Source organism: Dendrobates tinctorius, unplaced genomic scaffold (genome assembly GCF_039654945.1).
Source record: "Dendrobates tinctorius isolate UK_male_01 unplaced genomic scaffold, ASM3965494v1 ptg000250l, whole genome shotgun sequence".
In the NCBI taxonomy this organism is placed as follows: Eukaryota; Metazoa; Chordata; class Amphibia; order Anura; family Dendrobatidae; genus Dendrobates; species Dendrobates tinctorius.
This window is the reverse complement of record NW_027361917.1, coordinates 20668898-20808972: the sequence shown is the minus strand read 5'-3', so window position 1 is coordinate 20808972 and position 140075 is coordinate 20668898. Positions and strand designations below refer to the sequence as shown.

The following is a 140075-nucleotide window of genomic DNA, read 5'->3' as shown; positions in this document are numbered from 1 at the left end:
TATTGTCACATGGTGCATAGTAACCCTGTCCTACACCTGCGAAAACAAACTGGGAACTGTAGATATTATTGGCAGCAGTTCATTTCAGAGTTTCCTAATTCCTATGCTATGATAAATGACTCTTCTATCAGAATTACACAGGCTTTTTACATTGATACATTAGTTTTGCTAACTATAATGAATGTGCTGAAAAATAAGGTAAAAAACAAATGCATCATTATCAAGCATGTTATCAATTTCACTTCCAACAGTCCTTTTTGTCTATGATCAAATGTAATTTCTGTTTGACTTATTGTCTAGGATATGGGCTATTGTTAATATGCAGGTGTACTAAAGTAGACCAGCATGGGAATAGGTTAGAGTTAGGATATGCCATCAGTTAATGATCCACTTATCCTGGAATTTTCATTGCAATTTTCCCTGTTAACTCAAATGGAATCGTGTTGCAGCTTTTGAAAGAGTACACTCACATCCAGAGGAAGAACTGGGAATAGAAAAAACTACTGTGGCTCCTTTAGTCATAATATTGGTGGAGGTCCCACAGGTCACAACCTCCGACTGTCATATCCTTGGCTCTGACTTTTATGGAGTCACCAAGTTCTTGAGCCATAATGGGATTCTTACATAGAAGTCATGCTGAGTTCAGGATACAGAATGCTTTTTTCGGGTTTAGAAATGGCATGAAATACTGTTCCTCTTCCCTTGCAGGAAGGTCCCAAAACCTAAAGTAGGGTCTGAATTGCTGAGCATTCAGTAGTTATTTTAACAGCACAATCAATCTATAAAATATTTGCTTTTGTACCCCAGCCATAGCCATCATGCAAAATGACAAGTTAATGCTTGCATTTGTGTGAAAAATATACTGTATATTGCAAAATGTTGACTATTTTTTAAGTCCAGAAGGTCTCAACAATGGTACACTTGCAATCAAAATAATTCAGCCCCCATTTCAAATGAAGTTTATTAGGAAAATTTACAAACTTTCTGCTGAACCAAGGAAACAAGAACAACATAAGTAGCTCAGTGCAACTAACATAAAAAGTGGTTTCTCTAAAATAAGTACAAATGCCACAAATGTCTTTAGGACTTAGTAGAGCACCTTTGGCTGTTATGACCTGCTGCACACGTGATGCGTAGCTAGACACCAACTTCTGGCAGCATTCCTGAGGAATTTTAGTTCCTTTTTCATGGGCAATAGACTCCAGTTCACTAATATTCTTCAGTTTGTATGTTATACCCACCTTCTTCAAATTCCATGAAATGTTTTCTACGGAGTTAAGTCAGGCGACTGTGATGGCCTCTCCAGAATCTTTCAGGACTTCTGAAACCAAGATTTGGTGCACTTTAAGGTATTGTTGAAATCAACAACTTTTGCAAAGATGTCTACTCTCATGCACCGCTCTCCACAATATTGCCAGATCATTAAAAATCAAAGAAGGATCCAAGGCACCAGACGTTCTCCTCCAAGGAATCTTTTTATTGGTTATCGCAGGGTTCCCCAACTCCAACAAAGTGGCCAAAACATCACTTGTAATTTTACCATTTGTATGCGATAACCCAGGGTTCCCCAACTCCAGTCCTCAAGGCCCACCAACAGGTCATGTTTTCAGGATTTCCCTTGTATTATACAGGTGATGCAATTATCACCTGGGTAATACTAAGGAAATCCTAAAAACATGACCTGTTGGTGGGCCTTGAGGACTGGAGTTGGGGAACCCTGGGTTATCGCATACAAATGGTAAAATTACAAGTGATGTTTTGGCCACTTTGTGCCTTATTGAAGCCAAATATAGTAAGAGGTGTACATCTATTAATGTATTTGGCTTCAAAAAGAACCCAAGTGGCCGAAATGTATCTTGTAATATTACCTTTTGATCAACTACATGTTAAATTGTTTTGAGCTATTTAAAATTTTCTTTTTTCATTAGTTTATTTCAAGCAGTAAAACATTTCCATATATTGCTAATGAACCTTCTTTGCAATGAGTTGTTGAGTAATTTTGATCACAACTATGTACAGTGGGTACAGAAAGTATTCAGACCCCTTTATATTTTTCTTTCTTTGTTTCATTGCAGCCTTTTTGGTAAATTCAAAAAAGTTCATTTTTTTCTCCTTAATGTACACTCTGCACCCCATCTTGACTGGAAAAAAAAACCCAGAAATGTAGAAATTTTTGCTAATTTATTAAAAAGAAAACTGACATCACATGGTCATAAGTATTCAGACCCTTTGCTCAGTATTGAGTAGAAGCACACTTTTGAGCTAGTACAGCCATGAGTCTTCTTGGGAATGATGCAACAAGTTTTTCACACCTGGATTTGGGTATCCTCTGCCATTCTTCCTTGCAGATCCTCTCCAATTCCATCAGGTTGGATGGTGAACGTTGGGTGCTCAATTGGGTTTAGGTCAGTGCTCTGGCTGGGCCAGTCAAGAATGGTTACAGAGTTGTTCTGATGCCACTCCTTAGTTATTTTAGCTGTGTGCTTAGGGTCATTGTTGTTAGGCCTTGCGGAACGCACCTAATAATATAAAGTAGAGGCTAGGTGCGTTCACTGCCCGGGGTCCACCGTGCAGAGATGGTAAACTGCTGCTTAGTAATGGCGGAATACAAAACGCACACCGGCAGGTTAACCACTGACCCGGTGTGCTCAGGAGCGAACTCTGTTACCACACAGAGCCGCTAAAACAAACGGAGCCTGTTGAACTCACAGAGCTCGCCTGGGTGAGCGCTAATTAAAGGTCACAGAACTCTGTCCCAGAGGCACAGGGCTAGAGTTCCTCTAGACCATCAGCGATCGGCACTGTGGCTGAGGTGCCAGCAAAAGGAAGGGAATATATAATCATGCCAAGTGCGCACTGTACCGCTTTGGCAGACGCCACTAACCACCCAGAGTGTGGAGGAAAGCGCTAGAGTTGCACACGGCCCCGCACTGGCGGCTACTGCTATCTGGTGCGGTACGACAGTGCTCTGAGCAGAGAGGCACAATCGGACGCTATCAAGTTCAGAGGACTGGGATGCACTGTGGCATATAGCCTAGCCACTGACAGGCGCTGACTCTAACCACAAGACCCTAACAACAGACACAACCAAGGGTAGGGGTTTTATAATGAGTCAGTCACCAGATACATGCATCCATCATCATACATACCATAAGCATTTGAGTCTATACTAGTGCATGGCCGAGTGGCCATGTGACTCTTTTATAGCAGCATCCTTCCGGGACCTTTCCAGTTGACCAATCCGAGCAGGAACAGGACCTGCGCATGTGACCTCCTATCTCCAATGAGAGGTCGTCCCACGGGCATGCTCAGTAAGCAAAGGACAGGACTTAGTCCTAGGAACTTAATATGAGTGACTGAGCAAAGGGTCTGAATACTTATGAGCATGTAGTATTTCAGTTTTTCTTTTTTAATAAATTTGCAAAAATTTCTACATTTTCTGGGTTTTTTTCTGTCAAGATGGGGTGCAGAGTGTACATTAATGAGAAAAAAATGAACTTTTTTGAATTTACCAAATGGCTGCGTTGAACAGAGTGAAAAATTTAAAGGGGTCTGAATACTTTCCGTACCCACTGTATATGCTCATACAAACTATATCATGTCTGAAGGTATTAATGTGATCCCACCTAATTTCCTCACGGCACAGACATATCTGGCAGTCTCAACATGAAATGTATTGTATTTCTTACTTTGAAAAGTTATTAGAAAAAAAATAATTCAATTAATATCTTAAACTACAGCGATCTCACATATGACATCATTCCTTTGTCGGCTTTAAAAATGGGGATGTAGTTATATGACTATTAAGATTACAGTAATTTTACAAGAAAAGTATATGTTATGTACTTGCTAGGTAGGGATAGGTAATCAGGCAATCTACAGCACCAGTCCCGCCACAACCTGACAGTATTTGGCAGCCAATTTTACTATTACTGGTTGGAACTTGCAGATGGCTTCAATCCTCAGATCATCTATGGTAACCTTAGACCACTAGGTACCTTGATAGAAAGCAGGCAATTGTAATCCCATGTACTGCACAACATCATCATACAACACAATATGTATGTAGGTTTCTTTATCCTTTTGAAGTTTTACAATGAACTTAGTATGAACATTTTAGAAATGGACCAAGGTAAATGTTAAAGTTGTTTTTCCATTTGTTCATAGGATACCCCTAGGAGTATTCCTAAACTGGAGAACAATATCTGGGGTTGGTCCGGTGACTCATTTGCTGATTGATTTTTAGCCACAGCATTCTGTACACATTTTAAGAAGTCGCACAGCAACTCAAAATTAGAGAATATGTCTCATTGGATATCCTTTTTATTGATTGATGAGGGTCCAGCTCACTACCACCAGAACTATGTCAACCCACTGACTTAGGCTGGTTTCACACTAGTGTTCGGCAGAGCTGCGTGGTTCCTCCAGTAAACCCCGCCCACTGCCGCACCTCTTCCTTCAGCTCCGCCTACATCGGCATGCGTCCTGTGTAGCCTAGCTTAAACATTGGGTACGCAGGCCATGCGAATGTATGCAGATGCCTGGGCATGCGTTGTTTTGACACTGCGCCGACCAAAATGCAACATGTTGCATTCGGCGCAGCATCAAAATGACGCATGCGCAGGCATCCACATGCATTCGTATGGCCTGCATACCCAATGTTAAAGATAGGGTATGCAGGACGCATGCCGACATAGGTGGAGCTGAAGGAAGAGCCGCGGCAGTGGGCGGAGCTTAACAAAGAAACCACTCAGCCCTCCGCAGCTCTGCCTAACGCTAGTGTGAAACTAGCCTTAGTGTCACATGGACCCATCCTGTGTGACGCGACCCGCAGGCCGGTAACTGTAAACAACAAGACGCGGCACGTGATACAGTCCTGTGTGACACGGCCCGCAGGGTGGTAACTAAAACAACAAGACAAGGGGAAGGGAAAACAGTTACAACGGTGGGCCCTGCGATAGAGAAAGGGGACGTGGAGACCTCCTGCACTCCCCTGAGTCAGTGTCCCTAACGCGCCTAACGTTCCCTATGCCGGTTCCGCACCGGGTGCCGCTCAGGATACCTGTCATCCTAGCACACCCTACACCTATCCCTTGCTAGGGAGCTGGGTGTCGCAGGCACTGGCCCCATCGCTGTACTAATACACACGAAGGAAAATCACAAACAGGGAAACACCACTTAGCTTTACTCTGTTGCACTTGCTCCTGGCAACAGAGTCCACCACCAGAATGCAGCTCTCCTCCTGAAACGCTGCCACCAAGCTCTGTCAGAGCTACAAGGAAATCCCCTATGACTCCTTCCACACCAGGGCTAAGACAGTGCTGCAAGGAACGTTCTCCAGCTCCTTCCTCCACCAAGGATGGTTGAAATGAATACTATCACCAACGCTGATTGCAACACCTGTGACTCTTTTATAGCAGAGCCAGCAATCACACCTGCATTATAAACATGTGCACTAAACTAAAGAAACAGCGTGCAATAATCCAAATGGCAAAACCACACTTAAGCACAGCTTAAGGAAAATAAAAAAGGTTACCTGTGCTTTTATCTGTCCTGATCCCGCATGGATCATGACTAGTGTTGAGTGATACCGTTCGATACCCAAAAATATCGTATCGGATGGTATCGCCCGATACGAAAAAAATATCGGGTATCGCCGATTCCGATACCGGAAGTCCAATTCAAGTCAATGGGACTTCCGGTATCGGAATTAAAAAAAGGCCTTTATTTCCTTGTTGGCTAATTCTACATAATTGAAAACAAATAAGAATCATGTAGAATGTATTGTGGGAGGTGGAGGAGACATTAAAAGCATAGTGGTTTATTCAAATCATATGGCATAGCATTAATTCCAATTTTTTTTTTCAAGACGTTCGGAGTTAAAAAGATATTGACTATGTTAACTTTTTTATATTTAGTCAGATATGTATGTTTCGCAACTTCCATGCTCTTCACCTTCTTTTGTACTTCTCCCACACTTTCTCCTTCATGATCCGCAGCAGTAGCATTTTTTTCATCAACTTTTTCTTCACCTTATTCATCTTCTTCTTCTTCACCTTCTTCCCATTAATTTTTTTTTTCCATTCTTCATATTCTTCTTATTCAGCTATTATTAATTTTCATATGCTATTTCTTCATCTTCTTCCTATTCTTCTTTTTCTTCATTTTCTTATGGTGACATGCATTCCTGTAGTACTTATCTATAAAAGTTATAAGATTACACCTTACGTTCTGCCTGTCACAAAAGATTTACAACAGGATTTGTCCGCGTTCAGTTTGGCCTGCAGCAGCAGGCATTTTCCAGGGGCACCACGAGGAGGAACGGACTCACCCCCATTTACTGCTTAGTCTTCTTCTGCTTATAATTTTGATTTCTTCTATGCTGATTTTTTGTCTTATGCTTAATGTTCTTCTGCTTTCTGTTCTTCTGCTTTTGCTTCTTCTGCTTCTTGTTCTTCTGTCTTTTGTTCTGTATCTTGGTGGTTGTCTTCATGTTCTTTGTCCTCTTGGTCTTATTATTTAGGGTCATATTTCTGGTCTTCTTTGGTGTGGTCTTCAGGGTCGTCATCATCAGGGTCATCATCATGGAGATCAATAAGCATTACCAAAGACAATTTCAAAAAGCTTGATCTTGGCAATGTAGCAGAAGGTACAAGAAGGCTGAGAAACTGGCGAGAACCAGCAGACAGTGCTGGCACCCGGATGGGTAGCAGAAGGAACAAGAGCCAATGGCACTACCGAGGACCAACTGACGGTGCTGGACAACGGTTACTAGGCAGGAGGTACCTGTGCTAAAAAGCACTACCAAGGACCAGCTGACGGTGCTGGACCTCGGATACCGAGATGGAGGCACCTAGGCCAAAGGCTGTGGCGAGAACCAGCAGACAGTGCTGGCACCCGGATGGGTAGCAGAAGGAACAAGAGCCAATGGCACTACCGAGGACCAACTGACGGTGCTGGACCACGGTTACTAAGCAGAAGGTACCTGTGCTAGAAAGCACTACCAAGGACCAGCTGACGGTGCTGGACCTCGGATACCGAGATGGAGGCACCTAGGCCAAAGGCTCTGGCGAGAACCAGCAGACAGTGCTGGAACCCGGGTGGGTAGCAGAAGGTACCCATTCAAAGCAAAGTAGCCAGGCCGCAAGCCGGCCGCAGTTACCGAAACCCACAGTCCTACAGGGGGTCCATGTCCCATTGGCACAACGGATCCAGCCTTCAATGCCAGTTCACGCAGCCCACATAGGAGTCACCTAAACTGCAGGCACCGTAGAGTCGGCTAACCCGGCCGCAAGACGACAGGACAACGGATTGGTGGCATAGTGACCTTGACACTACCCGGAAACAGCAGGCGTGCTGGAACCAGGCTGGGCAACAGGGAGTCCCCGTGCCAAAGACACTGCCGAGAACCAGCTGACGGTGCTGGAACCCAGGTGGGTAGCAAAAGCTACAAGAGCCAATGGCACTACCGAGGAACAGCTGACGGTTCTGGACCACGGTTACTAGGCAGGAGGTACCTGTGCTAGAAAGCACTACCAAGGACCAGCTGACGGTGCTGGACCTCGGATACCGAGATGGAGGCACCTAGGCCAAAGGCTCTGGCGAGAACCAGCAGACAGTGCTGGAACCCGGGTGGGTAGCAGAAGGTACCCATTCAAAGCAAAGTAGCCAGGCCGCAAGCCGGCCGCAGTTACCGAAACCCACAGTCCTACAGGGGGTCCATGTCCCATTGGCACTACGGATCCAGCCTTCAGTGCCAGTTCCCACAGCCCACATAGGAGTCACCTAAACTGCAGGCACCGTAGAGTCGGCTAACCCGGCCGCAAGACGACAGGACAACGGATTGGTGACATAGTGACCTTGACACTACCCGGAAACAGCAGGCGTGCTGGAACCAGGCTGGGCAACAGGGAGTCCCCGTGCCAAAGACACTGCCGAGCACCAACTGGCGTTGTTGGAGCCCAGGGACAATCATGGTGTAGGCCGAGGCCTACTTGGTGGTAGTTTTAGATTGTTTGTAGGCTACAACAGACTGTCAACGTGCTCCAATTAGGCATCTGTCTCCACTCTGTTTCCAGGATTTCACGTGACTACCAACACCGCCAGTTTATGCGTACAGCAGCCGTCTGCCCAATCCACACGTGTTGCTGTGTTACTGGGATTCTGTAATGTCAGCAGATCCCCTGATGTGTGTCTGCCACTGTCTCCTGCTCTGTCCACATTCCCACCGCTTGCAGTGGGAAGGTGGACAGCGCAGGAGACAGTGGCGGACACATCTTGGGGGATCTGCTGACGTTACAGAACCCCAGTAACACAGGAACACGTGTGGAATGCGTGGACGGCAACTGTGAGCAGGAACTGGCGGTGTTGGAGGTCAGGGGAAATACTAGAGACAGAGTGGAGACAGAGGCCAAATCAGAGAATGTTTAAATCTGAAGTAGTTACAATTTGGAGGCAGCAGCAGTTTTCCCTCCACACAGCAGGGGATCAGCTGACGTTACTGAACCCCACTTTCACATGAACGAGTGTGTTTTTCTGTGTGGACAGCACTTCCGAGCACCAACTGGTGGTGTTGGAGCCCAGGGACAATCATGGTGCAGGCCGAGGCCTACTAGGAGCCAGGTGTAAAGCTGAGGTATTTTGACTTTGGATGGAGCAGGACACTTTGCCCTCCACACAGCAGGGGATCAGCTGACGTTACTGACCCCCACTTTCACATGAACGAGTGTGTTTTTCTGTGTGGACAGCACTTCTGAGCACCAACTAGCGTTGTTGGAGCACAGGGAGAACCAGGGTGCAGGCCGAGGCCTACTTGGTGGCAGTTTTACATTGTTTGTAGGCTACAACAGACTGTCAACGTGCTCCAATTAGGCATCTGTCTCCACTCTGTTTCCAGGATTTCACGTGACTACCAACTCCGCCAGTTTATGCGTACAGTAGCCGTCTGCCCAATCCACACGTGTTCCAGTGTTACTGGTGTTCTGTAATGTCAGCAGATTCCCTGATGTTTGTCTGCCAATGTCTCCTGCTCTGTCCACATTCCCACCACTTGCAGTGGGAAGGTGGACAGCGCAGGAGACAGTGGCGGACACACATTGGGGGATCTGCTGACGTAACAGAACCCCACTTTCACATGAACGAGTGTGTTTTTCTGTGTGGACAGCACTTCCGAGCACCAACTGGCGTTGTCGGAGCCCAGGGAAAATGAGGTAGTAGGCCGAGGCCTACTTGGAGCCAGGTGTAAATCTGAGGTTGTTTGACTGTGGAGGGAGCAGGACACTTTGCCATACACACAGCAGGGGATCAGCTGACGTTACCGAACCCCACTTACACATGAGCGAGTGTTTTGTCTGTGCGGACAGCACTTCCGAGCACCAACTGGCGTTGTCGGAACCCAGGAAAAGTGAGGTAGTAGGCCGAGGCCTACTTGGAGCCAGGTGTAAATCTGAGGTTGTTTGACTGTGGAGGGAGCAGGACACTTTGCCATACACACAGCAGGGGATCAGCTGACGTTACCGAACCCCACTTACACATGAGCGAGTGTTTTGTCTGTGTGGACAGCACTTCTGAGCACCAACTGGCGGTGTCGGAGCCCAGGGAAAATCAGGTAGTAGGCCGAGGCCTACTTGGTGGCAGTTTGCGATTGTTTCTAGACTACTACTAACTGTCAACGTACTCCAATTAGGCCTCTGTCTTCACTCTGTTTCGAGTATTTCCTCTGGCTTCCAACCACGCCAGTTGCTGCTCTGAAATGCCGTCTGCACAACCCACACTTGTTCCTGTGTTACTGGGGTTCTGTAACAGCAGCTTCTCCCTAGAGGTGAGTCAGGCAATGTCTCCTGCTCTGTCCACATTTCCACTACAAGTAGTGGGAATGTAGACAAAGCAGGAGACATTGCCATGCTCAACTCTGGAGATGAGCAGATGTTACAGGACCCAGGTACCACAGGAACAAGTGTGGATTGTGCAGACGGCACTTGAGAGCAGAAACAGGCGGTGTTGTAGGCCGGAGGAAATACTCAAAACAGAGTGGAGACAGAGGGCAAATCAGAGAACATATTAAATCAGAGGTAGTCAGAAGTTGTAGGCAGCAGGAGAGTTTGCCGTACACACAGCAAGGGATCAGCTGACGTTACCGAACCCCACTTACACATGAGCGAGTGTTTTGTCTGTGCGGACAGCACTTCTGAGCAACAACGGGCGTTGCTGTAGCCCAGGAAATAAAGTTCAGGTCATAGAAACATGAACACAACAGGAGACCTGGATCCTGTTGCCAGCCATTTATTTATTCTGTAAGAGGACTGGCAAATTCAGGTGAGATCCAGGCCTTGTTCATTTTCACAAAAGTAAGCCGGTCAACATTATCGGCGGATAGTCGCGTGCGACGGTCTGTTACCACACCACCTGCAGCACTAAAGACACGTTCCGATAATACACTGGCAGCAGGGCAAGCCAGCACCTCCAATGCATACTGGCTAAGCTCTGGCCATGTATCCAGCTTAGAGACCCAATACTTGAACGGGGAAGAGCCGTCTGGGAGAACACTAACAGGGCACAACAAGTAGTCTGTCACCATCTGACGGAAACGTTGCCTCCTGCTGACTCGAGCCGTCTGTGATGGTGTAGCTGTTTGTGGTGGTCCCACAAAACTTCCACATTTGGGCCATACTGGCCTTGCCTTGTCCTGCGGCACTGCCTCTGCTACCTCTTTGTGCAGAGCTTCCTCCACTGCCTCTACCCACATGGCTGGTTTGAAAAGCACTACCAGCAACACTTGTGGGGGGAATGGAGAACATGATGGCCTGCACAAGTGTTTCTTGGTACTCCCGCATTTTTCGCTCCCGGTTCAACTGTGGTATGAGGCTTTGTAAGTTGTCCCGGTAGCGAGGATCTAGGAGGGTGTACACCCAATAATCAGCCGTGTGGAGAATGTTGGCGATGCGGCGGTCATTTAACAAGCACTGCAGCATGAAATCAACCATGTTCTGCAGACTGCCAACTGGACCGGAAACGCTGTCCCCAGCTTGAGGCAGCATCTCAGCCTGCTCAGCATCACCCCACCCTCGCTGTACACACTGACTACTAGAGCCTTGTGTACCTCCCTCCTCTGGAGAGATGTGTTCCTCCTCCTCCATTGACTCCTCGTCATCCTCCTCACTAAGTGTCCCCTGCCTGGGCCTTTGTGTGGATGCACGTTGCGCAGACTTGCCAGAAGCAGATGGCATTTCTGACTGCTCATCCTCGACCTCTTCAAAAACCTCCTCACTTAGTGCTTGTAAGGTTTTTTGAAGCAGACAGATGATGGGGACAGTCATGCTGATTAGTGCATCATCTGCACTGGCCATCCGCGTGGAGTCATCGAAGGCACGCAAAACTTGGCAGATGTCCCTCATAGTGGCCCACTCAGTGGTGGTGAAGTGTGTCCGGCGCACAGTGCGACTTGTTTGCGCCTGATGCAGCTGGTACTCCATTACTGCTGCCTGCTGCTCACACAACCGCTCCAACATATGTAACGTTGAATTCCACCTGGTGGGGAGGTCACATATGATGCGATGTTCTGGCAGGCGGAATCGGCGTTGCAGAGATGCAATGCGCGATCTTGCCATGCTGGAACGCCGCAAGTGAGCACACTCTAGGCGAACCTTGTGCAGCAGTGCATCAAGATCCGGATAGTCCCTCATAGAGCTCTGCACGACCAAATTGAGCACGTGTGCCAGACATGGTATGTGAGTGAGGTTGCCTAGGCCCAGAGCTGCCACTAGATTTCGGCCATTGTCACTCACTACCAAACCTGGCTGGAGATTCGCTGGCACAAACCACACATCGCTCTCCTGCTTGATGGCATTCCAGAGCTCCTGTGCTGTGTGGCTCCGATTCCCCAAAGAAATTAATTTAAGGACGGCCTGTTGACGTTTGGCCACACCTGTGCTCATATCTGGCCTAACAGGCTCACGCAGTGCTGATTCCGAGGAACTAGAGTAGGAGGAGGACTCAATATGTACAGACTGCATTCCTGCAATCCTTGGAGTTGGCAGAATATGTACAGAGCCACTCTCCAGATCTGTACCTGGCTCCACAACATTGACCCAATGGGCAGTGAGGGAAAGGTATCGTCCCTGTCCATGGCTACTGGTCCACGCATCGGTGGTCAGGTGGACCTTGCTACTGACGGCATTTAGTAGCGCATTTTTAATTTTTCCCTCCACATGCTTTTGCAGGGCAGGGACAGCTTGCCTGCTGAAATAAAAGCGGCTGGGCACATTGTATTGTGGAACTGCCAATGACATAAAGTTACGGAATGTGTCAGTCTCCACCAGCCTGAATGACAGCATCTCAAGGGCCAGTAGTTTGGCAATGCCGGCATTCAGAGCCAGTGCTCGGGGATGGTTTGCCGAGTATGGCCGCTTTTTCTCCCATGCCTGTGCTACCGATTGCTGGTGAGTGGCCTGGGAGGGTGCTGATGACTGCGAACGTGGTTCAGTGGGTGGAATTTCACTGGGTCTCTGGACAACAGTGGCAGTGGTTCTTCCATGGCGTTCCAGTGAGGAAGCCGAACCAGCTGTGTGTGAGCTGGAGGAAGAGGCCCCAACACGAGCTGAAGAGGTGGTAGGTGCTGCTGAAGGTTGGCCTACATCTTCAGTGTGTCTGTGTAACTCCACCTCGTGCTTGGTACGCACATGTTTCCACATATTTGTGGTATTGAGGTTGGTCACATTTTTGCCTCGTTTCACTTTCTGATGACACAGCTTGCATTTGACAAAGCAAATGTCATCTGCAACTGTGTCAAAAAAAGACCACGCACTGCAAGTCCTGGGAGCGCCCGTTTTGTGTTTTGGAAGAGGATTGCTCCTCACGGGTGCCAAAGTGGAGGCTACAGGCAACCAAGTCTGCCCCCGCCCTCTCCCTCCTCTTTTGGCCGTTCGGGGAATCTCTTCCTCAGAGCTGCTCCCACCACCTTCCTGTGGCTGACGCCATGATGGGTCAAGGACCTCATCATCTCCACTCCCCTCTTCAAGCACCGGCTGGTCCTGGGTTGTCTCGCCAGCACCGTACGCACCAGAAATTGGCAACTGAGTCTCATCATCATCTGATGCATACTGAGGTGTGCTGACCATAGGCACTGGCCCACCTGCCTCTTCAGATTCAGAGGGACAAAGCAGTTGCGCATCACTGCATACTCCCTCTTCTTCACGCTCTAGAATGCTGCTTGGCTGGCCACCTCTTTCCAAGCCAACAGATTCTGAGAACAGAAGTAAAGATTGAGATGGCTCCTGTCCAGGGCTCTCAGACTGCCTGGGCAATTTGGCAGGTGGTGAAGAGACAGATGGTTGCTCTTCAGTGCTCTGGCCTTGGGAGGATGCGGAAGTCATTGAAGTGGATGCGTTAGCTGCCATCCATCCGACAACGGCTTCAATTTGTTCGTCACGCAGCAGTGGGGTACGGCGAGGTCCTACAAAGCTGCGCATGAAGGACTGTTGCCTGGTAAAAGTGGGGGATGCCGGGTCACTGGTGGCCGCAGCAGATACCGAATCCCCACGTCCTCTCCCTGCTGAATCCCCCCGTCCTCTCCCTGCTGAAACTCCACGGCCACGACCACGTGCCTTACTCCCTGCCTTCTTCATCTTGGTAGACTGATAAAGATAGGCAGAAAAGTAAAAAAGGGGTGGCTTAGTGTTCTTATTCCTGAACACCTGCTAACCAGTATAAGAAACACTAATTTGGCTAAGAGTGTGTGTACTACACTTTAATATGATCTAATGTGGCCTAGACAACTGTAAAGTGGAGTGTTTGGTGAACTTTATTTCCTTTTTTTTTTAGGTTGGGGGGAAAGGAAAGGATGTGACCAAAGTTTGAAAGCTATAGTATCACAAACTTTTTGGAGCGATTACAATGCAGGAAGCTAACCTACAATGCAATTGATGAGGCTCCAAAAAATAGGGTGATACTAGCCTGGCTGGCCCTGAAGGGCACAAGCCAGCAAAAAGGCTCCTCGATCTAATCCTATATAGTGTTTGCAACCAACCAATGACAATGGATGCGGTTGGAAGCACACTAATATAGGAGCAAAAATCTGGCTAAATTTGCTGCAAAAAAAGGACTATGTATGAGGCAGTGACGCACGCTGAGCGGACTACAGCTAGCGGTGGCTGTAGAACACACTGCAACGTGAGCTGCACTCACACACAGAGAGACCTATCAGACAGCCAAAAACAGTGCAGAGAAATGGGCTATAGCACTGAAAGGCTGCTGAAAGGCTCCGCTGTCCACTCCTTTAGTGTTTGCAACCAACGTATATGGATACGTATGGAAGCACAATATACAGGAGAAAAAAAAAGCAGCAATAAAAGAAAAATGTGTATGAGCCAGAGACACACGCTGGCCGGCCTACAAGCAGACGTGCCTGCAGGACACACTACACAGCGTGGGTCTGCACTCACACAGCCCTTGCAGACAGCTGTGAAAACAGCGCTGCTAGGGAAAAGCAAGCTACAGTGGTGGTTTATGTAGCCTGGGTTAAGCACTATATGTTTTGTGGAATCGCTATTTCTAACTGTCCCTCACAGTCTTCAACAGCAGCCTGTCCCTAACTGAATTCACAGCAGAGTGACCAGAAATGGCGGCTGCAGCGCTTTTTATAGTGCATCATGACATCATTTCAGCAGCCAATCACAGCCATGCCAGTAGTTAACATGCCTACATGCCTAACAGGATATGCCCACACTTCTGAGGATCCCCATTGGCTGAATCAAATCGAGCGGGCTCCTAGCATTATGGGAACTTCCGATTCCGGTATTCGATATGAAAAAAGTATCGGAACTAAGTATCGGAATTCCGATACAGCTAATATCGGCCGATACCTGCGGTATCGGAATGCTCAACACTAATCATGACACTTAGTGTCTCGTTCTCCAATACCCTGTAGATTGTAAGCCCATGAGGGCAGTGTCCTCTGCCCATCTGTACCATTTTGTCCCAGTTTGGTTACTATAATATGTATATATTATATTAGCTAATAGAGTAGCTGAAAGGGCAAATGTCTGTGTACTTACTCTTTAGCAAATAAGTGCTACTTCAAAAGGTGAAGATACGTCAGAGAGGTGACATTTAGGTCTCTATTTTAAATAACCCCACATGGCAATGGAAATGCTATAATTCCAAGCCATATAAGTAATAATCTGATATCAAGATCATTGAAATAAACATTTGTGATCGAGGGACATTTTCACTTTTTTTTTTCAAGGGCAAGGATTTTCGGCCCCAGGAAAACACAGAAATGTACTATTAACTCAAATTTTGGCTATAGCATACTTGTGTTTGTTGCATACAGAATGGTGTAAGTATGCTTGGAAATATGGTGGTCATATTATTATACTTATACAATGAGTTGTCTGTGGAAAAATATCACTTAAATAATAATGTCTTTACCCTATCTTCCTGTGCATACAGTTAAGGGCATGTCACACTAAGAGATATCGCTAGCAATATCGCTATAACTAGTGACGTTACAGCGATATTGCTAGCGATATCGCTATGTCTGATACTTGCCTACGACCGGCTCCCCCGCTGGTTATCGCTGATCGTGCGAGAACGTCCAGGACTGTTTCTCGTCGTCTGCTTCCTGCGGCGCTTCCTGCTGTGACGACGAGCGACGCGTGGAGCCGGGCGGGAGGACGCAGGATCGCCTGGTGTGACAGATAAGTAGCGACCCCCGTCCCCAGCGATGTCACTGGTGAGATCTGCCTGTGTGGCAGCTCACTAGCGACCACTTAGCAATGTACCAGCAATCCTGACCGCATCATATCGCTGGTCGGGATCGCTGGTACATTGCTAAGTGTGACAGTACCCTTAGCCATCCTCCTCTCTCCTGACTAAGGGGGAGAGACCTTTTTATCATTTCATCAAGAGAAACTCAAGGTCAGATCCAGGAGAGACAACATGAATTGTTGATCTGTCTAATTTCGGAAAATAATTTCTCCCTGCTCTAATTTGTAAAAGCCTTCTTTATCCCTTTTCGTTTTATTCTGTTTTTACTTGTATGTATGTCTTTTTGTTATTTCATGTTTTTGTTGCTTTTTTAAGCACTATGTAATTTTTCATATATTATACTCTAAACGTACCCACAACCTTGAAGAGGGAAAGTGTAGCCTTGTTGTGTTACCTTGTGTATGCCAGAGTGCAAGAATTGTGTCTCTCAGAATTTTTTTTTAAGGACTTTCCATGGGAAAAACTGTGATTTTTATTTTCTTCACTAATTTTTTATTTATTTTTCCAAAACCCTTTTTCTACTTTCTTAAGCTTGTTTATGTTGGACTTTTCTACATAAATGAATTATATCTGTCATGATGCATATAGGGCCGGACTGAGACCAAAAAGCAGCCATGGCACAAAAAAAATTCACCAGCCCACATACAATGAATGTCCTCACCCAAATCGTAGAACACTGGCAGGTTTTGCCAACTTTTGCTTTAGCTCACACACACACACGTATCACACAGCTCACACAAGTAGCTCACACACACAGCTCACATGTATCACACACACAGCTCACACGTATCACACACATACAGCTCACGTATCACACACATACAGCTCACACGTATCACACACACACAGCTCACACGTACTACACACACACACAGCTCACACGTACCACACACACACAGCTCACACGTATCACTCACACGTACAGCTCACATGTAACACACACAGCTCACACGTATCACTCACACACAGCTCACACGTATCACACGTACAGCTCACATGTAACACACACAGCTCACACATATCACACACACAGCTCACACATATCACACACACAGCTCACACGTTTCACGCACGCTGTATCACAGCTCACACACACAAGTAGCTCACACAGCTCATGCTCACACACACGTATCACACAGCTCACACACACACAAGTAACTCACACACACGTATCACACAGCTCACACACACAGTTCACGCTCACACACACATCTCACACGTATCACACAGCTAACACACAGCATATACAGGGCCGGACTGAGACCAAAAAGCAGCCCTGGCACAAAAAAAATTCACCACATACAATGAATGTCCTCACCCAAATCGTAGAACACTGGCAGGTTTTGCCAACTTTTGCTTTAGCTCACACACACACAGCTCACATGTATCACACACACACAGCTCACACGTATCACACACACAGCCCACGCGTATCACACACACACAGCTCACACGTACCACACACACACACACAGCTCAAACGTATCACACACACACAGCTCACACGTATCACACACGTACAGCTCACATGTATCACACACACACCGCTCACACATATCACACACACACCTCACACGTATCACACACACACCTCACACGTATCACACACACACAGCTCACACGTATCACGCACTCTGCATCACAGCTCACAGACACAAGTAGCTCACACAGCTCACGCTCACACACACGTATCACACAGCTTACACACACACAAGTAACTCACACACACGTATCACACAGCTCACACACAGTTCACACTCACACACAGCTGACACGTATCACACATACATGTATCACACAGCTAACACACAGCTCACGATCACACACACAGCTCACACGTATCACACAACTCACACAGCTCATGCGCACACACAGCTCACACTCACACACAGCTCACATACACACAGCTCACAAACGCATGTATCACATCTCACACACACACAAGTAGCTCACACTCACTAGTAGCTCACACACGTAGCTCACACAGCTCACACGTATCACACAGTGCACACACATGCATGTATCACACACACAAGTAGCTCACACAGCGCACCCTCACACACGCATGCATCACACAGCTCACACACAGCTCACGCTCACACACGCATGTATCACACAGCTCACACACAAGTAGCTCACGCTCACACAGCTCACACGTGTCACACACGTATCACACACACATGTATCACACAGCTCACACACACAAGTAGCTCACACACACACATGTATCACACAGCTCACACTCACACGCATGTATCACACAGCTCACACACAAGTAGCTCACACACAGCTCACGCACACACGCATGTATCACACACAGCTCACACACAAGTAGCACACACACATATTACACAGCTCACACACACATGTATCACACAGCTCAAACACACAAGTAGCTCACACACAGCTCACGCACACACACATTTATCACACAGCTCACACACACAAGTAGCTCACACACACGTATTACACAGCTCACACACACACAAGTAGCTCACACTCACACACGTATATCACACATACACGTATATCAAACAGACACGTATCGCACACGTATCAAACATACACGTATCACACACGTAGCTCACACACACGTATCACACAGCTCACATACACAGCTCACACACATATGTATCACACAGCTCTCACACACAAGTAGCTCACACATGCATGTATCACACATGCAAGTATCACACAGCTCACACACACAGCTCATGCTCACATGTATCACACAGATCACACACGTATCACACATACACACAACCTCACACACACATACACACAGCCACACATAGCCTCACACAGCCACACACACATACACAGCCACACACATACACACAGCCACACACATACACATAGCCTCACACATCCTCACACACAGCTACACACACATACACAGCCACACACATACACAGCCACACACATACACACAGCCACACACATACACACAGCCACACACAGACACAGCCACACATCCTCACACACACAGCCACACACACACAGCCACACACACACAGCCACATACACACACAGCCACACATACACAGCCACACACATACACACAGCCATACACATACACACACAGCCTCACACATACACACACAGCCTCACACATACACACACAGCCACACACATACACACACAGCCACACACATACACACACAGCCACACACATACATACACACAGCCAGACACATAGACACAGCCTCACACATACACACACGCACAGCCACACACAGCCTCACACATATACACAGCCTCACACATACACACAGGCTCACACACATACACACAGCCTCACACACATACACACAGCCTCACACACATACACACAGCCTCACACACACACACAGCCTCACACACATACACACAGCCTCACACATACACACACACACACACACAGCCTCACACATACACACAGCCACACACATACACACAGCCTCACACACATACACACAGCCTCACACACACACACACGCACAGCCTCACACATACGCACAGCCACACACACACGCACAGCCACACACACACGCACAGCCTCACACATACGCACAGCCACACACATACACACAGCCACACACACACGCACAGCCTCACACATACACACAGCCTCACACATACACATGCACAGCCTTTCACATACATACAGCTCACACATACACACAGCCACACACATACAGTCACACAGCCACACACGTACATACTGCTCACACACACTGTCCTCTGTGGTGCAGGGGAGGCTGGTGTCCATGTGCAGCTCTTCAGCTTCTCCTGCTCACAGAAGCTCTGTCCCTGCACATCCCCCGGTGTCTTCTCTCTACGTCTCCTCTCTACCGGGATACTAGCAGATGAGAGCAGGAGAAGCTGTCACCAGGAGCTTATCTCTCCTTGGGAGCAGCCACCTATGCTGACCTGACCTTATATTGACGTTTCATCTTGATTGCTGCGCTGGCTCTCTCCCTCAGAGCCAGCTGCACAGGAGGACAAGAGCCCCAGAGCTGTCATGTTAGCGACGCCCCTGGAGGAGAGCAGAGAGGCGTCCTGTGCGCGTCCAAGCGGCCCTTTCAAATTTCTGACTAGGCTCTGCGTGCACGCACTCTCCTGCTTGCCCGCACTGATGAGGGCCGCGGCCGCACTCACACACTGAGGCGGCCCTTATCAGTGCGTACACCAACAGGAGCGCGAGTGCACGCTGAGCCTAGTCAGAATTTTTAAAGGGCCAGCGGCCCATTTTGTAGTTCAGAGTCGCCGGCCCACCGGGAATCTGCCCGGTTCGCCAGATTATCAATCCGGGCCTGTGCATATACATAATTAACTGAATTCAGAGTGTAAAGCATTATCAGGTATTAGTGACCAAATGTTTAATTAGTAACCATGGAACAGTCATTCAGACTGGAGGTTTCTAACTCCTTTATAGAGTATAAAGAATCCAGTAAGACAAATGAATATACAGGAAAGCATCACTCAAAAGGTAAAAATGGCTTCAAATGGACAAATAGTAAAAGTGACGTATGTTGAAGGTAAGATGTTACTATTCATGACAGGTGTGACGTAGGAAACACTGAATTATAGTTTGATTTTTTTTTTCTTAGTTTAGTCACTTTTTAAACAGAACCTGTCAACATGTTTTTTACAAATAGAAGTAGTGGTATTTCTTTGTAGGTGCTTGTCACTAATATAAATTATACATTCTTTGTGGAGGTCCAATGCATCAGTCATGTGAAAATGCAATTCGGCTGCTGACAGAGGGCCTTTAGGCTGGGGCTACACGGTACTTTTGGGCACAGCACGGGTCTAAGTTTATGTGCCACTGCTATATGACAGCGTAATGTAGGTGCATAAGGCTGCTGCATTGCATCCTTTAGGGTATTGTGACTGGAACAACCAAGTTGGAAAAATCAGACTGGGTCCAACTTTTTGCAACGGTACTCTAGGGATCATATTGCAACCTCACTCACTTGCATTACACTGAAATGCAGCAGCCATCTTTGGCCTTGCAACCTTTCTGGTGGCCAAATGGTATCTTGTAGCTCGAGCTTTAGGCTGTGTGCCCATGTAGCACTTTTTAAGCGTTTCCATGGCATTTTTAAACACGCGATTCTGCCGCGGAAACGCTTAAAAAAAGCATTCCATTCAATCATAATTGAAAACGCACATGATGTGCCAATGGTGCGTTTTTTACCGCTGCGGAATCGCTTAATGGTAAAAAACGCAGCATGTGCATTAGTTTTGCGGAATCACCAGCGATTCCGTATACCATCAATTGTATGGGCAAAAACACTTAGGAAAACGCATGCTAAAACACTTGACAAATGCTTAAAAAAGCGCGTCAGAAACCGCATGCATTTTCCCGGGAGCAGGGTGTGCGATTCTGCTTCAGAGTCGCTACATGGGCACATAGCCTTACAGTTACAAATCTCAAGCTTGCAACTACTCTACTCAGGTCCCTATGACAACTCCTCCTTTTATGTCTCTTGTTCCATTCTTATTAGAAGAATATTGCACAAACCCAAATCATCCTCTACCAAATCCCAACTGGCTTGTATAATGTCAGATGCGTTTTGTATTTGATCGGGATGATGATTTTGTTGCCCTATAGACAAAAACAGAGCTGTTGCAGGCTCCAGGTCTATAACGTTAATCACCGGAAATGAGTGAAATGTTTAAGAAGTGATTTTAATGACCGTAGTAGACAAGGTAATTGGTAGTCATGACATTTTATTCCATGTTCTCTAAAGTCGGCCATATGCATGTGACAGCTGTGGGGTGAGTAATAATGCAGCTGACATCTTCTGACTCCCTATATAGTAAATGTTTAGATTAGTTAAATACAATGTGGAGAAAATAAGCCACCAACATACCACTTTGAAATTGCTCCTCTCGTATTGGTTATCTCGAAATCCAAGTTGACCAATTTGTCTTTCTTTCCCTTTGGAAGATGCCGCCATTAGGGCCAAACATAGTTAATTGGCAGATCCCACCAATGCCATGGCCATGTCTTGTTTGGGTAAATCCAGGATACATGTATTCATGACCCTGAAGTGAAATCCTTCTTCAACAACAAGGAGTAATTGTTCATCTCAAAACATTTATACAACCTCTGAGAATTCATGAACATGATGGTTAGTAAGGAATAATGGTATTACGAGGCTTAGTTTCCCAGTGAATGAAGGTAACATTGACACATTTAACCATGAACATTAAAATGTCAAAAGTGTGTGCAGAAATCTAAGCAGGGATTAAAGAAAAGGTCACAGAAAGCCTCCAAGGAAAGTTTAATTACAGTAGTGAAGCAGCTAATTGTCATATTTGCCAATCAGATATAGAGCACATTGTATTGTGATTCGAGGCACAAAGAGATCTGAATGCTCATGGTTTGGGTGTGTCATATCAAATTATCTAAGGGAATGTAATTCTCCAAAGGTCAGAACGGATACTACATCAATGTATTAAAGCCTGGAAGAGAAAATATACTGATTGTGATAACACTGCATGTTAAAAGTACAGACATTTATATGAGAATGGTCTTGGCAGAAGAGCCTTCCTCCAAATATTTCATAAGATTTCATACAGCTCTTCATTTGAGTGTTTGGTCCAGATGAAAATAAAAGCACCTATACTCACCTACCGTGCCGGCGCCGATCCAGTGGTGTTGGCACTCACATTCCGAGGGCTCACGTGAGGTTGTACACACAATCAGCACTGGTGATACTGTCCCTGCCTTCAGACATATAAGTTATTAAGGTGAACCTGTCACCTGTTTTGGCCACTATAAGATGCGGCCACTGCCTTTCAGGGCTTATCTACAGCATTCTATAATGCTGTAGATAAGACCCTTATCCATCCTGAAATATAAGAAAAATAAGTTTTACTATACTCACTCAGGTGGCAGTCCGGTCCGATGGGTGTCGCAGGACCGGGGCCTGTGCCTCCCATCTTCTTGCGATGCTGCCCTCCTGCTTCTTCATCACTCCCCAACATCACGCTCCTGCACAGGCGTACTTATCTGCCCTTTTGAGGGCAGAGCAAAGTACTGCAGTGTGCAGGCACCGGGAAAGGTCAGAGAGGCCCAGCATCAGGGCAGATAAGTACGCCTGCGCAGGAGCGCGATGCCGGGGAGCGATGAAGAAGCAGGAGGGCAGCATCGCAAGAAGATGGGAGGCGCTGGACCTGGTCAAGCAACACCCATCAGGCCACCCTGACCCCACAGGTGAGTATAATAAAATTTATTTTTCTTCACTTGCAGGTCGGATCGGGGGCTTATCTACAGCATTATAGAATGCTGTAGATAAGCCCTGAAAGGCAGTGGCCGCATCTTATAGCTGCCAAAACAGGTGACAGGTTCCCTTTAACAGGAAGTGAGCGGCTGGATTGCTACATGGGCCCATACATCTGACACACATGCAGATCTAAATTTTGCACTGTGGCCTATCAGACACTAGTTATATGACTGGTGCTGTACTCAATCATTCAGACATTTTTATTAAAAATAATACCAGAAACTTCTTTACACTGAAGAAAAATATCTATCTGCTCTTATCAGGCATAGGTTCAATATCTTGTGTAAGAAATGACAGTCCAGGTAAGTCTCCTTCCCACGTAGTGACTAGGAACTATGGGCACCTACCTCATCCCTCAAACTAGGGGGCACCCTAGCCTATCCTGTTGAAAAAAAAAAAAAAGAAAAATTGTAATATTCTCAGCTTCTGGCGTCTCACACAGCGTCCTCAGGCCTCAACAATGCTCCCGGCAAGTCCTTTTCCCGGCGATGCCTTGCGACAATGACCTTTGATGACGTAGCGGTCACCGCTACATCATCAAAGGTCATTGTCGCAAGGCATCACCGTGAACAGAACTTGCCAGGAGCATCGCTGAGGCCCGGGGACACTGCGTGGGACGCCGGAATGTGAGAATATCACGATTTTTTATTTTTTTTAGTATTTTTAACATTATACCTTTTTACTACTGATGCTGCATAAGCAGCCTCAATAGTAAAAAGTTGGTCACACTTGTCAAACACTATGTTTGACAAGTGTGACCAACCTGTCAATCAGTTTTCCGAGCGATGCTACAGATCGCTTGGAAAACGCTAGTATTCTGCAAGCTGATTACGCTTGCAAAACGCTAGTTTTTCGCAGGAATTACGCATGCGGATTTCTCGCGTATTTCCCACAGCAGTTGCGGAATTGCCACCAAAATTTCCGCGGGAATTCCAGACGTGTGCACATAGCCTACAGGAGCCCTCAACTAAGCAGATTAAAGGGCCTTTCACACATAGCGAGATCGCTAGCAGTATCGCTAAAGCGTCACCGATTTTATGACGCAAGCGATATCGCTAGCGATCTCGCTTTGTGTGACACGGACCTGCGACCGGCCCACCCGCTGGATATCGCTGATTGTGCTCGAATGGCCTAGGCCATTTTCTGATTGTTGGCGTTCCACTGGCCTGCGCGCATCGCTGTGTTCAGCGCCGACGAGCGACGTAGGCGAAGGCAGGCGAAAGTCGTCATCATCGCTGCGGTGTGACAGGTAACAGCAACCGCCGACAGATCGCTGTATCGCTGCTGCATCGCTGTTTGGCAGCTCACTAGCGGCCATTTAGCGATGCACCAGCGATCCTAACCAGGTCGTATTGTTGTCGGGATCGCTGGTGCATCGCTAGATGTAACGGGACCTTAACCCCTGCACTGCTATCAGAAACTTGCAAAGTTTAATATGAAGGTGAAGTGCTTCTTATCAGTGCTGTTTTGGTAAACTTGAGACAAACAAGCCATTGTTCCATGAATTTTCTTATTTATGATTTCCAAGTATAGCACTCAGTAATCTCGGATAAAACATGATATTTTTTATAACATATAGCAAAAATAATTGAAGATAACTAAAAGGTATCCACTAGTATTATGCCATTCACAACCTGCCACCCAGTAATCCTCAAGATCAGCATGCAGTGAAAAAAGATATTACTAAACAATATACAATGTTTCCATGAAATCACGCTGAAACATGTTATAACTAGCAATTCAGTAAATCCAGCTTTATAATGTAGGGAATTTCCACTGAAGAATAATAATGAATGTTTGTGAAATAACATCCATTCCATACTGTAATACTGCACTTGGAATTATTGAATAGAGTTAAAAACAACTGAGCACTCAAGTCCTGCAGTCTGGGAGCCGCTCATACAAAGCAGCTTCCTACTTTGTCTCAAAGAGAGAGTTATTTACTAGGAGAAAAACCCTATGATGTCCATATTTTTTATGTCATGTTTTATGTGTGGGTTTTTCTTGTAAATAGAAATGCCCACATATTACATAGCAGCCAATCTGAGGAGGCAGAGATGTATATGGTGGGAGGGACCAGCAGTCTAAACCAATGAAGAGACTGGAGGTGTGTCTTAGACTATAATATTTTTCCAGTAGGCACTGTAGCTAAACTGTAGTCACAGATCACTGCTCTTCCTGAATGCAGATGAGCTAAAATGTAGTCAAGTAGCAATCACTGAGTAAAATTAATAGCTGAGATACCTCATTCGTAGGTACTGACTCATTATATTTACTCTCACAGCTTGATAAACGTTTTAAATAAATGGATTATTACTGTTATGTCTCCAATCCAAACAGTTCTGACCACATCCTGCAAAATATCTGTGTATATGACCCAATATAATTTCAGTTAATTTCTTTCTGTACAACTAATACATTTTTACTGATAAGTATTGGAAATAATGGCTTTTCAATGTAGGTGTCACAGGCAGGTCACGTTCTCCTTTGAGATCTGGGATTAGAAGATCACTATGTATTATGAATTGCAGATCTTCCATTTAGCTGGTGTGTTTGTGTTTTATATTAAATTAACTTGTTTCATTTGGTACTGAAGAGGTTAACTACCCTTTGAATACTGGTTAGAAACTTGCAGCTCCATCTCATAGCTGTTCCTGACCTGGTCATTTTCTCTCCCTATAAAATCTGGTCAGACCTTCTCTCGTTTGCCAGTGAAAGCTTTGCTTCCTAGCTTATTGGAGACTCTACGCTGAATTAGAGATCGTTGTTGCTACCGGAGATTGTTGCATGCTGTTTTCGAGTGTATGCTTTCCTCACTGTCCTATTCCCATTTGGTGCATTCCTATCCTTCCCTATATAGCCTTCTACCTTTGGTGACTGTTTGTATGTTTGTTGCTTTCTGTTCCGTGTCTTTCTTACATGTTGATACACTAGCATTTCTGTTCCAGGTCTGCTGGGGGAGGGGACAGCTTAGAGAATAACAGGAGAAACAGTAAGGCTGGTGGCCCAAACCTCCTCACCTTTAGAGGGACCTTTGGAAGCAGAGATAGTTAGGGCCCCAGTCCTAGGGACGGTTCAGGGCCCCTTTTCCTAATCAAGAACAGTCACAGTGTGACAGTAGGAGATTCCAGTGCATGTAATAAATAAATCAGGTCCATGAGTACTCTTATTTTGTAGGAATGATTGCATGTAAACCAAACAATGGGCTTTTTGAGTATAGATTATTAGTCGTATGAACAGTGTCCCAATATGATAATAAAATAAGCAAAGCACCAATAAATGATTCATAGAGATGAAAATAACAAATTATATTTTACTTGCTTTAAAACAGTTACAAGAATTTATCAAATATTTCATAGAATCAATACCTTATTGCTTTAATGACCATATACAGTCTCTATTGTCTATAGTTTACAGAATATAATCCTTATGACATAATTTTTCACAATATCATGGGTCAATACTGAAACCCATGATCACAAAAAAGTCAGCATTAATTTGTAAATCCAGACATCTTTATACAGTGGGAACAATGGAAATGATGGGTTAATGTTTTGCTTGTTACTTTATCAAGCTTTTTGCCTATTACTTATTGCTTGATAAAGCAAGAAGCGAAACGCATGTTGGAGCGCTGCCACCAACCTAAACGTTGTGTGACTATGTGCTTATATTGTTTAATCTGCCATATTGTCTTTTATTTTATATTTAGATATGTAATTATGTAGCTATACTTGTTCATATAATTGTTATTTATCAGTATGCACTCTGTGATTTTGTAAATATTTTATTGGCTTTTCACTTTGGTTATTTACTTATTTATTTCCATGAATGCACTTCTATTTTCTTGTTCATCATTATGTGATACATTTCCTTGAATATTCATATTGTTTAATGATTTTTACAAACTTCTACTAACATATGTATTTTAATTTCAGAAAGATGTTGAAAAGTAAAAGCCAGAGATGTAATGTGTAAGCCTAACCTAACCGTAAAAAGCTGTGCACCTACGATGTCAAACACCTTCACTTTGATTTGCTGTCTGGGGTGAAAACATTCACACTAGAATTAGATCAGAAAGTAAAGTAAAATGCCACGTCAGTTTACTTTTACTAATCCATTTGAAAAGACAGTCTAAGTGACAAATCCATTATAGTAGGAGATTTCTACATTAACAATAAACATACAGTTCAAACTATAATCTAACCGGTTCGAATAGTTGACAGGAAGGTTTGTGCTTTACTAGCACAAAAAATATATATAAAATATAAAAAGGTTTATATGTCATACAAATATATGATCTAATGTAGATCTAAATATAAATACATAAGATTCACAGATGTATGCTAAGTTCACAAAGGGCAAGCTGATGAAGACATTGGGTAGCATTGAGGCATAATTGATTTCATGTACATCAAAGTCTATACAAAGACATAGGTCTACAAATAAGTGGATTCAAAAAATCAATAGGATTATATAATCTGGAAATATCACATAACACATCTAAAATGTCAATGTTTCTTCAACACAATAGCCAAGAATCTTGTTTTTAATGTTTGCATTTCAGAACTTGTGAAAACATAATGTAGCTGAAAAATTGAAAAATGGTCAAACAAGTCAGCAAAAGATTATTATTGGTTTAAAGTATGTTTATAAAGGGATAGTTTGCAAATACAAATATTACCATAATGGAGCCTTTGGTTTGTATTGTTCCCATTATGCAATATCTTCCAATGAATATTTTACAAATTCCCTTCTTTCTCTGGACCTTTCCTCTCTGGCCTTCTCTGTTATTCAACACATAAGAAGCTATGGCTATCAAAGAGTACCTGAAGTTTAATTACTGGGGGTAAGAACTCAGCCAGGCATGTTTGACTCTGAAACTCTGCAGCGTTTCATTGAAAAGCATACTTAGGCAGAGAAATATCCATCCAGGGCAGCAGGTGGGGAAAAGATGCCCTGGACTGACCATGCGGCTCAATCCCCAGCAGCTTTTAAAGTATGTTTTTCTCTGAAAGACCACAGCACTTAAATATACCTGGCTGAGATCATACAGTCAGTGCCTGATACATGCTGCTCACAGAGTGGGCAGCATGTATCAGCTGTCAGGTTCACTTTAACCATGCTCGATATTGACTGTGGTCTGGGTTCTGGGAATGCCCTCTAAAGGCTTATCATGTAATGATGATGTCTGTAAAGCACTGTGGAAATTAAGAGAGTAAAATAAATAAAGTCACATATGCACTCACTTCTGCTCATCTCCAGCATTGGTGCATGCTCAGCGCAGTATAAAGACCCATAGACTTGCTATTGAGCCTGTAGACAGTTACAGTGCTGTGCAAATTAATTGGGACAAAGCATTTATTTAAGTAAAATCGTAAGTTGGTTACTAGTCAGTGATTCAAACCAGTTTTAACTGCTTTGAACAGGTGTGAGTGCCTGTTCAAAGCAGTTAAAACTGGTTTGATTCACTGACTGGTAACCAACTTATGATTTTACTTAAATAAATGCTTTGTCCCAATTAATTTGCACAGCACTGTAGATTCATTTACTCCTGCGGGAGTCTGAGTGAGGCTATTTGCAAAATTAAGCACTTGTGAGCAGTTTTTGGGCTATTGAGGGTCAGAGAATAGCATAAAAAATAAAAAAATATTAGAAATGAGTGGATTACTTCACACAACCAGGGTCAATGGTCCAGATCAGTGTTCTCTATCTGTGGACAGGAGGTGAATAAATTCCAATATCCTGCAGGAAGTGGTGTAACTTGAAGCTCATGGGCCACAATGCAATGTCTCCAACAGGGCCCCCAACTATTGCAGGTCTTTAATAGTAATAGTCTTTTCATATGGATCAAGGTTGACCTTTAGAACTCCCCTAGACTCCAGGGTTAGGGTGTGATTGTAACCCCTGCACCTATTATAGTTGCACCACTGTCTCCAAGATCCTCTGCTCGGCTTATGATTTGTGGGGCTGGCTAGATGTCACCTTGTCATTGTACTGGGATCCCGAATACTCGGGATATTTATACAGTTCCTGTCCATGGCAGGAAATCACCAACTTGCACCCTGGATCGGAGTTGCATAAAGCAATCATCCCTAAAAATGATAGGTACCCTTTAAGCCATGCTCTCCCTTACTACTAAATCAAAGGTCAAAATAGCCATACCTTTATTTAAAAGGTGTATGTACTTTTGAAAAACCTTTTATTGCTCAAATGCATTAAAGAAAGGAATCCTCTTTGAAGATAGTCTTGGTTAGAAATCCCTTTTATGTATACAGTTCCTATGAAGATATATGTGATCTAACTACAAACTATAAACTCTGAGTAGTCCAATCCATTAGTCATGTGTTTCACTACTCTCTCTCTCTCTCTTCTTGCTTGCTACTTATCGAGGCTGTCTGATCAAATGATATTGATGACCTATATCCATTGGACATCCAGCACCTCTGCTGATCAGCTGTTATTTGTTTTGGCTACTGCAGAACAGGTCTTAAGAATCTATTAGGATCTGATTAGATCCAAGTGTTTACACACAGTGTCTGCTGGAGCAAATAACAGCTGAATAGCGATGAGCGAACGTGGTTGGATAAGGTGTTATCTGAACTTGCTCGAGTGCTAACAGAGTATCTTCAGCATGCTCGATGTTGTGAATTCTCTCTCTGGCTTCCCTCTGGTGATTACTGAAGGTAGTGGAGCTGATCAGATTGACAGAGGGGTTGCGAGTCCTCTTTCTGGGCTCCCTCTGGTGGTTACTGGAGGTAGTGGAGCTGATCTGATTGACAGAGGCTTGCCACCTGATAATGAGGACGACGATTGGAGATCTGGGGTTTCAGATTGGGATTTATGACAACCGACTCCCTCTATCCCTGCTGGTGATTTTCTTCCTGTGCCTTCTGAGGTCTGATGTCTCCTGCTCTGTCCCTGCTTGTTCAGCTAAGTGGTTCATTTGCTAGTCTGTTTGCATTTGATCTGGTTTTGTCTATCTCTGCTTTGTGCGGGTCAGCCAGCTCCGGCTGGGGCTGTGCTGAATCATCGCCCATATGTTACTGCTTGTGCAAGTTTGTTTTGTCCCCTGTTATATTGGTCTCTTTTTGCTTTGCTTTCAGGATATACCAGAGTACTGATATAGTGGGGAGCGAAGTCATGCGACTTCAGTGTTTTTGTGCATCAGACGTGTTGGACTTTTGCAGGGTTTTTTGCGTGATTGCAGGCAGTGTCTTTCCTTTCCTGTCCTGTCTAGTCAGTGTGGGCCCCATTGTTTGCTCAGTCTATTTTTCTTCATGCGTTTGTGTTTTCATCTTGTCTCACCGACAATATATGTTTGGGGGCTATCTATTCCTTTGGGGTCTTCTCTGGGGCAGTTTAGAGTTCCCCTTTCTTGCTTTAGGCTTAGTTAGCTCTCCAGCTGTGCCGAGGCGTCTAGGATCATCGTAGGTACGCTCCACGGCTACTGCTAGTTGTGTGGACAGGATCAGGGGTCTGCAATCCACTTAGTTACCAACCTCTCTGGTTTTCTGTGGCTTAGCCTGGGCCTGTTATCCTCCTCGGTGACCCATTCATAACAGCTTGAATACTATGTTCGAGTCCCCGCGGCTGCATGTTTCGTGGCTGTTCAGCAGTAGCAGCACATGCAGGGATTGTTTACCAAACAGACAATCCCTGCTTGTGTTGAAGCTGTCGAACAGTCGCAAGACATGCAGCCGCGAGGACTCATAGTATTCGAACATGCTGAAGATACTCTGTTAGCACATAAGCGTGCTCGGGTAACACCAAATCAGAGCATACTCGCTCATCACTACAGCAGAACAGTTGGAAATATTTAATCAAGACTTTCAGTGCTGTTTATTTTTTTTTTTTTAGGTGCAGTGCAGCAACAGCAAGAAAAATATACTCACCCCCCTCATTTGCTTTATCTTCATCCAAAGCAAAATACATATTACTTTGGTGAAATTACCTTAAATATACAATGAAATATGTCATTCTTTATAGAAAACAAAATTGATTTAGTAAGTGAACATTATTAGAATTCTTAATAAGTAGGATACAATTGGTTCTGTATAGGTAAATCAGGTGAATGTAATGGATCTCACAGGGTAAAGGTAGACCAAGTGGCACTGACATGGCAGCACATAGCCAATGCAGTTTATACCGTAAATTAATTAAGTGGGCACTACACAGCAGGATCAGTGTTACCCATCATCTATATCATTCCCATGGCAGCTGCCATACATTTTTCAATTAATATCCAGGCAAGTATGGAAAACTAGTCTTTACAACTGATACTGGAGGCATAAGATTCTCAGCACAGAGCTATAGACCACATTCTTCGTCATAAAATAAAAGGGGAAGCAGATGCGAATCTGTTGGGTTGTAGAGAACACCAATTCTACAATAAATTGCTACCCGGAAGCTCCATTTGATTTTCTTTGGCACATGGTTGTGACAAATAATGCATATTATTTCATCACGGATGCAGAGTTTGGTAACGGGTGTCGACCAGTTCAAATATTCACCTCTTGTTGGATTACACATTTTTTAGCACCTCTAAAAATTAAGACAGAAATGCAGTGCGAAAGCCCCCAAGAGAACTGCTGTACAACCTATAATTCTAGGATCTACAACCAATAGACCATTGTGTTCATTATTAAATATTGTTTCACTGATTGATTTAGACAACATTATCATATTAGTTGCAATTGATTTTTGCCTATAAATACAACAATCTTTTAACTCATTATCACTAGATCACATTGGCTCTAAATATTTGCGTGAAGCAGAGGTAAAGGCCAAGCCTCTAGGCCATGTTCCCACAGCCTGTACAAATTGCATTTGTTAGGCTAGTTTCACATTAGCGTTTTCGGGTGCAGCGCTGTGCTGCATATTTGTGCGCTGGGTGCAACGCCAGCAAAATCATACCAGCGCACGGTCAGCGTACTCAACGCTAAATGTACGGTGCGCTGATCGCATGCAGCGTCATGGGATCCTAGGAGTAGCTGACCGGAGGGGGGCGCAGCCGGGGGCGGAGCTAAGCGGCGGCCCTGCGCTGCGCCCAAGAACGCTAGTGTGAAATTAGCCTTACCCAAGTAAAACCCGGATCGAAAATACATTAAAAAAAAGGGAAAAGGCAACAAAAATGTAATAAACTGAGCATATTGCTATTGTGTATTTTGTTGTGGAGACCTGCGGAAAAACACAGCATTTCCACAGATGGTAGCATGGCCTTAGATAACTGAACAACATGAAATAAAAGTAACCATTGAACATCTATGGTGTTATCTTAAATATTTCAAAATAAATGTTCTGCATAGTTTTATATGTCTACCATTATAGTTGAAGCAGGTAAATTTGCACCATGTTGTTCCCCGTAATAAAAGGTCCAGTGTCTGAAGCATTTTATTCTTCTCTCTGTATATTTTGAACTGTATTATTCAGTAGGTCCATATTACTATCTCGAAGGCTCATACTGATGTTAAAAGGTTTTGGTTTGAGACTTAGTCCATAGTCAAATTGCAGGTTCAGAATTTCTCCTGGATTGGCAGTGAATGTACACTGATGAGCCAAAATGGAAGCGAAGAGGAACAGCTGTAACTTTGATAGTTCTTCTCCTATACATCTTCTCTTACCTACTGAGAAGATCATCACATTGCTTACCATGTCTTTATTGAGAAATCCTGTGTCATCCAGGAATCTTGATGGGTCAAATTCTTCTGGGTTTGACCACTTCGATGAATCATGATTGACTGACCACTGATTGACAAATACCACAGTGTTTTGGGGAATGTTGTATCCCATGAGGTTTGTGTCCCTTGTGGTTGCATGAGGAATGGTGACGGGAACAAAGCTACTAAAGCGCATTAATTCATAAAGAAATGCCATGATGTATGGCAAACTGGACTGATCATCCACACAGGGCAAGCGATCTCTTCCTATGACCTTATCCACTTCATTCTGCATCTTCTTCTGTATTTCTGGGTATCTGTATAGGGGAATATAAATAGAGTTTTCAAATAGAATTTAACATAAAGTTAATATATCACTTACCTACATAAAGATATATTTATCTATAATGGACTTTACATGGACTGCATGGTACAGGAGAGTTGAATATAATGAAAAATCTCATTAACTATGTTTTGTAAATAGCAAGAACTAGATGTGTAATAAAAAAAACTTTTTATGTTGTGGTTTTACTTTTCCATCAGACTGCAAGTCATTCTCATCCTGAGTTACAGTATGAGGTATAAATTATTATCTGGCCACAAACATTTGATCCTTCTTTCCCTGACATCTGCCATCAGGGGATGATCAGAAGACTACGATCCTGGTAAATTGGTTAATTTTTATCTAATGTATATGCTAGCTACAAAATGTGCTTTACCAGCTGTAGTCAATGTCTGTACAAAGCATTCTGGAAAGTATAGTCTTTACAATAGACACTGTGTATATAGAAATGTGATAAAAGGAAAATTGTAAAAATTACTCCTGAGTGTGACAATACCCTACATGTAAATGGGAAATACTTTTCAGGCACAGTGCAAAGCTCAGAAGGGAAGGAGCGCTATATTATGGTGCAGCTTTTACTGTTATGGTTTGCAGGTGCCATAACGCACTGGGAGAGCCCCTGAGGTGCCAGAACAGCAGAACTAATCATAAGTGACACCATTTTGCAAACGACACCTCTTGATGAATTAATCTATGGTTGCAGTGATCATATTGACACCATGAGTGTCTCACAGAATTTTACAACATTGGGCAGCAAATAAAAAATAATTACATTTTTACAGCAAAAATGTTGTTTTAGCCCCAGATTTTACTTTTTCACAAGGAGAAATGGGTAAAAATGGCACCAAAATGTGTCCCACAATTTCTGCTGAATGTAGAAATGCCCCATATGTGGCTGTACAGTACTGATTAGCCATACAGCGAGAATCGGGAGTGACAGAGCGCTATTTGCCTCCTAAAGCCCAGATTTTCCTACAATAGTGCGTGGACTCCACATACAGAGCCCTTAAATGCTAGAAGAGCAGAAGTCCCCCTCATGTGACCCCATTTTGGAAATTATACCACTTTGGGAATTTATCTACAGGTGTAACAACGATTTTTTCTCCATGGGTGTTTTCCAGAAACAAGAAGCAGTGGATGTTACTGAGTAAATTACAAACTGCCATTGTAGTGCGCAGTAAGTTGTAGTGACCAGTACATTGCTGTGACCAATACATTATGCCCAGCTCATGCTTCTGGAGACACGCACCTGTAAATTAGGCAGGCTCTCATCACTACAGAAATACCAAACGTGGACGCTAAATGTGGTTTAGGCACACTGGGGCTCAGAAGGGAGGGGGACATTTGGATTTGGGAGGACAGAGTCCACTGGAATTCTTTGGGATACGAGGAGACATAGCACTTTTCCAGAGAATTTGTACTACCAGTAATGTGGAAAGCCCCTATATTTCCTTTGACAGATGACGGACCTGAGTGTGGACTTGATATTTTTGAAGATCTGAGTTGAAGCTTTTATTAGGAACATTTTACATAACACTTGCTTTGAGGTTTCCATCTAAATTTCCAAGTGATGTGATTCAGATGAAACCTCCAAGGGATCCATTTACTATAATGAAGCAGCAGAGTTACTCCTCTGGGCTCCATCTTGCTTCTGTTCAGCTGTTTCCTTATTTTCAGAAGTACACAAAACTGTGGCAGATCGCGCTTTTATGCAATCTTAAAATTGATGGACACTGCCCGAATACAGGTCAGATGGCGCCCACAGTGCCTTCTTCTGCCTCATTATAGGGAATCTTCCGCTGGGGGTCCATCTGAATCACGTATAGAGATTTACATGGAAATCCCAGTGAAAGCTCTCAGCGCAGAATAAATGTGAGCCAAGTCTTACCGTGATCTTGGGGAGGCAGAATGAAAAAAATCAACAGCATTTGAAGAAATGATTTTATTTATTTTTTACCCTGCTCATCGTGCAGTATAAGTGATTAGACATCTTTATTTTTCGGGTCGGTGCGATTATAGCGATACCAGATTTATATCAGGTTTTTATGTTTGGCTGCTGTCACACACTAAAAAGCGCTTTTTTTTTGCAAAAACTAATCTTTGCAGAGCAATATTTTGAGAGCTATAGCTTTTCCATATTTCTGACGACAAAGTCATGTTGATGGCTTGTTTTTTACGGGAAGAGTTGACGTTTCTATCGGTACCATTTTTGGTCATATAACTTTTTTTATCGCTTTCTATTCCAATTTTTGTGAGGTATAATGAACAAAAACCAGTAATTCAGGTTTTTTTTTTATACCATTCCGCGTGTAGTAAAATTGATAAGGTAGCTTTATTCTTCGGGTCAGTACGATTACAGTGACCCCTTGTTTATATTTTTTTTATGTTTTGGCGCTTTTACACAGTAAAAACGATTTTATAGAAAAAAAAAATATTATTTTTGCATTGCTTCATTTTGAGGCTGTGTGCACACGCTGCGGATTCTGCTGCGGAATTGATGAAAACCGCAGGTCAAAAGACCTGCGGTTTATCTGCATTTTTTCTGCGGTTTGACAACTGTAATGGAACAGGTGCCAAACCACAGCGGAATCCGCACAAAGAATTGACATGCTGCGGTTTTGAAACCGCAGCAAATCCTCGCGGAAAAATCCGCAGTGTCTGCACTGCGGTTTTCATTTTACATAGGTTATAATGGTACTGTACACCGCAGCAAAAACTGTTGCGGATCTGCAGGACCAAAACTGCTGCGGATCCGCAGCAGAATCCGCAGCGTGTGCACACATCCTTACAACTATAACTTTTTTTTATTCCACTGATGGAACTATACAGCAGATTGGTTTGTTGCAGGACAAGATGACATTTTCAAGAATACCATTTTTATTTACACTTGTCTTTTTGATCGCGATTTATTCCACTTTTTGTTCAGCGATATGATGACGCATCATTTTTTTCACTTTTCTTAATTTTTTTTTTTTTTACAAAGTTCACTGAGGGACTTAACTAGTAGGAAAATTTTATGGGGCAGGTTATCCTGGATGCAGGGATACCAAACGTGTACTTTTTTTGTTTGTTTTTTTTACATAAAAATAGAAATTTATCAATACAGTATGTTTTTTTTACATTTTATGATTTTTAAAAAAATATATTACAATTTTGTTTATAATTTTTTTTTACTTTGTCCTACTATGGGACTTTCACTTTCAGCAGCCTGATCATTGTTATAATCCATTGCGATGCTTCACTGACACAAGCCCCTTAGACCATGATCTGGCCATGGTCTGAGGAGCTTGTTGTAGTCTTGTGACCCAGATGTCTACATGATGACATCGAGTCACCATGTCAACAATTAGACCTCTGCGATGATGTCACGGGGGTGCTGATCGGAGTGCATAGACTAGCGATCGCAGTATTTTAGGGGGTTAAAGTTCCAGGAACGGTGCGGGCACCATCCTGCACTGAGTGATGGGTGTCAGCTGTCAGAATCAGCTGACACCCAGCGGCAAACACGCATGGCTCCTGTGCGCACAAAATCGCCTGGATGTACCAGACAACCATGACGTACTGAGTACGTTAAGGTCATGAAGGGGTCGATTAAAAACGATCTGAATTTAACACAGTGTTAAAGTGATTGGCCGCTACTGTTTTTTTATTGATGGCCTAGCTTCAGAATAAGTCATTAATATCTAATCGGTGGGATTGCAACATCTGGCATCCTTACTGATCAGCTGCTACTGGCAGGGGCCAGAAGTTCTCTAATGCTGCTGGAACACAGCAGCGCTGTGATTTCCGCCACCAGCAACATCTGATCTTCAATAGTGCCGGATATCACCTCCTCACCGATCAGACCGATCCACACTAATCAGGCACTGAAGATCTATTTTGAGGATAGGTTATGAATAAACAAGTAGTGGCCAACCTCTTTAATAAATCTGCCCCTATGTATTTACAGGCTTCTCTTAATGAACAGATTATGCAGGATACGTCTGAATCTCTATATTCTGTGCAATTTGTAAGTAATACATTTTTCATGTAGCTGCCAATTATGACCAGTAGTAGAGAGTAGATGTGTTGTACCCTGCTGCTGCCACTAGTCCACTTATAGAGCTGTGCTGTGCAGCTCCACAATTCAGCACCCCTGACCACCACTGGCACAAAGACAGCAGTGGAACCTCATTGATTAATATTGTCTGTCTGGGTTCTTTTATGTGCTTGTTTTTAACCAAGGACAAAACACATGATACCTTGCGAAGGTGGGCTGAACTCAGATGTCCATGTGCCAGTGCATACAGTGCCTTGCGAAAGTATTTAGCCCACTGGAACTTTTCAACCTTTTCCCACATATCATGCTTCAAACATAAAGATACCAAATGCAAATTTTTGGTGAAGAATCAACAACAAGTGGAACACAAATGTGAAGTTGAATGAAATTTATTGGTTATTTTAAATTTTTGTGGGGAGTCAAAAACTGAAAAGTGGGGCATGCAATATTATTCGGCCCCTTTACTTTCAGTGCACAAAACTCACTCCAGAAGTTCATTGTGGATCTCTGAATGATCCAAGGTTGTCCTAAATGACTAATGACGATAAATATAATCCACCTGTGTGTAATCAAGTCTCCGTATAAATGCACCTGCTCTGTGATAGTCTCAGTGATCTGTTTGAAGCACAAAGAGCATCATGAAGACCAAGGAACACAACAGGCAGGGCCGTGATACTGTTGTGGAGAAGTTTAAAGCCGGATTTGGATACAAAATTATTTCCAAAACTTTAAACATGCCAAGGAGCACTGTGCAAGCGATCATATTGAAATGGAAGGAGTATCATACTACTGCAAATCTACCAAGACCCAGCCGTCCCTCTAAACTTTCATCTCAAACAAGGAGAAGACTGATCAGAGATGCAGCCAAGAGGCCCATGATCACTCTGGATGAACTGTAGAGATCTACAGCTGAGGTGGGACAGTCTGTCCATAGGACAACATTCAGTCATACACTGCACAAATCTGGCCTTTATGGAAGTGTGGCAAGAAGAAAGCCATTTCTCAAAGATATCCATAAAAAGTGTCGTTTAAAGTTTGCAACAAGCCACCTTGGGAGACACCAAACATGTGGAAGAATGTGCTTTGGTCAGATGAAACCAAAATTGAACTTTTTGGCAACAATGCCAAATGATATATTTGGCGTAAAGGCAACACAGCTTATCACCCTGAACACACCATCCCCACTGTCAAACATGGTGGTGCCAGCATCATGGTTTAGGTCTGCTTTTCTTCAGCAGGGACAGGGAAGATGGTTAAAATTGATGGGAAGATGGATGGAGCCAAATACAGGACCATTCTTGAAGAAAACCTGTTGGAGTCTGCAAAAGACCTGAGACTGGGACAGAGATTTGCCTTCCAACAAGACAATGATCTCAAACATAAAGCAAAATCTACAATGGAATGGTTCACAAATAAATGTATCCATGTGTTAGAATGGCCAAGTCAAAGTCCAGACCTGAATCCAATCAAGAATCTGTGGAAAGAGCTGAAAACTGCTGTTCACAAACAATCTCCATCAAACCTCACTGAGCTCGAGCTGTTTGCCAAGGAAGAATGGGCAAGAATTTCAGTCTCTCGATGTACAAAACTGATAGAGACATACCCCAAGCGACTTGCAGCTGTAATCGCAGCAAAAGGTGGTGCAACAAAGTATTAAGTTAAAGGGGCCGAATAATATTGCACGCCCTATTTTTCAGTTTTTGAATTTCAACAAAAATTTAAAATAACCAATAAATTTTGTTCAACTTTACAATTCTGTCCCACTTGTTGTTGATTCTTCACCAAAAATTTACATTTGGTATCTTTATGTTTGAAGCATGATATGTGGGGAAAGGGTTGAAAAGTTCCAGGGGGACGAATGTTTTCGCAAGGCACTGTATATCCACCCTTCTAGGGTATATGTCAGGGTTTATTCACCTTTTACAAAATTTAATTTGTGAATAATGAAACTGGACCAAAGCTGATTTCAGACGTCTGTGAAATACAGTCTTAGTTCAGACAGAGATGTCCTGATAGACCTTGAGTCTCCTGACCTAAAGTCAAGCCTCATATGTGCCTATGATGCTGTTGAGCTTCAGTCAGGGAATCTGTAGCTGTTTGGACATCATGATCCCTATTTGGACCCTGCTTCACAGATTTTTAATTTCGACTTTATTCAACTTTTAATATTGATGTGTAAAATTGTGCTGAAAAGGTAGATATGCCCTTTATTTAGATGACATATAATATTTATTAGTACAGATATTTACCGTAGTTATATTTACTACCCTTTTTTGACTGAATGCAATGTAAAGTTGGGTTCAAATTAAAAACAGGTACTTCGCATCCGCAAATTGCAGAAATGACACATTCACATAGTGGAAAAACTGTCATAACTGATCAGCATAGTGTGTGCTGTGATTTTTTTTTATTGGTCCATGGCCGTAGAATACCTAGGTGGTGCTTCAGAGCTCTACAGCTATTTAGTGGTGATATATCAAGGTTCAATACTTTTATTACACAGGTCAACGAAAAAAAAATTTTTTTCTGGTGTCCAAAATATTTTAATGAATTTGGGGTATTTTTGGGGTGCTGATTCTGAATATGTCATCAGTTTTGCCAGATTGGCTCAAGTTTTTGAGATTTTTGGTATCTTATTTATAGCACTTGTTGGTAAATGCGACGCATCATCTCATTAATTTCTTTGGATTAGTACTTGAACTGAGCAGTTCTCAATATAGTTTTGTGTTAATTAGTGTTCTAAAAGTTTGTTCATAGCTTGATTTTTGCACTAACTTTATGTTGTTGTCTGTTTTCCAGTGAAAAGCATGAACTCATCATGAAGAAGTTGTCTTAACGATCCAGACTCATTCTGTTACATTTGTGGTGAATATACACTGCCAAAACATAGAAGAAACATAACACACTTCGTAAAAAAAGTGTATTTTGCCTATTTTGGGGTTATGCTTGGGGACCAAGACAAGTTTTGGGCACCACACATAGTGTGCAAAGCATGTATCGAATTATTACGAAAATGGAGCAAAGGACAAAGAAAAAGCTTCAAATTTGGTGTTCCAATGGTGTGGAGAGAGCCAAAAAATCATCATGATGACTGTTATTTCTGTGCAGTGCAAGTGCAAGGATTCAATAAGCATAAGAAACGAAAATGGGAGTAACATGGAATCTGCAAGAAGGCCTGTCCCTCATTGTGAAGATGTGCCTGTACCTGTGTTTACCATAAATAACAGTCATCATGATGATTTTTTGGCTCTCTCCACACCATTGGAACACCAAATTTGAAGCTTTTTCTTTGTCCTTTGCTCCATTTTCGTAATAATTCGATACATGCTTTGCACACTATGTGTGGTGCCCAAAACTTGTCTTGGTCCCCAAGCATAACCCCAAAATAGGCAAAATACACTTTTTTTACGAAGTCTGTTATGTTTCTTCTATGTTTTGGCAGTGTGTATTCACCACAAATGTAACAGAATGAGTCTGGATCGTTAAGACAACTTCTTCTTGATGAGTTCATGCTTTTCACTGGAAAACAGACAACAACATAAAGTTAGTGCAAAAATCAAGCTATGAACAAACTTTTAGAACACTAATTAACACAAAACTATATTGAGAACTGCTCAGTTCAAGTACTAATCCAAAGAAATTAATGAGATGATGCGTCGCATTTACCAACAAGTGCTATAAATAAGATACCAAAAATCTCAAAAACTTGAGCCAATCTGGCAAAACTGATGACATATTCAGAATCAGCACCCCAAAAATACCCTAAATTCGATGAAATATCTTTGGCACCAAAAATGCTGTTGACCAGTGTTATAGATCCCTAAATAAGTCTTCATTGGAAAATGCTAATTTACATTTTCTTATAATTTCTGATGTTGTTTATATGCCTGTTGTCTTTTGAACTTGTAACATGAAACACAATCATCCTTACGCTGTATCATATAACGTGCAATTATCATGGGAAAAGGTGTCTGTGTAGTTTATCTGTTTCACACGGTGTGTGGCTGAATTTCTTTGAACAGAAAGCTACAACTAAAGACTTGCTGAGGCAGACCAGAAGTAATACAGCCTCTGGCAGTAAAAAGGTCACTTCCACTCTAAAGTCAACATAAAGTTGAGTACTACATGTGCTTGTGTCAAAACATGCTTCCCGAAAGGGCATGGTAGGTCCACCCAATCTCGTAACAAGCCATCCCAGTGCTGACAGAAAACAGCTATGGTCTCCATAAGAAGTACTCCTGACAAAAAATCTTATCTCCTGAACCCTTCTTATGTACAGCACCATGGAATCAATGGCGCTATATAAATAAATAATAATAATATGTTTGTAATGTAGTATAGACAGTTGTTTTAAAATACAAAGTGCCAGCTTCCCGGTTTCCAGTGCCTCTCCGGTCCTATTCTTAATCGCAAGATTTCAGCTCCAAATCTTGAGACACAATGTTATTTTGGCTAAAAATCTTAGATTTCACTAAACTATTCATATATTCACATTTCATTTGTAGATTGGGTTCGCCTCTGTACTACACAAACAATCACACTCCTGTACCCCCCAAATTCATGCATGAGAAGTGAAATACTGCCAGACATCTCTGATGGCAGCTTATCTTTTAAAAGAACAAAGTATTGGGCGTTAAAATTAAACCTTCATGATATTATAGACATAGAACACCAGTGCCAACAAAATCATGTGGTTTAGCTTGGATATCCATGGGGACCTTTATCTGTGTCTTGTTCAAAGGAACTTTATGTGGTGTAAAAATGTACCATTTTGAGCGAGCTCAAAGTAGCATAACAAAGTTTGTAAGGTACATGTTTTGCCCCCACCACTCCCAATGTCTCTCCTCAAGCAGTGATGTCCAAAGGCCTGTCATGTGTACATGTTGGGGAATTTTTGGCCTCTTTGTGACATGACATCCCTGCTGCAATGCAAACTGATAATTTTTTATTGGAATACCCATTTGTCACCTTAAGTGAGTAAAGAAAAACTCACTTCCTTTACTAGAAAGCTGCTCAGATTACTCCAACACCTCCCCCAGCAACATTGCATGAAGAACTGAGATAGAATGCAGAACTTGTAATGAGCTGACAAAAGCTCCTGTACTGACACATATGTCTTGAGGAATGCAACATAGTTTTAGTCATAATGGAATCTCACGTTTCCTGTCACTGTCAACCTGTCATGTGAGCTGCGTGTAGGAACCTTAGAAGAAAACCACAGTCCGAAAGGAAACCATGTGCTCATAACAAAGCTTCTTCACTATTAGGATTGCTCATGTGCTCCTAGAAACGTGGGCTACAGGCAATTGGTCATATCCATGGATGGGTGTATCAGGATATAAAGAAAAAGTCTCTCCACTAGCTCCAAAATCTCCTTCCACAGAAAAAAGTGGGAAAAAAATAATATATATTGTACATAGTGAGAGATAGTTCCAGGACAAGTGGTCGGGAATTGTTATATGTTCTAAAGATTCCTCTATTCTCTTAGGATCCAGGAAATATATATATATATATATATACACTCACTGGCCACTTTATTAGGTACACCTGTCCAACTGTGTGTTAAGACTTAATTTCTAATCAGCCAATCACATGGCGGCAACTCAGTGCATTTAGGCATGTAGACATGGTCAAGACAATCTCCTGCAGTTCAAACCGAGCATCAGTATGGGGAAGAAAGGTGATTTGAGTGCCTTTGAACGTGGCATGATTGTTGGTGCCAGAAGGGCTGGTCTGAGAATTTCAGAAACTGCTGATCTACTGGGATTTTCACGCACAACCATCTCTAGGGTTTACAGAGAATGGTCCGAAAAAGAAAAAAAATCCAGTGAGCGGCAGTTCTGTGGCCGGAAATGCCATGTTGATGCCAGAGGTCAGAGGAGAATGGGCAGACTGGTTCGAGCTGATAGAAAGGCAACAGTGACTCAAATTGCCACCCGTTACAACCAAGGTAGGCAGAAGAGCATCTCTGAATGCACAGTGCGTCGAACTTTGAGGCAGATGGGCTACAGCAGCAGAAGACCAGACTGGGTACCACTCCTCTCAGCTAAGAACAGGAAACTGAGGCTACAATTTGCACAAGCTCATCGAAATTGGACAGTAGAAGATTGGAAAAACGTTGCCTGGTCTGATGAGTCTCGATTTCTGCTGCGACATTCGGATGGTAGGGTCAGAATTTGGCGTAAACAACATGAAAGCATGGATCCATCCTGCCTTGTATCAACGGTTCAGGCTGGTGGTGGTGGTGTCATGGTGTGGGGAATTTTTTCTGGGCACTCTTTGGGCCCCTTGGTACCAATTGAGCATCGTTGCAACGCCACAGCCTACCTGAGTATTGTTGCTGACCATGTCCATCCCTTTATGACCACAATGTACCCAACATCTGATGGCTACTTTCAGCAGGATAATGCGCCATGTCATAAAGCTCGAATCATCTCAGATTGGTTTCTTGAACATGACAATGAGTTTACTGTACTCAAATGGCCTCCTCAGTCACCAGATCTCAATCCAATAGAGCATCTTTGGGATGTGGTGGAACGGGAGATTCGCATCAGGGATGTGCAGCCGACAAATCTGCGCCAACTGTGTGATGCCATCATGTCAATATGGTCCAAAATCTCTGAGGAATGCTTCCAGCACCTTGTTGAATCTCTGCCACGAAGAATTGAGGCAGTTCTGAAGGCAAAAGGGGGTCCAACCCCTTACTAGCATGGTGTACCTAATAAAGTGGCCAGTGAGTGTATATATATATATGATCCAGGAAAAGCTAGGTGAGGAATCCAGGAAAGCTGATTTTCCTAACAAAGTGTAGTTTGTGAAGGGCTTTGGTAGTTTCTGTTTTCAGGCCTGGATTTTTATGGAATTGTTGACTTGGTTTGGCAGATGATCAGTCAGTCCAGGTTTTGGAGTGATTCATTACTTGATTTGGAGAGGCATGAAGTCTCCAAATAGTGCTATTGGTGTGAGATAGCAAATAACCTTTTGATTCTTTCTTAGGTGGGTTGTAGTAGACCTCCTGTATAGTCAGCGATATTTAACTTAGGGTATTGAAAATTGTAGACGTTACTAATTAAATAGTTAACATGACGTTGAGTGACGATGAAGAATAATGGCCACAGCAGCCTTTATTAATTACAATATAAATATAACGAAAACTTAAATCACCCTTTCAGAAGAGATACTGAATGGCCAACCAAAAAAACACTGGGCAGTACAAACTAAAAAAACTACCCAGTTTTACGGCTCCAACGTGGGGTTGACAAACTGTCATAGTACTCTCCACGTAATCTTTTCTCTATTCTCTGGAAACTCTTCCAGCTGGAACTAACCACATTGATTAAGGGTCACCATCCCTCTGATGTGCCCAAAGCCCAATTAACCAAAGCCATCCCTGACCTCCTCACCTCCAGCTGCCACGACAAGACATAGCAAAAAAGAACCCCACACCACTGGATTTTGGTCAAGGATACCACCAAAATTAAGGGCGCTTGGGAGGGACGTTTACTGGTCCTGAATCCTGGAAGAAGCAGTTGGTCCGGGGTCCTCCTCTTCTTTATAAAGGTACCCTACACTATTCCTCCCCTATAACTTTCACCCAATGAAACCTAATGCCCTTTATTTGACCTGTCCTTTGATTCAAGACCCCATTTTCCCTCTTTTCAAGCCTACATACAAGAACTTCTATTAACCCTTTCCCTACCACTAATTTCAAACTCCTTCCAAGTTTGGGATTCCACTAGCTGCACCCATTCCAGCCCTATCTAATGTCTAGTTAGTGCTCCGCCAAGCGGGGGTTCATTTCTGTTTTGTGCCTGCATGTAAAAGCTTTACGTTTGTTTTGTACACAGACAATAAAGTACAGAAGTCCTGTTTGTACCAAACTTCTTTGTCACTGCCTCTGACTGCATTGACCCCTTTTTTCATACCACTACCTAGTAGATACAAGCTATTAGTTTGACGGCAATAATATAACTCCTTAAGAATTCACAAATGAGAGTTGTCAGAAGCATTCTTGCACTTAGAGTTCTCAAATATCCATTGTATTCCATTTTGGAACCAGCATCGTTCAAGGTCAAACATGAGAAAAATCATATTCGGATTATTATTTTGTAATCTGAAACAGACCTATGTAAAATAAGATGTAGCTTGGGATTATAATTGAAACAGACAGTGGTATCAACAGAAGATTGTAAATTATTATGTAGGGGGAATAAATTATTACAGATGGCACCCAGGACCATACCATGTCATGTCACCACTGGGTATCAGCCAAGGAATGATGCTTTATCACAACAGTTTGAGGTGACATGAGGACTATAGATATTCATCAGATGGGTTGAGTCAGCAGGTTTTACTAGGATTTGTTCTTTCTCTTTAGATAATAACTTTGTAGCTTGATGGTCCCAAACCTGTCATCAAGATATCCTAATAATGTATGAACATTGTATATACTGTATGTTTTATCCAGTGCTATCTCAGCTATTCTCACATAATGTCTGCAGGTATTTGCTGTGTCCATATTATAGACTTTTCCAGCCGTTACAGACTGATTATGATTTATTTCATTTTATTGGAGGATACTGAGCTTTTAATTGGCAAAAAGGTGATGGTTTACTTTACTAATTTCTTCCCAGGGTTAAAACATTATGAGTGTGCCCAGTCTGCGGTGAACTTTTTATCCTCGGATACAGATTCTGGCGCCATTCCCAGACTTTGGTGTTACTTAACATTAAACCACTGAAAGAACGAGTACAATTCAGCATGCTACAAGTCTCTAACCGACAGAATTTTTAACTGACCTGTTCTTGATAAAGGGGTATTCCATCTAATAATGTAAGATATCACTCAGGTATATGATAACAATACTGTAGAAAAGTATGGTTTGGGAGTCTGAATTCCCTGCTGCTCATGGAGTGTCTCATTGATGGGACCCTTGGAGATCAGCTGTGTCTTGTGGAGATCTTGGCAGTGCCATCACATGGGGAATTAAGCACGACATGTGGCTTATGCATGGATATGCCAAGCCATCCAGAGCTAGAGACACTCATTGTAGCCTCTTTTATCGCTTACTTAATGTATAAATGAGTGCCCTGAATCTGAACTCGCCTATTAACTCAAAATTACCCAATATGTAGAGTATTCCAAATAGTTGTATAGGCTAGGCAAACCTTTTAATTTTTACACTTTAACTGGAAAAATAAAGCTAGCATATGATTTTTATTGATGACTCTTGAATTCATACATAAGGTTAGTTAATCATTTTTTAATGCACAACACTGCACGAAAACAGTTTGCAATGAAATACTAAAATAAGTAAACTATGCAGAAGTTGAACTGACGGCATTTCTGTAACATTTGATACCAGTGCATATTTTACTCTGCTATTTTCCTTCTACTTAAAGCACCACTCCAGCTGGGTTTGTTTCTTATTGCAGTGCTGAAGTGGTGCTACTAATCTACGGTCCCTGACCCTAGTCTCATACTTACGCGCTGCCTGTTCCATTTTCCAGCAGTATGTGTTACGGTTCTAAGTAGGAACCGGAGAGTGGACCCTCTGGGTCGTGGCTCCAGAGCCCCCGAGGGCGAGCGACCCAGGTGATGACCACCCCCTATACAGGGAGTGTTAGGGGCAGGCCCAAGGGGGGTGAGACCACGACAGCCGGAACCAAAGGGACGACCCAGGGAGTGTACAGAGGGAAAGGCCAAAGGACACTGACTAGAGTAGACCCGGAGAAGGAGGGAACAGAACGTAGGGAACCAGGACCGATCAGGATGGAGCCAGAGCAGGAACGCTGGAAGAAAGAAGGAAGAAAGGTTAGGGGGAACTGACCTAGGGGTAAGGACGGAACCCTAGCTAAGGAACCGCCGATGACAGCAGCAGAGAAGGACCAGGCGAGGTACAGGCACGGAGGCAGCAGAGGGAACTGTGCGGGGGTCCAGTCGGGGCTATGGAGCGGAGAGCAGAGCGCAGACCAGAGAGAGGGGGGACCTGAGAGTCGGAGCGACGCTGCGCAGGAACGCTAAGCGCCACAGAGGAAGACAAACAGGCGTCTTACCATTCAAGACGCCAGACAGAAATACCCGGTGGGCGCCGCCATGTTGGGGGCGGAGCCACCGGGTCACGTGCTCCCAGGATGCCCCGCGGTGAGAAACGAGCGAGTGCGCATGTGCGTGCCTCTGACGCGCCGTGACCCTGCAAAGCCAGACAGGGCACGGCGCGAGGATGAAGGAGGGACGCACCGGGAGGAGGGGGACCCCAGGTGAGCATCGGGGCGCGTAATAGTATGTAACCTGCTGGATCACTCAAGTATTTGCTGAGCAGCTGGAGGTCACTTTTCAGTGTAAGTCTATGAGAGCCTTGTTCTGGTTCTCATTGACTTACATTGAGCGCTTGTGACTGTTAATTCTCACTTACAATCAGTCAGACGTTGTGGTCACAAGATGGCACTGCGGGACCAGAGCGGCACAAATAAAAGGTCAAGACGGCTATGGATAAGTATAATACACCCCGAGTGGTGTTTTAAAGTAAACCTGTCTGCTTTGAAATGTTATGCAATATATGGACAGCATGTTATACAGCCGTAGAAGCTGAATGGCTTGATTTGTTCTGTATGTTTGAGTATAACTTGTATCTGAAAAATAAAATCTCTGCTCATTCTTATCAGTCAACGCAGTCCTAATCAGCATTCGATGCCATTTCTGTACACACACTTATAAAGAGAAGCCTGTCAATCACTAGCAAGATCCACCCACTGGACTGCTGAGCCCAGAAAGAGGAGGGATTTCAGTGACCAAAATATGCAAGTTATTTATTTTGCGGATGGAAATAAACTATCTGGCACATACCACCTAGTAGAAAAAGTTACCCTAGTAGTCAGTATCTGTCCCTTTGCCAAGCCTTGCAAAATGACCAAAGATAACACCAAGCCAGAAACTCAGGCACAGACTATTTCTTTGTGTTTTCCCCTCATGAATGGATTGTAAAAAATGTGTAAAGCGCATTACGGTCTTATCCAAGTAGAGAGGATAAAAATATAAGAGTGATGAGCCCACCAAAAGGGGTTGTGTGTGACACAACCGCTATTATGGCATAACTGACAGCTGCTATAATTTCCACAGAAGATCAAATCGTAATATACAGCCAGGAATTGTGGATTCTAGATGCGCTGCTGATTCCAAAATCCAAAGACAAGGTGATTAATTGAAAAGTGGTCTATTGTCAACGCGTTTCAAAGTCCATAACGACGCCTTCCTCAGGACAACTACATGTTTCATCAGCAGGAACCATACTCTTTAATGTATGAAGTCTTAAAGCATGGGAAAAAAGCCTGCAAATTAGCTCTCTTGTGGTAGTACAGAGGAGAGGTAGCTCTCTGATAAAATACAAGTTACACTGAATCAGCTCCCACTTCTTCTCATCTGTTCATATACTGCCCACAGATTGCATTGAATTTTCAATCTGTAAGGCGTTCTTTAATAACTTTAAGTTTTCATTATCCATTTTTAAAGAATTTATCAATTTAATAGTAAAATTTTAGATCATTAGTGTATATGCCTGTATCTGTGTGCACAGTGTCTGACTCTACACAGCATACATGTCTTCACAAAACTTTCTTTTATATGGAAAAACTCATAAATTTGTTTATACAGTAAAATGAAGTGCTAACATCGCTTCTAAGCTTTACTCGTTCGCATGTGGGATCGTTCGGGCAATTATTGGCTCATATAGATGGCCACTATCTGTGTATTATTGGCTGTAAGTATTATCCGACCATATCTTACTATGAGTTGTGAAGTGTGTAGGACACCATATTCCTGCTATACAAGCTACCTTTGTTAATGCAATTTGTTGGAAGTAGAAGAGATACAACAGTGGAATGGATGACTGAATAGTGGAAGAACAGCACATCTAGCATCCACAGTCCGGATTATGTAGTCAGGTTGTTAGTACAGTATGTCCAATATCCCTGGTTCATAGCAGAAAATGTGGAACCTTCTGCCCTCTTCACTACCACATGATTAACACCAATGACTTCCGCATGTTGATGATGAAAGCTAGGCAAAACATGAAACAATAAATTAAGAGTAATCTTAGTCATATCTATCGGATTTTTCATTCAGGGTTAATTTCATTACCAGGGTCATTTATCATAGTAATAGGAAACCAATGCAATTATTGGTTGAATCGTTGAGTTTGTTTTTCAGATGATTTACAGTCATTTTTCTAAATTAGGGATTTGACAATTAAACTTTCTGGCAGGATTCCCATATCTGTCCTGAATGCCATCTTCTGCTCCTCAACAAAAAATAAAGACTACTTACCCTAATGATCCATTTTCGTGCACTACAGGCAACTTGCTGTCTTCCATGCAGGCTCGGACTGGCCCACAGGGTAACGGGGGAATCCCCCGGTGTGCCCCTGTACAGGTCTGGGCCCCCAACCCCACTGTATGGGCAGTACTTGACATAATTCACTTGATTTTCTTCGTACAGAAAACAGCAGCATCTCATCATTCATTAACCAAACTACCCAGTTTATTATTATATAGAGATATAGGTAAATTTGTGAACGATGGTAGTGTAATATTTGTATGCAGGTGAAAAGTGGGGTCCTTCAAAGTCAATGTTACTGGCGGGCCGTTGGCGCCCCAGTCCGACACTGCTTCCATGTAAGGGTGGTAGTATGTATTAATAATACATGACAGTAGCCATTCTGTTCTATGCTGTTTGAGACTATGGGGCCGCTTCATCAAAGCTTTTACATAAGAAAACTCATGTAATAGTTCAGTAAAGTCACAAATGTTTTGCGCAATGAGGAGTTGTGCAAAATTTTGTGACTAGGCATTTTTTTCATCAATTTTGACTCCGCTCTAACAAAATGGGTAGAGCCGGGATTGGCTATGGCCATGCCTGCGTGTCAAATTCGTAAAATATGCAGGTGTTTTGTAAGCCATAAATGCTACTTCAGTCCTTTAATTCATTAAATGGGTTGTCCGGCCTTAGGGTACAAGTCTGGAGTCACTTCATTTTCATTTGTGATTCGGATCAAAACAGAACCATGTTTTTGTGAGTTTTTTGCGAGCACGCCGTCATTTTTCCTTCATTAATTTTCTAGCTGAGGTGGAGCAATGGCACTTGTGACAGACACAGTTACCATGCCAGAAAGTTTAATTGTTATAGCCCTAATTTACCAAATGGCTATAAAGCAACTGAATAATAATAAAATAAAAAACTCAGCTATTCAACAAATAATTACTTATTTTGATAAATGACCCTTGGAATTAATTAGGTAAAAAATGCAATACATTAACTTCACACTAGACCTCAAGCAGCTTGGATTGTCTGTCTATCCACTCTTCCTCAAGACTCTGTGACCTTTATTATTATTATTATTATTTATTTATATAGCACCATTAATTCCATGGTGCTTTATATGAGAAGGGGTTCCAAGGTCTAGTGTTGATTTGGGGACCCATGTCATCTGCTGGTGTAGGTCCACTGTGTTTTATCAAGACCAAAGTCAGTGCAGCCATCTACCAGGAAATTTTAGAGCACTTCATGCTTCCCTCTGCCCAACAAGATTATTAGAGATGGATATTTCATTCTCCAGCAGGACTTGGCACCTGTCCACACTGCCAAAAGTACCAATACCTGGTTTAGAAACAACAGTATCTCTGTGCTTGATTGGCCAGCAAACTCGTCTGACCTTATCCCCATAGAGAATCGATGGAGTATTGTCAAGAGGAAGATGAGAGACACCAGACCCAACAATGCAGAAGAGCTGAAGGCTGCTATCAAAGCAACCTGGGCTTCCATAACACCTCAGCAATGCCACAGGCTGATCGCCTCCATGCCACGCCGCATTGATGCAGTGGGTGATGCAAAAGGAGCACCGACCAAGTATTGAGTGCATTTACTGAATATACATTTCAGTAGGCCAACATTTGGGTTTTAAAATCATTTTTCAAGCTGGTGTTATAAAGTATTCTAATTTACTAAGATAATGACTTTTGGGTTTTCATTGGCTGTAATAAACACTGGAAATAGGCCACTCTGCTTGTAATGACTCTGTATAATATGAGTTTCACTTTTTGGATTGAAGAACTGAAATAAATTAAATTTTTGATGATATTCTAATTTTGTGAGATGCACCTGTACATACTCCTGGCCATACAATTTGCATTGTATGAGTTATACATACCCCCGGCCAGTGGGCGCAGTGACTGCAAACTTATCAGTTTTGACTGGACAACCCCTTCCTTTAAGGACTGCAATTTAACCCGCCACCTGCTATTCATAGAACAGCAACACAACAGCATTGATGAATGGTTGTAATGTAATTCCCTGCATAACAGGGATTTTGGCCAGAGAGGTCCTGTAGCTACTCTTAGATACCAATAGTTTTTTATAGTAGTGTTAGATAATTGTTTTGAAAAATAATTTGAAAACAAGGGTGACGAAAAATGAAATCTCTGGCAAAATAGACACCATGATCTCCAACAGATCCTGCAAATCCTTCCTGAATAACTGAATTAATAATAAGAAGAATTACCGCAGACAAAAGAATATCAGCACAAATAATTAACTTTGACAAATCTAATGCAAGTCAATTGAGTAAAGTGGTTTGTTTTAAGGTGTTAACGCTCCAATTTATTTTATAATTTTTTTAAAAATTAGATAAAATAAGCATATTATTGATTATTATTGAAACTCATTATAGTAGCTCAGCGCCCCTCACTGTTGCCTTGCAGCACTGTGGTGCTTATTTCAAGTCTATTCAATTTTAGACTTTGCATTTTTGTTATATTTCGCTCAATATAAGGCAATAACTGCTGTAAATAACTAGACGGTTAGTTAATATTTTACTCGGTCTGACTGTGGAATCATTAAAGTCTGGTTCTTCAATGGCCTGCAGTTAACAGAATTTTTTTTACAAAGCCTGCTGGACTGACTGACAAAACATTGAACACATTGTGTAAGCAAAGTAAGCTGACCTAATAAAAATGATTTAGTGATAACATTGTGGCCCATGCTATAAAATACACTATTTCTCTTCTGTTGAACCATAAACACAGTTATTTTATTGGCATCTTTAGCACATTGGTCTAATTGAAAGTGAAGAAATGACTATATTGAAACCTAAAAAGAATATGTAAAGACCCTTGTCTTGATGTCTGGACCCTAAGTGCTCCATTACCTTAACATTATCTTAATAGTTTCTCAAACTGTAGCCAGAATGGAGGATAACTTAATTATGTAGCATGGACATCTAGATGAAATAAATTTATTAACATTCCTGAATGCAGAACATTTTTTTATCTCTCACATAAAAAAAACTATTATGTACAGAAAGCACATAACCAAGGAAGCCACTTATGTGCCTTAGCCATTAAAGAGGTTGTCTAGATTTAATTGCAGTTTCTATCATTTTCAAGATATGTTGTTACTATGAGCAAATAGAAACATTTTGTGTAAATTTAGTGCCTACAAACATATACAAAATTAGCCCTCTCAGTTGAAAGGCAGATACAATTGTATCAGTCTAGTATCAATACACATCACAGCTGCACAAAGTTCTGGTAGTTTGCTACAATGTATCATTCTGAAGGTTTGCTCTGGATACATTTTATCCACTTTTTAGCAGATAGAGAGGGACTAGGTTTGTACAATTTTGCACCACATTATACAAAAAATGTTCGTGTTTCACTAGCACAGCAAGTACATATCTGACATTGAAGGGTTAAAGAAATCAAGAACCTGGCTAAGTATAGCAGCAACTTTAGCTCCATTTCAAGCTCTTTCTCAAGTTTTCCCAAGGCGAACTCAGATTTGGAGAAAACGATGGAATCATCCCCTCCAAATGGAATTGGAATTTTAGAGTCATTGCAGTTCTTCCAAGTGTAAACTTTAAAATCCCACAATATCGCATCCAACTTTAAAAGCCTCAACTTGTAAATGTGCATTACTCCTATTTATTTCATTATAAGTCCCATACATACCAGGTGTTTTCAAGCTTATATATCTGGAGCCAATAACTTAACCCAGCAGTTATATAGCAAAGAATCTAAGTGATAGAATCCTACCTGACAAGGAAGAAAATGAGCCACTGCAGAGCTGTTGACAGGGTATCTTGGCTGGCACCAAATATATCACATACTGTGGCTGGAATATGTTCCTTTTCTAGCAGATGAAGTCCTGTGTTACCATTCTTCACCTCTTCTTTCTTTTCCATTTTGTCCTGGTTCATGATGAAACTTTTTCCATCCACTTCTCCTAAGATGTGGATAAAAGCGTCCAGCATGTCTCTAGTCACTCCCCATGCTGTTGTCTTGAGATGTTGGATGAACTTGCTATGAACAAAGTTGTAGAACTCGTTGTTGACCTGCTGGAAGTCATTATATATTGTCCTGACAGGGTTTGGGAAGCGCTGGAGCCAAGGCATGACATCCACCAGGCTTCCTGCACCCACTGTCTTACTGAACTTATCATTATTGCTCAGGAGAGCTTGGAACTCTAAGTCCATGTGGCTGTAACGTCGGCCAAAACATACTGCACTCATCACATTAGCCACAGCCACCACCAGATGTCTTCCAGGGGCAAATAATTTGCCCTCCTCTCCAAAAGCTGAGAAGATAGTAATCAGATCACGGGCTTCACTCAGGACATGTTGCCCCAGTCTCTGTTTAGTGTCCGGATTAAGAGTGGAGAAGGCTCTCACTGTGGACTGGGCAATTTTTCTATGAGCCTTCCATCTCTCATTGTAGAGCCCAAAAGCCAAACTTCTGCCCCCTGACACAAACTTGAAGGAAGCAAACCCCGGACGACCTGCAAAGTCTGCTCCTTTCTGCAGCAAAGCGTGTCTGATGACCCTGTCTCCGTTCAGCACCACCACTTTCTGACTACCTAACTTTATCTGGAAGATCTCACCATACTTTTTGGCTAACACTACAAAAGCCGAGTGAGGGGAGCTACCAATCTGCATAGCATTACCAATGATGGGCCATGGAAAAGGACCAGGGGGTTGATGTGAATTAGACCATCTGGGCAAGATCCAAAGTTGGAGCCACTTAAAGACATGAATGGCCAACAGTGTGCACAGAACTGAGAGCAGAAGACTGCAGATATAAGGAGTCACCTCTTCATGCATCTTGAACGTTGCTATTTAGACCTAAAGACACATACAAAAGAAATAATATAATTAAAAAAAATACTAAAACTTATTAAAGCTGCACTCTTTCTCCTGAGACACCATGTGCTAACTGTACTCTATATTCAGACTTTAGTGAGTGGTTAACTTAACACTAAAGTATTAACGGTTTACACACAGCCAGCAGAGATTTCTGATAAACTCAATTCCACCACCTAGAGATGCTTTCCTAAAATGCAGGCACCCACTGACATACTGGAAGCTACACCTGTGCAGCTGAGGCGTCCTGAACATAAAATATACCGTCTGAAATCACATTCATTACTTTATTCCCACACAATTTTTCCTGCCTGATCCAGAACATCAGCGGTCGTTACACCTGGACCTTCACCCACCATGAGTCTACTTGTTCTGGAGATGATGCATCAACAGCTGACAACCTGTAAGACCCAACTTGTACAGCTGAGGACAAAAGACCCTAATACTTACTGCCTGCGTTCACACTTATTACTTTATTCCTGTCTGATCGAGAGGAGCACTGGTGGTCAAACCCGGACCTTCACCCACCATGAGTCAACTTGTGCTGGAGACCATGCATCCACTGACATTCTCGCAGCCACACCTGCACCGCTGAAGAGTTTAGACCCTATTATAACACCTACGATCACACTCCTCTTATTACTTTATTCCTGTCTGCTAGACAGTATCACTGGTGGTCTCACCTAGACCTTTACCCACCATGAGTCTACCTGATCTGGAGATGAGGCACCCACTTGCATCCTGCAGACACACCTGTACAGCTAATGTGTCTAAAACCTTAAATATACTGCCTGCGAGCACTCATCATATTACTTTATCCCCACACACACATTATCTTATACAGAGAGTCATTGGTGGTCACACTTGGACCTTCACCCACCATAAGTCCACCTGAGCTTCAAATGAGGAACCAACTGACATCCTGACAGCCACACTCGTACATCTGAGGAACCTAGATTCTAAGACATCCTGCCTGCAATCACTGTCAGCTTACTTTATTTCTGCCTGACCCAGAGCATCACTGGTGGTCACACCTGGACCTTCACCCAGAATGAGTCTACCTGAGCTGGAGATGATGTATCCACCACTTTGATCACTGGTCCTAATAGCTTTACACCCTCCTCAGCAGCGAGAATTAAGCTTCAGAGGATGTGACTTCAAATGACTCCAATCTCTTCTCACACATTATGATTCTTCTGGAGCTGTTGGGTGTATAATTAGGATGATCTTGTTGCAGCTTTTAGAAGACTGATGCAGGTCCCACATTGGAAGGTAGGTGAGACTTGTTCTCCAGTTGCTCAGCATGACTTTTTATATGAAGCCCCCCTCTTGTCCTACTGTGTGACTAGTTTCCTCCCCGGGAGGCACCCTTTGGTCACCGCCCAGCTCCTCACCATTGGACCCTTAGCAATTACACCACTTATTGGAAAGCAGAACAGCTCTTGGATCACGCTGATTTTCCCTTTTCTCTCTTTAGTGTGAAGTTAGTAGCTGACTTCATCCGGAAATCTACCTTATTTGTTACTGGCTGAATGATCTTCTCATTACAAAGCTCTGTCACCCATTAACCCTTGCAGTTACATATGCTAAGGTGAGTCCTTTGTAAATCTTGATGGGGTTTGCGTTAATAGGGTTAATATCTGTGCAGAGAGCAGCTCTGCTGTGTCTAGATCTCCTTTCTCTGAATGCAGATTTGATTCATTAGGAAATGCAATAATTCAGTGTAATGTCTACCATACTAACCTCAGATTGTCATGGTAGGCAACAGTTGAAATGTGATCATGTTTTGCAAATCAAGGGAAGAAAAGTTTTGATGAGACTGTGTAATTGACTGGACACAATGTCACATAACACATTCAGATATAGCAGAGCTGAGTGAGATATTAGACTCTGGATTCTTTTTTATTCTGCATCATTTTCATGACATTTAGGGGTAAATCAGAGACAAAATATCTATCTATCAATGTGAATTAAATCACCAGATACATGATATTACTGAGTCCTAAATGCCAAACTCAGCTGTGCTAGAGCTACACACACTACATGATCTAAAGTGTCATAGATGATGCTTTCATTCAATGTGGGACATTTTGCCCTATATATATATATATATATATATATATATATATATATATATATATATATAATTTATTTTATTTATTTTTCATTGAAAACAAGTTATCAATTTGCCTGAATGGTTTCATTCACATTACCATGCCATATTTGCACACATGGTTGTTTTCAATACTTTTTTTTCCCAATGGATCTGTCTCAGTACTGTTTTTAACCCTTAGAAGTCAAATGGCTAAATTGAAGGCAGTAAATTACAGGTTTGCATAGTTTATAATAGTTATTTTTAGTTTTCATAATCCATATTCTTGCAACATTACAAAAACAGCCAAATAGTACTTAACTTTTTAACATACAAAAGAAGAAATATGGGTGAAAAATAGATGTCAGAACTAGAGTTGAGCGAATTTGTTCGGATTCGGTTCTGAATGTGATCGGCATCAAATATTGTTTTTACATTATTCGGCGAACATAGCCGAACGTCATTAGAGTCAATGGGAGTACTGTAGAAATTACCGAATATGTTCGGAACCGATCATCAAACATACATTCAGCACGAATAGGGTTTACTTGTTTACTGTTAACGATATCTATAACTTTGTATGTAACCCCCTTCTCATGTACAGCACCATGGAATTAATGACGCTATATAAATAAATAATAATAATAATAATGTGGCCCGAATGCGTCAAATTCAGATTCAGTGACTGAATCTGAACAAATTTGCTCATCTCTGGTCAGAACACAATAAAGAAGAAAAGATAATAAACAGAAGCAAAAACTATCAAGAAAAGTCTCTATTATGTATTTTTATAAGCAGGTGAATGGGTCCTAGTATGTCATCTTTGCTATCCACTAGTTGCCCAAATCTGAGACTTTTCAAGGTTGTCAGATGTTTCCATGCAGAAATCTATGTATATGCTGCAGAAGTAATCACTATAAATGCATGGATGGATTTTTCCATTCCATAAATTTTTGTAAACAATCTACTTTATATGAATGTGATGCATCATAATTTTGGTGCAATTTTCTATCAGATTGAGCTCTACGGATGAAAAACATCACACCAGGAGAGATGCTTAAAAAATGTACATAATCTGTACCCCAAAAAAAGTGTTGTAAAACTTATGTATTAAAGGCATTTTTTATACCTCCGAAAGGAAGCATCTGGCTGCTGCCTTGCTATTTAAAAAAATATAGGAAAAAAAGGCAACATTATACACTAGGAAACAAAAAAGAAACCTGGCTGTCTGTTAAACAGGTCTTTGACATAATATATCTCCGATTTATATCACAGCAAACATTGGCATAAAGTTATGCGCCTGTGGCATTAATGATCAACCGAACCAGAAGATCTCAATGAGATTTCATAATTCACTGTAGTAAATTCCTGATCATGTTTCCATTGGAACATTGCGCTTCTGGCAGTACCTGGATAAACAATTGTACTTCTTTTCTTTGTGTTTGAACAAGCTCAATCGAAGATTTATGACACAATGATATCACTGTCAAAAGAAAATAATAGTAGAATCCATGTCCAAAATACTTTACTATAAGCTTACTGTTTTCTGCTGTGATGGTACTGCAACACCTATGTTAGGCCAGTTTCACATTTGCGCTTCAGGGCGCAGCGACGGCCTGCGCACGGCCGCCGCTAAGCTCCGCCCCTGCCACGCCTCCGCCGGTAGCTCCACCTCTGGGCGCATGACGCTGCATGCGTCATGCGTCCCCTATCTTTATCACTGAGGATGCAGGCCGTGCGCAATATGCGTTTGGCGGCGCCTGCGTCCTTTTGACGGTGAGCCGACCAGGGCCAAACGCAACCTGTTGCAATTTGGTTGCGCACGGCGCACCGTCAAAAGGACGCAGGCACCGCCAAACGCATTCTGCGCACGGCCTGCGTCCTCAGTGATAAAGATAGGGGACGCATGACGCATGCAGCGTCATGCGCCCGGAGGCGGAGCTACCGGCGGAGGCGCAGCAGGGGGCGGGGCTTAGCGGCGGCCGTGCGCAGGCCGCGTCTCCGCCCTGAAGCGCAAATGTGAAACCGGCCTTAGAAAAAGAGGATGACTAGCCACATTTGTCAACTAGATGCCAACGACTACACTTGAACATTGCCTTTGGCATGACAGTAATCATCCCCCAACGTGTTATTTTCCGCTAGGAGATAGAGAAATGAGATTAGGATCAGAGATGAGCTGATCGTTTGAAATTCAATTTTGCCGGTGTTGCCAAATTTTAGGCGAAAATTTGACTCGAATCGCAATACTGAAAAGCCTTTAATTGTCCAGAAAATATGTATATAACACTATTTGTATGGCAGTAAACAGAGATATACAGAGTCCTACTGACTCTGTATGTCAGACAGCCTTTTTTTTTTAGAAGTGCTGTTTTCTGTGCTCCTAGAGGAAAGCTGGGTTCATGATTAGACATGAGCGGACCCATGGAAGTTCAGGTTCATCCGAACTTTAGTTCGTTCAGGTACCAGAATTGTACCTGCACTTGAACCTGAACCCAAACCCCATAGAAATGAATGGGGACATGAACTTTGGAGCTGGAAAAATATCTCACTATCTCTTCCCCGAACTATAAGGGTATGTTTCCATGGTCCGGATTACATCAGTATTAGCTGTGGATTGAACGTTGCATACAGTCGCAGCGTTTAATCCGCAGCATCCAGATGTTACAGCATAGTGGAGGGGATTTTAAGAAATCACATCTCCACTATCCATACTAAAAAGTGGGTGACACACCCACGAATCTGGACATGCGGCACATTTTTATAGAATGCAGCATGTATATTTATCTTGCAGAGACGCTCCGTCTTCGCAAGATAAATATTACAGTCTATGGATATGATGCGGTGATTCCGCATGTGTTCAATGGACACTTGCGGAATCACCGCACGTAGATAGGGGTGCGGCACTTTGGGCGGAGTGAGCTTTCCGCTGTGTCCAAAGCGCTGGCAATACGGAAAGTGGAAACATACCCTTAGGCTATGTGCCCACGTTGCGTGTTAAAACACACACTGAAAACCGGACTCCTTCCCAGAAATCGTGCATTTTTTTCCGCGCGATTTCACCGTGATTTTGTTCGCGATTTTGCCGCGATTTTCTCAAGCACTTTCCAAGCGTTTTGAAGCATCGCTTGGAAAGTGATTGACAGGTTGATCACACTCCTCAAACATAGTGTTTGACAAGTGTGACCAGGTTTTTACTATTGAGGCCGCCTATGCGGCCTCAATAGTAAAAGATAAAATGTTAAAAATGATAAAAAAATAAAAAATCGGGGTATATTTACCTTCCCACGTCCCGCATTGCCATCCCGGGCTTCAGCGTTCCCAGTAATGCCTTGCGAGACCTGTAATGTTGGTCTCGCGTTACTATAGCGATCTTGCGAGACCGCTAGAGTCACGCGAGACTACGTCATCACAGGACCTTGCCGCAAGGCATTACTGGGAACGCTGAGGCCGGGAATGCAGCGCGGGACGCCGGAAGGTAAATATACCCCAATTTTTTATTCTTTTTTTTACAGGGGTATGGTACCCAGGGCCTGGAGGACAGTCTCCTCTCCTCCACACCGTGGGTACCAACCGCACATGAGACGCTTAACTTCCCGCATGGTGGGCATAGCCACATGCGGGAAGTAAGAGATTCTCATGCATTCCTATGGGTGCGGAATCACGGCAATTCTTTGCGATTCCGCACAAAAGAATGACCATTCTGCGATTTTATCCGCGATGCGATTCCGCCGCTGAAAAAAGCGCAGCATTAGCACAGCATGTGCGGAATGCCATAGGAATGCATGGGGGCGTTCTGTACACGATTTTTAAATGTTTTTGCAGCGTTTTCGCGCCAAAAATCGCGGCAAAAACGCTTAAAAATCGCATCGTGGGCACACAGCCTTAGACGGACTTCTAAGAGAAGTTCGTGTTCAGAGTTCAGCACCAGATGCTGTACAAACTCCGAATTTTGGGTTCGCTCATCTCTATCCATGATATGGAGTTTCAGAAGTTTTGTGATATACATTACCATCAGAATTAGGATTTTCTTTCTATTTTGTAGTGGACTTACATGTTTCAAAGCACAAGAAAGTATTTTTCAATGTTACTTACATAAGGGACATTAATACCTTGCTCTCTTCACTTTTATGGCAATCAATATTTATTCTTTATTCAATCTCATATCAAAAGCTCTGAATGGTCACATATTTTGTCTCTGGACTTATTGATTTGTATTTCTTACAACCCAATAAAAGCAAATAAATAACCTCTAGGCTGGAACAATACAGTATGCGGTCACTTGTATTTTACTTTCTATCTTGTATATGCTTTAACCACTCTCAAGACAAAGATAATATAAAAAATATCTTATGTCCAGGAGGATGTTTTCAGGTCACTACATGTCTGGAGAGACCACTAGGGGGAGCGTCATGCATTAACATTGTTAGGGTATGTGCACATATTCAGGAATTGGCAGTGCTTTGGACGTGCGTTAAAAGCACTGCTGGCTATTGAACACAGGTGTATCCGCATGTGTTCACTGATCCAGAAGGATTCACTGCGTCCAATATATTGTAAGGGAGAAATTTATCTTGCAGAGGCTCGCATCTCCGCAAGATAAACAGACATGCTGCGGTCTGGAAAGACGCGTCACATGTCCGTCTCTGCGGGTGATCCACAGGTGTCTCTTGATGCATAGTGGGCATGGGATTTCTTGAAATCCCATCCACTATGCTGTGACATCTGGATGCTGTGGGTTGGATGCTGCACAAGTATGCAGCGTCCAACCCGCATCATTTACTGATCATGTGCACGTACCCTAAAGGCCCTTTTACATTTAGCAATGCACCAGCGATCCGACGAGCGATCCGACCCGGTCAGGATCGCTGGTGCATCGTTAAATAATCGCTAGTGAGCTTTCATACAGAAAGATCTCACAGTGATGCAGCAGCGACGCAGCGCACGATACTCACCTTTGACACACAGCGATCCTGACGTCCTCCCGCCCGCCTCCACGCGTCGCTCGTCTCACACAGCAGAAAGACGACGAGAAATGGAGCCGCCCGATCTCGCGCGATCAGCGATGGACAGCGGGGGAGCTGGTCGGAGGTAAGTATCACACATAGCCATATCGCTAGCGATATCGCTATAACGTCACAAAATCAGTGACGTTTTAGCGATATTGCTAGCGATATCACTATGTGTAAAACCCCCTTTACAGTACCCTCTGAAGAAAAAAAAAATAGTTGCTCTTCAGCTCCTCCTAGTGGTGGTTGCAGACTTGCAGAATTTTATTATTTGAAGAAAAGCGCAACAGCTTAAACAGCATTCAGTCGAAAAGGAACACGAGTGTCAATCTACCCTTATTGTTCCAGTCATGGTCACCATTAGAATTTTAAAGACTTATAAATTAAAATAGATATTTCCAAACTAATTTTTAAATTTCTAAAGGGCCCGTTACACATAGCGATATCGCTAGCAATATCGCTGTAACGTCACTGGTTTTGTGACGTAACAGCGATATTGCTAGCGATATCGCTACATGTGATACTTACCTCCGACCGGCTCCCCCGCTGGTTATCGCTGATCGCGCGAGAAGGTCCTGGATCATTTCTCGTTAGGTGCTTCCTGCTGGGCCTCCTGTGGTGCCGACGAGCGACGCGTGGACGCGGGTGGCAGGACGTCAGGATCGCCGCATCTGACAGGTAAGTAGCGACCCCCGACCCCTGCTATATCGCTGGTGAGATCTGCCTGTGTGGCAGCTCTCTAGCGACTACTTATAGATGCACCAGCGATCCATATCGTTGTCGGGGTCGCTGGTGCATCGCTAAGTGTAACGGTACCCTAAGGCTCTGACATTGTAAGTACATTCAGCATAAGTGATAAGAAAGAATAAAAACTACAAAAGTATACATGCATCCAGTGAATGCCAAAAGAATGTCCTACAGGTATATGCTGGGAATATACACTCACTGGCCACTTTATTAGGTACACCTGTCCAACTGTGTGTTAAGACTTAATTTCTAATCAGCCAATCACATGGCGGCAACTCAGTGCATTTAGGCATGTAGACATGGTCAAGACAATCTCCTGCAGTTCAAACCGAGCATCAGTATGGGGAAGAAAGGTGATTTGAGTGCCTTTGAACGTGGCATGATTGTTGGTGCCAGAAGGGCTGGTCTGAGTATTTCAGAAACTGCTGATCTACTGGGATTTTCACGCACAACCATCTCTAGGGTTTACAGAGAATGGTCCGAAAAAGAAAAAAAAACCAGTGAGCGGCAGTTCTGTGGCCGGAAATGCCTTGTTGATGCCAGAGGTCAGAGGAGAATGGGCATACTGGTTCGAGCTGATAGAAAGGCAACAGTGACTCAAATTGCCACCCGTTACAACCAAGGTAGGCAGAAGAGCATCTCTGAACGCACAGTGCGTCGAACTTTGAGGCAGATGGGCTACAGCAGCAGAAGACCACACTGGGTACCACTCCTCTCAGCTAAGAACAGGCATCTGATGGCTACTTTCAGCAGGATAATGCGCCATGTCATAAAGCTCGATTCATCTCAGATTGGTTTCTTGAACATGACAATGAGTTCACTGTACTCAAATGGCCTCCTCAGTCACCAGATCTCAATCCAATAGAGCGTCTTTGGGATGTGGTGGAACGGGAGATTCGCATCAGGGATGTGCAGCCGACAAATCTGCGCCAACTGTGTGATGCCATCATGTCAATATGGTCCAAAATCTCTGAGGAATGCTTCCAGCACCTTGTTGAATCTCTGCCACGAAGAATTGAGGCAGTTCTGAAGGCAAAAGGGGGTCCAACCCGTTACTAGCATGGTGTACCTAATAAAGTGGCCAGTGAGTGTATGTTTTTTATTGTAGGCACAAGCGCACTGTACTGCACTTTCCTAGACAAACGGATACATAAAAAATATAAAAATATCAACGTTATAAAGTCCAAAATAAATTGTAGTTCAATTAGTAACAGCAAATCAACCAGTATGAGCTAGAAAATTAGTACCCTCTAGAACACACGCTCCCTGAAGAAAATTTGACGAAACATGCGTTTGGGTGGAGGGTAATGCTGCCAGATCCCGCAACAACACATTCAACCTCAATTGGATCCTCACCTGTATAGGTAATCTAAAATACCGCTTTTTCTATTTTTGTATACCACATCAATATTTAGTAACTCCAATAGTTACCATTGTGGAGATATATGATTAGGCACTTGTACCTTTTCTTCACATAAATGTGCTTAATATTTTTGGAGGCACTTATATGGTTTTTCTATGATTGGAATTTCTGTTACTTATATGGGTATTTGGCTCTAGGTGAATTGGATTTATATTGATGCTTGGTTCTCCTTGCTATATTTGTGTGTTATATAAACTGTTTACATGTGGTGTACCGGCATTATTTTCCCTCACTTAAAGAGGCATCTTGTGTATGACGTAATTTTAATTGGTTCATTTATTTTTAATTTTTTGGTATTAAAAATAAATATTTTTAAACTAACGCATTTGTACAAGTGTTTTTTATGCGTTTTCTAGAGTGTACTAATTTTCTAGCTCATACTGGTTAATTTGCTGCCCCACATAAAAAATATGTAACATATTTTATGATGGAAGTCAGTGGTTGAGTGAAGAATCTGCTGAGTTTTGGGGTACCAGTTAATATTTAACAAGAACTACTGGATCTTTAAAAGAGGGTTTATTACAATCAAGGTATTTACAATGACATATATAAGGGAAGTCTAACAAAGAGGAAAGGGTACAAATAAAGGGAAGTGGTAATAGGAGAGGGTAGTAGAAGCTGGGATGTGGGAAGAGAGATAGATATCTGATCTTTACATATATATTAAACCAATACACATCCTCAACCAGATACAAGCCATGACTCCACCCTTGTTCCGGTATCCTTTGCAGTAGAGCGTCCAATCATCTTCTGGTAATATGAGAAATTATGATTATAGTGGTCATCATTTTTCTCTAGATGGTCTACTTAGACCTCTTTCACACTTCAGTTTTTTGCATCAGTTCAAATCCGCCAAAAAGTCAGACAAGCGGATCCGTTGTCAACTGATGTGAACGGATGGCACAGGATCCGTTTCCAGACGGATCCTGAAAATGAGGAAATTTAAAGGAACCGCTGGGAGAGAGAGAGAGAGAGAATTTTTTTTTTTGTCCAGCACCCAGAAAGAATTTCGGGTTAAATGAGTGTCTGGAGGAACCCGCCAGAGAAAAAAACGTTGCAAGCTCCGTTTTGAAATCTTTGAGGATGGTGACGGACAGCAACTTTTGGCGGATCCTCAAAAAAAACGGATGCAATGGACAGCAATCCGTCACAATCCGCCATTAATGGAAGTCATTGGGGAAAAAAACGGATCCTCAAAAGAAAATTGAGGATCCGTTTTTTTCAAAACCTGGCGGATTGTGACTGATTGTAAAAAACTGAAGTGTGAAAGAGGCCTTAGGATAAAGTCCTGGTGTCAAAAGGCCTGAGGGCCAGAAACTAGATGTCCATCTGAAGAACAATGGCTTGTACTTCACCTCCACATGAAATGTGTGTCACAGATAAGATGTTCAATTCAGTTGCTACTCCCAACACCACAGGGGTTATGTATCCTCCAAGAGGTTGGAGACACAATGTCCATCTACAATGTAGATTCTCTTTATTCTATTAAAAGAACAAAGGACTCCACACCCCAGGAACTTGTGGGACCACATTTTACAGCTAATGGTCAATTCCTTTGATGTAAAGCTGGAGTCACACATTTGCGACTTACCAGCGATCCTGACAATGATTTCAACGTGTCAGGATCGCTGATAAGTTGCTATGTGATCGCTGGTGAGCTGTCACACAGCTTCACCAGCAATCAGCACAGCGACGCCGAGCGCGCGGTGTCGCTGTGTTCGTTAGTTACCAGCACGCTGATGCAGGGAGCTGGTAACTAACGTACACATCGGGTATCCAAGGGACGTGCATCCCTTAGATACCCGATGTGTATGTTAGTTACCTGCTCCCTGCATCAGCGCGCTGGTAACTAACGTACACATCGGGTATCTAAGGGACGCACGTCCCTTGGATACCCGATGTGTACGTTAGTTACCAGCTGATCGCTGGTCTCCCGCCTGTCACACGCAGTGATGCGTGCTGGCCAGCAGGAGATCAGCAACGAAAGAAATGTCCAGAGGTTTCTTGCAGCGATCAGCGATACCGGCAGGGGGGCCGGTCGCTGAGCGCTGTCACAGACAGCGATCTCGCTGGTGAGATTGCTGTTGTGTAACAAAACTTGTGACTCAGCAGAAATCTCGCTAGCGAGATTGCTATGTGTGACGGGGCCTTAAGTCTTAGCTGTTATGCAGAGATCATGGAGCCAATTGAATGTTCACTGCTCTTATAGTACATAAGGCTGATTTCACATTTGCTGACAGAGGGCTGCAGACTTCCTCCGTGAAGCCCCGCCCCCGCCACGCCTCCTCCGGTTAGCTCCGCTTATTTCTGCATGCGGCTTCCTGTGGCCTGCGCACCCTATCTTTAACATTGGGTATGCAGGTCGTGCTGTAGTATGCGGATGCCGCTGCATGCGTTGTTTTGATGGTGCAGCGACCCGCATAGATTGCATAGAACTCAAACAGAGGCTGCACAGACATCTGTCTGGGATGATTTAGCAAATCCTGCTTTGAGCAGGGGGGTTGGGCCAGATGGCCCAGGAGGTCCCTTCCAACTCTACGATTCTATGATTGTATGATTCTATGATTGCATCATGTTGGAATTTTATGCAGGCGCCGCATCATCAAAACGACGCATGTGGTGGCATCCACATACTGCGGCACGACCTGTGTACCCAGTGTTAAAGATAGGGTACACAGGCCGCAGGAAGCCGCATGCAGAAATAGGCGGAGCTAGCTGGAGGAGGCACGATGGGGGCGGGGCTTCACGGAGGAAGTCCGCAGCCCTCCGACAGCAAATGTGAAACTAGCCTAAAATGTCCATGATGGCTTCCAACATACGCCCCTTTGTGTCTGAATGACACATAACTGTTAAGAGGCTACCATTCCATAATCCTCTTCACCACTGTAGTCGATTCTTCTTGTTTCATGGGCAAGGAGTCGCATTACACATTCACTCACCAGCCGCAACATTCACTCAAAATAATAAATTTCATTACAGCTTGATTTCTAAAAGGACATTGAAAGAGGAATACAAATACAAAAAAAAATATAAATCAAATAGTACATGAATGAACAGCACACAAGAACACCAGCTATCGATTTCATTATCTTTTCTTTAGGACACCTATTGCTGTTAGGATTTTCCTATTTGTATTTTTCTGGAGTCATACAGTCTTTCCTACTGTGCCCTCTTCTGTCACAGTTCTCACATATTAGCATTTTCTCTAACTCAATGGGACTTTGTACTTTATTTTTGTGTCACATGATGCAATTTTAACAGCGGTTTGTTCTTTCCCATTTAAGATCCGAATCTTCTTATATACAGTAGGTAACGGGTTACATAGCACACGTATATTTGTAGCAGGAACAAAATTAGAGAAATAATGAGATAGTCGGATAGATTAAATAATTCAGAATGTCAATTGCTGCTTTTGAATAACCAAATATTACCTCCCACCAATAACCCTTAGCATGGTTTTCCAATAGATAGGTAACCACCATTAATTCATTTTGATCATGATATTTGCTAGTTATACTTTGAGACAATCCCCTTCTGCTTTGAATATATCTAATAAATCCAGAATATGAATAGTTCCCAACAATGTATCCCATGTGACTTATGCTGCTGCACATGGTATCTGTAGATAAGGGGTGTTACACCGCTCCGCCATACTCACCCGGCCTCCGCTCCCACGCCGCAGTTGCCCTCCGCTCCCACGCCGCAGCCTCTCTCCACCCGACGGCCGCGGCGGTCACCTGAGACAGGCCCGCGACCGATGCCTTCCCTGCATGCTATGCGCATGCGCCATAGGCCGCGGCCGCGCCTCCTTCCTGCTTCTTATGCTCCGGCTGTGCCCTGACCCGGAAGCACCTTTGGACCAATGGCTGACCAGACGGGGCCATATCAGGCCGCTTCCCCCTGAGGGAGGCGCCTGATCGTTGTGTTTCCTGACACTCTGGCCTCGCTCCATCGTGCACACTCTGCTCCTGCAGTTCCTGTCTCGGCTGCTCCTCACAGCAGCTTCTCAGTCCTGCTACCCGTGTTCCTGATTACCTCCTACTCCAGTCCTGCCTTGTGTTCCTGCCGTCCTACTCCAGTCCTGCCTTCAGTGTTCCTGCCGTCCTACTCCAGTCCTGCCTTGTGTTCCTGCCGTCCTACTCCAGTCCTGCCTTCAGTGTTCCTGCCGTCCTACTCCAGTCCTGCCTTCAGTGTTCCTGTCGTCCTACTCCAGTCCTGTCTTCAGTGCTCCTGCCGTCCTACTCCAGTCTCAGTCTTACTCCGGTCCATCCTGAGCCGCCCCTCTCGGTACCGGCTACCGTGGTACTCGAACCCCTGGGCCTGCTCCTAACGGTCCCTGTATAGGGGTCGGTTCCACCTGGCAGCTCGCCCGGGGTCCCTCGGTGCCACGGTCCAGAGGGTCCACTCTCGGAGTTCCCGCTCCTGACCACCCGCGCTAACAAGGGGTATCCAATGCCCCGTTAAAACATGGTCTTTCACCAGTTTTTAGATACAGGTTAATCCATGTAGAAAAAACTTCTTGACAGTTAGAGTGATCAATGAGTGGAACAGGTGGCCACGAGAGGTGGTGAGTTCTCCTTCAATGGAAGTCTTCAAACAGAGGCTGGATAGACATCTGTCTGGGATGATTTAGCGAATCCTGCTTTGAGCAGGTGGTTGGACCAGATGACCCAGGAGGTCCCTTCCAACTCTACGCTTCTATGATTCTATAAGAACATGTTCCATAAAAGTAGTTTATGAATCAAATTGCCATTAAATCATAGCTCATCCAGGATTCAAATTTGATAACCTATTTTATGCTCCATTGTAGATTCTGGAAATAAAGAACAAGAGCAGCATCAGATTCTTAGCAGTTGTAATCTATATATTGTTTCTTATACAACAATTAAAAATAAATCAATAAATAAAACTTGGAAAAATAAAGAATTTCTAAAAATAAAATTGTAATTACAAAAATTCTAACACCATTTCATCTCTGGCATTGCATAGTAATTGTTACACTTACGCCCCTTTGATACCCAAACATGGTATTAAACAAAAAGAAAGGGAGAAAAAAAAATAGAATTTATATATGAGGTAAGAAAAATGTCAAATTAATGATTACGGTCGTAAAAAAAAAATATTTCTGAGGAGCAAGAATATGTAAAAGAAAAAAAAAATAATACTGTGACTCAATGCATTGCACAGGAGGACATAAAGCAGACAAACATAAAACAATTAGGGTAACTCAACTTTATCTGTCTCGTGATGAATAAAGATGAATAAAGTGGTCAAGCTCGATCTGCAGATTTCATATGGAAACCTCAGTTTTGTACTAGTTGGCACTATCATGTAAACTAATTATCCAACTTCAAGTCCTGATTGAAGACTATTAAGCCCCCGTCTCACATAGCGAGATCGCTGTTGTGTCACCGATTTTGTGCGTCGGCGCACCATCAAAAGGGCACATGCGCCGGCAAAAGCATACCAGCGCATGGCCTGCGTACCCAATGCTAAAGATAGGGTACACAGGTCGCATGCAGCATCATGCGCTCATAGGAGGAGCCGACCGGAGGGGGTGCGGCAGGGGGCGGAGCTGCACGGCGGCCGTACGCTGCGCCTCCTAACGCAACTGTGAAAGTAGCCTTAGAGACTGTATACATTGCTCTTTGTTAAACAATTGACAATTAGCTGCATCCAGTTGACTCTCCAGGCTTGAAATTAACTTCTCCATTTGACTATTTTTCGGTTCTAAAGAACAAACCTGAGCTGCATGTGATGAAAGGCTCAGTCTACACTCCTTCAATTGTTCCTCCCAACTTTCTATTTCTCACAGCTAATTCATTTACATCTGATTGCAAACCATGTATTTCACTAGTTGTATTATGTCAGAAATTTCAACAACAGAGTCACTAATTTTGTCTGTGTCCTCCTTCACTTGTAGCCTTTGCTTCCACCAATTTGCTTCTTTGAATTCAGCCAATTCTTTCATCTAAGGCCTCTTTCACACTTCAGTTTTTTACAATCAGTCACAATCCGCCAGGTTTTGAAAAAAACGGATCCGCAATTTTCTTTTGAGGATCCGTTTTTTTCCCCATTGACTTCCAATATTGGCGGATTGTGACGGATTGCCGTCCGTTGCATCCGTTTTTTTTGAGGATCCACCAAAAGTTGCTGTCCGTCACCATCCTCAAAGATTTCAAAACGGAGCTTGCAACGTTTTTTTCTCTGGTGGATCCTCCAGACACTGATTTAACCCGAAATTCTTTCTGAGTGCCGGACAAAAAAAAATTCTCTCTCTCTCTCTCTCTCTCCTTTTCCAGGCTGCGATTCCTTTAAAATTCTTCATTTCTCGGATCCGTAAAAAAAAACGGACAGGTGGCATCCGTTGTCATCAGTACTAAAACGGATCCGCCATCCGTCCTTTTGGCGGATTTTGACTGATGCAAAAAACTGAAGTGTGAAAGAGGCCTTAAACAACACTGAAACTTCATTGCTTAACTTTTCCTTTTTCAATTTCTTGCTAAGCACTTTAATATTTAACTTATTAATAAAGATTTTACATTGGGCTATCACGTATTGGACTTCCAAAGATTTATCGACACTGACATGGTAAACAGCAGAGGTGTACGACTTCACAAACTTTCCACAAACTCCATTTTCATCAACAAACTGAAACTAGAAAAATAAACTACAAAGTGAAGGAACTAAAAACTAGACCTTAAACTACAAACTTCCCAAACGTGTAAACTTTTTGCTCCAATACTCCTACACTTGGCAAACACAGATCCAATCCGAATCTGATATAACTTATTGTCCCAAATACAAGAGATATTTCCCTTTTGCTAAATATATCCGACAACAAACTGTCAATACAACACAATACACTACTTGATACACAAGCACACAAAATAATCTACTATGAAATTCTTTACCCAACAATATTTTCTTTTAAACCAAGATCCAGATTCCTTGAATCTTTGGTTTGCACACCTCTTCCAAATGTGGAATAAAGCAGATTCATTTCTTCCGGACTCTCTGTGGAATTTAATCACAGTCCCATCTGGGGTGCCAAATGAAGAATCTGTTGAGTTTTGGGGTGTCAGTTAATAGTAATTAAATAGAACTACTGGATCTGTAAAGAGAGGGTTTATTACAAACAAGGCATTTACAATGACATACATAAGGGAAGTCTAACTAAGAGGCAAGGGTAGAATTAAAGGGAAGAGGTAATAGGAAAGGGTAGTAGAAGCTGGGATATAGGAAGAGAGAGATATAAATCTGATCCTTGCATATATATTAAACCAATACACATCCACATCCACATACATGCCATGACTCCACCCTTGTTCCGGTATCCTTTGCAGTAGAGTGTCCAATCATCTTCTGGTAATATGAGAAATTATGATTATAGTGGTCATCATTTTCCTCTAGATGGCCTACTTAGGATAAAGTCCTGGTGTCAAAAGGCCCGAGGGCCAGAAACTAGATGTCCATCTGAAGAACAATGGCTTGTACTTCACCTCCACATGACATGTGTGTCACAGATAAGATGTTCAATTCAGGAGCAATAGCTTATACTCCCAACACCACAGGGGTTATGTATCCTCCAAGAGGTTGGAGACACAATGTCCACCATCTACAATGTAGATTCCCTTTATTCTATTAAAAGAACAAAGGATTCCACACCCCAGGAACTTGTGTGTCTACAATTTACTGCTAATGGTCAATTCCTTTGATGTAAAGGCCCCGTCTCACTAAGCAATCTCGGTAGCGAGATTGCTGCTGAGTCACAACTTTTGTGACGTAACAGTGATCTCACCAGCGAGATCGCTGTGTGTGACAGCGATCAGCGAGCGGCCCCCCTGCCGGTATCGCTGATCGCTGCAAGAAACCTCTGGACATTTCTTTGGTCGCTGGTCTCCCGCTGGCCAGCACGCATCGCTGTGTGTGACAGGCGGGAGACCAGCGATCAGGTGTAAAAAAATAATAAAAAAAAATAAAAAATATAGTTATTCTCACCTTCCGATGTCCCGTTCAGCCATCCTGCCTCTCTCCACGCTCCGGTCCCAGTGATCCTTTGCATGAATGACCGCGAGACTTTGTTATCCCGCGAGACCGTGACATCTCGCGGTCATTCGTGCAAAGGATCACTGGGACCGGAGCGTGGAGAGAGGCAGGATGGCTGAACGGGACGTCGGAAGGTGAGAATAACTATGTTTTTTATTTTGATACTATTTTCTACAGCGATAGCCAGCGATGCCGGGCGCTCGGCATCGCTGTGCTGATCGCTGGTGAAGCTGTCTGTGTGACAGCTCACCAGCGATCACATAGCGACTTACCAGCGATCCTGACACCTTCATATCGGTGTCGGGATTGCTGGTGAGTCGCTTAGTGTAACGGGGCCTTAAGTCTTAGCTGTTATGCAGAGATCATGGAGTCAGTTGAATATTCATTGCTCTTATAGTACATAAAATGGCCTTGTTGGATTCCAACATTGATATATACCACTATACACTTCCAATAGAAGGAAAAAACAGAATTCAAACAGCGCCTGTATAATGATACAGCCAACCTTAATGCGATAATATACAATGTACATGAAATAAAGGTGTTTGTAATAACTAGCCTTAATGGAATAACTAGTGCAGTCACTGATCACTCTTTTATCATACATTTCTGCAGTTGTCAGAACCATCAGGAACATTTAGATGCAAAAGAGTACATGATATTTATTGGTCTACTATTTTCACACTCTGGAGAGCTATGTCAATGCTACATCCTTATCAAGATTCAAGATTCAAGATTCAAAGAAGCTTTATTAGCAGGATTAAATACACATTAGTTCTGCCAAAGCAGGTGTACAGAAGGGAATAGGGACTGTATGGATGTTGGGTAGGAGCTGTAGGAAAGGTTGATGGGGCAGATCCAGGATGGGGCTATAGAAGTCCATGGCATAGGGAAGGTGGATGGGGGCCTGGGGGCAGATCCAGGATGAGGCTATAGAAGTCCATGGCATAGGGAAGGTGGATGGGGGATTGGGGCATATCATAAATAACTCTGTCACACTATGCCACTTTTCAGCAAGCAGCTATGATAAATGTATCCTTACTATATCCATATGGATGAAATGTAAGAAACTTCTTTTTTTTGCTACAGGTCATAAAATACTGTATATTGCGGATGCTAGTCAAGAGCTTTATTCACAATTCTGGTTACTCTTGAAAAGAGAAGAAAAGCTTGTCTTCAGGCGCATTCTGCACTTCTAACCCAAACTCCTACAGTATAATGCAGTGAGATTCCCTAAATTAGGATTAGGATAGGAGATTGCTCTGCAATGTAAAGTCTTCATCTCTGAGAATGCAAATCACAAACCAAGATCTGTAGGACATTTACAATTGTTAACCCCTTAACGACCGCTGATATGCCTTTTAACGGCGGTCATTAAGGGTACTTAAACCACAGCGCCATTAATTAATGGCACTGTGGAGAAAGTAAATAGCGCCCCCCAGTGTCGGATTTTCTCCAGGGTCTTTGCTGCCGGGTGTAGCCGAGACCCTAGAGAACATGAATCGGGTTGGTTTTTACCGACCCCGTTTTTGCGATTACCGTTATTAACCCTATAACGGCGTACGCAAAGAAAAAAGACGCAATTTTGCATTAAATTTCCCTCTCCTCTGATGTGATCGCACATCAGAGGAGAGAGAAATAGGGTCCCAGATTCCCTCCCCGTACCTCCCGGTGGTCCTGTGTCCCCTCCCGGTGGTCCTGTGTTCCGCCGGCATTCTCCGGTGGGCGCCGCCATCTTGGATCCGGAAGTAAATGGCAGGCGCATGCGCAGTGCGCCCGCCTCGAATCTGCCAAGTGGCAGATTCCATTCATTCATTTTGATTACTGTGATAAACTAGCACAGTGATCAAAATAAAAAAATAGTAAATAAAACCCCGTTTGTCACCCCTTTATGTAAATATAATGAAATACAGAAATAAATTTATTTTCAATTTTCCATTAGGGTTAAGGCTAGGGTTAGGGTTAGAATTAGGGATAGGGTTAGAATTAGGGATGGGGTTAGAATTAGGGTTAGAATTGGGGTTAGGGTTAGAATTAGGGTTAGGGTTAGAATTAGGGATAGGGTTGGAATTAGGGTTAGGGTTGCAATTAGGGTTAGAATTAGGGTTATAATTAAGGTTAGGGTTAGAATTAGGTTAGAATTAGGGTTAGGGTTGGAATTGGAATGGGAAGGGAAGCAAAAGGCCAGAAAAAGCCATACATCTGACAAATGCTATTGAGAACTCTGCCTTTAGAAATGGGAGGAAAGAACAAAGACAAAAAATCTAAATAATAAAAATATTGGAGAAAGAGAAACCAATCACAAACTAAAAATCTAAATAATAAAAATATTGGAGAAAGAGAAACCAATCACAAACTAAAATGTTTCTATACTAATGCACAAAGCATGGACAACAAACAAGGTTAATTGGAACTACTAACGCAGGAAAAGAAATATGATGTAATTGGAATCACTGAAACTTGGTGGGACAATACATATGATTGGAATACAAGACTAGAAGGATACAACTTATTTGCAAGAAACAGACTTGATAAACGAGGAGGAGGTGTCGCATTGTATGTTATAAACGTGTATATCTGCACAGAGATTGAAGCTTCAGAGACAGGGAGTTCTATAGAGACTGGGAGTTTTGTAGAAACTGTTTGGGTAAGAATACAAGGACAGAACAATGGAAAGGACACCATTGTAGGCATTTACTACAGACCGCCTGTGCAAGTTGACGATATGGATGAACTCTTTATGCATCAAATGGCCAAGTTCTCCAAAAAATATGACATAGTTGTCATGGGAGATTTCAACTATCCAGACATTTGTTGGGAATCTCTCTCAGGCAAACTAACAGGTCAAGAAAATTCTTATCCTCTCTTGCTGACAACTTTATCTTCCAAAAGGTAGGGGAGAAAGCAAGGGGATCTGCTACCTTGGATCTAATCCTTATAAACAGGGAGGAAATGGTTGAGGAGGTAAAAGTGGCTGGGACCCTAGGAGGTAGCGACCATGCTATTTTAGAATTTTGGATAACTAGAGGAGGAAGACCTGTGAAGACTCAGATGTCAAGGTTAGATTTCAGAAAGGCAGATTTTAAGGGATTCAGAAAGAGAATTGGAGCGATCCAATGGCTAGATATCCTTAAGGACAAAAAAGTCCAGGAAGGATGGGAAATCTTGAAAAATGAAATTCTAAAAGCCCAATTGTTAACAATTCCGAAAAGAGGGAAGAATAGGAAGCATTTAAGGAAACCAGGATGGATGAACACAGAACTTAAGCACATGCTAAAAAGGAAGAAAGAAATGTTTATGAAATGGAAAGAGGGAGGCATATCTAAAGAAGAACATAATGCTGTCTGCAGAACCAGCAGGGCACAAATCAGATTACCTAAAGCTGACAATGAATTGAGGCTTGCAAGAGACGTCAAAAGCAATAATAAAGGATTTTGGGGATATGTCAAAAGTAAAAGAAAAGTCAAAGATGCTATAGGATTTTTACAGGATGAAAATTATGAAATGGTAAGACAGGATGTTGAGAAGACTGAACTTTTAAATTCCTATTTTGCATCGGTTTTCTCTCAGAAAGGAAATGTAACAACTGTTCTTCACTGTCCTATTAAGGGAATAGAAGAATCCAGGATATCTATAAACAGAAATATAGTGAGGAAACACTTAGCTAACCTAAATGAATTCAAGTCTCCAGGTCCAGATGAATTACACCCCAGAGTACTGAATGAGATAGCAGAAGAAATTTTTGAACCCCTCTCCATAATCTTTGAAAATTCTTGGAGAACAGGAGAAGTCCCAGAAAACTGGAGAAGAGCAAATGTTGTTCCTATCTTCAAAAAGGGGAAGAAGGTGGACCCATGAAACTATAGGCCGGTGAGTCTGACTTCTATACCAGGAAAGATCTTTGAACAAATTATTAAACAACATGTATGTAAGCACCTGGATAAGAATGAAGTGATTAAACAGAGTCAGCATGGGTTTGTAACTAATAAGTCATGCCAGACTAACTTAATTTCCTTCTATGACAGAATCACTGATTGGATGGATCAGGGAAATGCTGTAGATATAGTATATCTTGACTTCAGCAAAGCATTTGACAAAGTATCTCACACAATCCTTATTGAAAAAATGACTAAGTATGGAATGGACAAGGCAACTGTTAGGTGGATTCAAAACTGACTTAGTGATAGGACCCAAAGAGTGGTCATAAATGGCTGCACATCTTGTTGGAAGAATGTCTCAAGTGGGGTACCACAGGGCTCTGTCCTGGGCCCTGTATTGTTCAACATCTTTATCAACAATTTAGATGAAGGAATTGAGGGTAAACTGATTAAATTTGCTGATGACACAAAGCTAGGAGGGATAGCTAATACTAGAGAAGAGAGAGAGAAGATTCAAAAAGATATAAATAAACTGGAGCAGTGGGCAGCAACTATCAGAATGGTTTTTAACAGGGAAAAATGCAAAGTACTACATCTGGGCAATAAAAATGAAAAAAGCATATACAGATTGGGAGAAATAAGGCTAAGCAACAGCACATGTGAAAAAGACTTGGGTATACTAATAGATCACAGACTGAATATGAGTCAACAGTGTGATGCAGCAGCAAAAAAGGCATATGCAATTCTAGGATGTATTAACAGAAGCATACAGTCTAGATCACGTGAAGTCATTATTGCCCTCTACTTCTCTTTGGTCAGACCTCATCTGGAATCCTGTGTCCAGTTCTGGGCGCCACATTTTAAAAAAGACATCAACAAACTGGAGCAAGTTCAGAAAAGAGCGACCAGAATGGTGACCGATCTGCAAACCCTGTCTTATGAGGAAAGGTTGCATGATTTGGGAATGTTTAGCTTGCAAAAGAGAAGACTGAGAGGAGACTTAATAGCTGTCTACAAATATCTCTGGACTACTGCAACTCTCTTCTGATCGGTCTCCCTCTTACCAAACTTTCTCCTCTCCAATCCATCTTGAATGCGGCAGCCAGGGTCATATTTCTGTCCAGCCGCTTCACCGATGCCTCCATCTTGTGCCAGTCATTACACTGGCTACCTATTCGCTACAGGGTCCAGTATAAACTCATCTCTCTCACCCACAAAGCTCTCCACTGTTCTGCACCGCCTTATATCTCCTCTCTCGTCTCTGTCTATCGCCCTACACGTGCCCTCCGTTCTACAAATGACCTAAGACTAACATCCCCCGTAATCCGAACCTCGCACCTCCGTCTCCAAGACTTCTCTCGTGCTGCTCCAGCTCTCTGGAATGCACTTCCCCAGATGATCAGACTGATACCTAGCCCTGACCTATTCAAGCGCGCTTTGAAAACCCATCTCTTCAAACAAGCCTACCACATCAACTGCTCAGCAAGCAAACTTTGCCCTGTTCCCTCCTTCCAAATATTATTCTGAATCTGCACCCTACTATTCATCTGTCTCCACACCCTTCATGCACATGATAACTGCATTTGATACTTGTCTATTGCACTTAAACACATGGGCTGATGACCGGATCATGCAGCTTTATATGAAAATCCCTATTATAATTGCCAGACCTGAATTAACAAGCATTTCTCACCTACTGTGTCCCCCCATTTCCTTGTAGATTGTAAGCTTGCGAGCAGGGACCTCACTCCTAATGTCACTGTTTGAATTGTCTTAACTTGTATTGAATTTATTGTCTGTACATGTCCCCGCTTAATTGTAAAGTGCTGCGGAATATGTTGGCGATATATAAATAAAAATTATTATTATTATTATTATTATCTCAAGGGCTGTCACATTGTACAAGGATCATCTGTATTCTCATTTGCACCAGGAAAGACTAGAAACAATGGAATGAAACTAAATTTGAGGAGACACAGATTAGATATTAGAAAAAACTTTTCCACAGTTAGAGTGATCCATGAGTGGAACTGGCTGCCACGAGAGGTGGTGAGTTTTCCTTCAATAGAAGTCTTCAAACAGAGGCTGGACAGACATCTGTCTGGGATGATTTAGTGAATCCTGCTTTGAGCAGGGGGTTGGACCAGATGGCCCAGGAGGTCCCTTCCAACTCTACGATTCTATGATTCTATGAATTAGGATTAGGGTTGGGATTAGAGTTAGGGCTGCGATTAGGGTTAGGGTTGGAATCAGGGTTAGGGTTGGAGCAAGAATTGAGGGGTTTTTCACTATTTACCAACTTTGGGGGTCTAATTTCTCATGTTACCCTTGGTAAAATAAAAAATTTGGGGGCTAAAAATACAGGAAAGATGTATATCTTTGTACCGTGTTAGCCAGTGGATAGAAAAGTATTCAGGATTGAGAGTCCTCAGTAGTTGATACCTTTTAATGGCTAACTGAAAAGATGGTAATACATTGCAAGCTTTCGAGACTACTCAGGTCTCTTCCTCAGGCTACACTAATACAAAATCTGAAGTCACATATTTATGCACAATACAGCCTAGAAAAAATGCAATAGATAAGACAAGTGACGTGAAGCAGAACTATCAATATGGGAGAGGGAGAAACATAAATATAAACATTGGACCAGTTCATAGATAAGGAGTCCGGATGTTTTATGGTCCTCTGATTGGGGTCTAGTTCTGTGTTGCCCCGCAAGGTTTTAAAAGGAAATTCCTTAATTGATGTAAAAAGACATAAATCCATGCGACACATTCATTCCAGCACTGAGAGTGTCAAAGTTCGTCATAAATTTGTACTCTGGGGCTAAAAATAATCATTTTTGTGGAAAAAAAAAGATTTTTTTATTTTCACGACTCTGCGTTATAAATTTCTGTGAAGCAGTTGGGGGTTCAAAATGCTCACCACACATCTATATAAGCTCCTTGGGGGTCTAGTTTCCACAATGGGGTCACTTGTGGGGGGTTTCTACTGTTTAGGCACATTGGTGGCTCTGCAAACGCAACATGACGCCCGCAGAACATTCCATTAAAGTCTGCATTCCAAAATTGCGTTCCTTCCCTTCCGAGCTCTCCCATGTGCCCAAACAGTGCTCCCCCCCCACATATGGGGTATCAGCGTACTCAGGACAAATTGCACAACTTTGGGGGTCCAATTTCTCCTGTTACCCTTGGGAAAATCAAAACTAGCGGGCTAAAAATCATTTTTGTGGAAAAAAAAGATTTTATATTTACACGGCTCTGTGTTATAAACTTCTGTGAAGCACTTGGGGGTTCAAAGTGCTCATCACACATCTAGAAAAGCTCCTTGGGGGGTCTAGTTTCCAAAATGGGGTCACTTGTGGGGGTTTTCTACTGTTTAAGGTACATCCCAGGCTCTGCAAATGCAACAAGACGCCCGCAGAACATTCCTTCAAAGTCTGCATTCCAAAATGGTGTTCCTTCCCTTCCAAGCTCTCCCATGTGCCCAAACAGTGGTTCCCCCCACATATGGGGTATCAGCATACTCAGGACAAATTGCACAACAACTTTGTGGGTCGAATTTCTCCTGTTATCCTTGGGAATATAAAAAATAGCGGGCTAAAAATCATTTTTGTGGAAAAAAAAGATTTTTTATTTTCACGGCTCTGTGTTATAAATTTATGTGAAGCAGTTGGGGGTTCAAAGTGCTCACCAAACATCTAGATAAGCTCCTTGGGGGGTCTAGTTTCCAAAATGGGGTCACTTGTGGGGGATTTCTACTGTTTAGGCACATCGGTGGCTATGCAAACGCAACATGACGCCCGCAGAACATTCCATCAAAGTCTTTATTCCAAAATGGTGTTCCTTCCCTTCCGAGCTCTCCCATGTGCCCAAACAGTGGTTCCCCCCCACATCTGGGATATCAGCATACTCAGGACAAATTTCACAACAATGTTGGGGGTCCAATTTCTCCTGCAACCCTTGGGAAAATCAAAAATAGTGGGCTAAAAATCATTTTTGTGAAAAAAAAAAGATTTTTTATTTTCACAGCTCTGCGTTATAAACTTCTGTGAAGCACTTGGGGGTTCAAAGTGCTCACCACACATCTAGACAAGCTCCTTGGGGGGGTCTAGTTTCCAAAATGGGGTCACTTGTGGGGGGTTTCTACTGTTTAGGCACATCAGGTGCTCTCCAAATGCAGCATGGCATCCAATCTCAATTCCAGCCAATTCTGCATTGAAAAAGTCAAACGCTGCTCTGTCCCTTCTGAGTTCTACCGTGGGCCCAAACAGTAGTTTTCCCCCACATATAGAGTATGGGCATACTCAGGACAAATTGCACAAAAACTTTGGGGGTCTAATTTCTCCTTTTACCCTTGTAAAAATAAAAATTTGGGGCGAAAAGATAATTTTTGTGGAAAAAAAAAAGATTTTTTTATTTTCACGGCTCTACGTTATAGACTTCTGTGAAGCTCTTGGAGGTTCAAAGTGCTCATCACACATCTAGATAAGTTCCTTAAGGGGTCTAGTTTCCAAAATGGGGTCACTTGTTGGGGGTTTCCACTGTTTAGGCACATCAGGGGTTCTCTAAACGCAACATGGCGTCTGATTTCAATTCCAGCCAATTCTGCATTGCAAAAGTCAAACAGCGCTCCTTTCCTTGCGAGCTCTGCCGTGCGCCCAAAAAGTGGTTTACCCCCACAGATGGGGTATCGGCGTATTCAGGAGAAATTGCACAACAAATTTTGTGGTTCATTTTCTCTTTTAACACTTGTGAAAAAATGGTTCTGAAGTAAATTTTTTGCAAAAAAAGGTTAAATGTTAATTTTTTCCATCCATATTGCTTCAGTTCCTGTGAACCAAGTAAAGGGTTAATAAACTTCTTGAATATTGTTTTGAGCACCTTGAGGGGTCCGGTTTTTAGAACGGTGTCACTTTTGGGTATTTTCTGTCATGTTCACCCCTCAAAGTGACTTCAAATGTGAGGTGGTCTCTAAAAAAACTTTTAACCCTTATAACTTTCGAATAAGAAAAAAATTTGTTTCCAAAATTGTGCTGATGTAAAGTAGACATGTGGGAAATGTTATTTAATAAGAAATTTGTTTGACATATCTCTCTGATTTAAGGGCATAAAAATGTAAATTTTGAAAATTGCAAAATTTTCAAAATTTTCACCATATTTCCATTTTTTTCAGAAATAAACACAAGTCATAGTGAAGAAATTTTACCACAAACATGAAGTACAATATATCATGAAAAAACAATCTCAGAATCACCGGGATCCATGGAAGCATTTCAGAGTTATAACCTCATAAAGTGACAGTGGTCAGAATTGTAAAAATTGGCCCGGTCATTAAGCTGCAAAATGGCTCTGTCACTAAGGGGTTAATTCAGATTTGATTAAATTACAGAGGTTTTCTGATTGCTATAAAACACTAAGGTACAGAGTCATTAAAATGTTTGAAAGAAAGACTGTCCTCGTTTCCCATGTGTGGCTGAGATCAAGGATCCTGAATCCTCCATTCCACCGCAGTCCAGTCAGTTGGAATAGGAACCTAAAAAAGCACTGGCATCAAAATTTTTACCCTGATATTATATGGCACTGTGTACATACAATTGCTTATTTTGCCTTTCTATGCAGTTAAATCTTGTCTTTACCATCAGGTCTATGACATCCCGTGATTAAAAACTGACAAGCTGAATTCTTCTCACCTCTGTGTAGAAAAAGGAAGTCTCTTTTCCATGCATAAGTTATCATTAGAACTGCAATTCTAATCACTGCAAAGTCCCTGGCAGGGGGCGGAGCAGAGCAGCTGTGTCCTGAGTTGAAGAGGAGGTACAGCTGGGCTGTCTGAGACTTTATAGTGATGTAGAATTGTAGTTCTAAGGCTTGTTTCAGACTAGCGCATTTTACATGCAGCGCACGCCGCCGCTAAGCCCCACCCCCTGCCTGCCCCGTCCCGTCATTTCCTCCTACTATTGCACACGGCTGCATGCGATCTGCACAACCTATCTTTAGCATAGGGTGCGCAGACCATGTGCTGGCCGTGCGCTAGTAGGATTTTTGCGTGTGCCGCGCACTTTTGAAGGTGCGCCGGTGTGCGCCGAACGCACCATATTGCATTTTGGTGCGCTCGGCGCACCTTTCAAAGTGCGCAGCGCATGCAAAAATCCTACTAGCGCACGGCCAGCGCACCCTATGCTAAAGATACGGTGCACAGATCGTATGCAGCCATGTGCGATAGTAGGAGGAAATGACCGGACGGGGCGGGGCTTAGCGGCGGCATGCGCTGCCTGTAAAATGCGCTAGTCTGAAACCAGCCTAATATTGACTCATGCAGGGAAAAACAACTTCCTGTTTCTACATGAAGCATACAAGGATTCAGTTAGTCTGTTTTTAATCAGGTTATATCATAGGCCTAATGGAAAAGAGAATAATTAACTCCGTAGAAGGGCAAAATGAGCAATTGTAAGTACACAGTGCTATTTAATACGATAATTGCAATATATCAAGAGGATACAAACTTTGATGGGAGAGCTTCTCTAAGTCATCAATATGGCCCACATACATTTATTATTTCTTATTTAAAACATCTGAAATTCCTTTTTGTCAACACAGTTAACATCTTGCTCATATATCCATCATATGTAGATCTCATGTTATAATTTTAGTGTAACATCATTTTTATTACAAGAGTCTAGCATGTAACCACATCCGCAGGACAACTTGCCAAAGTGCCTATAATCCTGACTTGTGCTAACATGGACTTTTTAAATAGTACCGGCTGCCAATTTTATCAATTTGTTTATAGCTCTCATAACATTTATGTAATCTGTTTTTCAGCGCCTTGTTCCTGTGAAAAGTGAGAAGTGTGTCTTCACAATCCTGGATTAAACCTTGATTTGGACTAGTTGTTTGGAGAGTAAAGTGTTCAACTTCTGATCTGAGAAGAGGTTACTGATACCTAAACCCAGCGGTTACATAGATTAGAGATCCGGCACTGTACGTAGAGCTTGTTACCGAGGTTTGGTATATATGTTTATAGGAAAATGCATTCTTACTAATATATACAGTATATAACAGTATATAACATCTGCAAGGAATTTGTATGTTCTCCCCGTGTTTGCATTGGTTTCCTCCAGGTTTTCTGGTTTCTTCCCACTCTTCAAAGACATACTGATAGGGAGTTTAGATTGTGAGCCCCAATGGGGACAGTGATGAAAATGTATGTAAAGCGCTGTGGAATTAATGGCGTTATATAAGTGAGTAAAATAAATAAATAAATAAAAACTATATATACAGTATATCTCAGAGTCTACTTTTTGTATAGTAGTTGAAATATATATGCAGAATTACCATACATAAGAACTGTAACACACTTGCCACCACTGTACAGAATATTATTCAATTTTTGCTTCCTACATCAACCACTAGAGGGAGCTGTTGGAGCTTGCTGCATACTTTTTTATTAGCTAGTTTATTCTATACAGTGTATACTGTAATTCTCTCTGCCATTTATCTTTGTGACATTGCAGAGAATTTCTAAATTCTTTATCCTGCCACTATAATGATATAAGAAAAAAAAATCTGCACACACATTTAGAGATATTTAAGTTTAAAAAAAACGGTGTTCAAATATGGACAATCATTTCATAAAAAATGTGGTATTGTCAAACCAAATTTGTACACAATGTGAAGGTAATTGAAAACAATTGTAGAGCTATAAGGCAATACAAATTTACATACTAACAGGGACATATTGTGCCTCTTTTATGACTGTATATTTACAGTGCCTTGCAAAAGTATTCGGCTCCCTGAACTTTTCAACCTTTTCCCACATATCATGCTTCAAACATAAAAATACCAAATGTAAATTTTTGGTGAAGAATCAACAAGTGGGACACAATTGTGAAGTTGAATGAAATTTATTGGTTATTTTAAATTTTTGTGGAGATTCAAAAACTGAAAAATGGGGCGTGCAATATTATTCGGCCCCTTTAACTTAATACTTTGTTGCGCCACCTTTTGCGGTGACTACAGCTGCTAGTCGCTTGGGGTATATCTCTATCAGTTTTGTAGATCGAGAGACTGAAATTCTTGCCCATTCTTCCTTGGCAAACAGCTCGAGCTCAGTGAGGTGTGATGGAGATCGTTTGTGAACAGCAGTTTTCAGCTTTCCACAGATTCTCAATGGGATTCTGGTCTGGACTTTGACTGGGCCATTCTAACACCTGGATATGTTTATTTGTGAACCATTCCATTGTAGATTTCGCTTTATGTTTGGGATCATTGTCTTGTTGGAATACAAATCTCCGTCCCAGTCTCAGGTCTTTTGCAGACTCCAACAGGTTTTCTTCAAGAATGGTCCTGTATTTGGCTCCATCCATCTTCTCATCAATTTTAACCATCTTCCCTGTCCCTGCTGAAGAAAAGCAGGCCCAAACCATGATGCTGCCACCACCATGTTTGACAGTGGTGATGGTGTGTTCAGGGTGATGAGCTGTGTTGCCTTTGCGCCAAACATATCGTTTGGCATTGTTGCCAAAAAGTTCGATTTTGGTTTCATCTGACCAGAGCACCTTCTTCCACGTGTTTGGTGTGTCTCCCAGGTGGCTTGTTGCAAACTTTAAATTACACTTTTTATGGATATCTTTGAGAAATGGCTTTCTTCTTGCCACTCTTCCATAAAGGCCAGATTTGTGCAGTGTACTACTGATTGTTGTTCTATGGACAGACTATCCCACCTCAGCTGTAGATCTCTGCAGTTCATCCAGAGTGATCATGGGTCTCTTGGCTGCATCTCTGATCAATCTTCTCCTTGTTTGAGATGAAAGTTTAGAGGGACGGCCGAGTCTTGGTAGATTTACTGTGTGTATGATACTCCTTCCATGTCAATAAGATCGCTTGCACAGTGCTCCTTGGTATGTTTAAAGTTTTGGAAATCATTTTGTATCCAAATTGGGCTTTAAACTTCTCCACAACAGTATCACGGACCTGCCTATTGTGTTCCTTCGTCTTCATGATGCGCTCTGTGAATCAAATAGAACCCTGAGACTATCACAGAGCAGGTGCATTTATACAGAGACTTGATTACACACAGGTGGATTATATTTATTAATAATAATAATAATAATAATTTTATTTCTATAGCGCCGACATATTCCGCAGCACTTTACATTTCAAAGGGGACTTGTACATCCCATAGACATTACAGCATAACAATAATCACATAGATCATAACAGATACCAAGAGGAATGAGGGCCCTGCTCGCAAGCTTACAGTCTATGAGGAAAGAGGTAGACACGAAATGTGGGTGGTAACAGTTACCTTCATTGTTCAGAACAGCCATAATGTTAAGTGTGTAGCAGTACAGACACAGAGGGCTAATAGATGCGTAAAGCATGTGGGAACATGATGCGGGGAACCTGGCTATGGTAAAACTTTTGACTGTGTCACACAGGGATAGTTAGGTTAATGCATTGAGGTGTTAGGCCAGTCTGAATAAATGCATTTTTAGGGCACACTTAAAATTGTAGGGATTGGGGACTAATCGTATTGACCTGGGAAGTGCATTCCAAAGAATTGGCGCAGCACACGTATAGTCTTGGAGACGGGAATGGGAGGTTCTGATTATTGAGGATGCTAACCTCAGGTCATCAGCAGAATGGCGGGCATGGGTAGGGTGGTAGACTGAGACGAGGGAGGAGATGTAGGGTGGTGCTGAGCCGTGGAGTGCTTTGTGGGTGAGGGTAACAAGTTTGTACTGGATTCTGGAGTGGATGGGTAGCCAGTGTAATGACTGACACAAGGTAGAGGCATCGGTGTAACGATTGGTGAGGAGTATGATCCTGGCTGCAGCATTCAAGACAGATTGGAGGGGGGAGAGTTTGGTAAGAGGGAGACCGATTAGAAGAGAGTTAACAATAGTCCAGACGAGAATGAATAAGAGAAACAGTAAGAGTTTTTGCGGAGTCAAAGGTAAGAAAAGGTCGAATTCTAGAAATGTTTTTGAGGTGCAGATAGCAAGAGCGAGCCTGTGATTGGATGTGGGGGGTGAATGAAAGCTCAGAGTCCAGTATGACCCCAAGACAGCGGGCATGTTGCTAGGGAGTAATAGTGGAAACACACACGGAAATGGCAATGTCGGGTATAGGTACATTAGTAGTGGGAGGAAACACAAGGAGTTTAGTCTTTGACAGGTTCAGTTTCAGATATAGTGAGGACATGATGTTAGACACAGCGTTTAGACAATCGCTGGTGTAAGAAGGCAGGCATGATGTCAGGAAAAGAAGCAGATAATTGGGTGTCATCAGCGTAGAAATGGTACTGGAAAGCAAATCTACTGATTGACCAATAGGGGCAGTAAGTGTACAAAGAGAAGAGGAGCGGGCCTAGAACCGATCCTTGAGGAACCCCAACATTAGTCATTTAGGACAACATTGGATCATTCAGAGATCTACAATGAACTTCTGGAGTGAGTTTGCTGCACTGAAAGTAAAGGGGCCGAATAATATTGCACGCCCCACTTTTCAGTTTTTGCATTTCCACAATAATTTAAAATAACCAATAAATTTCGTTCAACTTCACAATTGTGTTCCACTTGTTGATTCTTCACCAAAAATTTACATTTGGTATCTTTATCTTTGAAGCATGATATGTGGGAAAAGGTTGAAAAGTTCGTTCCAGGGAGCCGAATACTTTCGCAAGGCACTGTATTCTCATATTTTGTCACATACTGAGTAGAGTCATAAAGCTTTAGTGACATACTGATAGGGAATTTAGATAGTGAGCCCAATCGAGGACAGTGATGATAATGTGTGAAAAAACTGTAAAGCACTGCAGAATATGTTGGCGCTATATAAATAGATTATTGTTATTATTATTAGCAGCTGCAGATATTTCGTTTATCAGGGATCTGAAAAATGCCAAGCATGCAATGCAAGTAATAAATTGAGAGATCCGCACATGTGCAGTCACCCCTTATGTCCTAACAGCGCTATAGGACCCCCTTGTGCTTATTTTTTTTAAATTTCTTTTAACTACTTGTACCTTGCTTTGAAAAGAGGAAATTGTGTTTCTAGTAACTAATTAGCCAAAGTACTGCCCCACCAAATATTAAAGTAAAGCAGGCTGTGCGTGATTTATGGCAGTTGCTAAGACTCAGCAATGTGTCAATAAATGAATACATTCTCTAGGTCTAGGAGCAGATAGAGTGCGACACTACACACACACACACACACACACACACACACACACACGCACAACCAGGGAGTGAACGGCGACCTGCATACAGAACTTAAGCTGTTGTGTAAAGTGGTGGATTCTGCTAGATTTAAGCCTCGAGAAGCACTACAGAGTTGTCATGAATCAGTAAAGGAGAATTCTGGGGAGATAAAAATTAATTTCAATCTACATTCTGTCTAAAATTAAGAATACTCATATCGCTCTGCCTGTTCTTATAAGTAACTTCATGTGATTTTATTACTTCTCACTGTGACTTCATGTCACAGCATTGCTGCTGCTGCACCTCTTTTCTGTGATGCTAGGTCAGAGACTAAAAGGCGTTGCTTTCATCTTGGGAGCTGGGAGGCTTCTGACCGGACCGTGACACCCATCGGACCGGACTGCCTCCTCCGGTGAGTATAATCTAACTTGCTTTTCTTATCTTTCAGGTTACATCGGGGGCTTATCTACTGCATTCCAGAATGCTGTAGATAAGCCCCTGATGCTAATGCTGGCAGCTGATAGTGCTAAAAAAGGGTGACAGATTCCCTTTAAAGCACCACTCCAGCTGTTTTTTTTTTACTTGTGGAGTGGTGCTCTGAGGCCCGCGTCATATTAAACATATCTAAAATCGGTCCGAGTCTCCCTGCCGAGAGTCGCACGAGTGTTCTCCATATGGTAGTCTATGTGTAATGCGTTTGCAGTGCGATGAAGCGATTTTCTCCCACAGATGTATCCGTATGACATACGTATGGATTTACATTTCTCACTGATTTTCCCCATTGAATTAAATTGCTAAATGGGCTGAAATGAGGAAAATGTGTGCGTATTTGTTGCAAGCTAGACAGAAGGTCCATGTGGCGTCCAAGTTTTTCTCGCACCCATAGGCTTGCATTGGCAAGTCTTGGACGATATACGCATACAATCGCAGCATGCTGCAATTTTACACGCACGTCGAATACACCTGAGAAAAAGTACGGTGATGTGAGCTGCCCCATAGATTAACACTGGTCCGAGGTTTTCTCACATAGCAGTCATCCGTGTTCTACGGTAGTGTGACGCCGGCCTAAACGTAAGTCTCCTGCACCCGGTCATATATTCACCCTCCAGCGTCTTTACCATTTTTCTGCGCCTGCCCGGTCCTGCAGTGCCATCTTGCCAGTGCAGTTTCTGAGTGGCCAGACCTCAGAAGCTATGTCACAAGCTCTCAATGCAACTCTATGAGAGACAGAACGAGGTCAGAGCGAGGCTATCATAGACTTACATTGACCAGTGGGTCACAAACTGCAGGAGACGGATGGACTGGAGCAGCGGCGCAAACAGATGAAAATGAGAATCAGACGGAGGCAGGGGACTTGGATTTTAAGCACCACTCCAGTGGTGAAATAAAAAAAACGCTGCAGTGGTGCTTCAAGACAAACTGTGTGCAGTTTTGATGTCCTCTCTTGCCCTCACTTTCACTCTGCACTGCCTGCCATTCATGTTTTATATATGAGCAATCAATGGATGTGTAGTGAAAGTTGGAGAAGCAGAGTGAAGGAAATGACAGGTCATTGACAAGCTGTGAATGTGCAGGCAGCCAGTGCGGAATGTTGGATAGGTGGGACAATAAACCTGCACACACTGTGATAAGCCTTGGTCAAGTGTTTGGCATACTTATGTATCAGGTTGAAAGCCATGTCCCCCTCCCACAACTCTGATTTAGCATCCCAGAAGGGAGGTGGAGCACTCGGGAGCTGCAGAAGTGCTGAGATGTGAAGTTTCAGTGAGAACTAGTAAAATCACTTGAAGTTGCATATAAAAACAGGCAGAGGGATGAGCCCTCGTAGTTTTAGTTTTGAAATGCTCCAGTGCTATTGAGATGATTCTGCTGACTCTGTCCCAGTCTCTACAGCAAAGTTGAAAGATGAGCTGCAGAAGACAAGTAACATCAATCTATTGCGTTTGGCCAACATGAAAACTAAACTATTTCTGGATTCGTTTATGAAGAGAAAAATCTCAATGTTCGTTATAAAAATGGTTTCAAAATATGTTTTAATACAATCTTTATTCATGATGGTTATGCAGTATCTCAATATGCAAACTGCCTCTTCAGAGAGTAAGAGGACTTAAACTCTAGTGCCAATAATTGGAAATAGCAATCAAGAAGGTCAATATCAACCCTTTAACGAGCCTTACTATGTGACTTAGTTTTCTGGTTTGGGTTTTATCCTAAGTCATATGGCAAGGTTGGTTAAAGGACTGCGATTGACTTTTAGGATTGCTACTTCCAATAGGTGGCGCTAGAGTACAAGAGCATGCATGGTGTATAAAGAAACATGACCCCTAAGATCATAGGAGCTTAAAGCATTTTTTGCTCTTGCAGTCTTGCACCAAGCTTGCGAATATCATCAGCATTGTGTGAAGTATAGACTTTGTACCTTAATCTTATATAGGAAAGAAATTATCTGCATCATAGAAGCTCAATAAAGCTTTTGAGGAAATGTCGTGCCAAAAGTTTGTCAAATGTTTCCAATAACAATAAGCAGCACTGTAAGTGGAGCCCTGGATAGTAATACAGGCTATAAACTTTTATCAATACAAGATAAGCAGTCCAATGTATTAATACAAATACTCTACTTTTTATGTAGGTGAAAGGAATACATGTATGGTAAAGTGGTGTCTTTGTTAGCAAGCTAATTAGAAACCAGCGACAATTTGACAATTTTTGGTATTAGAGAGACCCGATTAGTAATACGCAGCGCGGCTTAGCTGAGCTCGAGTGGAATTATAAATTAGGATCATCAATCAGGCGAGTAATGTATTCATGTTGTTTATATTTTAGACCTTCTGGTACAAAATTTATATGGACTTGCATCCAGGTAAATCAATCATTGCTGTAAGGCCAGGTTCACACTCTGCTTGGACACCATAGCTTTCAGTACATTTAAAGGGGATGTCCCACCTTTTAATGGGCCCAGAGAAATGAAAAAAAAAAAAAAAAAAAGATGCTCAACATTTGGATCTGTGCATCTTTTTTGTCCTCCGAATTACCTCCTAACATCAATAGAAGATGGGGGTTATTCTGTTGAATAAAGACACCCATTCTGCATGTGAGGTGCTGCAGTCTTCTCTTTTATGTCATCTGGCAGGGACGTCACATGAAAGCTACTTGGTACAATGTTTACTTTCCGTCCAAGCTGATGCTATAAGGCCTGCCAGAGTAGGCAGCGGTTTTGTGAGGTATCTTTTTTTCCCCTCCCTGTGTCTATTAACCACTTTTTGCCCTATGCCTTATAGTATACATTCATCATAAGGACAACTAATATATAAAGCTCAATGTGGGTGTGTATGTGGGTGTGTATGTATGTATATATGTATGTCCAGGATTGGCATCCGCACCGTCGCAGCTACAGCCACACGTCTGGACCCAGAGAGCGTCATAGGCTATGTTGTGAGGCAAAATTTTAACCCTGCGCGTTCCAATTCACCAAACAATTTTGCTTTATCTACATAATGGGGAAAAAGTGAAAGGAAAAGTGTTGGAGGCAAATTGACAGCTGCCAGATGTGAACAAGGGGGACTTAAAGAATGAGAGCGATGGCGCCAAAGAGTATATACCGTAGAGTTGCTAAGGTGGGGCCCTAACATGGGATACTCACCACACCCAGGGATAACACACACACAAAATGCGCCACACACTACCACGTGCTTCAACACATATACCACCCTCAGCACACATTTCACCGCACATACACCAACCTCGCCACATAAAAGTCCAAACACAAAAGTCGCCACTCAAAACTCGCCACGCTGTCCCAGAGCTGTTTAAAAGATGAAAAATGAGCTGTGATTGGTTGCTATCAGCAACAGTTTTCTTTGCAGACAGTTGTGGTAACTGAGGCCTATTATTTTTCTTATCATTTCTATGGGGTTATCGTCCTTCTGTAAAGCTGAAAATAACACAATTTATTACCGTGCCAACACAGACCACCCTCTGACACAGACTGCAGGGGCAGCCCAGTATCACACAGGATAGGATTAGATACACGGCTCAGCAGTCAGTATCACACAGGATAGGATTAGACACATGGCTCAGCAGTCAGTATCACACAGGATAGGATTAGATACACGGCTCAGCAGTCAGTATCACACAGGATAGGATTAGATACACAGCTCAGCAGTCAGTATCACACAGGATAGGATTAGATACGCAGCTCAGCACACAGTATCACACAGAATAGTATTAGATACATGGCTCAGCAGACAGTATCACACAGAATAGTATTAGATACACGGCTCAGCAGTCAGTATCACACAGGATAGGATTAGATACGCAGCTCAGTACACAGTATCACACAGAATAGTATTAGATACACAGCTCAGCAGACAGTATCACACAGAATAGTATTAGATACACGGCTCAGCAGTGAGTATCACACAGGATAGGATTACATGTATGGTTTTTATGTGCAATATAATCATTATAATTTGTTATAACTAACCACATTTGGTTACTATGCCCGGGCAACGCCGGGCTCTTCAGCTAGTATCAGATATATGTGATCACATGGTATGACTTCTGTACTGCTGCAATTCAGCTGCTGGAGTCTCCATGATGTACACCTGTGCTCCTGCTATAACTGCTAGGGTGAGGGCTCTCACATATCCCAGCAATTTAATAGAAGGAGAACTATCACTCTGTCAGCCCATAAACAGCCGTGCAGTGCAATGGAGTACCAATAGGTTGCTATAATAATCACAGGCCTGACAATAACTTTGGGGTATGCCATACACAACAGCCCATCATATCTCTCTGATAACGCACAAAAGACCATGGCTCTCCTGGATTTTAGTGAAGAAAATGTTAGGCCATGTACACACCTTGAGTATTTGATCAATTTTTTACCTCAGTATTTGTAAACCAAAGCCACGAGTGGAACAATCAGAGGAAAAGTATAATAGAAACACATTACCGTTTCTATATTTTTCACCCCCTCCTGGTTTTGGTTTACAATTACTAAGGTAAAAAACTCTCCAAATACTCAAGGTTTGAACGTATGTGTCATGCTCGCCATGTCTGTTATGTCCACCATGTCTGTTTTGTCTCATGACCCTGGAGCGGTGTGCATGCGCATCTCATGTCTGCTATCCTGCCTGTTCCCTAGAGCAGTGTGCACACTCACCTCATGTCTGCTGAGCTGCAAGATGCCTGCGTTTCTGCTTTGCCTTCTGTGATCTTCTCGTCATGTCTAGAAACCTTGATCATGTGACGTTTCCTAAGATCCTGCACTGTCTGGTTCTGCAATCATCTCGTCATGTCTGAAACTCTGATCATGTGACCTTTCCTAGGATCCTGCACTGTCTGGTTCTGCAATCAACTCGTCATGTCTGAAACCTTGATCATGTGGCTTTTCCTAAGATCCTGCACTGTCTGGTTCTGCAATCATCTCGTCATGTCTAGAATCCCTGATCATGTGTCCTTCCTAGGATCCTGCACTGTCTGGTTCTGTGATCATCTCATCATGTCTGAAACCCTGATCATGTGACTGCGCTCTGTGATCCTGGAGCATCTGAACTAGGAAGTTATCCCCTGGTCCTGACCCAGAAGAGGAGGTGCTATGCCCTATACTAGACCGCCCCTTCCTATGCTCAGGGTTGTGTTGCTTCCCTTGCATGGCTGCTTGGTCTGCTGGGGTGCTCCCTCTATTCTGTGCCCTTGCACTTTGCTCTGTCGTGCGTCTCTGCACACGCTCTGTGCTCGTACTCCGTCTCTTGTCCCGTGTCTTGTCTTATGTTTGTCCATTGTGCCATGTTCGTCCTTGTCCTGCTTGGACTTGTAGTCCTTCTGTTATTCTCTGCCTTGCCTGTTTCTGCCATGTCTTGCCTTCGCTATGCTCTGCCTTGTTCCTCCCTATGGTCTCTGTAGTGCTCCCTGGCACACGCACTATTCCTCCTCTCTTACTTTAGGTGTTCTTTCCCATGTCTAGTCCCATGGCTCTGCCTTGGCCCGGCTCTGGGCTTCGGCCTACGCTCCGCTGCTAGACTCTTTCCTATTGTGCTCTCTTGCATGTTTCTAGGCTAGTCCCAAGGCTCTGCCTTGGCCCGGCTCTGGGCTTCGGCCTACGCGCCGCTGCTAGACTCTTTCCTATTGTGCTCTCTTGCATGTTTCTAGGCTAGTCCCAAGGCTCTGCCTTGGCCCGGCTCTGGGCTTCGGCCTACGCGCCGCTGCTAGCTCTGTTCTTGCTCCGTGTTTCTGCCTATGCTTCCATTCCTGGTTCCTTACTCTGCCTATGCTCTGCCTGGTTTCTTGTCTTCCCTTGCTGCTTCGTGTGCTCTTTGCATGCGCCTGGCCTTCTTAGCCTCCTGTTTGTGCCTCAGCCGTGCCTCCCTAGCCGTGCCTGCCTGATTGTGCCTCAACCGTGCTCGTCGGTCAGTGACAGCTGTGTCGCCTGCCATGCCTCAGTCGGGTTCGCTGGAGTCTTGCCCATCTGTCAGTGCCGCAGCCCGATCAGCTAGCCAGTGCCCCAGCCGTGCTCTCTGTGCTCCCTTGCACCTCACGCTGTTTCTGCACTGTGCCCCACGTGCTCTCTATAGCACGCGCAGGCCTTGCCTGCCCATGGCATACCTCCCCGTGCTTCTTTAAAAGTGCGCGCAGGCTTTGCCATGTCCCCTGTCGTGCCCTCTTGCACGCACAGGCCCTAACCCTGTCCTGGAACCCTGACCCTGGTGTGCCTCTCTGCACGCGCAGGACTCTGCCTCGCCTGACCCTGGCGTGCCTCTCTGCACGTGCAGGACTCTGCCTCGTCTGACCCTGGCGTGCCTCTCTGCACGCGCAGGACTCTGCCTCGCCTGACCCTGGCGTGCCTCTTTGCACGCGCAGGACTCTGCTTTGTTACCTTGTGCCTTGGCGTGTCTCTACACACACACTCTGTCTTACCTTGTGCTTTGTTTTGTCTCTACACACGCACCCTGTCTCGTTTTGTGAACCCTGGTGTGTCCCCTACATATGCACCTTGCCTTGAACCCTGGCGTGTCCCCTACACACGCACCTAGCCTTGGACCTTGGCGTGTTCCCTAACACGCACCATGCCTGGATATCTGACGTGCCTCCTTGCCTGAACCCTGGTTTGCCTGCCGGATGCCCGGAAGCTGCCGATTGCTGCCAGAGATCGTAAGATGGATGACTGTGGCCTGATGTCCGGAGCTGATGTCCGCAGCCTGATGCCTTGATCCTGTCGATCGTTGCCAGCGGTCCGGAGTCTGATGCCATTGTGCCTTTACCTGTACCTAGGTGTGCCACCTGGCACGTACTATGCTATGGACCTTGGCGTGCCCACGCGCACCTTGCACGCTTTGCTTGTTTTCATGTTTGCACTGAATGTGATCCTGAAGATCTTAATGAAGATACCTTGCATTTACCTCTTGTCTTGTCTTGTTTCCTGCCTGTCCCTGGTCGTCTGACACTCCCGTAGTGTCCCGCTGAGCCGGCCGTCTGGTCCCAGCAGTCGTGGTGGCTCACCCCCTTGGTCTTGCCCCTGACACTCCCTGTACAGGGGGTGGATTCTCACTAGGTCAGCTCGCCCTAGGTGGGTGGGTGCAACGGCCCAGAGGGTCCACTCTAAAAAGGAAAATGGGCTCAGCAGAAGCCGAGTCCGTCATAGTATGTTCTTGATGAGAGAGTCGCTGCCAGATTCCCAGAGAACATACCCTGTGATCCCGTGTTGCCCAGGAGCTGTGGTATGATCAGACCATGTTTCTGTACGGTCAGACGCAACCATTACACAGTACACAGCAGGGGCACATTTATAAGATCTCAGTACAATTTTTTAACACATCCAATTATGGAAGTTATTATTGTGCACATGGACTAGGAAGACCCGTGGTCTTTCATGCATTAGGTCATGTGCACACGTTGAGTATTTGGTGAGATTTTTACCTCAGTATTTGTCAGCCAAACCAGGAGTGGAACAATCAGAGGAAAAGTATCATATAAATGGAGCGCCCTGCAGGGCCTTAGTCTACTTGGTACCGGGCCCGTTAACTTCAACGGGGAATGTCACGGTGACCCGGTCCGTGGCCCTGGGCGTCCAGTAATAAAATAGGGGAAAGTTGTGTGGTAATTAAGTGTGACGTCACCCGTGGTGTTTGGCAATTAATGGCCGTCGCTGCAGTTTCTGGTCCCCTGGGGCTGATGGTGATGCAGCCAAGATGGTTCAGCTCTCCATGGGTAGAGCGGGGACCCCAGGGCAAATATAATTGATTAATTACTTCCAGATTCGGCAGTCAGGACATACAGCTCCTGCCCACCCAGGACTCTGGCGTCCCTTTCTCTCTATTAGCGCTTCGCTCTGGGGTCTGCTATATGCAGTTTTTTAACTTCCCCGGAGCCTTTTGTCTCTATTGTCCTTCCCTTCCTCACAGATGAGCTCCCCATGTTCAACTGACTGGATCTTCCAGAAAGATCCTTTACCTCAGGCTTAACTGTCTTGTCATAAGCTCAGCTGCTCCCGTTTCCATGACAACTCTCTTGTTTTCTCTCTCAGCTGACTACTTGCTGACTCACTAACCCCATCTGCTGGTCAGAATTTATAAGGCAGCTCCCCTTTCTGACCTGCAGCAGGAGTTGTCATGTAATCTATGTTACCTGGCATTGGGACCCCCTTCTGCCTCCAGGCATGACCTTACCCCTTAGAGGGAGGCAATGTCACTGTGACAACCGGACTCTGGGGTGTCACATCCCCCCCTTTGAAGTTCAGAACTCCCGGACTGAGGAAACATAACAAGAACTGTTCACAACAACAATTAATAAAAATCTACAAAGTCTTGTAAAAATTATCAAAACCAGAAAAGAAAAAGAAACAATAATACAGTTACTGCAGCGTCCAGTCCTTACGCTGCCGTCCAGGAATTGTCTTTGTCCCTGTACCTGGGGTTTGGTTGGTGGGAACCGCCTTAGCCCAGTTTGTGTGTCGTCCCTGGGCGTGGCTACAGGGCACTCTGTAGATGGGCCTGTTTTTTCAGCCACGTCGGCGGCTTATTTTCAAGGCCAAATTGGGGTAACTATTTACAAATAAAGTTCTGACCACACATAGTCCTGTGGCCCAATTGTCCTTCAACTGGTTATTACGAATACTTAAAGTTCATACAGTAAGTCTCTGTAGGCTCTCATGCTTAACGGTTACAACTATACATTCTTATTAATTTATTTACATTATGTATTCTCTATAACGGACAGGGTTCTGACCTCTGGTACTACGAGTGGATCTACGCAGTATAGGTATCTCCGATGACCTGACCTGTTCTCTAATGTCTACTGCTGGTGCAGTAGTCACTACGCTATAAGTGGACTTGTGTAATATTGGTATTCTGGACTGCCTTCTCCAGACTCTTAAGCGGGAGTCACACATAGCAATCTCGCTAGCGAGATCGCTACTGAGTCACAACTGTGACAGCGATCAGCGACCGGCCCCCCTGCCGGTATCGCTGATCGCTGCAAGAAACCTCTGGACATATTTTTCGTCGCTGGTCTCCCGCTGGCCAGCACGAACACTGCGTGTGACAGGCGGGAGACCAGCGATCAGCTGTAACAAATAATAAAAAAATATTGTTATTCTCACCTTCCGACGTCCCGCGCAGCCATCCAGCCTCTCTCCACGCCACGCTCCCGGTCCCAGTGATCCTTTGCACGATTTGACCGCGAGACGTCGCGCTGCCGCGAGACCGTGACATTCTCGCGGTCATTCTCGCAAAGGATTACTGGAACCAGAGCGTGGAGAGAGGCAGGATGGCTGCGCAGGACGTCAGAAGGTGAGAATAACAATATTTTTTATTTTAATTCTATTTTTTTACAGGGATATGGCATTAGCGCTAACGAACGCAGCGATGCCGGGCGCTCGGCATCCCTGTGCTGATCGCTGGTGAAGCTGTTTGACAGCTCACCAGCGATCACATAGCGACTTACCAGCGATCCTGACATTTTGATATCATTGTCGGGATCGCTGGTAAGTCGCTATGTGTGACTCCAGCTTTAGACTCACCATGAGATTGACAGATTCGCTGCTAGCAGGGGACAGATTTCTGCATTCCACTGCAGATGTAGTATCTGTTACTGGAGCCATTTCATTAAGAGTCTCTGCTTCATCCGTTGCAGTAGGCTGGTGAAAGGTTAGGACTGGTACTACGATAGCCTGATTCACTAAAAAAAAGGAAAGGGGGTGGAGTCTGTCTATATATAAAGTCCACTTTAAAGCCCACACTAAGAGAAGATATACAAGAGGGAAATGAAGAGGTGGAGTCTCTATGGGTGGAGATACAAGGAGAGAAAAGTAATAAAATCCTCATAGGGGTTTGTTATAAGACACCAAATATAACAGAAACCACTAAAAAGGTATTATTGAAACAAATAGACAAAGCAGCAAATCACAATGAGGTGATTATTATGGGGACTTCAACTACCCCGACATAGACTGAGAAACTGAAACCTGCGTATCTCAGAAAGGAAACCAATTTCTGTCAGTGACCAAGGATAATTATCTGTCACAACTAGTGTTGAGCATTCCGATACTGCAAATATCGGGTATCGGCCGATATTCGCTGTATCAGGCTGGTTTCACATTTGCGTTTTTTAGCGCTGGAAAAAAACGCATATGTGCGCATGCGTTTTTTCCCCTATATTTAACATGGGTGCGCATACCTGCGCGCTTGTAAGCGCATGTATGCGATTTTCATGCGCTGCGTTTTTTTGGGGTGTGCGTTTGTATTTTCCAGACGCAGCATGTTGCATTTTTTGGCCCTGCAAAAAAGCGCATGCGCACATATGCGCACGTTTTGCGCTAAAAATGGCCATTATAGCCTATGGATGCGCATATGTGCGCACTGGCATGCTCATGTATGCGTTTTTTTGCATATGCGTTTTTTTTTTTTAACCATGGAATTTAGGGGTTTGGGTTAGAGTTAGGGTTAGTTAAGGGGGTTTAGGGTTAGGGTTAGGGTCAGGGTCAGGGTTAGGGTTGGGGTTTGGGTCAGGGTTGGGTTAAGTATGGTTTGGTTAAGGGTTAGGGTCAGGGTTAGGGTCAGGATTAGGGTTAAGTATGGTTTGGTTAAGGGTTAGGGTCAGGGTTAGGGTTAGGGTCAGGGTTAGGGTTAGGGTTAGGGTTAGGGTCAGGGTTAGGGTTAAGTATGGTTTTGTTAAGGGTTAGGGTCAGGGTTAGGGTCAGGATTAGGGTCAAGTATGGTTTGGTTAAGGGTTAGGGTCAGGGTTAGGGTTAGGGTTAGGGTTAGGGTCAGGGTTAGGGTTAGGGTTAGGGTTAGGGTCAGGGTTAGGGTTAAGTATGGTTTTGTTAAGGGTTAGGGTCAGGGTTAGGGTCAGGATTAGGGTTAAGTATGGTTTGGTTAAGGGTTAGGGTCAGGGTTAGGGTTAGGGTTAGGGTCAGGGTTAGGGTTAGGGTTAGGGTTAGGGTCAGGGTTAGGGTTAAGTATGGTTTTGTTAAGGGTTAGGGTCAGGGTTAGGGTCAGGATTAGGGTTAAGTATGGTTTGGTTAAGGGTTAGGGTCAGGGTTAGGGTTAGGGTTAGGGTTAGGGTCAGGGTTAGGGTCAGGGTTAGGGTTAGTTAGGGTTTAGGGTTTGGGTTTGGGTTAAGTATGATTTGGTTAAGGGTTAGGGTCAGAGTTAGGGTTAGGGTTAGGGTCAGGGTTAGGGTTAGGGTCAGGGTTAGGGTTAGTAAAGTCATGGTTTGGGTTAGTGTGAGGGGCCACCTAATGTTGGAAAAAAACGCAAACGCGGTAAAAACGCACTAAAAACGCATACAAACGCATAAAAACGCTGCGTTTTTTTCATGCATGCTCATAAAAATGCTTGAAAAAAACGCAGCAGTTGTATGCTTTTGTATGCGTTTTTTCAATGCGTTTTTTTGCGGGAAAAACGCGCTGCAAAAAAAAGCAAACTAGCCTCAGAATTCCGATACTGAGTACCGATATTTTTACATTATCGAATACCGGAATTGGAAGTTCCCATAATGCTATGAGCCAGTTGTGTTAGCCATGTTAACTAATAGCATGGCAGTGATTGGCTGCTGAAATGATGTCATCATGATGTGCCGTCTGTGCGGGCCTGCCGGGGGTCTGTGCAGGCCTGCCAGGGGTCTGTGCGGGCCTGTCGGGGGTCTGTGTGGGCTGCCGAGGGGTCTGTGCGGGCTGCCGGGGGTCTGCGCGGGCTGCCGGGGGTCTGTGCGGGCTGCCGGGGGTCTGTACGGGCCTGCTGGGGGTCTGTACGGGCCTGCCGGGGGTCTGTACGGGCCTGCCGGGGGTCTGTGCGGGCCTGCCGGGGGTCTGTGCGGGCCTGCCGGGGGTTGTGTGTGTGTGTGCAGGTATCGTCCGATGGGACTAGAAGTCCCATCGGGCTATGCCTGCTACAATGACAGTGACTGACACATTAGCCAATGATGGGACAGTAATAGTCCCATCATCCGGCTATTGTGTTGAATGTAAAAAAAACAAAAAAAACATATATACTACATACATACATACAACATACATACATACTACATACATACTTCATATATACTACATTCATACAACATGCATACATACTACATACATACTACATACACTCACTGGCCACTTTATTAGGTACACCTGTCCAACTGTGTGTTAAGACTTAATTTCTAATCAGCCAATCACATGGCGGCAACTCAGTGCATTTAGGCATGTAGACATGGTCAAGACAATCTCCTGCAGTTCAAACCGAGCATCAGTATGGGGAAGAAAGGTGATTTGAGTGCCTTTGAACGTGGCATGATTGTTGGTGCCAGAAGGGCTGGTCTGAGAATTTCAGAAACTGCTGATCTACGGTGATTTTCACGCACAACCATCTCTAGGGTTTACAGAGAATGGTCCGAAAAAGAAAAAAAATCCAGTGAGCGGCAGTTCTGTGGCCGGAAATGCCATGTTGATGCCAGAGGTCAGAGGAGAATGGGCAGACTGGTTCGAGCTGATAGAAAGGCAACAGTGACTCAAATTGCCACCCGTTACAACCAATGTAGGCAGAAGAGCATCTCTGAACGCACAGTGCGTCGAACTTTGAGGCAGATGGGCTACAGCAGCAGAAGACCACACTGGGTACCACTCCTCTCAGCTAAGAACAGGAAACTGAGGCTACAATTTGCACAAGCTCATCGAAATTGGACAGTAGAAGATTGGAAAAACGTTGCCTGGTCTGATGAGTCTCGATTTCTGCTGCGACATTGGGATGGTAGGGTCAGAATTTGGTGAAAACAACATGAAAGCATGGATCCATCCTGCCTTGTATCAACGGTTCAGGCTGGTGGTGGTGGTGTCATGGTGTGGGGAATTTTTTCTGGGCACTCTTTGGGCCCCTTGGTACCAATTGAGCATCGTTGCAACGCCACAGCCTACCTGAGTATTGTTGCTGACCATGTCCATCCCTTTATGACCACAATGTACCCAACATCTGATGGCTACTTTCAGCAGGATAATGCGCCATGTCATAAAGCTCGAATCATCTCAGATTGGTTTCTTGAACATGACAATGAGTTTACTGTACTCAAATGGCCTCCTCAGTCACCAGATCTCAATCCAATAGAGCATCTTTGGGATGTGGTGGAACGGGAGATTCGCATCAGGGATGTGCAGCCGACAAATCTGCGCCAACTGTGTGATGCCATCATGTCAATATGGTCCAAAATCTCTGAGGAATGCTTCCAGCACCTTGTTGAATCTCTGCCACGAAGAATTGAGGCAGTTCTGAAGGCAAAAGGGGGTCCAACCCCTTACTAGCATGGTGTACCTAATAAAGTGGCCAGTGAGTGTATATACTACATTCATAGAGCATACATACTACATAATACATACATACTACATATACACTACATTCATAGAGCATACATACTACATATACACTACATTCATACAACATACATACTTCATATATACTAATTCATACAACATACATACATACTACATTCATACAGCATGCATACTACATATATACTACATTCATACAACATACATGCTACATAATACATACAGTACATACTACATATATACTACATTCATACAACATACATACTACATATATACTACATTCAGACATCATCATACATACTACATGCATACTACATATATACTACATTCATACAACATACATACATACTACATATATACTACATTCACACAACATACATACATATATACTACATTCATACAACATACATACATACAACATACATACAACATGCTACATACATACAACATACATACTACATACAATACATTCATACAATACATACACATAGACATACAGTACATATAACATAGAGTACATACTCACCCTCACTTGTCACTTTGATCCCCGAAGCCTGTGTCATCTCACTGTAAAAAAACATTAAAATAACAAACAACCAATATACTCCCTGATCCGCAGAAATCCACGAGTGTCCCACGACGATCTCCTGCAGTGGATCACTGAGAGCTGCGTGGGAACTTTCTCACACAGCAATGCCAAAAGTGAGACTAGGGACTATTTTTTTACAGTGGCGGAGGAATACAGTGCAGAAGGATACCTACCTCCCGTCATTGTATTCCTGGTGCCCCTATAGAGCGGTCGCATCAGCTGATGCTGCTGTACTCCACGGGAGATCATCGTGGGACCCTCTGGGATTTCTGTGGATCAGGGAGTATATTGCTTGTTTGTTATTTTAATATTTTTTTACAGATGACACTGGCTTCGGGGATCAAAGTGACAAGTGATGTGAGTATGTACTCTATGTTATATGTACTGTATGTCTATATGTATGTATTGTATGAATGTATTGAATGTAGTATGTAGTATGTATGTAGTTTGTATGTTGTATGTCATTGTATGAATGTATTATATATGTAGTATGTATGTAGTATGTATGTATGTTGTATGAATGCAGTATATATGAAGTATGTATGTAGTATGTATGTTGTATATATGTAGCATGTATGTAGTATGTATGTATGTTGTATGAATGTAGTATATATAAAGTATGTATGTATGCAGTATGTATGTTGTATGAATGTAGTATGTATGTAGTATGTAGTATGTATGTATGTTGTATGAATGTAGTATATATGTAGTATGTATGTAGTATGTATGTTTTTTTTTACATTCAACACTTTAGCCGGATGATGGGACTACTACTGTCCCATCATTGGCTAATGTGTCAGTCACTGTCATTGTAGCAGGCATAGCCTGATAGTCCCATCGGACGATGCCTGCACACACGCACAGACCCCCGGCAGGCCTGCACAGACCCCCGGCAGCCCGCACAGACCCCCGGCAGGCCCGCACAGACCCCCGGCAGGCTCTTACAGACCCCCAGCAGGCCCGCACAGCCCCCGGCAGGCCCGCACAGACCCCCGGCAGGCCCACACAGACCCCCGACAGCCACCACAGACCCCTGGCAGGCCCACACAGACCCCCGGCAGGCCCGCACAGAACCCCGGCAGGCCCGCACACACAGACACGCACAGTGCCGCCCACGCACCGCCCACACTCTCCCCCCCCTCCCGAACTGGATATGCAAGTAAAGAAAGGGTTTATTTTCATTCCGATATTTGTGCCCCATTGACTTGCATGGGTTTCCGGTATCGGAATTGGCGATACCCGATACTTTTTGGGCATCGGTCCAATCCAATCTGATATTTCCCGATATCGGATGGTATCGCTCAACACTAGTCACAACTTGTGCAGAGCCCAACTAGAGGGACAGCCCTTCTGGACTTAATTTTAAGCAACAGGCCAGATAGAATAACAGAAGTACGAGTCGATGGGCACCTAGGGAACAGTGACCACAATATAATACAATTCCACTTGTCCTTCAGTAAGGTGCCCTGGAAGGGGGTTACAAAAATGCTGAATTTCAGGAAAGCAAAGTTTGATCAGCTTAGAGAGGACCTTCACCGAATTGATTGGGACAATGTCCTCAAAAATAGGAGCACAGAAAATAAATGGGAAATATTTAAATCAGTTTTACACACCCACTGCGAGCTAGCCATACCGTACAGAAATAAAAGGGCTAGGAACAGGAGAACACCAATGTGGCTAAAGAAGGATGTAAAAAGGGCAATAAATAACAAGAACAAGGCATTTAAGAAGCTAAAACAAGAAGGCAATGAAGAAGCATTAAAAAGTTATAGAGAAAAAAATAAAATGTGTAAAAAAACAAATACATTTAGCAAAAGTGGAAACTGAGAGACTCATTGCTAAGGAAAGTAAAACAAACCCCAAAGTATTCTTTAATTATATAAACAGTAAAATGATTAAAATTGATGGTGTCGGCCCTTTAAAGAACAATGAGGGTGAAATCATAGAGAGCGATGTGGGAAAAGCAAATGTTTTAAATACTTTTTTTCTCAACAGTGTGCACACAGGAAAAGGATTTGCCAGGGGAAATGCAGAGTGATAATGTAAACTCCCCATTAAGTATTACCTGCCTAACCCAGGAAGAAGTGCAGAACCGCCTTAGCAAGATTACAATTGACAAATTACCAGGCCCTGATGGCATTCACCCTCAGGGATTAAGGGAGTTAAGTAATGTGATAGACAGGCCTCTATTCCTTATATTTAAAGATTCTATAGAAACAGGGTCTGTTACTTTTGATTGGCGGCAAGCAAATGTGGTGCCAATATTCAAAAAGGGGTGTAAAAGGGAACCTGGAAACTATAGGCCGGTAAGCTTAACATCTGTTGTGGGTAAAATTTTTGAAGGGTTTCTAAGGGATACCATTATGGATTATCTCAATGTTAATAAATGTTTAACTTCATATCAACATGGATTTATGAAGGATCTCTCCTGTCAAACTAACCTGATCAGCTTCTATGCGGATGTAAGCACTCAAATGGACCAAGGAGAATCATTGGATGTCATTTATCTCGACTTCTCTAAAGCATTTGACACTGTCCCACATAAAAGATTGGTAAGTAAGATGAGAAAGCTTGGGCTAGGGGAAAATGTGTGTAGATGGGTAGGTATCTGGCTTAGTGATAGAAAACAAAGAGTGGTTGTTAATGATACATACTCAGATTGGGCCAGGGTTACTAGTGGGGTACCACAGGGTTCTGTATTGGGCCCCCTACTATTTAATATATTTATTAATGATCTAGTGGATAGCTTACACAGTAAAATATCAGTATTTGCAGATGATACAAAACTATGTAAGGTAGTTAACACAAAGGAGGACAGTTTGCAACTACAGACAGATTTGAGTAAATTGGAGAATTGGGCTGAAAAATGGCAAATGAGGTTTAACACAGATAAGTGTAAGGTTATGCACATGGGATGGAGAAACAGATGCTACAATTACTTACTAAATGGGAAACTGGTGGGGAAATCAGACATGGAAAAAGACTTAGGCATCTTAGTCAATAAGAAGCTAAATTGGAGTACCCAGTGTCAGGCAGCTGCCACCAAAGCAAATAGGGTCATGGGATGCATTAGAAGAGGTCTGGGGACACGAGATGAAAACATAATTCTCCCTCTGTACAAATCACTCGTCAGACCACACTTGGAGTATTGTGTGCAATTTTGGACGCAGGTGCTCAAGAAAGACATTACTGAACTTGAAAGGGTTCAAAGGCGGGCTACTAAAATGATAAATGGAGTTGGTTCACTACAATACCCAGAAAGGTTATCAAAATTAGGTCTATTTACTCTAGAAAAGAGAAGACTTTGGGGAGACCTAATATATATGTACAAGTATATTAGAGGGCAATACAGAGATCTCTCCAATGAACTGTTTGTACCAAGGACTGTGACAAGAACAAGGGGGCATTCTCTTCGTTTGGAGGAAAGACAATTTCTGCACCAGCATAAGAGGGTTTTTCACGGTAAGAGCAGTGAGGCTCTGGAATTCTCTTCCTGAGGAAGTGGTGATGGCCAACTCACTGAATGAATTTAAGAAAGGAATGGATGCTTTTCTTGTGAGTAACAGTATAGAAGGTTACGAATAACAGAATATTATAGGTAGATGGTTGACCCAGCTTAGGGGAAGGAATTTTTTCCCTATGGAGAAAATTGGCTTCTACTCTGTGGGTTTTTTGCCTTCCCCAGGATCAACAATGCAGAACAGCTGCACTAAAAATAGGCTGAACTAGATGGACATAAGGCCTTCGTTCAGCCTTCAAAACTATGTTACTATGTATGTTACTTGTGCCCACGTCCGAGGAAATTCTCCAAGGATAGTATGGATCTTCTCTTCCACCTCTACTGTGGGCCATGGAGTGTCTTGGACTTCCTCTTTGTCTTTCAATTGATCAGGGCTCACCTTTAGATGATTACTTGAGCCTGCCTCTGAGGTTTCTCCTCCATCCTTGCTGATGAGGCATACCTTGGTGTTATTAAAGTCTGAAGGTGTATGGCTGTGCCTCCCACTGGTCATCTAGTTTGTGAACTCATCTTTTTCTTTTGAGTACTTGTTCTCCTGGTGTCAAGGGAACTGCAGGGGCGTGTTGATTGTAATTCCTTTCCTGCCTCTGTTTTGCTTGGGACAAACTTTTCTCCACACATTCTTGCACTTTGCGGTACTGTTGCTGCCGCTCTGCATCCCAGTCTGCATCTGGTGATGTCATCTCAGGTGTTAAGACTCCCATGTCTAAATCAATGGGTAACTTGCCAGGTCTTGCCCTCATCAGGTAGGCCGGAGTGCAATTTGTGGCGCTTACCGGTATATGATTATATAGATCTACCAGATCTGGTAACTTCTCTGGCCACTGGTTTCGTTCTTCCAAAGGTAAGGTCTTCAATAAGTCAATGACCACAAGGTTCATCTTCTCACACATGCCATTTGTCTGTGGATGGTACGGCGTCATCCTGATTTTCTTGCAACCGTACATGTTACAGAACTCCTGGAACACTTCTGCCTCAAAGGCTGTACCTTGGTCGGTGAGCACTTGTTCAGGGTATCCATGTGGTCGACAAAAGTGTTGCTGAAATGCCTTGGCGGCTATTTTTGTTGTTTGGTCTTTAACAGGCATGACTACCAAGAACCTTGAGTAATGGTCAACGATGGTCAGAGCATAGGTGTAGCCATTCCTACTCGGAGTTAACTTTACGTTATCCAAGGTTACCAGTTCAAGCGGCTGCTTTGTGATGATCGGCTGTAATGGGGCTCGCTGGCTGTTATGGTCTTTCCTGCGCAGATTGCATGGGCCACATTCTCGGCACCACTTCTCAATAGCTCTCCTCATGCCAACCCAGTAGAATCTTTCACGAAGTAGGACCTCCAACTTCTTGCACCCGAAGTGTCCTGCTCCATTGTGGTATGCCTCCAAGACCATTGGCGCATCCCGCTTCAGGACTACCACCTGCCTGACCAGTTCGAGTGTGCATGAGTTGATGTTCCTCCGACACAGTTTACCCTCGTAGATGAACAGCTTGCCTCTCTCCTTCCATAACTGCTGTGCATCCTGTGGGTCATCTGGACCAGGGTGTGAATCAGCTTGTGCCAGCCACTCCTTTACTAGGCGAACAGCTGGGTCACTATCTTGTGTCTCTGCCCACTCATGATGGGGTAATGGGTTCAACGTTACCTCTTGCATGATAGAGCGCTTATTCCTCACCCCTTGGGAGCGCTGGGCTGCAACTGGATGGTGGAAGGCTGGTTACTCGATTTCATTTGAGTTCTTCTGGATCTTCTCCCCCGTCGGGTGCATTGGGCATCCTGGACAGCGCATCCGCATTAGCGTTCTTATGTCCTGCTCAGTACTTGATGGTAAACTCGTAGTTGGACAGCCGGGCGATCCATCGCTGCTCAAGTGCCCCTAGCTTTGCCGTTTCAAGGTGGGTTAGTGGATTATTGTCCGTGTAGATGGTGAACTTTGCTGAAGCCAAATAGTGCTTGAAGCGCTCTGTTACCGCCCAGACTATGGCGAGGAACTCCAGTTTAAAGGAACTGAAGTTGTCGGGGTTCCTCTCAGTGGGACGAAGCTTCCTGCTGGTGAAGGCAATCACTCTCTCTCTGCCTTTTTGCACTTGTGACAGCACTGCTCCCAAACCCACGTTGCTGGTGTCAGTGTAAAGTACAAACGGTTGGTCATAGTCTGGGTAGGTCAGGACCTCATCTCCCGTGAGGGCCAATTTCAACCTGATGAAGGACTCTTCTATCCTTTTGTTCCACTCGAACGGAAGACTCTTGTTCTTGGCTTTCTTGGATTGGCCCACTAGAAGATCTGGCAGGGGTGCAGCTATTTTGGTGAAGTCCTTGATAAATCTTCTGTAGTAGCCTACTAACCCAAGAAACTGCTTTACTTCATGAATAGTGCTGGGTCTTTGCCAGTCCCAGATAACGGTGACTTTGTTAGGGTCGGATGCCACACCTTCCGCACTCACCATATGGCCTAGGTACTGCATCTTGGGTTTCAAAAGGTGACATTTGGACGGCTTTACTTTTCAAGCCAAAGTTGGACAGGGCTTCGAATACCTTGGCTTGGTGCTTCAAATGGTCTTCGTAGGTTTTGGAGAAGACGATGATGTCATCCAGGTGCAGCAGAACGGTTTCATAGAATCATAGAATCGTAGAGTTGGAAGGGACCTCCTGGGCCACTCTTTGGGTCCGATCACTAAGCCAGGTATGAATCCACCTAACAGTTGCCTTGCCCATTCCATACCTAATCATTTTTTCAATAAGGATTTTGTGAGATACTTTGTCAAATGCTTTGCTGAAGTCAAGATATACTATATCTACAGCATGTCCCTGATCCACCCAATCCGTGATTCCGTCATAGAAGGAAATTAAGTTAGTCTGACATGACTTATTAGTTACAAACCCATGCTGACTCTGTTTAATCACTTCATTCTTATCCAGGTACTGACATACATGTTCTTTAATAATTTGTTCAAAGATCTTTCCTGGTATAGAAGTCAGACTCACCGGCCTATAGTTGCCTGGGTCCACCTTCTTCCCCTTTTTGAAGATAGGATAAACATTTGCTCTTCTCCAGTCTTCTGGGACTTCTCCTGTTCTCCAAGAATTTTCAAAGATTATGGAGAGTGGTTCAAAAATTTCTTCTGATATCTCCTTCAGTACTCTGGGTTGTAATTCATCTGGACCTGGAGACTTGAATTAATTTAGGTTAGCTAAGTGTTTCCTCACTATCTTTCTGTTTATAGATATCCTGGATTCTTCTATTCCCTTAATAGGACAGTGATGAACAGGTGATGTTACATTTCCTTTCTGAGAGAAAACAGATGCAAAATAGGAATTTAAATGTTTGGCATTCTCAACATCCTGTCTTACCATTTCATCATTTTGCATCCTGTAAAAATCCTATAGCATCTTTGACTTTTCTTTTACTTTTGACATATCCTCAAAATCCTTTATTATTGCTTTTGATGTGTCTTGCAAGCCTCTATTCATTGTTAGCTTTAGTTAATCTGATATGTGTCCTGCAGGTTCTGCAGACAGCATTATATTCTTCTTTAGATATGCCTGCCTCTTTACATTTTATAAACATTTCTTTATTCCTTTTTAGCATGTGCTTAAGTTCTGTGTTCATCCATCCTGGTTTCCTTAAATGCTTCCTATTCTTCCCTCTTTTCAGAATTGTTAACAATTGTGCCTTGAGAATTTCATTTTTCAAGATTTCCCATCCTTCCTGGACATTTTTGTCTTTAAGGATGTCCAGCCATTGGATCCCTCCAATTCTCTTTCTGAATCTCTTAAAATCTGCCTTTCTGAAATCTAACCTTGTCGCCTGATTCTTCACAGGTCTTCCTCCTCTAGTTATCCAAAATTCTAAAATAGCATGGTCGCTACCTCCTATGGTCCCAACCACTTGTACCTCCTCAACCATTTCCTCCCTGTTTATAAGGATTAGATCCAAGCGAACAGATCCCCTTGCTTTCTCCACCAACCTTTTGGAAGATAAAGTTGTCAGCAAGAGAGGATAAGAATTTCCTTGACCAGTAAGTTTTGCCTGAGAGAGATTCCCAACAAATGTCTGGATAGTTGAAATCTCCCATGACAACTATGTCATATTTTTTGGAGAACTCGGTCATTTGATGCATAAAGAGTTCAACCATATCTTCAGCTTGCACAGGCGGCCTGTAGTAAATGCCTACAATGGTGTCCTTTCCATTGTTCTGTCCTTGTATTCTTACCCAAACAGTTTCCACAGAACTCCCAGTTTCTGAAGCTTCAATCTCTGTGCAGATATACGCGTTTCTAACATACAATGCGACACCTCCTCCTCGTTTATCAAGTCTGTTTCTTGCAAATAAGTTGTATCCTTCTAGCCTTGTATTCCAATCATGTGTATCGTCCCACCAAGTTTCAGTGATTCCAATGACATCATATTTCTTTTCCTGTGTTAGTAGTTCCAGTTCTCCTTGTTTGTTGCCCATGCTTTGTGCATTAGTATAGAAACATTTTAGTTTGTGATTGGTTTCTCTTTCTCCAATATTTTTATTATTTAGATTCTTTTGTCATTGTTCTTCCTTTCCACTTGTAATAGCAGAGTTCTCAATGGCATTTGCCAGGTGTATGTTTTTTTTTCTGGCCTTTTGCTTCCCTTCCCACACTGTTCTAGTTTCAAGCTCTCCTGATGAGTGTAGCAAGGCAAATTCCATATACATGTTTTCGAGTCTTCGTAAGGTGCACCCCATTTATAGCAAGTAGTCGGTCGTATAGGTAATTCACTCCGTGATCAAGAAATCCAAATCCTTGCTGACGGCACCATTGACGTAGCCAGTTGTTCACCTGCAGAATCTTATTCCACCTCCTTCTTCCATGGCCATCCACTGGGAGGATGGAAGAGAAGACCACCTGCGCTCCCAGTTCTTTCACTTTCTTGCCTAAGTTTTCCAAGTCACTGCAGATGGTTTCCTGGTCGTTTCTTGCTGTGTCATTTGTCCCCACATGTATTAGCAGGAATGGGTAGTCATCTGTAGGACTGAAGAGTCCTAATATCCTGTCAGACACATCTTTAATTTTTGCACCTGGAAGACAGCACATTTCTCTTGAAGTTATATCCGGTTTCAAAGTTTTTATGTCCAAGGCAGCATTCCATTAACCGCTGAAATGTTCCTGGCGCATTGCTGAGCCCGAACGGCATGTAGTTAAACTCGCAGAAGCCCATTGGTGTTGTAAACGCTGTCTTCTCTTTGTCTGCTTCTGCCAAAGGAACCTGCCAATACCCACTGGTGAGATCTAAGGTAGAGAAATAGTTAGCAATTCTCAGTGCAGCTAGTGATTCCTCAATTCTAGGTAATGGGTAAGCGTCCTTATGTGTAATGCTGTTAATCCGCCTGTAGTCTTCACACATTCAGCTGTGTCCTTTGATTGTTAGACTGGAGTCCCTCTATAAACTGCTCTGTTAGTAATCTATCTTCATCTTGCAAGCTGTCAGGGTCAACCTGCTTGACGGCCCATAGTGCCTCCTGAAGATAAAGGGCATAGTCCCGTATACTGTCCTGCACTTCCTGTTTACACCCAAAGAATCTCATTTTTATCTCGGTTGCAGTACGGGTATCAAAAGTGTCTTTCAGTCTGGCTAAAATTTGTTTGACAGTTCTTTTATCAGTGTCCGGCCAGGACTTTACTTCCCTCTGAGCCACACCAGTAAACTGGCCAATGAGGATACTGAATTTTTGACTCTCAGATAGGGGGTACACGTCGAACAAACTACATAGACTTTCCGTGAAATCGCTCAGGATGTGCGACTCCCCTGAGTACTGTGGTAACCAGGCCGCTCCTGGTATATATGGCATTGATAGCGGCATTATGGAGGCTGCGGCTGTGACCGCCGCTGAATCTTCACCCGCGTTGGGCATTTTCTTCCTGCTTTTTCACTTGCTCACGTCAGAGCGCGGGCAGGGCTTCGCGTCATGCTTTATTTCTGGCTCCGCCCACAATGGCATGCCCCTCTCTGCTCGCACGCACTCTATGACGCAGTTAAGGCAGTTATTTGAAAGCTCATTAAAGTCTCTAGCACTCAATTTAATAAAGTCTATGGCACTCAGTACCCAGCTTTGCCAGGCTCCTTGTACCCAGCTTTGCTAGGTTCGATAAATCCTGTTTGTTGTGATGCCAGTTGGAGCACCCCGCAGGGCCTTAGGTTACTCGGTACTGGACCCGTTAACTTAAGCGAGGAATGTCACAGCGACGGTGCCTCGGTCCATGGCCCTGGGCATCCAGTAATAAAATAGGGGAAAGTTGTGTGGCAATTAAGTGTGACGCCACCTGTGGTGTTCGGCAATTAATGGCCGACGCTGCGGTTTTTGGTCCCCTGGGGCTGATGGTGACGCAGCCAAGATGATTCAGCTCATCACGGGTAGAGCGGGGACCCCAGGGCAAATATATTTGATTAATAGTTCAGATGGTGGTGAACGATGGGGTGCAGAGAAATAAGAGGACACACAGAGGTGCAGTTTCTTTACCTTTTACTTGAAAGTGGTTGTAATCCGGAGAACCACATACAGGTGATGGATTGAGTCCGGCTCGCCTGAAGGCATTCAGGGGATCCACCCTGCCAGGTGGGGGTTTTGGGACCTTCCTTCTGCGCTTTGTGTGCGGGTCTCTGCTGTTTGTAACTAAGCTGCGACCCGCTATTGCGTGATGGTTTCTCTAACCTATATAGCTGTCAGCGTGAGCCTATTCCATGGGTACCGTCCTTTTCACCGTCAGCCCCGGGCTCCTTCTCTGCTGCTGTGCCCTCAGGTGTTCGATGTCGCTCAGGAACTTGCAGTCCCCTGTACTTCCAGATTCGGCAGTCAGGACATACAGCTCCTGCCCACCCAGGACTCTGGCGTCCCTTTCTCTCTATTAGCGCTTCGCTCTGGGGTCTGCTATATACAATTTTTAACTTCCCCGAAGCCTTTTGTCTCTGCTATTGTCCTTCCCCTCCTCACAGATCAGATCCCCATCTTCAACTGACTGGATCTTCCAGAAAGATCCTTTACCTCAGGCTTAACTGTCTTGTCATAAGCTCAGCTGCTCCCGTTTCCATGACAACTCTCTTGTTTTCTCTCTCAGCTGACTACTTGCTGACTCACTAACCCCATCTGCTGGCCAGAATTTATAAGGCGGCTCCCCTTTATGACCTGCAGCAGGAATTGTCATGTAATCTATGTTACCTGGCATGGGGCCCCCCCTCCTGCCTCCAGGCATGACTTTACCCCTTAGAGGGAGGCAATGTCACTGTGACAACCGGACTCCGGGGTGTCACCAAAACACGTCACCATTTCTATATTATGCACCCACTCCTGGTTTTGGCTTACAAATACTGATGTAAAATACTGACCAAATGCTCATCGTGTGCATGTAGCCCTAGGGTACGGTCACATTATCAGCATTTCACATTAGTATTTGTAAGCCAGTGATGAGTTTCTATTATACTTTTCCTCTGATTGTTCCTCACCTGGTTTTGGCTTACAAATACTGAGGTAAAAAAAACTCAACAAATACTGAATATGTGACCATAGACTTATTGTCAGAATATCCATCCCACCACTGAGCACCACCATCCACCTGGACTGCTGACCAAAACCTGTCTTCAATCAGAGCCTTCCAGACTCGGAGTCTAAAATTTGATCTATCAGTCAAACACTGACAAGGTAGGAAGGGCAGGATCCTCTCTCCTCCTGTACCAGTTATGACTTGTATTGGACTACCGGACTGGTTACCCCCCTAGAACTACCGAATGGAGTCATTTTGACTCCTGGCTTGTTTTTTTTAGAGTTTCTTGCTCCTGGTATTGTTGTAACTTTAATTTTATAATTTTTGTTTATTATTACTATATTATATTTGTGGTTTTTAATAATAATTATATTTTTTCTTATGTATTTTTATTGCGAGATCCGACAGTAGTGCTTTGGAATTTTTTTTTCTGATCTTCATCTTTTTCTACAGTTAATAACAAAAGTACAGTAAACTAAGTAAAACAATAATAACAGACATTTTGCAATCATTTATTATTAATTTTGTAAGATCAAATGCATACACAACATGTTGAAAATTAAACTACACATAAGACAAGATGGTTACATAATACATTGTTAGTTTTCGCTTTGAATGACTTTTGAATTGCAACTTGGCTGACCAAAGCAATCATCGTGATAAATGCAATTGTATTTGCTTGAAACAATCTGATTTCAAACTGAGAATTGACTTATCTTGTAAGTTTCGAAAGTACACACATAGAAACAACAACAAACTTTTGAAGGTGAGTTGACGTAAAATGCGGTAAGTACAAACATGTAAATTCAAAAGAGACAGTAAAATACTTACTAAAATGTACATAAGAATTGACATACTAAACATTTGTCTAAGTTGTTTCATAGTTCAGGCATTGTCATTCATTTACGGCGGTACATTGTCCACACAAGGATTTACGGCAAGTCATACAACTTCCAACTGATCTATTCTTTTTGCTTTTTTGTTTTACCTTGCAAAATTTTGTTTGCAGCATCCCATCAGAAGAATTTGTTACTTCAGACACACCACACTTTCGCCTAGATCTAACATAAGGACCACCCAACTCTGTAACGAGCTTTTGCAAAAATGCCTTGCGTGAAATGTTTTCGGAGGTCGTCTCCTTGTACACTATCCAAGCATTTATACCTGCTAAGTCGAGGGTATTTTCAAATGAGTGAACAGGCCATCTCCGAGTACATGTTCTTGTGGTGTATTTGCGTGCATTTTGATCTACGACATCTACTCTGTATTTAGTTTCATAAAACTTTACGGTTTCAGGAGTTTTTTTAGCATATTCCGAAGCAACATCGACATCGGGATGGATGGAACTCAAAATTATAACATTCTTCCTTGGTTTACCTTGAAACATGGTAAGTGTAAAATCATCTTCGTTTATAAAAACTTTAGTGTTGTACAAGTTTTCCTTCATTGATTTGATCTCTTTAGGCACTTCTCGTCTTTTCTTATTTATCGTTCCCACGATGGTCGTTCCCTGGCTTTTTAGCTGTTTTGGCAAGTTTGACTGACGTAAAATAGTTATCTGTGGTAACATTTCTTCCTTTTTTAAAAAACGGCTGTATTAGTTTCATGACTACTTAGTCGGCTAAACGATCATCAGCACGGCGTGAATCATATTTTCCAACATAAGGGAAGCTGTTATGAATAGGTCACCGAGGAGGATGGCAGGAATAGGCTAGGCTACTAGGAAACCAGAAAGGTTGGTAACTTAGCGGATTGCAGACCCCTAATCCTAACAACACAACTAGCAGTAGCCGTGGAGCGTACCTACGATGCCCTAGACGCCTCGGCACAGCCGGAGAGCTAACTAAGCCTAAAGCAAGAAAGGTGAAATCTAAACAGCCCCAGAGTAGACCCTAAAGGAATAGATAGCCCCCAAACATATATTGTCGGTGAGACAAGATGAGACACAAACGCAGGCAGTAAATAGACTGAGCAAATGATGGGGCCCGAACTGACTAGATAGGATAGGAAAGGAAAGGCACTGTCTGCATTCACACAAAAACCCTAAAAAATCCAACACATCTGATGTACAAAAAAACCCACTGAGGTCTCACGAACTCACCCCCTGTTATGATTGGGTCACCAAGGAGGAGAGCAAGACCAAGCTAAGCCACAGAAAACCAGAGAGGTTGGAAACTAAGCAGATTGCAGACCCCTGATCCTATCCACACAACTAGCAGTAGCCGTGGAGCGTACCTACGATGATCCTAGATGCCTCGACACAGCCGGAGAGCTAAATAAGCCTAAAGCAAGAAAGGGGAAATCTAAACTGCCCCAGAGCAGACCCCAAAGGAATAGATAGCCCCCAAACATATATTGTCGGTGAGACAAGATGAAAACACAAACGCAGACAGGAAAATAGACGGAGTAAACGATGGGGCCCACACTAACTAGACAGGACAGGAAAGGAAAGACACTGTCTGCAATCACGCAAAAAACCCTGCAAAAAATGTCCAACACGTCTGATAGAAAAATACTGAAGTCGCACGACTTCGTCCACTATATCAGCACTCTGGTATATTCTGGAAGCGGAGCATGAAGAGGCCAATCTAATAAGGGACAAAAACAAACCGACACAAGCAGTAACATATGGATGGAAATTCAGCACAGCCCCAGCCAGAGCTGGCTGACCACACAAAACTGAAATAGACAAAACCAGATCAAATGTGAACAATAGCAAAAGAACACTTAGCTGAGCATGCAGGGACTGAGCTGGAAACTAAGACCTCAAGAGGCAGGAAAAAAATCACCAGCAGGGATAGAGGGAGTCGGCTGTCTTAAATCCAGTCAGAAACTCCAGATCTCCAAACGTCCTCCTCATTATCAGGTGGCAAGCCTCTGTTAATCAGATCAGCTCCATTACCTCCAGTAACCACCAGAAGGAGCTCAGAAAGAGAACTTGCGACCCCTCTGTCAATATAACCAGCTCCACTACCTTAACTAGTAACCAGAGGTAGAAAGTGAATTCACAACAGCCCCCACTATATCAGCATTCTGGTATGCACTGGCAACAAAGCAAAAGAGACTAATTTAACAGGGGACTGAACAAACTGACAGAAGCTGTAACATATGGAGCGGGGTCCAGCACTGCCCCCAACAGGGAGCACGCTGAACCCGCAAAGCAAAGCAGAAAGAGGCAAAACCAGATCAGAAGGAAAGGATTAGCAAATGAACAACTTAGCTGAAAAATGCAGGATCAGGCAGGAGACAGCAGACCTCAAGCTGCACAGGAAGAACTAATCACCAGCAACAATTGACGGAAGCCTGCTCACTTAAATACTCCCAATCAGTAACCCCAGATCTCCAATCATCAACATCAGGTGGCAGACCTCTGTCAATCTGGCCAGCTCCACTACCCACAGTAACCATCAGAGGGAGCCCCAACACAGAAGTAAGAGAATTCACAACAGTACCACCCCTTGAGGAGGGGTCACCGAACCCTCATCCACGTCACCAGGCCGATCAGGATGGGCCCGTTGAGAAGCACGAACCAATCTCTCGGCATGAATGTCAGAAGCAGATACCCAAGAATTATCGTTCTGGCCATAACCTTTCCACTTGACCAAGTACTGGAGTCTCCATCTAGCCAGACAAGAATCCAATATCTTCTCTACCTCATACTCCAAACTACCCTTAACCAATACAGGGTCAGGTGGTGCCGCCATGGGAACTACTGGCTCCACAAACCTTTTCAACAAAGATTTATAAAATGCGTTGTGAATCCTGAATGTTCCTGGAAGAGCCAAACGGAAAGAAACGGGATTAAGGATTTCCAAAACCTTATAAGATCCAATGAACCTTGGCTTAAATTTTAGAGATGCGACTTTCATAGGAATATTTTTTGAGGACAACCAAACCATGTCACCCACTTTAAACCGGGGACCAACAGTCCTATGCCAGTTGGCAAACCGTTGGGCCTTCTCCTGAGAGTGAGACAACTTATCCACGACTGGCTCCACAAACCTTTTCAACAAAGATTTATGAAAAACGTTATGAATCTTAAATGTAAATGGAAGAGCCACATGGAAAGAAACAGGGTTAAGGATTTCCAAAATCTTATAAGGTCCAATGAACCTTGGCTTGAATTTTGGAGACGCAACCTTCATAGGAATATTTTTTGAAGACAACCAAACCATATCACCCACTTTAAACCAGGGACCAATAGTCCTATGCCGGTTGGAAAACCGTTGGGCCTTTTCCTGAGAGTGGGACAACTTATCCACTACTTGGTCCCAAATCTGCTGCATTCTCTCTACCACAGAATCCACACTTGGGCAGGCTGAAGCGTCCACCTGCCTGAAGAAAATCGAGGATGAAACCCAAAGTTACAGAAAAAGGAGACATCAAAGTGGCAGAACTAGCCCTATTGTTTAGCGTGAATTTGGCCAAGGGCAAAAATGAGACCCAGTCATCTTGATCAGCAGATATGAAACATCTCAAATAGGATTCCAAAGTCTGGTTTGTTCTCTCAGTCTGCCCATTGGTCTGAGGATGAAATGCAGAGGAGAAAGATAACTGAATTCCCAGTTTGGAACAAAAAGCTCTCCAAAATCTGGAAACAAACTGGACTTCTCTGTCCGACACAATGTTCTCAGGAAACGAACCACATGTTGTAAAATCAAGGGCACCAACTCAGAAGAAGATGGCAACTTTGGGAGTGGTACAAGATGGACCATCTTAGAAAATCTATCACAGATCACCCAGATAACAGCCATTCTCTGAGAGACAGGGAGATCAGAAATAAAATCCATTGAGATATGGGCCCATGGGCTCCTGGGCACCGGCAGGGCCATCAACAAACCACTAGAACGAGAACAGGGCTTGGACTGAGAACAAGTCCCACAGGACTGCACAAAATTCCTGACATCACAAGATAAGGCAGGCCACCAAAAAGTCCGACTCACCAAATCTCTGGTACCAAAAATACCTGGATGACCAGCTAACGCGGAGCAATGAATTTCAGACATTACTCTTCTCCTCCAATGATCAGGGACACACAATTTTCCCATAGGGCATCGTTCAGGTTTGTCCTCCTGAAATTCCTCCAGGGCATGTCTCAAATCGGGTGAGATGGCGGAAAGAACCACACCCTCATTTAGAATGATAGTAGGCTCGGTCACATCAAGAGAATCCGCAAAGAAACTCCTAGAAAGGACGTCCACCTTAACATTCTTAGTGCCCAGAAGAGAGGAGACAACAAAATTAAAACGCATGAAAAACAAGGCCCGCCTAGCCTGTCTAGGATTCAAGTGCTTGGCCTGACACTGAGCACTCCAATTTAGCTTCTTATTGACTAAGATGCCTGTGTTAACTACCTTACATAGTTTTGTATCATCTGCAAATACTGATATTTTACTGTGTAAGCCATCCACTAGATCATTAATAAATATATTAAATAGTAGGGGGCTCAATACAGAACCCTGTGGTACCCCACTAGTAACCCTGGCCCAATCTGAGTATGTACCATTAATAACCACTCTTTGTTTTCTATCACTAAGCCAGCTACCTACCCATCTACACACATTTTCCCCTAGCCCAAGCTTTCTCATCTTACTTACCAATCTTTTATGTGGGACAGTGTCAAATGCTTTAGAGAAGTTGAGATATATGACATCCAATGATTCTCCTTGGTCCATTTGAGAGCTTACATCCTCATAGAAGCTGATCAGGTTAGTTTGACAGGAGCGATCCTTCATAAATCCATGTTGATATGGAGTTAAACATTTATTAACATTGAGATATTCCATAATGGTATCCCTTAGAAACCTTTCAAAAATTTTACCCACAACAGATGTTAAGCTTACCGGCCTATAGTTTCCAGGTTCCCTTTTACACCCCTTTTTGAATATTGGTACCACATTTGCTTGCCGCCAATCAAAAGGAACAGACCCTGTTTCTATAGAGTCTTTAAATATAATGAATAGAGGCCTGTCTATCACATTACTTAACTCCCTTAATACCCGAGGGTGAATGCCATCAGGGCCTGGTAATTTGTCAATTTTAATCTTACTAAGGCGGTTCTGCACTTCTTCCTGGGTTAGGCAGGTAATACTTAATGGGGAGTTTACATTATCACTCTGCATTTCCCCTGGCAAATCCTTTTCCTGTGTGAACACTGTTGAGAAAAAAGTATTTAAAACATTTGCTTTACCCACATTGCTCTCTATGATTTCACCCTCATTGTTCTTTAAAGGGCCGACACCATCAAATTTAATCTTTTTACTGTTTATATAATTAAAGAATACTTTGGGGTTTGTTTTACTTTCCTTAGCAATGAGTCTCTCAGTTTCCACTTTTGCTAAATGTATTTGTTTTTTTTACACATTTTATTTTTTTCTCTATAACTTTTTAATGCTTCTTCATTGCCTTCTTGTTTTAGCTTCCTAAATGCCTTGTTCTTTGTTATTTATTTCCCTTTTTACATCCTTATTTAGCCACATTGGTGTTCTCCTGTTCCTAGCCCTTTTATTTCTGTATGGTATGGCTAGCTCGCAGTGGGTGTGTAAAACTGATTTAAATATTTCCCATTTATTTTCTGTGCTCCTATTTTTGAGGACATTGTCCCAATCAATTCGGCGAAGGTCCTTTGCTTTCCTGAAATTCAGTGTTTTCGTAACCCCCTTCCAGGGCACCTTACTGAAGGACAAGTGGAATTGTATTATATTGTGGTCACTGTTCCCTAGGTGCCCATCGACTCGTACTTCTGTTATTCTATCTGGCCTGTTGCTTAAAATTAAGTCCAGAAGGGCTGTCCCTCTAGTTGGACCCTGCACAAGTTGTGACAGATAATTATCCTTTGTCACTGACAGAAATTGGTTTCCTTTCTGAGATATGCATGTTTCAGTTTCCCAGTCTATGTCGGGGTAGTTGAAGTCCCCCATAATAATAGAAGTGAAAAGGAAGAACAAAGACAAAAGAATCTAATTAATAAAAATATTGGAGAAAGAGGAACCAATCACAAACTAAAATGTTTCTATACTAATGCACAAAGCATGGGCAACAAACAAGGAGAATTGGAACTACTAACACAGGAAAAGAAATATGATGTCATTGGAATCACTGAAACTTGGTGGGACAATACACATGATTGGAATACAAGACTAGAAGGATACAACTTATTTGCAAGAAACAGACTTGATAAACGAGGAGGGGGTGTCGCATTGTATGTTAGAAACGCGTATATCTGCACAGAGATTGAAGTTTCAGAGACTGGGAGTTCTGTGGAAACTGTTTGGGTAAGAATACAAGGACAGAACAATGGAAAGGACACCATTGTAGGCATTTACTACAGGCCACCTGTGCAAGCTGAAGATATGGATGAACTCTTTATGCATCAAATGGCCAAGTTCTCCAAAAAATATGACATAGTTGTCATGGGAGATTTCAACTATCCAGACATTTGTTGGGAATCTCTCTCAGGCAAAACTAACAGGTCAAGGAAATTCTTATCCTCTCTTGCTGACAACTTTATCTTCCAAAAGGTAAGGGAGAAAACAAGGGGAACTGCTACCTTGGATCTAATCCTTATAAACAGGGAGGAAATGGTTGAGGAGGTAAAAGTGGCTGGGACCCTAGGAGGTAGCGACCATGCTATTTTAGAATTTTGGATAACTAGAGGCGGAAGACCTGTGAAGACTCAGACGTCAAGGTTAGATTTCAGAAAGGCAGATTTTAAGGGATTCAGAAAGAGAATTGGAGGGATCCAATGGCTGGATATCCCAAAAGACAAAAATGTCCAGGAGGGATGGGAAATCTTGAAAAATGAAATTCTCAAAGCACAGTTGTTAACAATTCCGAAAAGAGGGAAGAATAGGAAGCATTTAAGGAAACCAGGATGGATGAACACAGAACTTAAGCACATGCTAAAAAGGAAGAAAAAAATGTTTATAAAATGGAAAGAGGGAGGCATATCTAAAGAAGAATATAATGCTGTCTGCAGAACCTGCAGGGCACAAATCAGATTCTCTAAAGCTGAAAATGAATTGAGGCTTGCAAGAGATGTCAAAAGCAATAATAAAGGATTTTGGGGATATGTCAAAAGTAAAAGAAAAGTCAAAGATGCTATAGGATTTTTACAGGATGAAAATGATGAAATGGTAAGACAGGATGTTGAGAAGGCTGAACTTTTAAATTCCTATTTTGCATCTGTTTTCTCTCAGAAAGGAAATGTAACATCAACTGTTATTCACTGTCCTATTAAGGGAATAGAAGAATCCAGGATATCTATAAACAGAAAGATAGTGAGGAAACACTTAGCTAACCTAAATGAATTCAAGTCTCCAGGTCCAGATGAATTACACCCCAGAGTACTGAAGGAGATAGCAGAAGAAATTTTTGAACCCCTCTCCATAATCTTTGAAAATTCTTGGAGAACAGGAGAAGTGCCAGAAGACTGGAGAAGAGCAAATGTTGTTCCTATCTTCAAAAAGGGGAAGAAGGTGGACCCAGGCAACTATAGGCCGGTGAGTCTGACTTCTATACCAGGAAAGATCTTTGAACAAATTATTAAACAACATGTATGTCAATACCTGGATAAGAATGAAGTGATTAAACAGAGTCAGCATGGGTTTGTAACTAATAAGTCATGTCAGACTAACTTAATTTCCTTCTATGACGGTATCACTGATTGGGTGGATCAAGGAAATGCTGTAGATATAGTATATCTTGACTTCAGCAAAGCATTTGACAAAGTCTCTCATACAATCCTTATTGAAAAAATGACTAAGTATGGAATGGACAAGGCAACTGTTAGGTGGATTCATAACTGGCTTAGTGATCGGACCCAAAGAGTGGTCGTAAATGGCAGCACATCCAGTTGGAAGAATGTCTCAAGTGGGGTACCACAGGGCTCTGTCCTGGGCCCTGTATTGTTCAACATCTTTATCAACGATTTAGATGAAGGAATTGAGGGTAAACTGATTAAATTTGCTGATGACACAAAGCTAGGAGGGATAGCTAATACTAGAGAAGAGAGAGAGGATTCAAAAAGATTTAAATAAACTGGAGAAGTGGGCAGCAACTAACAGAATGGTTTTTAACAGGGAGAAATGCAAAGTACTACATCTGGGCAATAAAAATGAAAAAAGCATATATAGAATGGGAGGAATAGGGCTAAGTGACAGCACATGTGAAAAAGACTTGGGTATACTAATAGATCACAGACTGACTATGAGTCAACAGTGTGATGCAGCAGCAAAAAAGGCAAATGCAATACTAGGATGTATTAACAGAAGCATACAGTCTAGATCACGTGAAGTCATTATTTCCCTCTACTCCTCTTTGGTCAGACCTCATCTGGAATATTGTGTCCAGTTTTGGGCACCACATTTTAAAAAAGACATCAACAAACTGGAGCAAGTTCAGAAAAGAGCGACCAGAATGGTGACCGGTCTGCAAACCCTGTCTTATGAGGAAAGGTTGCAGGATTTGGGAATGTTTAGTTTGCAAAAGAGAAGACTGAGAGGAGACTTAATAGCTGTCTACAAATATCTAAAGGGCTGTCACATTGTAGAAGGATCAACTTTATTCTCATTTGCACAAGGAAAGACTAGAAGCAATGGGATGAAACTGAATGGGAGGAGACAGATTAGATATTAGAAAAAACTTTTTGACAGTTAGAGTGGTCAATGAGTGGAACAGGCTGCCACGAGAAGTGGTGAGTTCTCCTTCAATGGAATTCTTCAAACAGAGGCTGGACAGATATCTGACTGGGATGATTTAGCGAATCCTGCTTTGAGCAGGGGGTTGGACCAGATGGCCCAGGAGGTCCCTTCCAACTCTACGATTCTATGATTCTATAATCACCTCATTGTGATTTGCTGCTTTCTCTATTTGTTTCAATAATACATTTTCAGTGGTTTCTGTTATATTTGGTGGCTTATAACAAACCCCTATGAGGATTTTATTACTTTTCTCTCCTTGTATCTCCACCCATAGAGACTCCACCTCTTCATTTCCCTCTTGTATATCTTCTCTTAGTGTGGGCTTTAAAGTGGACTTTATATATAGACAGACTCCACCCCCTTTCCTTTTTTTACGATCCCTCCTAAACAAATTATATCCTTGCAAGTTAGCCGCCCAGTCATAGCTGTCGTCTAACCATGTCTCTGTTATTCCTACTATGTCGTATTTTTCCTCATACATTACCAGCTCCAGATCCTCAATCTTATTGGTCAGGCTTCTTGCGTTGGTCAGCATGCAGGAAAGAAGTTTTGCTTCATTTTTCTTAGTGATTTTGTTTAGGGAACAATAATCAATACATGGCCTTAATGAGCCATCTTTCTTGGCCACAAAAAAACCCCCAGCACCTAAAGGTGAAGAGGATGGTCTGATATGACCCTTCTCCAATTACTCCTTGATATAAGATCGCACAGCATCATGTTCAGGTACCGATAAGTTGAAAAGCCGACCCTAAGGAAATCTACAACCGGGCCTTAACTCAATTGCACATAATTCCTATGAGGAAGCAAAGACGCGGACTTACTCTCACTAAATACATCAGAAAAATCAGCCAAATAGTCAGGAATATCAAGAGACTGGGGAGAGGTGGAGAAAACAGGAGTGTCACTAAGAACATATTGACAACCCCAACTCACCACAGACACAGATTTCCAATCCAAAACAGGATTATGGGTTTGCAACCAAGGAAAACCCAGTACAATAATATCATGCAAATTTTACAACACCAAAAATTTACAATTCTCTTGGTGGTCTGGGGCGACCCGCATTATCACCTGGGCCCAAAACTGGGGTTTATTCTCCGCCAAGGGGGTAGCATCAATACCCCTCGAAGGGATAGGAGTCCGCAGGGGTACCATGGGAAAACCACAATGTTTGGCAAAGTCAAAATCCATCAGATTCAAAGCTGCTCCTGAATCAACAAAAGCCTTAGCGGAAAATGTAGACAAGGAGCAGATCAAGGTGATCGCCAAAAGGAACTTAGGCTGTACACTTCCCACTGCAAATGTGTGAGCAAAACGCTTTTCTCATTTAGGGCAGACAGAAATAGTATGAGAGGCATCCCCACAAAAGAAGCATAACTTATTATGCCTTCTAAACTCTTGATGTTGCGCCCTAGACAAAACCCTATCACATTGCATGGGTCCAGAAGTTTGTTTGAAAGGCGGCTTAGTTTGGCTGGATGGCCAGGTCTAGGAAGAATTCTGGTGGTCCCAAACTTCTTCCATTTAAGGATTATGGAGGCCAATGTGCTCTTATGAACCTTAAGTACTGCAGAAATTCTTTTGTAACCTTGGCCAGATGTGTGCCTTGCCACAATTCTGTCTCTGAGCTCCTTGGCCAGTTCCTTTGACCTCATGATTCTCATTTGGTCTGGCATGCACTGTGAGCTGTGAGGTCTTAGGCTGGGTTCACATTGCGCTAATGGCAATGCGCTTACGGCATCTGTTACATAGCGGCACTAACGCTATGTAACGGATGCATTAGCGCAGACATAGACTGCCATTATATAGCGCATCACTAATGCATGCCATAATCGTCATTTGATAGCAATGTGCCGTCATTCTGTGATGGACCCTCAGATGCGGGCTGCAGCTAGGGAAGTTGCGCTAGCGTGATCGCTAAACGCGATCACAAAATGACAGTAGTCTTAATGCAGTCCATCAATGCTATGCATCTCCAAAACATCAGCGATCCACCTCCGTGCTTTACGGTAGGATTGGTGTTCCTTTCATCATTGGCCTTGTTGATCTCTCTCCAAATGTAACATTTATGGTTGTGGCCAAAAAGTTCTATTTTGGTCTCATCACTCCTAATTACCTTGTTCCACAAGTTTTGAAGCTTGCCTCTGTGTTGTTTTGGGTATTGTAGGTGGGATACTTTGTGACATTTGCACAGTAATAGCTTTCACCTCTAGCTTTCAGAGAGTCTAGTATTTCAGCTGCTGTTATTTGTGGATTTTTCTTTGCATCCTGAACAATTTTCCTGGCAGTTATGGACAAAATCTTTGCACGTCTACCTGACCGTGATTTTTTTTTTTTACAGAGGCCCTGATTTTCCATTTGTTAATCATAGTTTGAACGCTGCTGACTTGGATTATCAATTCCTTAGATATCTTTTTGTATCCCTTTCCTGTTTTATACAGTTCAACTACCTTTTCCCTTAGATCCATTGACAATTCTTTTGCTTTCCCCATGATTCACAATCCAGAAACGCCAGTGGCTGGATGAAAGATACAAGAGTCTGTCTGGACCCCAGAAACTCACTCAGCTTTTATACACACACACTAATTACAAGCAAACAGGTCACAGGTGAGGATGTTATCTTTAGTAGCCATTCAAACCCATTTTTGTCAACTTCTATGCATGTTATGAGGCAAAAATCACTAGGGTATGTAAACTTTTGATCAGGGTCATTTGGGTTGTTTTGGGTTGTCATTATGATTTAAAAAAAGAAAACACAGTAGTTTCATGATAAATGGCTTCACCCAACCACTAACCATGAGTGGAGAAAAAGTTTTCGTGTTATCATTCATATTTTCTGAAAAAAGGACAAGAAATCAAAACTTTTGCCGGGGTGTGTAAACTTTTGAGCACAACTGTATGTACTCTTAAAGAGGTTGTCCTCTACTTTTACATTGCTACCCTATGCTCAGGATAGGACATCAATCTCTGATCAGCTGGGGTCCGGCACTTGGCAGCTCCACCGATCAGCTGTTATTTGTGCCGGCGGCGGCCTCCGGCTGGAAGTACTTACTTGCGGAACTGACCCAAGTAGTGTATTGGCTGCCGCAGGGTACTACACATCCATCTTGGATTCAATTCAATAGGAAGCGGATGTGCAGTAACAAGCACCGGCCACTACAAGCAGACGACCAACCTCTGAAATTGAGTATTTCCGGACGGCGGCGGCTTAGGGCATATGAGATGTTAATGCCCTATTCTAAGAATAGGGCATCAATGTAAAAGTTGTGGGCAGCTTCTTTAATGTAGCAATGAGGACCTGGTCAATGAAAAAGAGGAGTGTCACTGGCAACTAACCTCTGTTTTATTTAATCTCAGTTCCCTCAGTAACCTGAAATCCCCTCATTTTTTTCACATTGTGTCTGGACAGTGCACAGTACATTGCTGATGAGAGAAAATAGTCTGACAAATGTATAGTGAATAGGAAGCAATGTCTCAGCATCTGCCTGTCAGCCCAGTCTTACTCAGCCGACTGTTGCACTCAGCTCTGATAGATTTGTTCAAGGCATTGCGCCAATGGAGGATCTTTCAAGTGATTACTTTCTACTGCTGCTGTATTTCTGTTTGGCTTGATGATTATAACATGTGTTGAGATTCTTTCCACAATACAATATATTGATGTGTTAATCTTGCTACGTAAGAATAGGTGGGTGTAATTATTCATTCCACTGTAAATTAGGACAAATTCAATTAATAAAACAAAACATAACCATCCCAATAATCAATAAAATATTCTTTAAAGAGTGGAGATGCATGTTTTCTTTCCTTCAAATTTGCCACTTTTGCCAAATTTCCCATATAAATTAAATTTGTGGCAAATACAAAAAATACATGTGGAGGAGAGAGAGCGAGAACCCTATTTATCATAAGACGTTACACTCTACAGGAGACAGAGAGCACCACTAATCATAAATGCTTAAAGGTGAGAAAGACAGAGGGAACCCCACTTAACATAAGAGCTTACGTTTTACTGGAAAAGGGGAAAGGGGGAGTGCAGGGGAGATGAAGAGAAAAGAAGAGGTAGGAGAGCAAACCCCGATGTTCATAAGAGCTAACACTTTACAGGAGAGAGAATCATATCAAGAAAAAAACAGCACCAAAAGCACCAATATTAAAGGAGATTGAATGTTTATTGAAAAAAACATATAAAAACATGTATAAATTCAGGTGATAGGGTGATGACAATGGTAAGCCAAGAAAAATGGAACCACAAGTAAAACAGGTAACATACAGGCAACGGTGCCGAAACGCACGTTGGGGCAGCTGGCACAACAACCCTCAGGTAACATCAGGAACTGATTTACTTTCTTTACTTCTTTCTTTGCTCAGTGCACTTATCTAACCCTGTATACAGCTGTGTTAGACTCTTCTACTTTCTGTGTACCTTTGAGTCTTGATACCTAAACATTTATATTATGTCCATGGGTATATCCATTTACACAATGCCCATGTACTTTTGAGCAACTTATAGTTTGTTTACCTTGCCTGTTTGCTACCTGTTTTACTTGTGGTTCAATTTTTCTTGGATTACCATTTTCATCACCCTATAACATATTTTTATGTTTTTTTAATAAAGCTTCAACTTCTTTTAATTTTGGTTCTTTTGGTGCTTTTTTTCTTGATATGAGTCTAATCTCTGCACTGAACCTGATACACTGATCCTTTCACCCCCTTATATTGATCACTTGATGAGTATATTCACTGTTGTGGGTGCTTGCTTTTACATAGGATTTGTACTTTACAGGAGAGAGCGAATTAGGACCTCGCTGACCATAGGAACTTACGTTTTACAGGAATGTTGGAGAGAGGGAACAAGAGCAGGGGAGAGGGAGGAAAGGGAACCAAGCTGATCATAAGAGCTTACACTTTACATAGGGAGAGGGAATTAGAGCCTTGCTGACCCTAAGAGCTTACATTCTACAGGAAAGGAAGAGAAAGGGTAAGAGAGGGATTGAAGGAGAGGAAGGAGAGTGAAGGAGGAAAGAAGAGGGAGGAAAAGGAGCAGAAGGATCCCTGCTGTCCATAAGCGCTTACACTCTACATGAGAGAGAGAGAGAGAGAGAGAGAGAGGACCTCACTGACCTGTTTCTTTCACTCTATAGATGAGAAAGAAACTTACCTAGTGACTCTGAAAGGACTCTGCAAACTGTGCCCAGGTACTGATCACCAATGTACAAGGTATGATAATCCATATGATGTCATGGCTGCAGGGAATTATTGGGAGGCCCCGGTAGATAAACAAAATGATGTTAGCCCACTCTCTGTTCTTTCAGCAGTGTGGGAAATGGTGCTTGGCAAGTTTTTTTTTAAAAAAAGACTGCAAATCGTAACTCAAAATGTTCGAATTGGCATGAAACGACGAATTTGGGGAATTTGACTTGAACTCAATCCTCCGTGGATTGATCCACTCATCTCTATTAAAGAATAATCGTTGTTTTAATTTATATTTACTAAATCAATTGTATACATGGCACCAATGTAATATATCACATGAAAGAAACTTACTTATTTTTTCAATTACTGGTTTGATCTTACACTTTCAATTCATGAATAAAAGCTTTAGTCTGTGAAGACAGATTTTCTAATTATTCAGAAAGGAGATGGCAGTTGGTGCTCATGAGTTCTATGGAGAAATATAACTGTCATTTCAGGAAAACTTGCAGCAAAACACAAAAGAACCAACTGTCAGTTCCAATCTCAGTAATTTAATATTCTGTCTTCACTGAATACAGATTTTACCCAGGAATTGAACATTTTAAGAATGAACCAGGAGGAGAAAGAAGCAGATTTCTCAGATACTACAGTGGCGTACAAGGGTACGGGCAGACGGTACTTTCTAAGCCTGACATGACTCCTGCACATCTCTCCTCACAGTCTCTGCCAAGCGAGCCCAAAATGGCTGATGGTAATACGGGTCACAGTCCCGTACGAGCCCAACGTGGCTCGGCAAATGTTTACAGGCACGGTCAGAGTGCAAGTGTCTGCCCTGTTGTCCTGTCCCCGGTCACTCTTATGGGGCACATGTGTTTTGCTCACGGACACGGAACGTTCTGCACCTTGCTTTCTGGTAGTCACCAGCACACCCTGCACATCCCTCTCCCTCTCTGGTCCCCATTGCTGGCGATGGGGGATGGCGGTCACTGGTCTGCACAATGCTGGTGCTCCCCGGATAGAGAACTTCTCTCCCTGGCTGCTGGACACACCTGGCTCTGCACTCTCTGCAGCGGTCCCTGTCTCCGGATTGCTGCTGTATAACCTTGGCTCTGCTGTTGTGAACTCATTTTCTGGTCTACCAGTTGTGAGTTCTCCTTCCGGGCTCCCTCTGGTGGTAACAGGAGGTAGTGAGGTTGATTTAATTAGTAGAGATCTGCCACCTGATGATGAGGATAACGATTGGATCTCTGGAATCTCAGACTGGATTTAAGACAGCCGACGCCCTATTCTGGTGCTGGTGATTCCTTCTGGCTTTTCAGGTCTTGGTTTTCAGCTCTGTTCCAGTCATCTCAAGCTAAGTGTTTCTGCTAATATTCACACTCCTCAGCCCCAATCAGTTAATTTTTGCTATACTTTGTCGTCCCCTCATCACTCTCTTAAAGGAGGTATTTGTAGAGCCACATGTGAATGGCGCCACAGTGTGTATGATTGACCACAGCTCCATTTACATGGTGCTCTTCAAAGCTGCGTTTCCTAGGATCATGGGGGTCCCAGCGGTCAGATCCACAACAAACGGAAAGGCATCCCCTATCCCCACATTATCCTCCATACAGTATTATGGGCCCCATATAATTCTCTATACAGTATATTGGGCCCCATATATTACTTCATACATCATAATGGGCCCCATATCATTCTTCTCACCATACCCCGCTGCTCTGGTCTCCTCAGTGTATTCTGATCCTCCGCACTGCTTGGCACAGGGACATCATTAACTTTACATATATAATTGTCCACTTGGACTGAAAGTAATAGTGATTTGTTTGTACCCTATTGTCTGGGGCTGGTCCACTTTATGGGGGTACTCAGGGCATATGATTATACACCAGTAAAAAGTATGAAAGGCTCAATGTGACCACTGCCACCTAGTTTCCTACCCCCTCTTATTCTACCGGTACTGTGGGCACACTGACTGGTACTGAGGAAAAGAAAGAAAGAACAGAGAGAGAGAAAGAAAGAAAGAAAGAAAGAAGAGAGAGAGAAAGAAAGAGGGGAAGAAAGAAAGAACAAAGAAAGAAAGAAAGAAAGAAAGAGAAAGAAATAGAGAGAAAGAAAGAACAGCGAGAGAAAAAAAGAGGGGACAGAAAAAAGAACAGAGAGAGAGAGAGAAAGAGGGGACAGAAAAAAAGAACAGCGAGAGAGAAAAAAGAAAGAGGGGAAAGAAAGAACGAAAGAACAGAGGTAGGGAGAGAGAGAAAGAAAGAATGGAAAGAAAGAAAGAACAGAGAGATAAAGAAAAAGAAAGAGGGGAAAGAAAGAACAGAGAGAGAGAAAGAAAGAAGGAGGGGAAAGAAAGAAACAACAGAGAGAAAGAAACAAAGGGGGAAGAAAGAGAGAACAGAGAGAGAAAGAAAGAGGGGACAGATAAAAATGACAGAGAGAGAGAGAAAAAAGAAAGAGGGGAAAGAAAGATAATACAGGGAGAGAGAAAGAAAGAAAGAGGGGAAAGAAAGAGAACAGAGAAAGAAAGAATAGAGAGAAAGAAAGGAAGATCAGAGAGAGAAAGAACAGAGGGAGAGAGAAAGAGAGGGGAAATAAATTAAAAACAGAGAGAGAAAGAAAGTAAGAGGGGAAAGAAAGAACAGAGAGAGAGAAAGAAATAGGGGAAAGAAAAAGAACAGAGAAAGAGAAAGAAAGATGGTAAAGAAAGAGAACAGAGAGAGAACAGAGAGAGAAAGAGAGGAAAGAAAGAAAGAACAGAACAAGAGAAAGAAAGAATGAGGGAAAGAAAGAGAACAGATAAAGAAAGAAAGAACAGAGAGAGAAAGGAAGAACAGAGAGAGAGAAAGAAAGAAAGAAAGAACAGAGAGAGAAAGAAAAAGCAGAGAAAAAAAGAAAGAAAGATTAGCGAGAGAAAGAAAGAGGGGAAAGAAAGAAAGAACACAGAGAGAGAGAGATAAAGGAAGAGGGGAAAGAAAGAACAGAGAGAAAGAAGAGAGAGTAAGAGAGGAAAGAAAGAACAGAGAGAGAAAGAAAAAAGAAAGATTAGAGAAAGAAAGAACAGTGAGAGAAAGAAAGATTCTATAAAGATACTATAGCAGCCCAGCTCCCATTGTAGTGCCCACCTGAGCCTCCCGATGCAGGACATATCATGATCTGCACACATGGCCGGTATCCGCGAGTCCAAGGCAATGCCGCTGTCCGCGCTGTCGGAGGACACGGTGATGGATCTGAAGCATTCCCTGAAGTGCCTCCATGGTTCCGTCACAATCTCCTCCCGAAATTCCCTCATTTCCGGTCAGCTTCTAGCACGTCACTTCCGGTGGAATGTCATGTGCGAATTTTAAAGTGCTCCTCCGCGTACTCCTGTGTCCGCAGGAAAAGTAAGCTCCCGGCCGGGGCAGACTCTCTCAAAATCGGGACTGTCCCGCTGGGAGGTATGGATGCTCCCCACCATACACCTTGTACACGTATGGCTCCGCACACCTCATACACACACGGTTCCGCTTTTCATGCCTCTCACACACATGGCTCCACTCAGTACACACGGCTCCACCTAAGCCTCGTACACATGCGGCTCTGCTCTGTACACATTTTACACACATGGCCATGCTCTGTAGACCTTGTACACATGCGGCTTTGCTCCATACACCTCGTACACACGCGGTTCCACTCCATACACATGTGGCTCCACTCCGTGCACACATTGCTCTGCTCCGCTCCATACACACACGGCTCAGCTCCGTACACTTCGTACAAGCAGGGCTCTGTTTTGTACGCCCCGTACACACACAGCTCCACTCCGTACAACCCTTACACACGCGGCTCCGCTCCGTACACCCCTTACACACACAGCTCCGCTCCGTACACACGCAGCTTCGCTCCGTACACATGCGGCTCCACTCTGTACACCTCGTACACACGCGGCTCCACTCTGTGCACCTCGCACACACACGGCTCCACTCAGTACACACATGGCTCCACTCCGTAAACCTCATACACATGTGGCTCTGCTCTGTACACCTTTTACACACGGCTCCACTCCGTAAACCTTGTACACATTGCTCCGCTCCCACCCTTGTATGCATGGCTCCGCTCCCACCCTTATATACATGGTTCCGTGCCCACTCTTGTATACATGGCTCTGCTTCCACCCTTGTATGCATGGCTCCGCTTCCACCCTTGTATGCATGGCTCCGCTCCCACCCTTGTATGCATGGCTCCGATCCCACCCTTGTATGCATGGCTCCGCTCCCACCCTTGTATGCATGGCTCCGCTCCCACCCTTGTATGCATGGCTCCGCTCTCACCCTTATGTGCATGCCTCCGCTCCCACCCTTGTATGCATGGCTCCGCTCCCACCCTTGCATGCATGGCTCCGCTCTCACCCTTGTATGCATGGCTCCGCTCCCACCCTTGTATGCATGGCTCCGCTCCCACCCTTGTATGCATGGCTCCGCTCCCACCCTTGTATACATAGCTCCGCTCCCACCCTTGCATGCATGGCTCTGCTCCCACCCTTGTATGCATGGCTCCGCTCCCACCCTTGAATGCATGGCTCCGCTCCCACCCTTGTATGCATGGCTCTGCTCCCACCCTTGTATGCATGGCTCCGCTCCCACCCTTGTATGCATGGCTCCACTCTCACCCTTGTGTGCATGCCTCCGCTCCCACCCTTGTATGCATGGCTCCGCTCCCACCCTTGCATGCATGGCTCCGCTCCCACCCTTGTATGCATGGCTCCACTCCCACCCTTGTATACATGGCTCCACTCCCACCCTTGCATGCATGGCTCTGCTCCCACCCTTGTATGCATGGCTCCGCTCCCACCCTTGAATGCATGGCTCTGCTCCCACCCTTGTATGCATGGCTCTGCTCCCACCCTTGTACACATGGCTCCGCTCGCACCCTTGTATACATGGTTCGGCTCCCACCCTTGTATGCATGGCTCCGCTCCCACCCTTGTATACATGGCTCCGCTTCCACCTTTGTATGCATGGCTCCGCTTCCTTCCTTGTATACATGGCTCCGCTCCCACCCTTGTATACATGGCTCCGCTCCCACCCATGTATGCATGGCTCTGCTCCCACCTGTCATGAGGACCAGTCCTGTGTGACACGACCCACAGGCCGGTAACTGAAACAAGACACGGCACGTGTAATTGTTCTGTGTGACACGACCCGCAGGCCGGTTACTAAAATGACAAGACACGGGGGAAGGGGAAACTGTTACAATGGTGGGCCCTGCAATAGGGAACGGGGACGTGGAGACCTCCTGCACTCCCCTGAGTCAGTGTCCCTCACACTCCTAACGTTCCCTATACAGGCTCCTCACCTGTCGCCGAGCTGGAACCTGTCACCCTAGCACACTCTACACCTATCCCTTGCTAGGGAGCTGGGTGGTGCAGGCACTGGCCCCACTGCTGTATTAATACACACCAGGGAAAAATACAAACAGGGAAACACCACTTAGCTTTGCTCTGTTGCTCTTGCTCCCAGCAGCAGAGTCCACCACCAGAATGCAACTTTCCTCCTGAATAGCAATGAGTCACCGTAGGAGGCAAAAACAGAAATACTAGCTAAGTCCAGAAAACCAGAGAAGTTGGCATCTATCGGATTGCAGACCCCTGAACCTAACAACAACAACTAGTAGTAACCGTGGGGGGTTCCTACAGTGCCCTAGACCCCTCGATCACAGCTGGAGAACTACATAGCCTAAAGACAGAAAGGGAAATCTAAACTGCCCCTGAGCAGACCCCAAAGCAATAGGCAGCCCCCAACATATAATGACGGTGAAGCAAGATGAAAAAACACTCACACAGATAGAAAGATAGGCTGAGCAAATGATGGGGCCCAAGCTAACTAAATAGGACAGAATAGAAAAGCTGCTGTCTGCAATCCGCCAAAACCCTCTCAAAACAAGAGCCAACAGACTGATAGGGAAAAAGCCCTGAAGACGCTAGGCTTCAAAAAACTATATCAGTACTCAGATATTTTCTGAAGACAGAGCAAAAAGGAATTCAGCTCACCCAGCAGGGAAAGCCAGAAAGCCTGAAAAACAAGGCAAAACAAAACCAAAACACAAATGCAAAAAGTAGAGCAGAAAACTTAGCTTTTGAGGAGCAGGAATCAGACTGGTCTCCAAGAATCTCTCAGAGTAATCACCCGCAAGGCAGAAGGGCATCGGCTGCCTTATATCCAGTCAGCAATTCCAGTCACCCAGTCATGATCATTCTGCTCAGGTGCTTTGTAATCAGTCTCACTACCTTCCTTCACCAGAAGAGGGAGTTCATCAGACCTCAATGGTGAAGGGGAAAATGAACTCACAACAGTACCTCCCCCTTGAGGAGGGGTCACCGAACCCTCATTCACGCCACCAGGGCGATCAGGGTGAGCCCGATGAAAGGCACGTACCAATGTTTTGGCATGAATATCAGAGGCAGAGAGCCAGAAATTATCCTCCTGACCATAACCCTTCCACTTAACCAAATACTGGAGTCTCCGTCTAGCCAGACGGGAATCCAGTATCTTCTCTACCTCATATTCCATGTTACCTTCAACTAATACAGGGTCCGGAGGTGCCACCCCAGGAACAACTGGTTCAACAAACCTCTTCAACAAGGACTTATGAAACACATTATGAATTTTAAATGTGACAGGAAGAGCCAAACGAAAAGAGACTGGATTAATAATCTCCAAAATCTTGTAAGGTCCAATAAATCTAGGCTTAAACTTAGGAGAAGCCACCTTCATAGCGATATTTTTTGATGATAACCAAACCATATCACCAACCTTAAACTGGGGACCAATGGTCCTATGTCGGTTGGAAAACCGCTGGGCCTTTTCCTGGGAGAGAGATAACTTATCCACCACTTGGTCCCAGATCTGGTGCATTCTCTCCACCACAGTGTCAACACCTGGGCAGACAGAAGGCTCCACCTGCCCTGAAGAAAATCGAGGATGAAACCCAAAGTTACAAAAAAAAGGTGACATCAAAGTGGCAGAACTAGCTCTATTATTTAAAGCAAATTCGGCCAAGGGCAAAAATGAAACCCAATCATCCTGATCAGCGGAAACAAAACATCTCAAATACGACTCCAAGGTCTTGTTTGTTCTCTCCGTCTGCCCATTGGTCTAAGGGTGAAAAGCAGAGGAGAAGGACAACTGAATTCCCAGCTTGGAACAGAAAGTCCTCCAAAATCTAGACACAAACTAAACTCCTCTGTCAGATACAATGTTCTCAGGAATCCCGTGCAAGCGAACCACCTGTTGCAAAAACAGGGGCACCAATTCAGAGGAAGATGGCAACTTAGGGAGTGGTACAAGATGAACCATCTTAGAGAACCTATCACAAATCACCCACATAACAGTCATTCTCTGAGAGAAAGGCATATCAGAGATTAAATCCATTGAAATGTGGGTCCATGGCCTCCTTGGGACCGGCAAAGGCATCAACAACCCACTAGAGCGAGAACAAGGTTTAGACCGGGAGCAAGTCCCACAGGACTGCACAAAATTCCTGACATCACAAGACAAGGCGGGCCACCAAAAAGACCGACTCACCAGATCTCTAGTACCAAAAATACCTGGATGACCAGCCAATGCAGAGCAATGAACTTCAGACATCACTCTCTTTTTCCACTGGTCAGGAATATACAACTTTCCACTGGGACAACGCTCAGGTTTGTCCTCCTGGAACTCTTCCAGGCACGTCTCAAATCGGGCGAGATGGCAGAAAGAACAACCCCTTCGCCTAAGATGGTAGCAGGCTTGGTCACCTCAGGAGAATCAGCAAAGAAGCTCCTAGAGAGGGCCTCTGCCATGACATTCTTAGTGCCAGGAAGAAAAGAGACCACAAAATCAAACCGTGTAAAAAACAAGGCCCACCTAGCCTGTCTAGGGTTCAAGCGTTTGGCCGACTCCAGGTAAATCAAATTCTTGTGGTCAGTGAGGACCACGACTTGGTGTTTAGCTCCCTCCAACCAATGTCTCCACTCCTCAAATGCCCATTTCATGGCTAACAGTTCCCGATTCCCCACATCATAGTTACGTTCAGATGGAGAGAACTTTCGGGAAAAGAAAGCACAGGGATTCATTTTAGATGTTACAGGATCCTTTTGGGACAAAACAGCTCCTGCACCAATCTCAGAAGCGTCCACCTCTACCTGGAACGGGAGTGAGACATCAGGTTGCCGCAAAACCGGGGCAGAAGTGAATCATCGCTTCAGCTCCTGAAAGGAAGAAACAGCCTAAGGAGACCAATTCAACACATCAGCACCCTTCTTAGTCAGATCAGTCAATAGCTTGGCAATACTAGAAAATTTTGCTATAAATTTCCGATAAAAATTAGCAAAACCCAAAAACTTCTGGAGGGCCTTCAAAGAAGTGGGCTGAACCCAATCATAAATGGCCTGTACCTTGGCCGGGTCCATTTCAATAGTTGACGGAGACAAAATAAATCCCAAAAATGAAATCCTCTGTACCCCAAAAAGGCATTTCGATCCTTTGACATACAGGGAATTCTCCCTCAAGATCCGGAACACAGTCCGAACATGTTCCACATGAGAATCCCAATCCTGGGAGAAGATCAAAATATCATCCAGATAGATAATCAAAAATGTATCCACAAAGTCTCGGAAATTGTCGTTCATGAAGCACTGGAAGACAGAAGGAGCATTAGTGAGCCCAAAAGGCATCACCAGGTACTCAAAATGTCCCTCCAGAGTATTAAATGCCGTCTTCCATTCATCCCCATGCTTAATGCGGATAAGATTATACGCCCCCCCTGAGGTCAAGCTTGGTAAACCAGCAAGCACCTTTAACTCTGGAGAATAGATCCGAAATCAGGGGTAACGGATACTGATATTTAATAGTAATTTTGTTGAGGGCACGACTATCAATACAAGCCTTAATGAACCATCCTTTTTGGCCACAAAAAAAACCCGGCACCTAAGGGTGAAGAGGATGGTCTAATATGACCCTTCTCCAACGCCTCCTTAATATAGGATCGCATAGCCTCGTGCTCGGGTACAGATAAATTGAAGAGCCGACCCTTAGGAAATTTACACCCCGGGCTCAGTTCAATTGCACAGTCATAACTCCTATGAGGAGGCAAAGACGCAGACTCATTCTCACTAAATACATCATAAAAGTCCGCCAAATAGTCAGGAACATCATGCGACTGAGAAGAGGTGGAAAAAACCGGAGCCTCACTAAGGGCACACCGACAACCCCAACTCACCACAGACACAGATTTCCAATCCAAAACTGGATTATGAATTTGCAACCAGGGAAACCCCAGAACAATGGTATCATGCAAATTATGCAACATCAAAAATCTGCAATTTTCTTGATGGTCTGGGGCGACCCGCATTACCACCTGGGTCCAAAACTGAGGTTTATTTTTCACCAAAGGAGTAGCATCAATCCCCCTCAAAGGGATAGGCGTCCGCAGAGGTGTCATTGGAAATCCACAACGTTAAGCAAAATCCAAGTCCATTAGGTTCAGGGCTGCTCCCAAATCCACAAAAGCCTTGGCGGAAAATGTGGACAGGGAGCAGATCAGAGTAATTGCCAGAAGAAACTTAGGTTGAACACCACCCACAGAAAACGTGTGTGCAAAACTTTTCTCTCGTTTAGGACAGACAGAAATAACATGCAAGGCATCTCCACAAAAAAACACAGCTTATTACGCCTTCTGAACTCCTGACGTTGCTCCCTGGACAAAACTCTATCACATTGCATAGGTTCAGACACTTGTTCAACAGGTGGCAACACCTCTCGTGCAGTCCTGCGTTCACGTAAACGCCGATCAACCTGAATGGCTAATGACATAGAATCGTCAAGACCAGAGGGAACAGGAAATCCCACCATAGTATCTTTTACGGCTTCTGACAAACCCTTCCGAAAGAGAGCTGCCAAGGCATTATCTTTCCAGGTAGTAAGGACCGCCCACTTTCGGAATTTTTGACAGTACAATTCTGCAGAATCTCGACCCTGGCTCAATGCCAACAGGGTCTTTTCAGCCTGATCAATAGCATTAGGTTCATCATACAACAACCCCAAGGCTTGAAAAAATGCGTTCACATTAGTCAGAATAGGATCATCTGGTTTCAAAGAAAACGCCCAATCCTGGGGATCGCCACACAGCAAAGAGATGACAATTTTAACCTGCTGCGCGGAGCTCCCTGACGAGTTAGGCTTCAAGGCAAAAAATAATTTACAATTATTTTTGAAATTCAAAAATTTAGACTGATCCCCAAAAAACACATCAGGAGTAGGGATCTTTGGTTCAGCAGCATGTGAATGAGCAAGGTAGGCAGAAATTCCCCGCACTTCCGCAGCGAGCTGCTCCACATGATCAGACAATTGCTTTATCTCCATTGAGAGAAAAAAAATTCCCCCTACGGCCTCAGAGATATAGAGGAAAAAATTCTTACAATTCTTTCCTGCTATTGAGTACCCTCGGATCTGCGGTATGGTGGGTGATTCTGTTATGAATGAGTCACCGTAGGAGGCAAAAACAGAAATACTAGCTAAGTCCAGAAAACCAGAGAAGTTGGCAGCTATCGGATTGCAGACCCCTGAACCTAATAACAACTAGCAGTAGCCGTGGGGGGTTCCCACGGTGCCCTAGACCCCTCGATCACAGCCGGAGAACTACATAGCCTAAAGACAGAAAGGGAAATCTAAACTGCCCCTGAGCAGACCCCAAAGCAATAGGCAGCCCCCAACATATAATGACGGTGAAGCAAGATGAAAAAACACTCACACAGATAGAAAGATAGGCTGAGCAAATGATGGGGCCCAAGCTAACTAAATAGGACAGAATAGAAAAGCTGCTGTCTGCAATCCGCCAAAACCCTCTCAAAACAAGAGCCAACAGACTGATAGGGAAAAAAGCCCTGAAGACGCTAGGCTTCAACAAAACTATATCAGTACTCAGATATTTTCTGAAGACAGAGCAAAAAGGAATTCAGCTATCCCAGCAGGGAAAGGCAGAAATCCAGAAAAACAAGGCAAAACAAAACCAAAACACAAATGCAAAAAGTAGAACAGAAAACTTAGCTTTTGAGGAGCAGGAATCAGACTGGTCTCCAAGAATCCCTCAGAGTAATCACCCGCAAGGCAGAAGGGCGTCGGCTGCCTTATATCCAGTCAGCAATTCCAGTCACCCAGTCATGATCATTCTGCTCAGGTGCTTTGTAATCAGCCTCACTACCTTCCTTCACCAGAAGAGGGAGTTCATCAGACCTCAATGGTGAAGGGGAAAATGAACTCACAACATGCCACCAAGCTCTGTCAGAGCTGCAAGGAAATCCCCTCTGTGACGCCTTCCACACCAGGACTCGGACTGTGCTGCAAGGAACTCTCTCTAGCTCCTTCCTCCACCAAGGATGGTTGGAAATGACCACTATCACCAACAGTGATTGCAACACCTGACACTCTTTTATAGCAGAGCCAGAGCAATCACACCTGCTTTATAATCACATGCACTAAAATAAAAAAAACAGAGTGCAATGACCCTAATGGCCACCGCAGGCAAAACTAGAACTGAATCCACCACAGTGCAATGACCCTTATGGCCACTGGGGGCAAAACTATCTTTAAGCACCACAGCTTAAGGAAAAAAAAAGGTTACTAGTGCATTTCATCTGTCATGATCCAGCATGGATCATGACACCACCCTCGTATGCATGGCTGGGCTCCCCCATTCTCCCCCATCATACTTACCCTCACACCATCGCTGAACTTCCCTGCATCTCTATCCTGGCACGTCAGCTTCATCCAGGGCTGAGCAGCCACGTAGTACCACTCATTAAGGTCATGAATATGGATGCCACGCCTATGAGAGTGGATTCGCGTCCATATTCGTGACCTTAATGAGCGGTACTACGTGAACGCTCAGCACTGGCTGAAGCTGCCACACCCAACAGGGTTGCAGAAACTGAGGGTGAATATCGATGTCTTCTGGAAGCCGGCAGTTGCAGCTGTCACTACAGTGCTACAGCCGCCGGCTCCCCTTATGTCCAGCATTCCAAGCCGTGGCTCCACGGACCGGCAACAGAACTGCAACGGCCGGTCCTGGGCAGCAGACCGGTGGTTGGGGACCCATGGTATAGAGGATACTAAGGGGGCTATCATACAGTTGTAAGGGGGTGAGATATAATGTCCTTCTTGCTTCACTTCCTCTAATTGCCTTTGATTTGTTAATATGTACATATTGCTAATATTGATAATGTATATGCTGAATGCTTGTGGTACTGCTACATATAAAGATGTATTACCGCTCACTTTTCTGGTACTGCCACATATACAGTATATGTGTTACCATGCTTTAGAGTCTGCGTTCCTTAGAGCTACACTATATATAATAAAGAGTGATGTATATTGATGCTCATGTGTAGTATCGGGTAAGTAAGTGCATCCTTTTGGGGACATTAGAGGAGGGTACTTTAGTACATAGTTCTTATACATAGGGTAAGTGTAGTTCTGTTGTGAGCCACTAGATGGGGGGCATACTAGTGAGCCTTATAGGTATGGCTGATAGGATGTTTTTATAGGATTAATTGTAGGAGGGGCTGCCGAGTATTAAGAGAGAAGCTTGTAGGAAGTTAAGTCAGATGGGGTCAGGGTGCCCTAGTGTCCACATGGGCTATAGGCCTGGACAGCTTGACAGCCACGTAACATTAAAGCGCTGCAGCCCATGTTACCCACAGCCACTATTTGTGTGTCATAGCAGTGGGCCATAACAAGAAAGGAAAGAAGTGGCATCTTATCGCCTGGGCAGATGCTTCTAGGGCAGGAGTCATTTGGACTGAGGAGATGAAGGAACCAAACCTGATGACTGATTATTTTGAGTCTGGGGCAAAACAGGCAGAAGGAATTGTCATCATGGTGAGGTCAGGCCAGGAAGGAACTGGGGAAAAGTCCAGGATGGTTTGGTCCGGTCGTGTACTGCACAGAAGCGATAGCCAGAAAGGGAAAGATGAGAAAACCAGTAATTGCCATGATGTACCAACTGTGGATGTAACGTGTGAAGTACTCAGTAAAGAAAATGTTAAAGTTAACTTGGACTGTGTCTCTATTGCTGGAG

The 140075-nt window shown here is 43.5% G+C and overlaps 1 protein-coding gene and 1 long non-coding RNA gene across 2 annotated transcripts; one reads left to right on the top strand and one right to left on the bottom strand.

Moving 5' to 3' along the window:
* Positions 1–28539: 28539 nt before the first annotated feature.
* On the bottom strand, positions 28540–55534 carry CYP1B1 (cytochrome P450 family 1 subfamily B member 1). Its single transcript, XM_073557511.1, has 3 exons — positions 55330–55534; positions 53166–54250; positions 28540–33018 (listed from the first exon to the last, which is right to left on the bottom strand). Exons 2-3 carry the CDS (start codon positions 54227–54229, stop codon positions 32436–32438), a joined length of 1647 nt encoding a protein of 548 aa, XP_073413612.1. The 5' UTR covers positions 54230–54250; positions 55330–55534; the 3' UTR covers positions 28540–32435.
* Positions 55535–55712: 178 nt separating this feature from the next.
* Positions 55713–82739, top strand: LOC141063370 (uncharacterized). Its single transcript, XR_012224861.1, has 2 exons — positions 55713–55859; positions 82288–82739. It is a non-coding gene; the product is annotated as an uncharacterized lncRNA (long non-coding RNA).
* Positions 82740–140075: the final 57336 nt, after the last annotated feature.

What these genes read in the sequence shown, in the direction of transcription:
- CYP1B1 (XM_073557511.1), bottom strand. Translation starts at nt 54,229, where the DNA reads ATGCATGAAGAGGTGACTCCTTATATCTGCAGTCTTCTGCTCTCAGTT. An exon ending in CTCATTTTCTTCCTTGTCAG is followed by an intron (nt 33,019 to 53,165) that starts GTAGGATTCTAT and finishes TCCCCTATACAG; the next exon opens with ATACCCAGAAATACAGAAGA.